Source organism: Rhinolophus sinicus, chromosome 15 (assembly GCF_057876585.1).
Source record: "Rhinolophus sinicus isolate RSI-liver-muscle chromosome 15, RSI-T2T, whole genome shotgun sequence".
In the NCBI taxonomy this organism is placed as follows: Eukaryota; Metazoa; Chordata; class Mammalia; order Chiroptera; family Rhinolophidae; genus Rhinolophus; species Rhinolophus sinicus.
In genome coordinates, this window is record NC_142515.1 from 11,327,476 (window position 1) to 11,449,371 (window position 121,896).

A 121,896-nucleotide genomic window follows, 5' to 3' on the forward strand; every position below is an offset into this window, starting at 1 on the left:
ACCATATGACCCAGAAATTGTACTCATAGGTATATATCCCAGGGAAATGAAAACATACGTCACACAAAAACTGTACACAAACGTTCACAGCAGCATTTCCAAAAGTGGGAAAACCCAAATGTCTAACAACTGCTAGAGGCATAAACAAATTGTGTATGCATAGAAAGGAATCTTATTTGGCCATAAAAAAGAATGAAATACTGATACATGCTATAACGTGGATGAGACTTGAAAGTATCATGTTAAGTGCAAGAAGCCAGTATCAACAACAAAAAATCACACATTATATGATTCCCTTTACTTGAAATATCTAGATTAAGCAAATACAGAGAGACAGAAAGTGATTAGTAGCTGCCTGGGGCTGGGTGGGAGAAAATGGGTATGGGGTATCTTTTTAGGGTATTGAAAAAGTTCTAAAATTAGATCGTGGTGATGGTGACACAATAATGACTGTATTAAAATCTAACCAACTGTACACTTTAAATGGGCGAATTTTATGTTATGTGAAAAACATCTCAATAAAGCTGTTTAAAATCTCCTTAATCATAAAGGTACTGATAAAACAAAGATACTATCCATGTCTATATAGCACTCCAACAGGTTTCCCCATCTTACTACAGTTGACTCTTCAACAATGAGCGAGAGGGTTGGGGTGCCAACCCTGCTATGCAGTCGAAAGTCCATGTATAACTTTTGACTCCCCAAAAACTTAACTACTAATAGCCAACTATTGACTGAAGTCTTACCAATAATACAGAGCTGATTAACACTTTTTAAATATGTTATATGTATCATATATTGTATTCTTACAATAAAGTAAGCTAGAAAAAAGAAAATGCTATTAAGAAAACCATAAGAGAAAATGCATTTACAGTACTATCTGTATTTATTGAAAGAAGAGCAGCATATGTAGTTCAAACCCATGTTATTTAAGGATCAACCATACTCAAAGCCCTGCTGGTACTGTTTCAACTGGTATTAGGTTGGCGCAAAAGTAATTTTGATTTAAAAGGTTAAAAATAATTGCAAAAACCGCAATTACTTTTGCACCAACCTAATAGTAACCTTGTAAAGTTCGTTGGTCTTTGGAAATAAGATGAAGCAACTCAAACGTTTTGTAATTAGAGGTAAGGGGTACTTCAAAGTTCAGGGGTCCGATTTTTACCCAATAGGAAAGGCGAGGTCCCTAAGTGTTGCTTTCCAACGTCTTATAAGCTAACACCTTCACACATGCTTATTAACTGTTTGCAGGGTGTTAATGAGATTTACCTGTCTCCTGGGGGGGAGGAGGGGGAAACTGAAGATTAAGCAGAAGAAAGATGTTCAGCCAGGGGTCCTACTGAATTTTTCTCATGTTGATCCTTCAGTTCCTCTGGCTGTGGGGTAGAAGGAGCAAAGAGCTGGTGTGTCATGGTGGTCAGCAGGTCAAACCCTGGACACAGAAGAACCTAGCTTGGCATACTGTCCCTGCCACTTAGCGGTATGACCTTGTGCAAGCTGCTTAGCCTCTGTCTGCCATGTCCTCTCCGTACCACGGGCATTCTTTACTTACCTCAGCTTTTATTTCAGGGCTTATCCTGTAGTAGGGGGGCCATTAACGGTACCTTCATTTTAAAAAGGCTTTTAGTAGGCACTTGTGAGCAATACATCTTGATGATGTTTTTCCTGACTTTAAAAAAATAGTGTCGGTGTTTTCCACAGATCAGTATCTTATACTTCTTTCATTAGTGCTGGTTTATTTGGATGTGTTTATGATGAAGCTACTTGTTAAAGTACTTCCCTGACACTCTATCAGTCAGGAAGTAAAGAATTAAAACATCTGCTTGTAAAGGGCTTTGTTACTTAATTGTGGCTCTACTGCTGTTTAGCAATAGCACGTAAGCATGCAGAGTGGGAACGAGTGTGCCTAGCTGAAGAACCCCTTCTTCTGAGGTGTGGTGGGCAATAAGGAACAATGAGGGCAAGAGGCACTGTGCGTGTCCTCAGCCCAAAATCGCCTTCCAGGGCCCCATTCATCCCAGGAATTCTTTGGGGTTAAGCAGAAGTCTTTGTTACATTGCAAATACCCCAAACGACACGTCAGTCAACCACCCAGGCAATTCTTTTCCATACTGTTCTTAGACCTGGGCAAGACAATGGAGGACTCTGCCCTAGAGGACTGACATTATCACACACACACACACACACACACACACACACACACACACGAACATGTGTATGTGTCTGCCAACGGGATCTGGCACTCAGCACTGGCACATCACTACCCCTAATCCTAAACATCCACTCTTGTGACCAACACTGCTCGGGCCCCAGAGAAAACTTCTCCACACTTTTTGCATTTTGTGCTCAACCCCATGGCGACTGAGTCTGAATGCCATGAAGGTCTGTGGGTTGTGATGCCAACATCAGGATCAACCCTGCTTCAGAGGGCAGAGAGGATTGAGGTGCTAGGAGCCTTTAGTAACAGAAAAGACAAATTAATTAACTTGTCAATTCCTTCCACTCAGACAACATGAAGTAAATAGATGTTTAGATAGTACAGTATCATTCCTTCTAATGCTGAGCATATTTTTTCCTTTTATTTGTCTTCCATTTGTAGTTCCTAAATAATGAATTAGCATAATCACAAAAGCAAAGTGAGTGGCTGAGAAACATACTAGTATAATATTAAACAATTCATATTTACCTGGTGGAGGAGATACCATGATCACGAAGGTGGTTTTCCAGGGCGAGGCTCACCCACTGCACTCTGGGTATGCTGACCCCTGTGATTTCCCAAAATGTGGGAAACTCAACTGCATAATTCATGGTAGTGGACTGCGTTCATGCTTTCCCCTAAAAAGACAAAAAAAATTCCTATTATTCTTAAATATATTTGTAAATTTAGGCATGCATGAGTGAAATGTGACACTCATTATTTATATTGGCAACTAAGTTAAGAGAATGAATGCTAGAATTGTGAATAGTTTTATTTTTGTAAAATTATTTATTAAGAGTTAATTCAATTTTTGAAATGTCAAATAAAAATGCAGCTTTAAACAACTTTATTTATAATTTTTATTCATTATTATATCTACTTTGCCTTTTAATGTTAAAATTTTTCATACTTTAAAAAATGAATCATTTTCTAAAATATTCGATTCTTATTTTTTACATTTATTTTCATTTACATTTTTGATGGAAATATATTCAAATTTGATACTCTTTGAATATAATTACATGTTAATTTTAATCCTTTAGATCCTTATTGCCAGTGGCATATAAATTATGTGTATATTTTTATTATAATTACATAACTAGTGGTATTTTTTTGGCATGAAAACAAAAAAATGAGTTGCATGTAATATATGATAATTCATAAAATATGCCTTTATTTGATCACTCATCCAAATATTTCTGGGCCATCAATAGCACATGCACAATAATGATTAAATTCAGTTGTATGATATTTTGCCAAACTTCAGTCACATAAAAACTATAGTTTTTCAATTTTAAAATAATTTTGCCGTTATAATAATAAAGCCATATTTGTCAATGTACAGAGAGAGGACAAATTCCATTTAACAGCTTGACTTATAATTTTTTAACATTTAGACCATTTGTACCCTAGCCTTGGCCCCACATATTGTCAGGGTGGGTCTGATTGCTTCAATTAGATAATCAGACTGTTCTTTTTCTAAAATTTAGCTATTAATATAGTTAACTTATTGACTAAGTAGGTCAGACTTTATATTAAGTAATTTCTACATATTATCTCATTAAATTCTCTCAATAACCCTGTGTCATGGGTAATTTGATTATCCTCACATTAGAGAAAAGAAACTGAGTCTTGGCAAGTGTAAGTGCCTTGCTCCAGGTCAGAACCATTAAGTCCTGGAGCTGGGATCTGACCCCAGGAGGCCTGAGTAAGTTTGGGGAAGGGCACTTTGGGAGCGCTGACCTTGATTGGCATCCAGTACAGAGAACTTGGACACGTGGAAGACAATGTGGGAGGGTCAGGACGCTGGGAGAAAGGGCTGCAAGAAAAACACCCCCACCCACTCCACAGGCAAGCCAAAGATTGGATGTCACCTTCAGGGAGCATCCCAAGCACCAAAAACTACCGAATGTCTGAATGGATACGGAGTGCCAGTGTCACTGAGTCTTCAGAGTACTGGTTTCAACGGGCAGACAAGAAAAACACCCGTTTATTTTTGTTGCCCTTGAACGCTCAGTTCTTTAATAGGCAAATTCAGACGATTGATTCCTTCTTTTCTTCTTTGCTCCCTCCATCTTTTCTTTCTCTCTCCTCCTCTCCCTCCCTCCCCTCTCCCCATCTCCTTTTCTTCTAGCAAATATGTATTGTGCTAGTACAATGCACTAAGCATTATGCTAGGTATTGAACAAAATAGACAGGGCTTTGTCCATATGGAAATGGCCATCTAGTGGGGAGACAGACAGCAAATCAACATGAAATACCGAAAACTACAACGACAATAAAAAAGCCATGGTGCACTAGGAAAGCATGTGCTAGAGGATTCTGGCCTGGTCTCAGGGCATCAGCGAAGACTTCCCCGAGGAAGCGACATCTGAGCAGTGATCTGGGGGGTAGTCGGGGTTAACCAAAGGTTCAGGAGAATATTCCAGGCTGAGAGCCCTGTGCGGGGCTGGAGCCTGTGAGCTGGAGCACGAAGATTCTGATTGGAGGCCAGTGAGACTGGATATATGTACAGAGGGCAAGGTTCCAGACCTTCCAGACTAGGAAGTGGGCCAATTATGGCCCATTGCCTATTTTCATAAATAAAGTTCTATTGGAGTGCAGCCGTACTCATTTGTTTACTTGTTGCCTATGGCTGCTTTCAGCTATAATGACAGAGTTGAGTAGTTGTGAGACCTTATGACCCACAAAGCCCAGAATATTTATTGTCGGCCCACTACAGAAAAAAAATTGCAGACCTCTGATCCAGACCATGGATCTTTGTAGGCCTGTTGAGGTTCGTGCCCTTTATCCTCACAGCCATAGGAAGCCATCAAAGTGTTTCCAGAAGGAAGAGGAGAGGGAATAATAGGATCTGACTTTCATGAGGAACATTCAGGAGCCAAATATATACTTATATTTTAGGATATCCCAGGCCAGGCCCTCCAAAGATCTCCTTGAGGGAACTGTGGCATTAATCTCTGCAGGAATGGGTTCTAAGTCCTTTCTTACCTGTAGGAGGGGGCCTCATCAGTTTCTTCCTACCTAAGCCCCTTGTATCAGCCAGACTCCTTTGGGAACAAGTGACAGAAACACAGCATAAGCCTTCTCTACAGCAGGAAGGGAATGGATTGGTTCACACAGCTGGGAAGAGCAGTGGGGAGGCTCAGAGAATGCCAGAAAGAGCACCAGAAAACAGAGCCTACAGCATTTGAACCAGGGACTCACATTTCGGCACCATCTCTCCATTCACTTCTCAACTTCGTTGGACTCTGCTTAGCTTCCTGTACAAACAAGCTGTCTCCACGGGCACATCCAAATGCACATTCTCCCAAGGTTAGCCATCCCAGCAGAAGGAGAGCGTCTACTTCCAAAAGACTGTATGTTCTTCTTGGGGTAGGATTCTGATGAGCCCTGCTTGAGTCCCACGTCTACCCTCTCTAGAACAATCATTGTTGAAAGGGAATGGCTACTATAAATTGGCCAGACATGAATTGTGTGCCTATTCTTGAGGTCAGGGGGGTGGGGCCTGGAAATGAGAACCCTGAGCGTACAACCTAGAAGAGGAAGTTCTCAAAGAAAGGAATGCTAGACAGACCAAAAAAGAAAAAGAAAAAAGAAAAAAAATCCAAACAACAGAATAGATCTGCTCTATCTACCGGGCTGGTACCCACAAGCTTTGTAGGAGAAGCCACCCCTGCTCTCACGACCAGATCTGACTGAGCCAGGGATCAGCCCCAGAACAGCCTGTAACACCTGTCAGCTGGACACAGGGACGCTGATCAGCTCCAAAGTGACTTGGCATAAATATCCAGCGGGAGTCCTCCACTGAGTGGCTGCAACCTTACAAATCAAACTTTCTCATTTGGAAATAGAAATGCCAGGTCAGCAAAAAGGGAGTGCTGTTTGCACTCAGATTGGTATCGCCAACAATACTTAGAAACGTGTCCAGGTTTCCATGTAGCTCACTTTACTTCTCAGGGTATAAATAGAAATCCACACAGTAAACCTCCTTGGCTAAAGGAAAGCCAGGCCTATCTTTTCTCCTAAGGAATTTGCTTTTTTTTTTTTTGATCCGTACAATCTGATGCTCTGTATATTTCTTCCCCTGTCCTTTAAAGAACTGTTTCTGTCACTGAATTTCACCCAGCAAGAAGGGAACTACTCTTTCAGCAAGAATACTATGGCCAACATAAAGGATCCCTCATTGGAAGGGAACTTAAACACTTCGCCAGGTGGCCAGGGAGATTTAATCTCAAGACTTTCTGGGGGAGGAAGCTGAAGTGAAAGCTAAGTAATATAGAAATAATAATCTACTGGTAGTTGGGCAAGAGTCCTGGCTTCAAGTCTTTGCTGGGAATCGCGGGCAAAGCACTTGTCCTTTCTTTGTTCTGGAAACTGAAGTTTCAAAATCATGCATTCATTCTACAAAGCTGTGTGGCTGGAGTAAGAGGGCAGTGTGGCTGCAGAGTGAGTGAGGTGGAAAGTGGCAGGTGAGGCCCTAGAGGTAACAGGAGCCAGGTCATTTGGCTTTTCCCTCCCTCGAGAGTGGAAATTGTATTCATTTCTTGTGGCTGATATAACAAATCACCACAAACTTAGTGGCTTAAAACAACACAGAAGGTCAAAAGCCCAACCTCCAGCAGATCTCATTGGACTGAAATCAAGGTGTTGACAAGGCTGCATTCCTTTCTGCAGGCTCTAGGGAGGAATCCATCTTTGCCTTCTCCAGCTTCTTGAGGCTGCCTGCGTTCTCTGCTCCTTGCCCCCTTCCATCTTCAAAGCCAGCAATTGTAGGTTGACTCTCACATCACATCATTTTGATCTTCCCTCCTGCCTCCCTCTTCTACTTTTAAGGACTAGTGATTACATTGGGCACAACTGGAAAATCCAACACAATGTCCCTATTTTACGGCCCGCTGATTAGCAACCTTAATTCCCTCTGCAACCTTAATTCCCCTTCGTCAAGTAATATACTCATGGGTTCTGGAGATTAGGGCATGGACGTCTTGGCGGGGGGGCGGGGGGGGGGGCGTATTAGTCTGCCCACCACAGGAATCACTGGTGTTTTTGAGCAGGTGAGTAACTTGTGCTTTAGCATGGTCACTTTGGCTTCTATGTTTGAAAAGACATCGAGGTGGCAGGGGCAGAAGTAGAAAGGCCAGTTAAGAGACAACTCCAATAATCCAGGCCCGAGGTGAGGCTTGGATAAGGATGGTGAATGGGGTAAGAAGTGGTTCAATTCCAAATGTATTTTGAAGGTAGAAGCAACAGGATTTGTTGACCATGCATGTGAGAAAGGAGGCTGAAGTGTAAGCAAAGCCCATTTCACAAAGGTCACAAGTTGCCACACTAATGACTTTGGATCAAATCCTAAAGGAACATTCCCCTAAAAGGAGAGGCTTTGGAGTTAGATGGAGCTTGTTCAAATCTCCGCTCCTCTACTTATTAAGTAGTGATCTTTGTAGGTTATTTATCTGCATTAAGTGTCTGTTTCCTCATCCATAAAATGGAGATGATACCACCTACCCCACAGGGCAATTGTCAGAATGCAAGCACTTCTGAAGTTTGGGTGCAGAGCTGGTGCCTTCCAAAGCTGCCTGCATGCTGAGACTATGCGGAAGCAGGAAATAAGAGCCTAACGGAGGAAAATGGCACAGACATGTAGAAAGATGCAGAGACAAGATACTGGGTAGGGGCGGGGCCAGAAGGAATGAGAGAGAGAGAAACAGCCCTCTCACTCCCAGGTTTCTGAGAGAGGTTTCAGCTGGTGAGCTGAACATCTTGCAGCTGAGTTCCTGCAGATTCCCCCCATCTTCTGCACATAAATCCAATTTCAGTTAAGTTAGCTTGAGGCAATTTGTAGTCCTTGCAATCAACTCTCCCTGCCCCTGAACCAGAAGGCTCAGTTCCTACAGCACACTGAGTACTAAATCTTAACATCAGTTAGGTAGGTATCTATCTGCTTCCACCTGGACCTGGCACCCCCAATTCATTCAGTTTCCCCAGAGTCTGGCACATGCTGGATGCTCAAAATAGTTGTGAAATTTGAATTCTGACAGTTCACAAAATGGTTTACTGTATCATTTTTAGGCAATCGCTCAAATCTTCTCTATGCTTTTTTCCATATTTTGCTATATTTGCATTATTGTATATTACTATATCATTTTTATCAAGGTGGTTTTCATGCTACTTCCAAACGCTCCACATCCACATGCTTGAGTTTTCTCATCCTATTTGGTAGTCGCGAGGAGGGACTCAGAGTTTAGCAGCAGAAGTGATCCATGCCTCTCTCTAGTTGGTGAGAACGCTTGTCTTAACATCTTCCTGTATTCAACAGCCTTTACCCTTGAAACGGATACTTCCCAGGAAGGCTGTTGGGACAGCTCAATTTCAATGATGTCATTTAACGCTCATTAAAAGGTCAGCAGGCAGGCTAAGTACCTTCTTCCTTCAAATACCCAGAATCATAGATTTTCAAGCTGGGGCCAAAGGTTCTCAGACTCTTGAGTTTCTATGAGCCAGCATTAATATTAAAGTAAAAACGTTACTGAATTTATATTCTTCCAGGGAACATTATTAAAAACAAGAAGCTTCTATTAATACAGTCTCACCTCCTGCAATGCACAGGACAAACCCAACAATGAGGAATTTTCCAGCTCCAAATGGCAATCGTGCAGAGGTTAAGAAACCCTGGGTTAGCTAGAAGACCTAGTGAGTGAAAGGCAAAATAGCAAAGCCCTCTGAGCTGGCAGACATAGAGTGGACGGGCCAGGTGGGCTGTGATGGGGTCAGCCAGCTCAGGGGCGGACCAGGCCTGGGCAGAGTGGAGGGGCAGGGCCCACACTCTTGACATTTTGATTTTTAAATGGGATGAGGCAGATAAAATGCTTAATACTGTGCCTAGCACAGTCAATTCTCTATAATTATCACTATTATTATTATAAATGTTCAATTCATGTTGCCATTTTCAACACAAGAGAAAAATATTTTTCTTTTATCTCCCCAAAAGGTGTGCTAAGCTCATTTGTAGATATGGAGTGCATCCCTCAGGAGACAAGTTTTGCTGGGGAATCAAATGACTCTATGTGGGGACAGAGCCCCAGAAAGCAGTTTCCAGGCTCTGGGCCTCACATAGAAAGGTGTTGGCTCAGGTAGTAAATGGCCATCAACTGTGATTGGATGGCTATCAGCTGTGGCTAGTTGGCCGTCAGCTGTAACCAGTGAGCCATTGGCCACTAATATAACTGCTGTGGCTACGCTAGCAAAAAAAAATGGGGGCTAGCAAGAAGATGGTGGTTGAGCCTGTAAGCGGAGCAACGAGGGTTGAGAATTGTGTGGCTTCTGTTTCTCCAACCCAGCCACCAGCGAGAATATAGCAGTATGACTCCCCTACCTATGGCTTCGTGGTGTTCCTTTTTGCCCTCATCATGTCCTGCGTTCTTATGTGGGGAGCGGGAGCAGAGACCCCGCAGGCCTCCCCGCACAGGACGCCTGGCACCCTGCACGACACTCTATAATGGGTTTCAAAAATTTGGGATTCCCAGAGGTAATCTAAGAAATAAGAAAGGTGTGGGAGAAGAGGGGAGAGAAGAGCCTGTGAAATGGAGTGTGAAACTGAGGACTCTTTCCCTTGAAGACCAGCAACTTTCCTTGTGGGTGATGTGGTGGTTGAAGGATCTTTTAAGATGCAGGATGGGTCAGTACACAGTTTGAGGATTTTGAATCTCAGTAATATGGGCAACTATTTTTTTGCTCCACCCCATCTCCAGCTTCTGTGACATTTTCTACAATGGTGCTTAAGGGCTATAAACAAGGCTTTTGGTGGAAATTGAGGAAGGGTCTACATTTCCCATCTGGGTTGAAACAGTGTAGCACTGAGGCAGCAGCCCAGAAGCAGAGGCCAGAGGTGAACACAAAGCAGAAGTTGTCTGGAGCTCCCAGAAATCCCAGCAGGGCCGTGGACTTCCTTCGGATGTGGAATGTGGAGTTTGAGTCTGACTCCTCAACAGGCACCTGCCTTACATTTTCCTAGGAAAGAAGCCACCTGGTCTTACACCTGGGCATGAGTAAGAGAGATGAGAGGGGCCTGGTTCCAAAGTTCTACACCTTCTTTACCTGGGTTGGAATGGGGCAGAACTCTGTTTTTGTCTGAGAATCACCCAGAGTCAAGACAAACAGTGGCTGGAAGATCTTCCAGGGCTAGAAGGGAGCTCTGCCCTGGCTCCCTGAAACCAGCACTGGATTTCACTTTTAGGTGTGGAATACCTGAACCCTTGCAGGACTAGAGGTAGAACTGTTGTGGTGTCCATGTGATTGGAGCCACATAAGCATTTATGATGTAACATCAAGGAGCCAGAGGGCATGAGGGATAACAATGTTGCTGGGCAACCTGGCTTCATTGACTCCATAGCTTGGTCAAAGTGCTACCCTGTGCAAAATTCCCCGAAGTCTTTCCTGAGCACCCCTCCCCACTCCCCCTTCCTGTGCATCAGGGAGCTGATAAGCCCCCTTCCAACCCTAGCAATCTTGGTGTCATGGTACAGAGAAGTAACCTAGGGCTTAGAGTTTAGTATTAGACAAACTAGGCTTCACTGTGACACCCCAGGCAACTTTGTTTGCCTCTGTGCGCCAGTGTTTGCATCTGTAAAATGGGTGGGGGCTAACAATAACCGCTTCCTAGATGGACTAAAGGTGGTAACACACTCGGGGGTTAACCCACTGCAAGAGCTTGACAGTGAGCCACTATTCATCTTCCAATTATCTGGCAAATTCATGTCACTCACCTTTCACTATCCCAGCTTTTTTACTTCCTCCCTTCTCATTTAAATCTCGAATATCCTCTCAGGTGCTAAATCTCACATCTTTTTTCTCTGTCCTTCCTTTCCAGGGCCCACCCTCCCCAGACGCTCTGGTCGGATTGATGGTCAGCGACGACGGTCTCTGAGGCAGTCAGTCCTCTTTTGTCCACGGCTTAGGAAGTCTCCCAACGGCCAGTTCACATCCTCTACGGCGCTGCCCTGCAGGGAAAGCCGCCGCCAGCCCATCTCTCAGGGACGCTAGTGTAAGAACTACACTGCCGCAGAGGTAACCGACAGGGACCGCGGCCAATGAAGGGGGATGGGCGCACTAGAAGATAACGGAATAACCAGGATCAAAAACGTGCCACGCCATCTCCGCCTGGCCTTCTTATCCTCCAACTGGTGGCTCCTGTTATCCTCTCCGATTTCGACAGCGGCTCCAGAAGTGACAGCCACGTGGATCGCAGGGGAATGGAATGTTGGCGTGGGGGGGGCGGGGCTGGAAGGAAGCCCGAGAAAGGAAGGACCCGCGTACGCGCGCCCGGGCGCCGGCTGCCAGGCGACGCCGCCGGGAGCGAGTACGCTCCTGACGTCACGCGCCGTTCGCCCAATGAGAGGAGGCCGCAGGAGCCGCCGTTCCGCCCCCTCCCACCCCCGCCACCACGGCAGCCGCCTCCCGGAGCGTCTGAGCCGCGCTGCTGCAGGCTCGGGCGTCGTACGGCGCCGGCGGAGCCCCCGGACCAGGCCCTGGGAACCGCTTGCCCCGACCCCACCGTCCGATGTCCTCAAGATGGAGTCAGCGGGGGCGGTGGCGTGAAGAAAGCGGCGCTGTGGGCGCGGGAGCAGCGGCGCGGGCGGCCCGGGTGGAGGCGGTGGCGGGATGGGGTTGCTGCTCATGATCCTGGCATCGGCCGTGCTGGGCTCCTTTCTCACGCTCCTCACCCAGTTCCTCCTGCTTTACCGCAAACAGCCCGAGCCGCCGGCGGACGAGGCCGCCCGCGCGGGCGACGGCTTCCGCTACATCAAGCCGGTGCCGGGCCTGACCCTGAGGGAGTACCTTTATGGCGGCGGCGGGGCTGAGGAGCACTCCGGCGGGCCCCCCGAGGGCGGCGCGACCCCGACCCCGGCCCCTGACACCCCCTACCCGCCGACGCGGGAGACCTGCTACTTCCTCAACGCCACCATCCTGTTCCTGTTCCGGGAGCTTCGGGACACCGCGCTGGCCCGCCGCTGGGTCACCAAGAAGATCAAGGTGGAGTTCGAGGAGCTGCTCCAGACCAAGACGGCCGGGCGCCTGCTAGAGGGGCTGAGCCTGCGGGACGTGTTCCTGGGCGAGGCCGTGCCCTTCATCAAGACCATCCGGCTCCTCCGGCCCGTGGTGCCCTCGGCCACCGGAGAGTCCGATGGCCCCGAGGGGGAGGCGCTGCCCGCCACCTCCCCCGAGGAGCTGGCCTTCGAGGCGGAGGTGGAGTACAACGGGGGCTTCCACTTGGCCATCGACGTGGACTTAGTCTTTGGCAAGTCCGCCTACCTGTTCGTCAAGCTGTCCCGAGTGGTGGGGAGGCTGCGCTTCGTCCTCACTCGCGTGCCCTTCACCCACTGGTTCTTCTCCTTCGTGGAGGACCCGCTGATCGACTTCGAGGTGCGGTCCCAGTTTGAAGGGCGGCCAATGCCCCAGCTCACGTCCATCATCGTCAACCAGCTCAAGAAAATCATCAAGCGCAAGCACACGCTCCCGAGTTACAAGATCAGGTGAGAGGCAGGCGGGGGGGAAGGTCTCCCACACGTGCGGGGGCCTGGCTGCTGGGATTCGGGGCGTGGGCGGGAGGCTGCTGCCTGGTGGAGCGGGAAGGGCAAAGGCTTCTGCGCAGCGCCTGCCTTTCCAGGGATCTTCACAACCCTGGACAGGGCCCTCGGTGAGGGCCAGTCGTGCACTGCTGCTTTGCTTTCAAAGGGCACTAAGATGAGCTAGAAACCTTTCTGCGTGCTCTTGGGCACACAGGGTGCTGTCAGCACCGGTAGGAGCAACATATTGAAAAGGGAAGGGAAGTCCGCCCTAATGCCCAGGAATCAGCTCTGGGGCTGTTGAGAAACTTCCTGTGTGTGGTTGCTGCATTGAGGGCACTTTGCAGCATCACCTTGGCCACATTGAGATACTGTTCTGGGACGCCAAGTACCGGCAGGAAGAACGTGCTGGTAGCCCAGAGCCGTTAGGTTTTGCAACTGCAGACCGCTTTTGCTGTGACAACTTTTCGGCAGAGGTAGCATCTATTGTAAAGGAATACTTTTCCATGGCAAATTGGAAACGAGTTGGGAGCTTATACATGCTATAGTACTCGGTACGTTTCATATTAATGTCATCTGCTCTTTGGGGAGAGGTTCTGTATGTAGCACAGACCCACACCCTGCCCTTCACGTCAACTCTCTGGCGGTAAGTTCCTCACACAGTACCTGAAATCACCCTGCAGATAACAATTTTAATGATAGGTAGTGATTTTAACTTTTTAAAGCCTTCCTGTATTTGGTGGCTTAATTTTATGTACTATTCTGTTTTGATTCACATACATTTTTGTTTGTTTGTTTGTTTGGTTTTGTCTTCATGTAGAAGAAGCAGAAGAGGAAAGTAAGTTTTGTAGAGCCAGACTTGGGTCTGGGAGGACTTGTTGGTGGAGTGAAAAGGGTCATACATAGGTATTTCTTCTAAAACAGATGGATTTTAAATTTCACCTTCTGTCTTCCTTTAATCTGTGTTCATTGAAATGTTTGACCCTCTTGGATTTTGTCCTTAATTATAAAGTTATGTCAATCTGGTATTTGCCTTACCGACTGCCCTTTAGTGCAGTTGCCTATTTCTAGATCACTAATTTTCTGTCATAGTCTCAAGCATCAGTGACCCAGATAATCCAGAAATATTTCATGTTTGGATTATTGAATTGTGTATGTGGCAGATTTACCTTACTAATTATATTTTGTTTAGGCTAGTATCCCAGAGTGACAGTCAAAACTCAGATGGCAGAGAAATTTATACTTTCATAGATTTGCAGAGGATAGTGAACTGATTGTTCTCTGTGTTTGATTTCCTGTTCTGTGAAGTAGAATTTAATTTATGAAACCTGCTCTTTAAGCTCTGAAATACCAGTGACTAAATTATAAATGAGTTCTAGTGTTTAAGCAGTGAGAGGTTTATAGCAGCATGTTGCTAAGGAAGTCAGAAGAAAAGCTGTTACGGATTTGGATATTCTATCACAATTTTGATTCTGATATTTTCTGGGTAACTTTAAGATAATAAAATTTGAGTTATTATTTGGGGGTTATTTGCAGAATAGTCAGTGGCAGTGAGGTTGCATATCATTTTGAGGTGGTTTTCATTTTTTAATGTAGACTTGGAATTCAGGTGAATCTGAAGGAAATTAGGGAGCCATTAATAGGTTGATAGCTTTGAAGGAAGTTTATCATCTGTATCATTGACTAGCATCACCATTTAAAATAACAGCAAAATTGCTTTCATATACTATGTCCAAAGGGATTTAAAAAAGAACATAGCATGTGTTTGGTTATGTATGATATTTCAACTTTTAAACCTTGAATGATTCCTCCAGAAATGGACACATTTATGCTCTTTGTATTAGAAGGCATTTCAACTGTCAGTCAGTAAATACTGCACAGAACCTATCACTCAATCTGCAGATGTTTATTATACTCATTGTACTTATTGTCCTAGGTGCTAGGGCTTCAATACTGAAGAGCCTCAACCCTTGTGGAGCTTAGAGTTTAGTGAGACTTGAGTTAGCTCTACTTAATAATAATTAAACTAGAATGTGATTGATGGGTTGAAGTGACTAAGAAGTTGATTTCAGTTTACTAAAAGAAAATAATAGAAGTGAGAGGATGGAAAAGACTGCTTTAGGAAGCTCTTCTACCGGAAGTATCTTAAACTACTGATATTGTGGAGCGGATTCAAGTTTCAGCTAAGAGCGTGACTTAAAACACATTTAAGATGTATTACAATTCTCATAATAAGAGTTAAATTAGCTAGTGTTTATCCTTTTTTATAGATGAGGAAATAGTGCTAAGAGTGGTTAAGTAGCTTCAAGTTACATAGCTGTCAAGTGGTGAAATCCAGCTCTGACAAAGTCAGGCTGCCTTTTTCTCAAATTGCCTTGTTCATAAGAGTTTCAATCTTTGGGTGCTACTCCACATTGCATTTCTTTTTCATCCGGCAAATTTTGTTTCCAAATAGAAGGTTTTGTTTATCCTTTTTAGCCATCTAATCTACTTAGTAGAGCTAAAGCAGTAAAGAAAATTGTATTGAGTCTTACGATCCTTTGGCACTCATATAATAGAAATATCTTGCCAATTAACATTGTCACTTTCCCTTGAATTTATTTTGCCATTTTTATGTTGCTAAAGTGAAGGTGACCCATAAAGGCCTGCTAGTTCCTCTTGTCTCATCTAGAGATGCGAAAGAGCTCAACTGGTTGCTTTCTAAGGACCCAGTGGATTGACACTTCATTTTACCCAACTAGCATAGTGTGTGAAACATTGTAATATTTTTTAAAATGAGTTTTAATATGTATACATTTTATACATCCTATAATTCTAATTTTACTAATATAATTCTAAATTCAACCACTCCATATCATTTTGATTTTTTTCTTAAAATATATACTTTAAAATAGTAAATTAAAGTAGTAGTAGTTAAAAAAAAATTAGTCTTCAAGAGAGAAAGATTACCACTAATGTTCTTGACTACGTGGAGAATCCATCTTCAATATGAAATCTGAGTATAATAGTCCTGGGGAGTTTGGGGACTGAGAGTTGAATATTTGAGATTCTTATTAAGGCTTCTGTTACTGAGTGTTGTTGCTGTGTAGCTAGCACTGGTAGCATACGACAAGGCCAAATTCAGTTTGCAAGCCCTGTGTTTTTTTGTTTGTTTTTCTTAATTGACAACTTACAAATGAGATTTTGGGATCCCTCCTCTAGGTGCTAAGCCACACACTTCACAGCTTGCCTGGAGCCATCTATAGTGCTCTGTTCTCCTGACGTCAAGGGTGGGGTTAGGGTAGCCAGGAAGATGAAGAAGGGTTAAAAACTGACAAACAGCATTAGAAGACTTGAATACATTAGCAAATATTCTATCCTTTTGATAATAGTCCTCACTCAGGCTCAGGTCTCAAGAGAGCTCTGAAAACTACATTAATTTGCTTTCCATTCATCTAACAAAAAGACTCACTCAGGCACCTCTTACACGCATAGTAACTACCGAACTGGCTACTGGAGAGTGGGTTTGAAAGGACAGAAAAGAACTCCAAGATGTTGTCCATGTCCTGGGGGTGGGGTGGGGGTTCTAATCCAGGACTTGCAGCCTTTCAAACCTCTCCTGCACCCATGTGACCTCCCAATGCAGCTTCTCTTCTGCCTATATTACTTTCCGCCTACAGGAAAAAAAGTTAAGGGATCATCTATAACCTATTTTCTCTCAATTTTAGAAATATGAATTTTAATCATTCATGTAAATCCCACACTATCTCTAAAATATATCCTAAGGATGTCCTTGAGTTCTCACAGTAAAATATTTATGTGCAAAGTACGTAGTTCCTCATCCAAATCCCCACTTCTTCCCTCTTGCAACTCCAGCCTACTGGAAAGACAGTAATTGAAATTACCTGCCTTGACTGACCCTGCCGGGGGGTTTCCACTGGTTTCCTTTTTCTATATAGCACTCAGTCTTGGGTGTGGGTTGCCAAGGTCTAGAATTTTAGGTCCCATATTTCAATTTGCCTTGCTTGTTTTGGTAAACTTAATTTTCCTAATAACTTCTTTTTATCCCCTTATTTGCTCCTGCATAAAATTGCCAGATAGGCCTGGGTCCCTTACCTACATGGACCCCCACAGTACAATCATCATTACTTATTTATTACAAGAGAAGCAAGACTGATATGCTACTCCATCTTTGATTACTTTCTGACTCTTGGATTCTAATAAACTCTTTGGGAAAAAAAAGAGATTTTGTATGATTTGGATTTCTGGCTTCTCTTAAGAAAAATTGGAAGATTTTGTATCACCAGGGCTGCATTCCTCATATAGCAATAGTAGGATGGAGAGATGGAGTCTAGTCTAGTAGCAGCTGCAGGAAGCTCTTATGTGTAGTTCACAGTTCTCACCTACTTGCTGCACTTAACTAATGGGACTTGCCTGGACTGTCTTCATGTGAGTTTGAGACCCTTACTAAATGGGGAGCGTTACTGTTGGCTCATCAGTGAAAACAGCATGAGCTAATAGCTAGATAGTAGAGGGTGATGATTTTCACCCCTCTTTAAAAATTATATGTTTGAAGGGACTTAAATTGAGTGATTTTATTTTATAAAAGGCATAATGTCGAATTTTAAAAAATCATTCTGCCAGAATTTTTTTTTTAAATCCCTTGAATCATTTTCCATTTCTCTACAGTATAGTGACATGAGTAGATAATGGCTGCTTTTCACTTCTCTGATCTACAAACAAGGAGCTGGGACATCTACTTACTGACGCTATTTGAATTTAATGAATAAGGAACAAATATTTGGGGAAAGTGTCACTTTTCAGGTTCATGAAATGTCTTCTGAATAGGACTGTTTTTGTCATAACTGTTTTTTTTAACTCCTGAGAAACTTTCTGATACATATTTGTGGAAATTTTCAAATATTGTTAGTGACTGGAGATCAAGGAGAACCCCTGTCCCCCTAAAGTCAAGGACAGGGCTACCTTTAGTTAGAGCTTTTTTCATCTTTATATTTTTCTGTTTTTTCTCTAAATATACCATTAATTTCAGAGAACCAAATTAGATTTGGTCTGGAAATCCTCATGTTCTGTAATGTGGTTTGCAATTGAGTTATTTCTTCCTTGGTCTTGTGAGAGGAGGAAGAAAAACATTTATTCTTATCACTTTTTTATTTTCCTAATTATTTGAGGTAAAGTTGTTTTGCGTAATCCATGTCTTAAAACTTTCAAAGTAAATTGGCTGGAAGCTGATAAAATTATTTGTAAAGTTAAGTGTAATGCACTGTCTTTATTCACTTTTTCATACTTTTTCCCCCCCTTTCTGCTTCCCCTGCCACTCCGGTTCAAGCCGGTGTTTCTCAGTCTAGTTGTGTAGGACACAGCTCCCTGGCCCATGCTGGTATTAGGAGCCTTGCGCTTCCCCCCGGCTCAGGCCAGGCCATCGGTCGCCAGTAGTCAGCCGCTCACAGTGGCTCTTACTGGCTGCTGGCTGCGCTCATGGCAGCCCACAGCAGCCCCTGGCAGCTCACGCCAACCTCTGGCTGCTCACGGCAGCCCAGTTCCAGAGAGAGCTGTTGTTCACAGTCTTAGCTGTAGAGGGTGCAGCTCACTGGCCCATGTGGGAATCGAACCATCGACCTCTGCATTAGGAGTATGGTGCTCCAACCACCTGAGCTACCGGGCCGGCCCCCATACTTTTATTTCTATGTATGGATAACTTTTAAAAGGTGTCTACTTAGGCTCAAATATACTTTAAAATAGCTACTACACTTTCTTAGTGATTGTAGGAATCATAGGTTTACTCACTAGTGTTAGGAAATATAACTAACCTTTGATACTTTGGGAAAGTAGATAGACACAAGGACGGTAGTGTATCGCTCTAGTTATTCTGCAGTAATGATATAATGTAGTAGCTAATTTTTCATCTGTTCTGCTTTTTCTTGTACTACTGGTGTGAGAAATCTCTATATAAATGGAATTGAAAGATTTAGAGATAAATAATTAAGTTGTTATTAAAAGCCATGTATTTTCAGTAACTACTTCCTGAAGACTACCAATACCTAGCATTGTGGTGGGTGGGTATGGTGATAGTGTTAAACTGGTTATAACAGTTAGTGCTCTCTAGCTGGTTAGTCTTTCTGGGGAAAACAATTAAAGCTCGTTATAATGGCATTTGGCTATATTTAAGACCTTTAGTTTTGTGAGAAACAGGAAGAGGAGAGGTCAGTGTCTCTGCTAAGACAAATGCCTGGTTACTGCATGTTGTATAACATTTTGTGACCTTAAGTTCTTTGGTACACCTAACTATACTCCAATTTAGTGCTAGTTTTACTTCATACAGGATGGGTTTTCTTAAAGCTGCTTTGAATTATTGTGATTTAGGCATTTAAAAATCTTTTGATGCAAAATGACGAATTGATAAATTAAATCTTTGCTGTAGAAGTTTAATTTATACATTGAAGGGAGAAGAGTAATTATGAGGAGATTGTTAGATTCTACTCAGTAACGTACAGGTCTGTTGGCTTTCCGGGAAAGCTTGTTCCTGGAAATAGCCAAAGCAGATCGTTATAAAGTCAGTTGTATCGGAGGAGCATGCCTGATCAAATACTTAATATTGATTTACAAATAGTACTAATGATCTGTCAGATGAGGTAGAGGCAGGATAATAAAGTCAGTTTGCTAACTATCTGCCAGGTACTGTGTGGCAATTCTGTACACTTGCCATCCTACTTAGTAGGTAAAACTACTGTGTGGGAGAGGTTGGTATCTCATTTTTATAGATATGGAAACTTGAGACTTAGGGATGTTAGTGACTTTCTCAAAGACTTTAAAAAAAAAAAAAAAAATGTCCTGGACTCCCAAAGCCCATGCTGTGCTATTTCTGCAGAGATAAACCAACTATTACTCTAAGCCAGGGGTTTGTGAGCAGCTGGTGTTAGGCCCAGGAGTTAAGAATTGCTTTTACATTTTTCAACTTTACATTTAAAGTTGTTCACAAAAGAATATGCAACATACCCACAGATGAACCTACAGATTCTAAAATATTTACTATCTGGCTCTTTATAAAAACGGTTTGCTAACCCCTGTTCTAAACTCTTACTTAAATAAAAAACCCTAAAAAACAAAAAACTATGCTCAAATGCCTACCAAAAAAGGAGCACATATGCATATATGTTGAAAGGTACTTTTAAACCTTTATTTGAGGGTCCTGTCTTTTTGGAAAGCTAGTAAAAACTGGATACTCTGCTGAAAAATGCATAAACAAATTTTTATTTAATTTCATGAAATTTATAGCCCCCTCAAGGTCTGTCTAGGGTCCTTAGACCTCTAGGTTGACTAGTAAACACAGGCAGAAGGATACAACTTTGTTGCCATAAATATTAATATAACCAAAACTAAATGCTAAAATAAACATTAAGCACTTCATAATTTTTCTGGCCTACTTAGAATGTATACAGGATATGTGTGGCTCAGGCATTTCTGTGAAGAAACCTCTCTGTGTCCACGAAAGTGCAACCTGTCTCCCCATTCCCTCCCACCACCCCCCCTTACTAAGATTCCCTATAACAGGCGGAGACATTTGGAATCAGTTGTTCAGTAAGAATATCTGACATTTCAAGTTAAAGTTTCTACTCCTGAATACCTTGTGTAGAAGTTAAATACTGACCCAATGTTTCTTCCCATCACATTCTCCCATTTTCTCAGAACAATGTCACCAAGAAACAAGTGGTATTAAATCCCTTTGTTCCTTCCGAGAGTCATAGGACCTAGCAGCACTTCGGGCCTGGCATCAGAGCACATCACACACTTCATTGGAAACTCATAAAGCAGCTACCTGGTCATTAGCAGAAGTTTTACAGAGTAGTTTCAAAATCCCTCTTGCCACATTGCTAAGACTGGCATAAAACTGCATACTTACTGTATTTGTACTAGGGAAGAATGAGGTCTAAATGTTAATTATTTACCTACAGATGAGTAGAAAGGCAGGTGCTAAGTAGAGACTGCCAGTACTAGGCAACGATTTCATTCTTTTGACTTGAGGCTATAGAGAAGTACTTAGGTTGTCTGTTGCATAGTAGACAGAGCTTTGGAGTAATGTGTCCCTGACTTCAGCACTACTCTGAGCGAGAGACCCTGGACAAAATTATGTTCCCTTAGGCTCAGTAGCTGTATCTGTAAAGTGGAAATGGGAATAATATCTAATTGGATGTAATGTCACATATATGATACCTTCTGAATAAATGTATCGTTTCCTTAATAACTAATTGATACACACATTTATTGGTTATCCTACGTTTGTCAGACACTTTGCTAAAGCTATTTCAGACATTTTACTAGATGTATGTCAGACATCTGCTAGGTGACATATTAAATATTTCTCCCCTTTCAAATGAGTGATAAGCTCATTGTAAAAATCCAGTTAGAAAATATGAAACATCAAATGGAAATCTCTTGTAATATCTTTAAAGAAACTTATTAAATTTGGAGACTATTCTTCCATATTTTTTTCTAAATGCATTCTAATTTATTAATGTATAAAAACAGGATCATAGTTGGTACCTTACTATTAATATCTTGCCTTTTTGTTTTTGCTTGCTTGCTGGCTATATCTTGGGTTTTCTAAATATACCTACTTCATTTATTTTAACAAATGATTTGAATTGCATTGATCAGCAGTACCATAAGTTAACCAATTCCTTGTTGATTTTTTTTCCAGTTTTTCATTAATATAAATAATTGTACCATACACATTTTTCTACCTACATCTTTGTGTAGATACTAGGTTTTTTCTTTTGAAATTTTTTAGTGTTTTTTTTTGTTTGTTTGTTTTGTTTTGGGGTTTTTTTGGCTAGGTTTTTGCAAATGTTCAAATAGTATTTGGGATCATAAAGAAATTAAAAATGTATTCGTCTCCCATTTAAATTTGTCCTCCTAGAAATGTCAAGTTAGAGGTGTGTACTTAACTCTGCTGAAACACACATATACAAGCCTCTTGTGTACTGAGGAGGTGCCTGCCTCTCCCTTCCCCTCTCCTCCTCCATTTCTCCTTAATAATAAAATGTGGGAGTGTAATATAAATGTGACCTTGCAGATTGGTTTGTAAGTGTGATATGGACATCCCTCAGGCAGTATGTCTGGGTTTAACTCATTCACTGCTTTACTGCACTCCTGGCCGTTCTCTGTAGCTCTGAAGTTGTCTTCTAGAACTCTTCCTCTCACTTGTTCCCTTCTGCCCTGCTGGCTGTTCTCACACTCCAAGGCATGCCCCCATCACAAGGCCTTTGCTAGTCTTCTTTAGGACTGTTTTTCCCACAGATAGCCAAGGATTTCACCCTGTCACTTTTCAGGTCCCTGCTTAAATATCACCTTTCAACTGTCCAATATAAAAAAACACACACATCAGTTCTTTAAATACCGGTATTTTTTCTGCACAGACTTTTTATTGATGCGTAATACATGTATATGCGTGTGCATGTGTGTTTGTGTGTATGTATACAGAAATTGCCCAAATGCTAAGTGTACGCTTGATACATTTTCACAGCGTGAACTCAGCCATGTAACAAATGCTGGGATTTTGAATTCAGTCTATCTGAAGAATACCTGTGTTCTTTGAATTTCTTAAACAAAATGTATGGAACATAAGCTTAATTTTTAATGACTAAAGGTTGCCATAAACGCAGGCTGATGATATTTAATCCAATTTTCATTGTAAAATCAGTATTGAAGGGGAGTGTTCCTACCCCTGCACACGCACGCAGGCACACACACACACACAGGCACACACGCAGGCGCGCACATGAGCGCACAATGCTGACTGAGATCTCTAGCAGTTCACAGCGCTGACATCACGGTCTGTGGGGCATCTTATGAACACCGTCTCTCCTCTCATGTCCACACACAAGCAAGAACAAAATACAAATGTGTTTGCAACCTTCTCTGACACCCCAGAAGCCTTGGTTTTCAATCCCACATTCTTAGGGAAGGTCAATATCCGTAAACTATAGATTATACTTCCCTTGAATTGATACAGAATAACAAGAAAACTTATTTTCACTGGTCTGGTGCATAATTACCAATGTCTATGAAATCAGCAGACTGCTCTAGAACATGTATTTCTTTCTTCTCTAATCAGCACACTGGGTATTTAAGCCCATGAATTCTTCATGTATTGTGGGGAGAATGGAGCCCATGATATGGTGGGTGGAGTGCTGAAATGTCTGCTTTGATTTGCATTACACTGGTGAAAAAGCTAGACGTTTCCTACTTCCCAGCATCATTGCTTCTTGACGGTATGTACTTAAAAACGCTGTGATTAGCACAGTAAAAATGTTTTAGTTGGATTTATTCTTTTGTATTAAGTACCTGTCATGTGTACTTGGTTTGTTGGTAAGTACATGCCATTCAAAAAGGTATTTGTGGCCTAAGTATGTTTACAGATGGTATTTCTCCCAGGATCAACACCATGTCCTACCTGTGTAATCTGCAATTATAAGTGACTACCATTTTTTTGCTGTAAAATCTTTGGTAATAAGGGGAAGATATAATTTCTGTTTAGTAGCTGACTACAAGAGTCTATATTTTGAAAAACGACTGTATTCTGTTCTTAGAAACAACTATTTCATGCAGATACAAGTATCTGGTAAACAGGGCACCTGGCGTCTGGTCCTGCTTGCACACAGGAGTCCCCCATGAATACTAGGTTATAGTCATTACTAAGGAAGACTGGCTGCTCGCTACCCTCCTCATTTGGTCAAGCAAGTAAATAATTCAAAGCCTTCAGTGCTGTGAAACTTGCTGTGGCTGAAGTAAGAGCCATTCATTCTATTCTAGGTAATTTCATTGTATGATAATTATTTTTATAATGCACTGAAAATATTATTTGTTCTCACCATTATTGAGTATAATGTTATTTTCTGTAAAATTTAGGACAGGTGATGTCTGGTCTATTTTATTAATATTTGGAAAGGTCATTAGTTCTCAGTATTTAACTTTAGATTTTAATCAGGACTAGAATTGTGAACTCTTGACATGGAAAAATTTTAAATATATTTGTAGCAAAATATGTGTCTTTTTTTTTTTTACTAATGCTGGAGTGGTGATAGATAGTACAGATTAAATTTATTTAGTTCAGATATTTTGAGATTAATGAAGTATAAGGAGAAAATTTGTGGCAGTTTTAGTCTAATTATGCCCACAAATACAATTTAAATTATAGGCCATTTTTAGTAAATTGCTTAAAATATTTGAATAAATTACTCAAAATATTTGAATTTTTTTAGTACTATAGAGTTAGAATTTGGACTCAGTTCCTCTGAGATTCATTTCAGCCAACAAGCATTTGTTAGATCAGACTCTGTGGTAATAATAGTTAGAGCCTTGGGGGTACTACTTTGTGCTCTTAAGATTTCTCTTGAAAATAGCTTAGCATCTTGCTCTGAAACGATAGCATTACATGATGAGAAATTTCTTTTTTATTTCTGGAATTACTATTGATTTGTTATTTAGTGTACTTTTGGACAAATTGTGCAACTTACTATTTTTGAGACTGAATGATATAAAACTCTAAAGTTGAAGTTCTTAGAGACGAGAATTATGTAAATGTAAGGTGGCATTATTATTCACTTCTATGTTATTTTTGTATGGGTCTAATACAGAGATTTTTCTCATGTGCAGGTACAAATCATCTTAATATTTTCACTTAGTAAGTTCTGGCTTTAGTTAGGTAATTATGAACTAAGAGAAGCAGTGATACACATAATATTAAAGTCATTTACATTTCAGAAGAAGCTTTGCTGCTTTTATTTGGCTGGAGAAAAAGGAGGAGAAAGCTGGACATTTAAAGTATTAACTTTCTTCTCATTTCTCTTGTTCAGATCTTTTGCTGTTCCTTCACAGCTGGAATGGAGCTTTTGTCTGTTTGATACATCTAACTGGCTTAAGAAGAACAGACCTCTGTATTATGTACTTTATTGTTTATGCCTTTACCATAGTAGGGAGGTAATGATTTTGTCTTAAGATGTTTTCTCTTCTCCCATCCACTAAACTTCCAGAAGAGATTCAATTGACCCCGTAACCATCTTTGTCCAGGGCTCTATGCACTGCAAAGAGAATTAGCGCCAAAAGGGAATAAATAAAACAGCCCTTCCTTCCAGAATTTTTTTTTTAATCTAGTAGTGAGAAACAGTATACTTAAAGATAATGGGTTACAACTTAGAATTTAAGAAGAATTGCCATAACTGAGAGTTGTGAAAAACCACTATCTACCTCGTGGTTTTCAAAGTGGTTTGGAGACCCTGTTGGCGCTCTGAGACCTGTACAGGGGGTGGAGTGGGAGGGGTGTCTACCGAGTCGAAACTTCTCATAATAATGCAGAAATGTTATTTGCCTTTCTCACTCTCAATCTCTCACAAGTGTCCAGTGGAGTTTTCCAGGAATTACATGATGTGTGATAATGACATTATCACACTGACGGCTAATGGGATGTGAGCTCGTGCATTCTTATGTGTCTAAGTTATTTTTAATTAATAATGTGGTAAATATCAATAGATATAACCCACATAAACAATGGCTTCTTGGAGTCCTTAATAATTTCTAAAAATGGATAGGGATCTTCTGAACAAAATATTTGAGAACTGCTGCTCTAACCTAGAGTTTTCTTATTTTTACCATGTGTAAAGGAAGTGCCCCTATTGCCTCACTTTCTGAATCAGCTTTAATAGATGTTAGATACAGACATGATTTTCAGTTGTAACACTTTGGTATTGTAAGGAGCACAGGGTTGAGTGGGTCTGTTGCAGTGTTGACTGTACCGTTTACTATGTGATCACGGAAAGCCACTTGGACTTCCTCATGCTTAGTTTCTTCAGATGTAAAATAAGACTTATAAGGCTACACACTGTTATGAATCATGACAATCAAGGATGTATATGAAAATATTTTGTAATTTACAGACATGCTAGAAACATAAAGGGGTAATTTTTATATTCTCTTACTTAAAGGTGTGTTTTGGGGAAGCTGGTTAAGAGTAATAGAAGGAGTTTGGATTTGAGGACAGTTCTCATGGTTCTGTCCACCCCCACCCTCACCCCCTTTTTTTTAAAGCTCTGTGAAAGCTGAGAATTTTAATTTAATTGATCATAGGCTATGGTAAGGGACCCTCATGTTACGGGTAGTGATAAACATAAAAAGACATGAGATTTCTCAGACATGGTCAAGAGAACTACTTTGGTTCCCTGAGCAATTCACCTCATTTGATACTTTATCTCCCGTGCACAGGATATCAGTTAAACATTGACTCACAGTTGAGTCACTAGTTATTGAGTTCTGTTACGAGGGACCTGCAGCCTCTATTATCACTCTTTTGTTTAGCATATATATAAAACCACTTCACAAAATTGTGAAGCATTATAGATACTGATTATTCTAGGAATTATTCTGCAGAATTAGGAATTTGGATAGAAGTGAACATTTCCTATTTAGGTAGAGGGTATATGGAAGCGTGGGTGGGATTTTTTTTGTAACAGTATTTGTAATCCTTGTTCTTACTAGTTTTATAACTATTCTGGAGTACTTTTTTCTCCTTAGGAGTACAGAAATTAAAATAATTTTCCCACATATGGACTTTGTCAGCATAATGCACACCAAGGAATTCCATAAATAGAACAATTCTCCATGGGTTTCCATAAGTTAATTTCTTAATATATTCAATTTAATATAAGCCTTGGTCGCAAAGCTTAATGACTCAGAGATAGAAAAGTGATACCTAGGGTAGGAAGGCATAACCGCTTATTGTTAATTTGTTTCCTTGCACTTGCAAATTGATATCCTCACAAGAACACAATTTTTAAAAAATCAACCGGTGACTGAAATCATGGCCATGTCTGAAGTCTGAGGAAGACAAACAGCTATGACCTTGAACATCATACGCGGTGTATGCTGAGTCCTGAAATGATTCCTTGTGGAGGGGAAGGCATTTGCTGTCTAACATGTCTCTAGGAGACCAACCTTAAAATAGATAAATAGAAAGTGAGATAGGAAATATTTCTAGAGTACTCACTGTGCCAAAGGCTTTTTGTGAACATTCTCATCTAATCCTTATGATAAACCTATAAGATAGGTGCTGATTGCTATCTTGCTTTTATAGATGAAGAAACTGAAACTCTCAAAGTTGAAATAGCTTGCCCCACGTCTCACAGCTCGTGTTAGCGCCAAAAATCAAAACCAAGTACTGACTCTAAAACTTGTGTGCCTAATGCTGTTTTCAGCTGCCTTGTCAGAAAGAAGCTGAGAAGTGAAGGATGCTCAATGCTTTTCATTATTTCATGTAATACTTATAACAGCACTGTGAGGTAGGTATAATTATCTTCCTTTTGCATATGAGGAAACTGAGGCTTAAGGTCAGTTTGCTCAACGTCATATTGCTGAGAAGTGGTAGAACTGGATTCCAAGCCCAGCTGTCTGGTTCCAGAGTCTGTTCTTAACCACTGTTCTGTACTGCCTCTCATGTATGTTTCTTTCCCACATTTAACTCACAATTTAGTTGGTGCGCGGTGGGGGGGGGAACATGTAAACAAGGCGATTAGTGGCATAATAAAAGTGTGTATAAAGTGCTTTTAGAACACAGAGGAGGAAGCAGTTAGCAGATGGTAGAGGAGCGGAGACAGGTTACACAGTTCCCCTCTGTGATTTGAAATAGAACTTGAATGGTGAAAAGGATAATATAACAATAATTTGTTATTGTTAACAAATTAACAATAAAGACCAGAGTCCTTTGCAGGCAGTCTCTCAGGAGAAATAATATGGCAGTACTAACATTAGTAAGCTTGGTGCATGAATTGTCTTTTTATGTAATACCAGTTGAGTTGTAAATTGAAAATTTGACATTTGGGTTCATGGTTTATCAACACGTATAGAAAATTAAGAGTGTTTTGAACCACTTGTACTTTGTTTTCTTTCTAGCTTATATCTAGTTTTGTATTAGTGTGCATACTGTACAGAATAATGTGCACCATAAAATTGTGGCTGAGGTTTTGTAATGATCTTTGAATACAGCAGGGGAACTCATTATTTAAAGGGATACTGAGATGCCTTTAAAGAACAATAAATGAAGAAACATTTTGAATATCATCACCCCTGATTTATCTAGTTTATATATTAGGATGGTGCAAAAGTAATTGTGGTTTTTGCAATTTTTAACCCTTTAAACAGTTACTTTTGCACCAACCTAATATTTGGTTTGGGAGAATTTGGAGCACAGTTATGTGAGAGAGCCAAGACTGTCAGACTAAAAGGTGAAAACCACATAGAACTCCCAGTTGCCTGTTTATAGCTGCTGGTTCTACTTTCTTCCTTAGGCAGGATGTAGTGTTGTTTGTATTCCTGAGTCTGAAATAAGACTGCAATCTCTGAGTGTCTAACTTTGGTCTCTCTATTCCCAAGTAAACATAGTTTGTTGTTGAAGAGATGACTTGACATTTGAGCTGACTATTAAAGGACAGTTCTGCTTTGGATACAGGGAGATGGAATGGAAGTCCAGTGTAGGAAGAAGTATTAGCAAAGGGACAGAATCAGGACATTGTGTGATGTCTTTGGAGATTCAGTGAGGAGGCCAGTTTGATCAAAGTTGAGCAGAGAGAAGGAAGAACCCCAGGATTTGTGTACCCATGACACGCCAGGGAACTCTACTAGGTGTTTCAGATCTGTGAACTCTAAATCTTTGGAATAGCCCTATGAGGTAGCTTTTTATTCAAGTATTGAGTTTACAAAATACTCTTTTTACTAAGAGGGAACATAATTTCAGAAATCACAACATTCTAATTAATCAGTGAAAACCTGAAGGAGGCCAATGGAAAACACAGAAGAACAGAAGAGACATTTTAGCAATCTGATGGAGGGCAATGGAGGTGGACCTGATTGGCTGTGAGAAGGGGAGGGTTAACAGGTAACTTCAGGTTTCCAAGTGCCTGTGAAATTGGTGGTGCCAATAAGAGAAAACAGGAGAGGAGGAAACAGTTTGAAGACAAGGTGTCTAATTTACTTTTCATATGTGGAACTTACAGAAAGCAGTGAGAGGAAATGATGTTGCTAAGGAATGCGTAGAAGAGAAAGGAAAACAGGAAGAGAGAACCCAGGTTGTTTTAGTGCACAGAACAAACCTCTTCTAATTCTTCACTGTGGAAAATTTCACATGCGCTCAGAAGTTAATAGTTCAGTGAATCCCCATTATCCGTAGCCAGATAATCACCTCTATCTCCCACACTCTGCTCCCCTAATTATTTTGAAACAAATCTCTAGGAGTTGGGACTATAATTAGTATAATTCTGAATTTTGTGTTCTTTTCACATCTTCCCTCCTTGACAAAGCCTCATCCAAGCTCTGCCTGAATATTTGTAGAGACAGATGCAATGCATTGAGGTAGCTGTGTCCTTTTTTTGACTAGCCCTCATTGTGAGAAAGTTTTCCCTTTCATTGAGCTGAAAACTAGCAGATTTATTACTCTGGCAAGGATACACAAGCGCATGCTGAAGTCAAGAGTAGATTTAGACCTCAGAATATTTTTATATTGGATTTGTAGTAAACCGTTTTTCTCTGAAGATCATAGGGGTTGCAAACAATTTTTCTGCTGCCATATGATGGAGTTGTCACCAGCTGGCTTCAGGGTGCTTTTGTAAGAGCAGTCTGGGAGAAACATAAAGCGCAAAAACATATTTTAGACGTTAAAAAAGATTCTGTCAGGAAAGCTTAGCTTCTCTTGTAGGTGTAACTTTTAATTACATATTTTTAAAATGTTACCAAAGTAATCTGCATTTTTAAATTAAGTGGTTTTTTTTTATTTTAAACTTTTACTAAAGTATAACTCACCACTTAAAAAGTGCACTAATCACAAAAATTCAGTTCAGTGAATTTGTACAAAGTGAACAGAACAGCACTCAGAACAAGCAATAGGGTGTTACCAGCAACCAGAAGTCCCTCGAATGCCACCCAATCACTAGTCACTGCTCTGCCTAAGAGTAACTACTGTCCTGACTTCTACCACCATTGCTTTCTGGGTTGTTGTGGGGGTTTGGCCTGTTTTTGAACTTCATATTAGTTGAGTCATACTATACGCACTCATTGGTTTTCTAGCTCCTTTGGCTTAATAGTATGTTTGTGAGATTAATCCATGTTATTATTGTGTATAGATGTAGTTTGTTCATTATGTTTGCTGTGGAGTAGTCCGCCGTGTGAGTGAATGTACCTCAGTTTATCCTTTCTATTGTTGATGGACAGTTGAATTTAGTGCTGTTATGAATATTCTTATACACATCTCTTGGTGAACATTTTGCACATTGCTACTAGATGTATCTAGGAGTGGGATTGTCGGGCCATTGGTTACCCATCTACTCAGTTTTAGTAGCTATTGACGTCCAGTTTCCAAGGAGTTGCAATAGTCACACTTGTAATAGTTTCACGTTTGTACTGTCTGTGCTGTCCTGTTCAATAGTGGATAGCCTGGCTTTTCATTGTAGTTGACGTATTATACATAACTTAAACATCAAATTTAAAAAATCAAATGTAACAGAAGGGCTTAAAATGAAAATCAGCAATTACTTGTAAACCCTCTACTTTCCTTCCCTAAGTCAGACTTTTCAGAAGCTAACAGTTGTAACTATTTCTGTTTTTAACAACTTTTAAGAGGCAGTGATCAGGAACACGGATTTCGGAGCCAGGCTGCCATTCTTATCTTGGCTCCCCAACATACTCACTGTGCAACCTTGAACTAGCTATGTGACCTCTCTGTGTCTCAGTTTCTTCATCTACAATATAGGTATTAATTATAGTACCCACCTCATAGAATTGTGAGAATTATGGCGTTACTACTCTGTTGCTAGACAATGTCATACAGCTGTTCTTGATGCAACAACTTTAGACGTTGTCTATTGATGGACTTCCTACTAAGACAGATAAGGATTTAGCTAAGGGTTTCCCTTTCTTACCTTCCCTCTGCCTTTTCCCATTCTAGCTGTATCACTCTTCAGTCATTGAACTGCATCCTTGTGTATAATTGGTAACAGTTCAATTCTTCTTGATTGGTGTGTGTGTTTACATAATTATGATATTTGGGTAATTTTCTTATTGCAGAGCTGCCCAATATGTAGATTTATGTTTCCTTCTCTAGATTTCAATTTCAAAATCTGTGTGCCATTCAAAGCAGTATGTTCCTAAAGTCAAGTTTGAATTTGTTTTTATTCTCTTACCTAATTGCCTTAACTAAATTTTCAAGGTTTAATTGGAAAATTAACCTCTTCTTCTCATTTCTTCTGCCTATCCTATTTATTCCCCTTATTTCCTGGAGCTCTCCTTCCTGGAATTTTCATCACCTGCCCCAAACTGGGCTTCTCTCTTGGTTTGTCACACACCTGTCATCTTGGTTTAGGAAATCATTGCTCTCTTGACTTGGACCCACTGTTTTCTGGATCACTTTCTTCTTTCTTGCGTTATGCCCTCATTTTGCTGGCATATATCTTGTAACTTTTTAATAACGAATGCAATCTCCAGCAGGCTCTTTCTCTCTGAATCTGTTTCCTTATCTGTTTGAAATGAGGAAATGATTTGCAACCATGCCTCACCATGTTACCATGAGGGTCGGCACAATAATACATGTGAAACCAGAGTGGTTTCCACGGAACAGTGCGTTCTGGCTTTTGGTCTTGTTCTGTAGGAACACTTCCCATCTGGTCCAGAAAGAGTTTCTCACCTGCCTCACCCACGTTACAGGGCCGCCTGGTGAGCTCTAGATTTTCTTTTTCTTTGTTCTGAGTGTCCCACCTTGTCATTTAGAGCATGCCAATAAACCAGGAGGTGTGGGCGCCCCAGAGAAGGCAGCACTTGCTGCCGGGTATGGGGAGTGTGGTAAGCGCGGGTTTGCTGGGCACATGCAGTCTTAGGGCTTTGCTACTGTTTTACACTGTGCTGTGTATTATTCAGAAATTTAAACTGTTTATTTTTCAGAATTTAGACTTTCCTTTCCTTTTGTCAGGTTTAAGCCGTTTTTTCCATTCCAAACCTTGCAAGGATTTGAAGAAGATGAAGACGAGCATATCCATATACAACAATGGGCGCTTATTGAAGGCCGGCTGAAAGTCACACTGCTGGAATGTAGCAGGTACGTTCTGCGTTTTGTCCTTATTACACGAGGGGAAAGAAAGTGCAGTGAAAATGTACTGAAGCAGTATTTGTGTTTTCCCCCTTTGTGTTCATTTACATTGTATTATCTGTAAGTTCTTTAACCATAAATTTCATAAAAGTAGTTCTTTTCGGATTGCAGAAATTATAAATGGTATTTTAGAAAGCATTCCAATGGAGGGTCATTTATTCATCTTTGATTCCCAGTTTTGGATGCATGATACTCTGTTGGCATATGTCTGACTTACTACCTATTGGAGAGCTGTTCATAGCGTAACCGTTTTGAGAATTGTTCGTGATAATTGGAAATACCCAGAAAGTTGCAAAACCAGACTTGGAAACCCCTGTGATTCTTAAAATGTTAGAGCTGGGAGGGAATCTCTGAAATAATCTTGCTCAGACTCCTTGTTTTACTTTACGAGCCCCATAGTATAGTCTAAGCTGTGTTCATATCTGTCTTGAGCTACGTAGTGCACTAGCCGCCTTACTTACGTCAACGTGAGAGCATTCGAACCTGTAGAGAATTTTTATAAGAGTTTATTTGAGCCAAACTAACAACATGCCGGAAAGCAAGATCTCAGATGCGCTGGAGAATGACAGTTTTGCAGTGTCTTTTTATACATTCAGAATTAAGGAGGGAAATGTAAGGAAGATACATGAAGGTGGGAGAAGACAAGGTGCAGGATAGTTGAGATCATGTGCTCCCTTGAGGGTGGTTACGCTTCCAAGAGATCTGAAAAAAGAGGATTCCTCTGGCATTTCAAAGGTGCGATACACAAGAACAGTGGACAAGGCTTGCTTAAGACAAAGATAAATCTTTTTATGGGCTACCCACCATGACCTGCCCAGTTAGGAATTTATGATCAGATCACCCTGTGAGGTGACTTTTGGTAAGATATTTTTCCTGAGCTCTTTTTTTGTCCACACTTACCTCCTAACACTGGTTAGGAATATAACAATCAGAATGAGCTTTTCTAAATGCAAATCTAATTGTCACTCTCTTTAATAGTCTTTAATGGTTTCTTCATTACTCGTGGAATATAGACCCAAATCATTGCCATTGCCTACCTGCCCGTTTTATCTCCTAGTGTCTTTCTCTGCCCAGCCCCTCAGGTCTTCCTAAGGGAAGGTGTTAGCAAAGCTCTTTCTCTGAATGACCCGATTATAAATATTTCAGGTTTTATGATTCACATGGCTTCTGTTGCAACTACTCAAATGTGCCATGTAGTGTGAAAGCAGTCATAGATAGGCAGGAGGTAAACAAATGGGTGTGGTGTGGCTGTGTGCCCGTAACTTTCTACACATGAATTTTGTAATTTTCGTGGGTCATGAAATATTCTTTTTTCCCCCAACCATTTAAAAATGTAAAAACCACTGATAGCCCACAAGCCCCACAAAAACGAGCAGGGGGCTGGAGTTGGCCTATGGACAACCATAGTTCATCATCCCCTGCTTTAGATAATTTGAAGTGCCGATCTCCTTGTGTGGGCCCCCCACTGTTTTTACAGGCTGAAGGTCCTACCCCATTTTCTGCTCCTTGAAACCAGCCTTTCTTGGTTCACCTCAAAATCTACCTCCTTAGTGTGTGTGCTGACCATTCCAAGTACAAGTATTCTGTCGTCCTTACACCGCATTTCTATTACACTTGTTTGTACCACTTATTTGGTACTTATCACGTCTATTTTTATTTCCAACTCAAAAACAAGTGCTGAAGTACAGAGGTTATATTTTTATACCTAATATATTTGTGCCCTTGCTAATAATTAGGTTAATTTTGAGTACATCATTGATATGCTAAATATTTTTTTAAGTCTTGGAATGACTAATTATTGTGCCCCATTATATCAGAAAGTCTGAAGAGGAATTCATTTCTCAAAGAAAGATAAAGTGTGCTGTAAATTTTGTAAAATGAACTTCAGTGTACAGTAAAATAACATATACAATAAAAACTTAGCTCTGTACAAGTCTGAATTTGAAGTAGCCAAGCTAATATGCCATGGACAGCATGAGCATTGAATATATAATTAGAATTTGGTTTTGTCATATTAACATTTAGAAGGATATTTTTCAAGTGGCCTGTGGCAAAGGAAATTTTGAACCCATGCTTTTTTTTTTTTCTTTCAGTGAATGGCGTGTAGATCCACAGGCCTCAGAATCATTCTATTGGATTACCTTTCCCAAAATAATCATAGCAACGTCTAGACATTTGAAGGACAGTTTTTTCACAAAATTTCTTGACTCTTCTGTTCTGAATTCCTAGCTAACTACTCATCCACCCATTCCCCCAACCTGCAAAGATAGCCTTGAAGGAGATTTAGTTATTTATTTATTTATTCATTCATTCATTCATCAGATTTACATGTTGTAAAGCTTTGAGGGTAATTTTGCCAAGGAGGAAAGAAATAGAAGTATTCATAGAAAACAAACTGTTTATTGAAAATATTGGAGTTCTTATACAACTGGAAGCTTTATGCTTCAGGAGCCAATACGAAGTGGAAGTAATACTGGTTTTTGAGTTAGAAAGTGCTGTCTTTACATCCTAGTTATATGTTCTTAGGCAAGTTGCACATCTGTAAAATGGGCAAGGGTGTCTGTCACCTTGTCGGTGATTGTGATCAGAGAAGGTACATAAACCACGGTGCCTCCCACGTGGTAAACCTTCAGTAGACATAGCTTCTGTTATTACACCTTAGTATAATCGTTATAGTGTTTAGCAAGAAGAAAAATCTTTAAACAAAACTTTTTTGCATGTTTGATCGTGACAACTGGAATTTGAATTTTCTTAAAAGGGTCTCATGCTGTAAAGGGAGGATCTTTTCTAATTATCTGAAATAGAGTTTTGAATTTCCCAATTAAAAGCTTGGGGGGTGGAAACAATTTTGTTTTAAAAATTGCTTCTAACACTTGGTGTCTGTCAAATTTTTTAAAAACACAGTCATTCTGAACAGTTGTGTTTTTTTGCGTTGGCTAAAGTTGATTTTGTAAATGACAGATGAACCCAAGTGCTGTGTTTGTAGTACTGCTATTAGAAGACTAAATAATTGCACATCAGTGTTAGTCGTATTGTTAAGATTATTATTTTTGATTCATCATTTATAGTCTGTCTTAAGGATTTGACGTATATCTTATAGTCTATCTTAAAGTGCATTTGAAGTATAGTCTATCTTAAAGGATTTTGCAAAGAAAACGTATGCCCGTGTGCAGTTAAATAGAATATGAATTAGATTAAAAACAACCATATAGAGAAGATATCAATTTTCTGGCAGCAGAGGGAGCTTAACGGATTACTTAGCTCTCAGTTTCTGATAAATTTCTGGCACCAAATCCTAGGAGAGATTTGTCACATCTTTATGTAAAAGACATTGAATGAAGTAATGGATGCATTTTCTTCTCTTTGGCTGCTTTTATCAACCAGTTGTGTTTTAAAAAACAAAATAAGATTATTGTCAGTGAAGGCAAAGCCTGTGAAGTTTTGCTGTGAGAGTTCTGTACTCTAAAGTGGTACATTTAGGGTACAGCCTGTCCTAATTATAGATAGAAGATTCTAATTAAGGTCAGTTCTTCACTTGAGTCAGTCACACTTATGAGTATACTGTTCTAAAGCCTGTGTTTTCTCAGCAGCTTTTAACATGTTGTTTTGTTTTACTGGGTTCCAAAAATACATTGTTTAAAATTTTATTTAATGTTAACACAAATACAGAAAAGAAAATCACAGCAGTTGACATTCTTCTACTCTATTCCCAAGAGTCCTACCTTATTCCCTAGTTATCTATTACCAGCACAGATTCATGGATTTTTATATTTTTCAGTATAACTCTTTGCTGTTCTTAATTATTTTGTGCCTCAGTTGTCCCTGATTTGGCCACTAGGAACCCCTTCAAACTGGCTCCGTATTCTTGTGACATGACCCCTGTCCCCCTTTTTCTGAGGTCTTCATTACTTTCTCGTTTAACAAGCTGTTTCAGGTTCATTTTTCATCTTCTCTGCCACACTTCTAGAATCAGCTATTTTGCCAAAAAGCAGGGTTCCTTTTAGTAGAGAATGATATTAGAAATCAAACCTGGGTGTTGGGTGTGTTCATTGCTACTTCATATATTACTTCATATATTCATAGCTAGGCCCTTTCAGTGGAAAGAGGTGCGAAATACCTATATGTATAGACATTTATACATATATGCATACACACACATGCACGCACACACACATATAATTTAGAAATCGTGTTCACCCAATACTTCCAATTCCAATTCGTCCTCATAGGGTTGTTTCTTGCCTTGGTTCTTTGCTCGTTCCCTTGAACCCTGGCTCCAATAATGTCAGCAGTTCTACTCATTCGCTCAGTCCTATAATACATCTCAGATAGTTTCAGAATTGCTTTGTCCATATAAATATAGAAAACATACTTACTAAAAGGATTCAGGATGTATTTGCAATTCTCCCCTACACTACCCAAGATGAGGGTGTATGGTCAAGTACTGCACAGTTACGTGCTACATAATGACGTTTCAGTCATCAACAGACCACATATATGACGATGGTCCCATAAGATTATAATGGAGCTCAATTTCCTATAAGAAATGGAAGGATATTTCCAATGGAAGGATGGTTCAGGAGGAAAATTTTTTCTCTCTCTCATGGGAGCAGTATCTGTGAGACTTGGCAATAGATTCCCTTGCGCTCAGAACACCCTAATTTTGGGTGCACAGATTCCATCTCAGTCAGTGAGCCACTGACCTATTTCACACAGAGGAGACTGTCCCCTCTGCACTACATGTTCAGAGGGCACTGCATCCCTCCCAGATCTAGCCTGATGGTCTTCAGAGGACATTGCTGTAAATTCTTTGTTGAAGACCCCAGATCCTATACAGGACACAGGTCCACCAGAACTGCAACCTTAGCAAGTTTCAGGTGCCACTGCCACTTCAGGAAAAGCTTTCCGTGATGGTGTAGAGCCAGCCTGTGCATGTGCCCTGGCAACGTGCTGTACAGGTTTGTAGCCTGGGAGCCCGAGGCTGTACCATACAGCCCTGGTGTGTGGTAGGCTCCACCATGTAGGTTTGTGTAAGTGCACTCAGTGATGGTCGCACAACGATGAAATTGCTTAACGATGCTTTTCTCAGAATATATCCCTGTTATTAAGTGATACATGACTGTATTCATAAATTAGACTAATTCCCCTTCAGTGTGACTATCTTATTCATTTGAAGTATAGTTGGGTTTATTTGTTTCAGTTCACTTTCAGTTTCAATGTACCCCAACCCCTACCTTTCCATCCATGATTCTTATTTATGTCTATATAGAGAGCATTAACATGCTTCCAAAAGCCACAACTGTACAAAAATATATATACACAGTTCTTATTCAGCATGGCACTGTGTTAACCCAAACCTTGCGCGTCAGAACTATGCAAAGTGGGGACACAATTCTGATACGCAGTTAACACGGAGTGAGAACTGTCATTTGGATCTTCTGTGTCTTGACTAATTTTTTGGTCTAGTTTTGTCAATTACTGGATGAAGTGTGGTGTTCACGTCTTCAGCCATGACTCTGAATTTATCTCTTTTTTGTAGTTTGGTTTTGTAGTTTGGTGCATATTTCTTCTTGATACATTGACCCTTTTATCATTATGAAGCAGACTTTTCAGAGATTCCAAATTTGGAATTCATCTGTCCTGGGTCTGTGTAGCTTGTCTTTTATTCTCCCACCTTCTCTTCCCTAAGGGTATTGTGTTAGAAAACAATATTGTTTCTTTTGTATTATAGTTGAATACCTTCATTGCTATTTCACATAGCAAAATGTAGCTGTTTTAATTCTTCTGATGTCTGAATTGTAAAAAGAATTTAAAATTAACTAGGAACCCAACTGACATAAAACCAGAGCAAAATGCCAAACTCCAAGATGTTTTAAACGTGATATTGGCATGCTATATACTTATATATAATATCTTCAACAGAAGTGAACTGAAATGAACTATGGTCAGAAAATAAGAATTCAAATGAGTATTTAAAATAGTCTGAATTTTTCCTCTCTTTGTGCCATTAAACCATAACTGTCAGTCAGTGCTTCTAATATATTTTATTTACAGGTAGGATTTATGATTTTGTCCAAAAGATAACTGCCTCTTTTTCTTTTTCTGTCAAAAATTTTTAAACTCATTCATCTCAATTTATGTAGTCCAGACTCTTCACTAGCTGTGTGATCTTGAGCAAATTACCCAATCTCTCTAGGTCACAATTTTCTAATCTGTAAATTAAGGTAAAAATATTGGTAGAATAATCTGTTAGAATAGTCGTGAAAATTGAGTGCGATAATACATGTAAAAGCTCTTAAAACTGTCCTGCAGGCAATGTTAGCTCCTACCACCACTGCTGCTATTTCTACCACCTCTGCTACCAGTTCTTCTGCCACTGGCACTATCAGTAGTGAAGGCATTTTGTCTAAGTACTATGGTAAACACAGAAAATTGTCCAGTCTAACACCTGCACTCTAGAAACGTAAAATGGAATTTAGGGCTAACACAAAACAAATACGTAAGTAAGCTGACCACATAGGCAGTCTGATTGGAATTGAGGCTTAAATAATAAGTACTATAGAAAGGTAGTGCAAGGAAAAACTATTTTGGAATTGAAGCTGCTGTGGAACACGTCATGGGTGAGAGGTGTACCTGTTTTGTTTATCCATTCATCAGTGGTTGGACATGCTCGTGTGGGTTGTTTCCACGTTTGGGCTGTTAGGAATAATGCTGCCGTGGACATTCACGTGAAATTTTGGTGTGAATGTATGCTCTCATTTCACTTTTTCCAAAGTGACTGCACCGTTTTACATTCCCTTCAGCAACGTATGAGGGTTGCAGTTTCTCCAGATCTTCGCCAATACTTGTTATTGTCTCTTTTTTTGTTGCTCATCTGGCGAATGTGAAATGCTATCTTACTGTGGTTTTGATTTGCTTCTCCCTGATGTCTAATGATGTTGCGCATATTTTCATGTGCTTATTGGCTATTTGCGTATCTTCTTTGGAGAACTGTCTATTCATATCTTTTGTCCGTTTTTTAAATTGGGTTATACTAGATAGACCCTTATGAGGTACATGATTTGCAAATATTTCCTTCCATTCTGAGGATTGTGACTTACATGGTGGTGTCCTTTGAAGCACAAAATTTTAGTTTCAGTGAAGTTCCATTTATCTATTTTTTCTTTTGGTACTGTGCTTTTGGTGTTTTACCTTAAACCATTGCCTAATGCAAAGTCGCAAAGATTTCCTTTTATATTTTCTACTCTTACATTTAGGTCTGTGACTCATTTTAATGAGTTAATTTTTGTTAAATTTTGCATTATTTTTTTAAAAAACATAAAAATGGTGATATGAACAATATAGAATAACTTATGATTTCAAGGGAGGATTCCAAGAATTGTGCTTTTTGATCCAGAATCCAAAGGATTAATTAATACCTGTTGGGACTGAGTGCCCTAGCAGATGCACAGCTTTCTCTGCATGGTAAAGGCCCTTAGGTAGTTTGCTTTTTGAACAGATGGTGGCAGCAAAGCTTTGATAAATGAAAATTCTTATTTTTCTAAACTTAGTATTTTATAATTGCGACTCTTCTTAATGTTTTTGGCAATAGGTTGATAAGCACTGTTTAAAAATAATTTTTAAGATTTAAAGTTAGGGATTTTTTTTTGCCATCACTTTATTGATGCTTTTCTGTTTATGAAAGTCAGTTTGTGAAGTATGGACATGATTTGCTTGCGTTCTCTAACTGTATGTGTTCATCCACTTTCTTTCGTTATCTCACTCCTATCCTATCGACATGATCTTCATGTAGAGGAAAAAGCATAAGTAATGATGTTGATTAATGCTCAAGTGATTCTCAAGCTTACTCCTAAAACATATTGGCAGACTTATGTTCTGATTTAGAAGGTAGATAATATAGAAGTTGGACATGTGGGTAACATTTTTTCCTCCAGTAATAAAAAGTGCTTTATAGATCATGTCAAGATTGGACCTGAGATTTCCTTTTTAGATCTGAATATTAAGCAGTAAAATTAAGTGACGCAACTATTCCTTGACAGCTGTTTTCAAGATAATAGAAACAAACATTTATTTAGCACTTACTTTTTGCTGCCTACTATGCTACATGCCTTGCATGCATTGTCTTCTTTCTTCTCACTACAGCTCTTAAGAGGTTAAGTACTATTTTTGCCCTGAATTTTTCACAGGAAGAGATGGGCTTAGAGAAATTAAACAATTTGCCTAAGGTCACATTAGTAGATGGAGAAGTGTGTGTATGTTGTGTGTGTTCATAAGCAACTGTTTTGGTCAATAATATTATACTATTTTGTATCTGTTTAACTTTTATAGAGGTGGTGTTATGCTATATGCATCATTCTACAATGTATTTTTTAAATTCTGATTTTAATGATTTGTAGCTATGTATAGATTATCTGGTCAATTTGTTTACCTCATGAATACATACTACTTTCTGTGTTTGTTTGATTTAGAGGCTTGTCCTGGAAATTCACCTAATTTTAGCTTTACTTCACTTTTCCACTAGAGGGTGTACCAAGTGTTTGATTTCATTATTTTTCTGTTAAGATTTTTATAGTAATGGAATAGTTTATTAGTTCTTGGTATAATGATCAGAAAGAAGAATTTTAATGCGTGTAACTGGTGTAATAGTCTCCTTTTTTTATTTTTATACTGCAGGTTACTCATTTTTGGATCCTATGACAGAGAAGCAAATGTTCATTGCACACTTGAGTTGAGCAGTAGTGTTTGGGAAGAAAAACAAAGGAGTTCCATTAAGACGGTAAAATTGGTTTGCATACTTTTACATCTGTATAAAATTTGTATTCTATAAGCATGCTTTTATTAATATTTCTATAATTCTTTTTGGTCATGTGCAAATAATTATTTGTCTTGTTACATCAGTAATGAAATGAATCACATAAAACTAGTATTCAGATTGCTTGCTTATGTAAGAAACCAAGTCAGACTTTAAAATTGTTTCACAGTTATGGAATTAGCAGGAAATTATAAACACCTCAGAAAGCATGTAAATTTAGAGCATTCATTTGTTCAGCAAGTATTTTATGAGTGCTTACTTTGTACTAGGAACTGTTACATGTTGGGGAAACAGTTCAAGAAAGAAAAGGCCCTGTGTTTGTGGTGCTGACATGGGGTAGAGGCTTGGTGTGAGGGTTAGAAGAGCGGGAAGGTGAACTACACTCTGTAAGTGGAGGTAGAACATAGCAGTCACGGAGGAAACCAAAGAAGTGAGCAACGTAATTCCTAGAGATTGACAAGGACTGTGAACAAGATACGGTTGTGACAAAGGAGTAATGAGTTACGACAAAAGAGACTCTATAGATAGGGAAAGCCTCTAAAGAGAAGACACCGGAGCAGGCTTGCGAGCCCCTGACTCTGGAGCAGGATGCCCGGTTAAATTGGAATTTCAGATAAACAGTAAATAATGTTTTGGTAGAAGCATATCCCCTATTTTTATTCGCTAAATCTGAAACCTCACGCTGGAGCGGACGCTTGAATCATGAGGAGGAACAAGCCGTATGGAGAGTTCAGGGGAGAGAGGGCCTGGAAGGCGTTTCGAGCAAGGGGGGCAGCAGATGTGTGCAGGAAGGCGTGGTAGAGGACCAGAAAGAAGGCTGGTGTAGCGAGAGTGTGACACGTGAGGTAGAGGCACCCTGGACCATGCAGGGCGTGGAGTTGGAATTTTACTGTTTGTGGGGGGGGAGTTTTAAGATGAGTGACGTGATCGATCTTCTGACTGTTTTATAAAAAGTGTTCTGCCTGTGTAGAGAAAGGATTGTAGGAGGGCGGGGGTAAACCTAAAGGGAGAGCAGTTAGGAGGCATTCAGGGGAGGTGTTGGTTACTTTTACTAGGTGGTAGCCTAGGAAATGGAAAGAAGAGAATGGATTTGGGATACACTTTTGGTGTGCGAAGGACTTAGAGTCCTAGTTCCTTTTTTGATGTCTCTCAAAAGAGACTGTCACCTAAACTGCAAGACTTGGAAAAAAGGTAAAGGCTTTTAAAACATTTTAAGTGCTATAATTAAAAATAAAGCAGTGCTTGACTATCAACATGTTTTAGTTGGGCTTGTTGGGTTCTGTGGGTTCTTAAATGAATAAAAATTGGCACTAGTTATTAATTTGTTTCCAAAGTTGAGTTGGTATTTTCTGAATATTCTGCATAGCAGTTTTAATAGCAATTGTGACATGTTTCTTGGCATGTGCATAAATCTAATAGTGTATTAAAGATTTAGAACATTTATCCAAATGTTGTCTACAGAATTTCTTTATTAAATAAGCCCATGAAGCTTCACATTGGAAATAGAATCCCAGAAGTTTATGTCTGAAATAGAAAAAAAAAAATCTATGCCTTAAAGCAGGGGTGTCCAAACTTTTTTCAACATTTTTTACCAAGGGCCATATGCTGTAAAATACACAAACAGTTGGGCCACTCACTCGAGGTGAAGTACGTATTGCCTCACCTGATTTATTTAAGTAAACTAAATATATTTTTTTAATTTGCTGCAGGCCAGTAAAAAATGGATTGCGGGGCTGCAGTTGGCCCGCAGGCCGCAGTTTGGACACCCCTGCCTTAAAGGAACCTACAGCCTTTTTTTCTTTTTTTAAAGAAAATTTGTTTCATTTACTAAGCATATATTGAAATATTATAGGTCTGGGAATAATAAAATTTCAAGGGTGCTTCTTGGAACCCCCAAACCTATTTTTTGTATGAATAAATTATAATTATACTCTTTAAAGGTATATTTAACAACTTAGGTATTTAGCTGTTTCTATCTCATTTAGCTCTTCATGGCAGTATAATCAATTCTATGATTATTATTAGTAGCCAATATTTAGGAAAACTATTTCTCTATTATGTCTTCATTATGCAGGTGAATAGGTACTTTTGAACTATACTTACCTAGCTGTTTTATAGTAGTAGTAATGTGCTTTTTGCTATTCTAGAATAGTCTATTCTTTGTAGCATTTTTTTAAATAGTCACATTTCTTTTGTTTGTTTTTATTTGTATTTGTATTTTTTTCTTTTTTCTCTCACAATTCTTAACTTTTTAAATAGGCCTGTAAGCATATTACCATATTCTTGAAGACCATGACTTTTAATGGCTATGTGGTATTTTCATAGATGTTCCTTTGACTATTAAATTGTTTTCAGTTTCTTTATGTAATAACTATTGTGAACATCCTTATATAAAAATAAGCAATATGAAATTCTTTTGGAATAGAGTTATTTTGATGGGGGTGGGGAAGGAGGCTGAGAAGTAAAGTGGAAAAGGAGGATGGGCTGACCCACAGAGTTTGAAGTTATGAAAGCAGTTGGGAGCTATTGAAGATTTTGAGCATGGGAATGACATGGTCAAAATAGTGGTTTTTAGGAAAGTCTCTCCCCTTTTTGGTGGTTGTTCATGCCTTAACCTTCTTTTAAGTTACATCTCATCCAATGTAGAGCAACTCCTCAGAGGACTAGAATAACCAGCTTCACAGATTGTTCTGAAATGCATAAATACATGAGAAAGCATTATTGGTTTCTCATGTATTTATGGGTATGAAATAGTCATAACTTGCCATTGCTGTTGGCATTTTCAGTTTCCTTTATTACATGAGATTAGACAGCTTTAATATTTTATAGCAAAGGTTAGTAAGACTTTAATCTTGAGTCATAATTTTAGATCTTAGCAGATGTCATAAGTAGTTTTGGAGAAATAATTCTAGGTTACTAATTACATCAGGTGTCGAAAATGTCAGCAGCAGTTAAGTGTCTTCAGGAATTAAATTACATATGTCTGAATTTAATAACTCTGGGATGGAAAATTAGAATGTTCTTCAAGAATACATAAAACATTGCCGAATAGAACTTGAAAATTTGGAATATATTGTAAATTTGGATAGGAAAGAAAAGTGCATCATTGGAAATAAATACGCTAAAGTATTTAATGAGTATAGAGGCTGTCTTTGTATAAATACAATCTTCAGGTTTAAATTCGGTTTTTAAATGTTGAAATTTATTCAGTTAGTCACTAATTTCAGTGAATGTGCAGAATGAAAGAAACTTAATTTCTTCCGTATTTTAAACGTGCCTTTGAGTTTTTACAGTATTATAATGTACCTTGTGCTGTTAATAGGGGAAGATCAATAACAGATGGAAAACTTTAGATTTGTAGTAATTGCACAAATGTTGAGGGTAGAGAGGGAACAGTTTTACAATTCTTGCAGAAGGTATTAGCGAAATCTAATGAATGTAGCTTAAGCCAAAAAGAGACTTGTTTGTCTTGTGTGAAAAGCCCTTGGTTAACATGGCAGTTCAACAGCCAAAGAGCCTGGCTTTTGTTGGCTTCTTCCATCATCCTTAGTGTGGGGTTTTGGTTGCAAGATGTCTAATGCACCCGTAAGTATCCACCTTTCAGGAAAAAGGATGAGGTCTAAAGTGTGCCAAAGGCACATGTCAGCCAGGTTTTATCCTTTTTAAATACTTTCCTGGAAGCTCCTGCCAGGGATTTCCACTTACATCTCACTGGCTAGAACTGAGACACATGAACTCCCCTAGCAGCAAGGAGGTATGGGGAATCATTTCAGTTTTTCAGCCTTTGTAGAAGTAGAAGGTGAGGGAAAAGCATTATAAATGCCTTTTAGGTGGCCAGTCCACAGTCTTGCCACAAGAAAAAAATTTAAATCTACCTGATGACTTTTTATTTTTAAGGAACTTTTCCTTAAATTGGGATATTAGGGAATAATTGACAAGGATAAGTTAACAAATAACCTGCATAAAGTCCGCTTTCTACCTTATTAGAAATCCAAAGTAAGTTTGGAGCAAAATCTGACACTCAGGTCAGTGCCCTGCTTGTTAGCTCACTTGCGAAATCAAAGAGCTCATAGGGTAAATGAGGTATTTTGTAATGGTAAAAATAATAAATAAGGAAAGATTTATCATGAAAATCAAATGAAATGTGACAGCTGAGGTACAAATAAATTAGATATTAGGCTTAAACAAAAATTACACGATCATCTTGCAAGAAATAACGAACTCAGTACTACGAATACATTCACCTGCACCAAAAGACAAGCCAGTTTATTTTCAGTCCACTGTAATCGGCAAGTTTGGTGATGATAATTTGCTTCCCTTTCACTAATGAACAGATTTAAGGAATTTTCAGATTTTACAAAAGTTTCCATGATATTTCCATAGGAAACATGATATTTCAGTAAGAAACTGTAAAAACAACTATATATCTCTAGAATTTATAGTGCTTATCAAATAACATTCATAAAATTAATCGGACGTGTTAAACATGTTAAAGCATACATAATCATTCTTGTGTGCATGGTAAATCAAACAGATCACATACATGTCACGTGAACACACACAGTTTTAAAGAGCGAGATCCTGCGTGTTACTCTTCCAGAATTGGAATTCCCTCACCGTTGACCACCCGCTTGCTTTACCCTTAGTTCCAGACATAAAATAGGTTATGAGTGAATGTTCTTTTCTCTCACCCTCTCTCTGTCCATTTCAGCTGTCCTGCCTGTGCTGTCCAGGCCATCTGTTTTACCATTTATCCACACTGTCACTCCATCCTTCAAATAGGTTGCTGTATTCTTTGGGCAACTGGAATGCTTGATCTATCTGGGGAGAGGAGAAGGCCCCATGAAAATAAGCTGTGGAACCTCTGAACCTGGGAGTCCGGGGTAGCGGCACGGGGGTGGGGCCAGTTGGCACTCGGCGGTTCTGTCTAGCTCTGTCCCTTATTCTCCATTCCAAGTAAAAGGATGAAAGGCGTTTTCATTTTTAAAACAAGCCTTTTAATATACACTTTCTGATGCTGAGCCCTACTCCCTCTCCTTCTAGCACTTGGACACTTGATAGCAATTGTCCTTCATAAGAGACCAAGTTTTTCCTTCTATAATTAAAGATAGAAGGTTTAAAATCTAAGTAACTATGAGGCCAGTACATTGGCATAAATAGGTCACTGTCAAAGAGAAAGGAAGAGTATGAATTTCTTCCTGTCTTGAAATGGAGAAGGAATTAAAGAGGAATATTTTGTGTCCCTTGAATTTACAGTCGATGGGCAGAAGAGAGATACTGGAACGTCAAGTGTTCAGTATAAACAGAAGCAGAAACACTTCATGTCTCGTGTAGCCCAATATGCAGGTGCCCAAGGGAACTGTGAGGAAATGCATTAGGAGATAATCATGATATTTCAGATCTGCCAAAAAATAAGAAGCAATAGACCCCTGAAGAGCATTCAGTTAACAATTGGGGAGAAGCCATAAATGATAATTTGGGACTCTTAATCAGAATGAGTATATTCCTTTCAGAGTATCACATGGTATCACTTGGCAACTGCTATAAGAAGGACTTCAGATAGGGTCAAGCCGTGCCCCAAATTATGAGGTCAGAGGACTTCTCCTAATTCTGCACTATATCTTTCTGTTTGATTTGAGTCACACTTATCTTTCTCTCCACTGCTGTTTCCCTATAAAAACTTAAGTTGTTTTTTTAGGCACACCCATTTTAACTGAAGAGACATTTGAGGAGATGATGCCTACTTTCTAAGAACTACTCTCAGTGTATGAAGAGAGACATGGGAACCAAATATGTAACACGTACTGCTTCAGAGTCAATGGAATTTTTTCCCGATGCACAAAGAGGTTCTATACTTCTTCCATCAAATCCCACTACCTCTCACAAAAACTGAACTGTGAATGGCATTCTAATCATTAGGAGATAGTTTGGGAATGATGAGTGTGGAAGCAGTTCAGAGTAGAGGCAAGGATGACTCTGAAAATGGGGAGCTGGGATTTGAATGGAAGGGCCTTCATAATAAGACCAGCCATGTTCAGTTGCCCGAGATTAAATCTGATGTGAGGCAATCTGCCTTAGAGAGCCTAGTGAGTCTCCCTTTATCCAGCGTAACGGGTAGGGCAACCAAATAGAGGAAAAATTAGTAGAGAACGGGTAATCATTTGGGGGAAAATAACAATATATAGGGAAATGATTCCTTTCTAATACGAAGATGCTAAACAAGCATATAGTAGAAGAAATGGAAACAGTAAATGCATTTTCAGTTTTCAGAAAGCTTTTGATGAAAATCCATACCAAATCATCTAATTGCTAGGATAACATTTTGTCACAGATAGATCTGTCTTAAGGATATGGGAAATAGGGTAAAGGTGACCAGGTGTGAGATCTTGAATGAGTCCACAACTTTGGTCAGTTTTCACAAATGATCTGCAAGAGCACTGTCCAATAGAAATAAAATATGCCACTTATAGCCACATTTCATTATAGCCCCGTTTTAGAAAGTAAAAGTAAACAGGTGAACTTAATTTTAGTAATGTTTCATTTGACCCATATACCCAAAACATTGTCATTTCAACATGTAATTAACATAAAAATTAAGGAGATATTTTTTTCTGTACAAAGTCTTTGAAATCGGGTGCATATTCTACACTCAACAGTACATCACAGTTCATCCTGGCCACATTTCAGGTGCTCAGTGGCCACGTGTCCTCGTGGCTGCTGTACTGGGCAGCACAGACCTAGGAGAAGGAACGTGCAGTGTAACACTGAGACTTGCATGTGGCACTAAACTTTTCTAGGGCATGCCAAGTTAAGAGGTACAAAATGAGAAAAGAGCTCTTAGGACAAGTGTGTAAGAAAGAATTCCAAGCTGTTCTTAGTTATATGAGATCTAGGATCCTTAAAGAAGTAAACAATACGTCGTTGTGCCTCCAAAACAAGAAATTCAACTTTTCATGAGAGTAGGTGTCACAAAATGAACATGCGTATTTAAAAACCATGAAATTCTTCCCACAGAATTATATGTGCATTTCTGTGATATAGGAAATTTATAACAGCTGGATCAGGTGGAGAGAAAGAACTAAAATTAACATGGAAGTGAGATAGCCATATAAAGATAAATGGATGGGAAAAAATTAGTGATCTTCAGCTGAAAAGACAAAGGTGGGTGAGTGATTAATGGAAGCCTATAAATACAAAAAATAAATAGGGTAATCAACAAATTTACTGAGCAAGGAACTAAGTGTATGGGGCTGTGAAGATAAATCTCACGTCCCTGATGGTAATCAGATGATAAATGCTGAAAGAAGGATACTTAGGAGGTCTTTGATAATACTGCATGCTACATACTTGCTGGTACACTTCACCGGGGCACAAATATGCTACATTTTTTTATCCTGTGTGTCTTGTACCTAGTAGAATTCCTAGCATGTTGCAGGTGTTCCTTGAATGCCCTAGGAGGGGGAGGAGAGGATAAGAGATTGTTTGGAAATACAAGTGTGAGCTTCCTTAAGTCTTTCAGCGGTTTTTACAGCTCCTAGAATAAGGACAGATTCCGGGATGTGACCCTGGAGCCTTCTCTGGCCTGGTCTCTCTTTCTCCAGGCTTACCTTCTCCCCTCGCATTCTGCTTTGGCTGTGCTGGCCGTCTCTCTGTCCTCATACTCGCCATACTCTGTGCGCTACACAACCTTTGTGTGTGTACACCCTTCCCCAGCACGTTTCTCCACGTGGATGCCTATACCTACCCCTAGTCCAGATCTCTGCCTGGGCCAGACCTCAGCTTGTTCGCCTCAGGTGTATTCCTGGGCCCTTCCCTAGCGCTGCGTCATTACAGGGCTGACCGATGCGGGTGGTATTTCCACGGCGTCAGTGTCAGGTGACTGGCAGCTGGGTTTGGCCAGTGTGAAGCTCTGGTGGGAAACACGTGGACTAGGGACGCCAGGTGTTCTTCCTCTTCTCCGCCTTGGGCAACGTGTGTGGCAGCCAGTATTTCTCTTCCTTGGCTCTGTGCTTCTCCAGGACAGGTCCACCATGCTTCCAGCTTCTGCCTCGTGCTCCAGCCCCTGGCCTCTAAATGCCATTTCCTCCCGTGTCCTTCCACCTAAGCTTGAAGTGACTTCTGAGTGTTGCTAATATCTGAGTTGCCTCACTATCCCCTGTTCGGCTTCAATTCTTCCATTGCTGAGTAGCCGTTTCCCTGTTTTCGGGTCCCTCAGTTTCAAATACTTAGCTGTTTTCTGTTTCCTTATCCGATCCTGACTGATTCACCAACGAATCATCATTCCTCTGGGAAACCTTCCCTAATGAGCAAGAACTCTTTGGGAATACTTGCCACAGTTGGGAATTCACATTTATAGTTGTATGAAAATTTGATCAGTGTTATTTCCACCAGTATCTTCTTGTATAGCATATACCATGATTGTTTTGGCTCCCAGCACTGGCATTTCGTGGGTATTCAATAAATTCTTACGGGGAGACTGAAGCTGGCTGTCTGGCCATGAGCCTCCATTTACCTTCAGCCCTTTTTCTTCCAGACTTTCAGGTTTCAGCATGACTCAGTCACATTTCTGTGGCTCTTCTCCCCTCAAGCTATCACTGATGTATGTCTTAACCAAATAAAAGTGTTTGGGTTCAGTCCACAGAATGAGATTTAGTGCTCAATATGCCTTCTGTAAAAAATGCGATTTTTAGAGTAAGGATTTCAGTTTACAAATATGGTACATACGGTACAGCATCATTAAAAAACCATCAAAACTTTTTACTCCGTGTGTAGTTCACTTCCTTCCCTTTTAGTTTTGGAGAGTTTTAGAAGTTTTGCTGAATAACATATATTCAAATCTAACCACACACTGTTGAATGTACACACAGAGTCTAAAAGAGCTCCCTAAGGAACTGATTTCAAGTAAGAGACAAATTTATAAATACATTAGGCGCGATAGTTCCGAGTTGGCATTTTGGCGTGTTTGTTTAAGACCACATGCCTTGCAGATAGCGTTTCGGTTCCTGTTGAACATTTGCCATTTACAGTCTTAATCTTACCAAAGGAAGAGAAAGATTAAAGCAAATAAAGCTTTTTTGAAAATGTCAGTTTTTATGAAAACTCTGGTTTAGTTCACTTTGATAATATTTGTGAATACGGTAGGGATTCAGTGAAATTTTAACCACATATAATGTTCTATAATTTGGCTTCTTAAGTAAACTAAATGCCTTTGAGCTTTAGTAGTAAATCCTATGCAGTATTTCCACTCATAAAGTTCATCTTGGTTAAAAATGAGGGATGCAGTTCTCTTGTCTCATTTTCTAAGTGTGTTTAATATGATTGTGAAATACTGTGAAAAGAGTAGGAAGTTAGGTTAAAATACAGAAGCATTAACTCTCCCAATCAAATCATGAACTAAAACATCAGTGAAAGTCACTGTATGAGAAAGAAAAGACAGTGTGTGAAGTGAAGGCAAGGTGAATGTGGTCCTGCAAGGAGGCTAGGCGGTGAGGAAATGCCACAAGCAGTACCGAGAGCATCAGTATTACGACCAGCATGTGAATGCCCTGCGAGAGTCTCAGGATAAAGTGCTGTGGGGTTCCTGGGAAGGGGAGGTAGCCTTCTTGCAGGCAAACCAGGGAGGAATATGGTAAGGAGCTAAGCCTCACAGTGTATGTAGGATTTTGAGATGGTAGGGAGAACATTTCAAGGTGGGGGGCATGGGCTAACCCAAATAAAGAGGGGGAGACTACTTGAGTATGTTTAGGGTACAGTGGATTGTGCAGGTTGGCTAAAGAAGATGGTAGTGAGGGAAGATTATGCAAAACCAGATTAAAACAGTGGGACCGTATTATAGAGTGCTTTAAATACCAGGTTAAGCAGGTTGGCCCTTCCTCTCCAGAACAGTAGGAGTTATGGAGGCTTTTAGAATAAAAGTGATCTCGTCAGAATCTTGCTTTAGACAGGCTTGGCTCTGAGTTTGAGTCTTAGCTAAGTCACTTGTTGGCAGCATGATCTTAAAGTCCCCAAACCCTCTCATCCACAAGCACAGTACTTTACTTTCTCTATAAAATAGGACCAATAATGCTTCACAGGGTTGTATGAGAAAAAAATGAGATTCTGTACATTGAAATGTCTTGCACAGTACCTGGCATATAGCAGGTAGTAAATAATATATTTACCAAATCTAGCAGCAGACGGGTCAAGTCAGGGATGATTTGATGCGGGAAAGACTTGAAATAGTACAGGTGAGGGGTAATGAAAGTCCACACCAAAAGGATGGCAACGAAAATAGAAAATAGCATCAATGTGGTTGGGTACAACTGGAAATTGGGGTGTTTTTGAAGAGTGAGAGAGGAAGCCAGAACGGCTGGAGCCAGGAGGAGGGAGAAGGAAGGTCTCATTCTAACGTGGGGTTTGAGGTACAGTGACTGTCACAGGTCAGTCCAGAGGTGGAATATTTTTCATGTGCTGCTGTGATCGACTGTTTTTTGTTTTTGTTTTTATATTTTTGGTGCTGTTACATAAAGTTTTAACATTTAGTAAGTTGAACATTATTTGGGGTATATGCTCTGTTTTTAGACCTCTTTTTTGAGATAGAATAAAGAGAAACAACGGTTTCACAACAGAGTAATAAGAATCTAAATATTCTTTTAAAAGAGCTTTTGAGAACAAGTTAAGGAAATACTGTTAATAAAACTTAAGCATTGTTTTTGGATTACATTTCTCTGGACCCTCCAGTTTTCTCTCATCCGAGGAAAACTGATTCAGTCTGTACTTTGTCATGAACTAAAACGTCCTATTCAAGGCGCAGTACACTGTCCCGTAGAAACCCACTTGGCCAAATAGCTCATCTTCTGAGTCATACGCTGAGAGGCAGGACGCAGAGCTAGGGAAGACACAGCTTAGGAGAGAGGCGTGAGCAGAGCTCTTGCAGTAAGTAGTTACACCTCCTGGGCCAGCCCAGTGGGAGTGAGGAGCGGTAACAAGATACACGCACTTCCTCTGTGCCAGTCATGAGTGTGAGACTTTCTATGCGTGAACCATTTAATTCTCCTAACAGCCCCACGAGAAGAGGCATACAACCCCCGTTATCATCTCCATCCTGCATGTGAGGAAATGGAGACATATTGGGAGAAAGGAACTTCCCAAATCACCAGCTAGCTGGGGGTAAAGACAGTCTGCAAACCTGGGCGGGCGGTATGGCTCCCGCTGGGGTTCTTAGTTACTGTATCATCTCTACCAGTGGTGGGTTCAAATAAGGGCTCTTCCACTCTAGTTCTATGCCTGTGAACAAGTTATTTCAGAATCTCCAAAACAGAGATAATAGTAATAGTATAAGGGTTCAGTGTCTGTAAAACACTTAGCACAGCATCTGGCACGTAGTAACTATAATAGTAACTATTACTGTTGAATGTGACCAAAATGCTATCTCTTTTGCTCCATGTTTTTAGTGCTATCTGATATTTTGTATATTCTTATAAATCCCCCGCCCCCACTCCCTTTTAGATCCCTCCTGTAACAAGGTGAGGAGGACAGGGGAATAGCTTCCTCAGTCATGGGACAGTGGTTTTTTTAAGACAGGAAGGCCAAATATTGACCTTTAAGAACATCAGCAAGTTTACTAAAGGCTTTTCTAAAAAGGATGAGGTCAACGAGCTACCGCCCGTCTCAACTGAGGACAAAGAATGAGCAAACATTGAAGTTTAGGGAGGTTTAAGATAAATTAAGAACGTCTTAGGAATAAAGAGTCTTAATGTCATAACATAGAAAAGAAGTCTAGATGTCTATAATTAATAACATAGTTTTCCAGTATTTAGGAAGGAGTAGTTAGTTCATGGTACTCAACTGAGATGTCCAGCGTTCATCTTTGCATTTTACTGTAAGTGTGAAGTTCTACTATTTACTAATTGAAGGTACTTTAAAATAAATAAGCTAAAGTAAAACTAGATTGACATTTTTGTTACCTTCCATCAGGGAAATGGAAAGGACAGCGATAACACTTAATTCATATGTCCTATTAGACCAGTCTCTTTCCGTAAGGTATTGAATATTTCTCCACACAAATATTGAATGTAAGTAGAGTTTAAAGTGGGTTCGGGGACAGCTGTGTTTCCCATTTGTAAGCGTGTTGATTTACATTGATATTGGATTGTACTGGACAAATAGGTGGTTGTATTTGAAAACTGTTTTATATAAACAGTGTGCTCTATACTGGAAGAGATAAGAAGGTTTTATCAATTATTGTAAATAAGACTACTTCCGGGTAATTCATTATATTTCTTGAAAGGTTATCAAGTGATTCTTAAGAGTATCGACAGATGGCTCGTTTTCTACATGACGTGTGAATTCTCTTTCGTAAATTTATCAACACTGATAATGTTTGAAGTCTAAGTAGGAAACATGGAGCGAGCACAAAGACGTAGATAACATGAAGCAGAGTTTGAATTTTTGTGATATTTCATTTGTGAAATTTGAGGAAACTTGCATATTTTGACAATATAATCAGCAATTTCTGTAGAAGTATATATGTTTAGAAATTGGTATGAACTATATATTTTTTGCCAAATTGAAAAACACATTCAGAAAGCTATAGATAAAATTGCAAAAGCCAGCCATACTCTCACTACTCAGAGAGACGACCATTAACTTTATAGAAGAACTTGATAAACACAAACATATACACACTATTCACAGGGTATGTTTATGTTTCTTTAAAGAATAAAATGACATCATGTGTCTAATAACCTGACTTTTTTCTTAATAATAAATATACTGAGGGCATATTTTTAACTCCATATACACGTGTCGCTGTTTTTATGTCGGCATGATATTCCTCTGTGTACCATAATTTAAACAATCACTGATGAGCATTTAGACATCTTGCAATTTTTTCGTGTTGTAAAGAAATCTATAATGTCAGTGTGTGTATTCATGCACACTTATTCTGAAAGTTATGGGCTGGCACACTTTTAATAGTAAATAGGTTTTGCGGACCAATCACTGTCACAATTTCTCAACTTCAGTGACAGTAGATCAACAAATGAGTGTGGCTGTTTTGCAGTAAAATTTCGTTAACACGTTGCGTACGGCGGGGTTTAAATCCCTCATGAAGATTCTCGTGATCCGTACGCAACGTGTTAAAAATAGTCCATAGGCTGTAGTTTGCTGACCCCTCATCTAAGTGATTCCTTGGTCAAAGATGCAAAAATAATCAATAGGTATTTTTAAATTGTATTCCAGCTAGATAGAGTCTGTAGATTATAGTATTGTATCAATGTTAATTTTCTGACTGGTAATTGTACTGTGGTTATATAAGCAAATGTCCTTGTTAGAAAATACACACTTAAATATTTAGGGTAAGGGGGCATCATGTCTGCAACTTATTTTCAAATGGTTCAGAAAAAATGCAGAGAGAGAAACAAATGTAGCAAAATATTGACAGTTGGGAAATCTGGATGCAGAATAAATGGAAATTCTTTGTCTTATTTTTGCAACTTTTCTGTAAGTTTGAAATTATTTCAGGATAAAAAGTTATAAAAAAGACAATCAGTCCCTAAGACTTTCACACTCCCTTAGTAAGATGTAAATCACCCTGCAGAAGAATATATGAAGTTGAGGGTCAATTTGGTGATTCAGAATGAGAATTGTTTCTATCTGACAAAGGAATTAAGAGCACGAGTTTTCCACTCTGTTGTTTCCATAACAACTTCAGACTTTGTGTACTTTTCAGAGCTCTTTATTTCACTGGAATGGTTGTATAAAATTTAAATTAGTTTCAAATCAAAATACTAGTGGAGACTTCAATCAGATTTAAAAAGGGAGAAAAAGAAGACACCTAAGTGTATTGCAAGGTAATCATTTGGATGTGATAACTTTCCTAGCATTCTTTGAACCTGGGCAAAGGATCATTTTTATTCTTTAGATCTCTTAGGTCAGCTGTGTTTGTAGGATGGACTTCACTTTTTCGGCTTATTTCTATATCTTTGTTGTCTCTCGGATGATGCAACCAAAGGACACAGCCCTAATTGACCATCCAGTTGCTTTAGCGACCAGGTTATCACATGGCCATGCTGGCATTCTGGTTTGAAGATTGAGGGGCCTCCTGTGTTCTCACCCCAGGAAGAAGTCTTCCTAACCCACCTGAGGAGAAATCATGGAAGTGCCTGGATTGTGCTAGACTTAGTCCATAGTTTGGTTTAATCTGACAACCCAGTGTGGTAGATATTAGTATCCCCTTTTTACAAATAAGACAGAGGCTATAAAACTAGTAAATGTTAGAGCCAGAATTCAAGCCCAACACTGAGTACAAGCCGTCCCAGACACTTCAGTGTTTCTCCAGAAAAGAATCTGCCCAGTGCTGGGGAGGGGCTGATCTCAGTGGTTTGTGGTTTTTATCCATTAAGAGGTGATTACTGAAATTTTAGGCATTCTGCTGACAAAATGTTTACATGTAAAATCCATGGGAAAGAGTTTAAGATTTATTCAACATGCCCCTTTAAGAACTTTTTTTTTAAGAAGTATAATTTTTGTCATCATTTGGGACGGTGGGCATGAAAATTTATTTCCGCAGTAGCACTTCTCTTTACCTGACATTGTTTTTCATTTATCTGGCTTACGAGTTGGGTTTAAGAACTGTTCTGATTTAAACCTTTATCAACTGGTTAAACTTTAATGACAGATCTTTGGAAAGTCCTGTGGGATTGATAGTAATTTTTATACCAAGAAATAAAAACAAGTCCTTCGCCATGTAGCTGTTTCGAGAGTTACACTTTCTGTGAAAAAGGCGGTATGATTGTGTGCATCCAAATTGTGAATCCTCTTTGCTGACAAGACAGTTTCAAAGAAGATAGCTAATAACATCGTACCACCTTTTTTTTCTGTTAGCATGACGGACCTGAATGGAAGATGACTGAGAATTTAGTTGAGTCCTTGGAAGCAACAACACATAGTTACCCGGTAGTTGAGAATGTCATGAACTATTTCAGTTTGCATCTTCTGTGCTGTTAAAACCGCCTGCGCTTGAAAGTATGGTACAGAATGACCCTTCAGAGACTCAGTATTGCCTTTTGTATGTGTTTCCTTTTTCATTGTAGAACCTAGAAATTGTTTTATTAACTTTTCAGAATTATAATTTATTGAAATGTGCTCTATAAGCAGAAATTGAGTAATAGTACTCTCATTCTCATTTAATTCGGAATTGAGCTAAATGTTACTTCACACTCGTGTGTTTGTATGTATGTGGGAGAGAGCGAGAGAGGAAGCGAGGGCGAGCAGCGGGGAGAATGAATACGAACAAGGACGTACCCTTCTCCTCGTCGGTGTTGAGCGTGGCACTAAGGGAGTTAGTGGGGTCATCAATGATGGTTGTGTTTTTAGGGGACATGGGTGGTAACATGAGAAATATGGCCCCAGATCTTCAACAGCCTTGTTGCTGCTTCTAACGGAGGTGGACAGTACGCTGTTGGTCCCTAGCCTGGCTGTAATTTGTGCCCTGTAACCATAAGCAGATTGATCCGACATTTGGAGTTCACTGAAATGACCAGAAAGTTATACCTCTGACACATTCCGTGCCAAGCATGTTGTACGTAGAAGTTCCCCTTGTAACAGCTCAATAACTTATTTAATATGAGAGTCGATCTAGTTTTAGAAACCTTAACCTCTCAATTGTAGTTCAGAGTTTGGGGATAAATCTTTAATGCTAGTCAGAATTGCCTGGGTCCCTGATATTTAGAATTTAATTGCCAAGTCCCATAGCAAGCCAAGTAAAAGTGATATGTACAATGGCCCATCAAAAACAATGATTTTTAGTCAGCTTCTGGAAATACTCGGCACGTAGAGTTTTGGTTACTTTGACCAAAGGAGCTGTATTATATTCTTAGGCACACAGCAACCAAACTTTTAGTCCACCCAAGTGGCTTTCTGACAGAAATGTTTGGATGTGCATTAATAGAATGGTTTTTGAAGACCATTTTTAAAATTTGAATAATCCCAGAATATCCGGGGTATTTGATTAGCATAAACAAATAGTTCTACTTTCAGGCATGTATTTTTGAAAACTTCAGTTTATAAACTAATTGCTTTTATGATCTATGTACTTGTTACAATTGTTTTTACAATCTCTAATTCTGCTCCCTGCATAGGACGTTTGCCTAGCCAGAGGGTCCTTCAGTAAGAATAGGGTGCTTTTCTGGGCTAATAAGAATAAGGAAGCCAGGGCAAACCGTAGGTGCTGGCCATTTTTAGCAAAGAGGGGAAAGCAGGCCAACTCCCTGTAACCTGTGAGCAAGTAAGTGAAGCGAGGGCACGGGCCTGGTACTGAAAAGACCCTGGAGGAGGCAGTGAGGCTAGAGGTGTTGACTTGACAGAAGCATGGAGTGTCCGACATAAACGGTGCCTGTAGAGGTTCTTCAGCCAGTCTACAAAAACCTGTGTTACAGCTGAAACAGTCATGTTTTCCATTTTTAAAAAATGGAGGCAACATAACCCCTGGAGTCAGTGCAGTAGTTAATGAATATTGCAGTGGGTAGAAAATGCCCTTCCAAAAAAATGGTTAATGACGGGGCTTGAACTTCAGGGTTCTCCTCTCCTGGAGTCAGATGCTGTTTGTCACTTAGCTGTCTCATGTCACCATGCTTCTCAAAAAAGAAAGCTCCTATGGAAGCTCTTCTGTTGTCACCCAGTCCTGGGCCACCTGAGAGAGCTGTGTTACGTGTAGGTTCTCCTCTGTTTAATCTTATTGTCCTGGGTCTTCGGTGCCTGGCTCCGGGCCCTGATCCACTGCCTAGGAAAGGGAAGGGAGGAAGGGAGGGAGAAAGGGGAACCAGGTTTCCGTCTGCCCAGCCAGGTGGGACAGAAGTAGTCCAGAGACCGTTCGCCTTGGATCCTGGCCCCGGGGCCGGACAGGCAGTGAGGCCGGGCTGAGCCTGCCAGGAACTTGGAGCTAACGCCGGCGCTGCCCCAGTCAGGCGTGGCTCTGGGCTGCTCACCACTTCGTGCATTACGTTTAGGCATTCAGAGCGTGGGCGTCATAGCTTATAGAACTCATACCCACTTGGGTCAATCTGAGCAAATAAATGTGGCCATGGGAGAAGTCTGTTTGCAGACTCCATGGGTTTGTGCTTTATGGACGTGGGTTTTAGGGTTAGAGTACTTGAGCTTTGGGATTATGAATAATGCAGAAGTGGCCTATGAAAGGAGCAGCACTCAGTGGTTTACAAGTATCTTTAGGAAAGTTTTTTGTATTATAAATGATATGTTTTACAGCAAACAATCAAACTTTGAAGCAATTTGAAACACATTTTTAAACATTTGACTTTTTAGGGGTTCCCCCCACCCCAAAGAAAAAAATGTTCCTCTTGAGCTAATATTCATGAAATTGTGATTTCTTTTTTTTTTTAAGGATTGGCGTGGATTAAATATTTGCATTCAAGTTTCCAGTCACATGATAGCATTAATTAGCACATTCAAATGCATCTTATACCAGCTACCATTTGTTAACGTTGACCATCTTGGGCATGAAATTGGTGGTGGAATTAATACTATGCTTCTTTCTTTTGAAAGCTCTTTTAAGTTTAATGAACCAGGATTCTCTCCCTGTTCGCATAGACTGAATTTGTCAAAGTGCTGCAATCCTGAACTTTCTTCAGCTCCCCAGATACATCATGCTAGCTCTCGTCTCCTTCCTTCAGACCAGCTGCTCTCTTGGTTTAGATGTGTTGCCTTCACTTCTTCACCTGGCCTGGCAAACTCCTACTCATCCTTCAAGTGTCAAATTTGTTTTTCAGGAATGTCTTCTCTGCTCCCTAAATGTTAGGTGACTCCTGTTAAATCACATAAGTATTGCTGTAATTATTTGTTCTCTCCTCCCTTTCTTGCTTACCTGAGCCCAAGGAAGCTCGTCTGTGATGCTCACAACTCTACCTCCCAGACCCAGTACTCAGTGCCTCCGCATTTCAATGTGTGAGTGAATCAGTTAGTGCATTTCTATACATGACTTTTCTTAGTAGCTTTGCTATCGGTTACGTTCAAGTATGTTTCTTAGCTCAACATTGATTTTTCTGAACATGTTACCACCGTTTTATTTTGGGGAGAGGAGTTACAGAATACACCGATGTGTCTGAAGGTCGTGGTCATCTTTTGTTACTGTAACATGAGAATTCTGGTAGAATAGGTATTGATTTACATTGTGAGCCAGGAAGACTGGGAATGGTTAACTGCATAAAAGCCTGCTCTTAAAAGTTCAGTTACTACACTGGCATCGAGTACATATGTGTACAGATTATTGTTATTTCTCCCTTCCCTGCCCCACTATTCAACCAAAAAACACTGGGAAATAGTTCTCATGATGTCTTTTTCAGGAACTTATTTAATGAAAGAGCACTCAGAAGTACACCTGGTTACAGTAATTTCAGGTCTTTTACTTAGTGATTCTTTAACTCTTTGTTGCATTTTTGTTTTTTTGCTCAATGTTCCAAGCTTGTGTGGGAGAGAACAGTTTGTAAAAGAGTTATATTGATGTTATTAAAATATATCCTCTTTTTGTCCATTGTATAAAATTATGTTCATGTTAGGAAGGGATCAAAAAATCAATACTCTGTTTTTCTCCCCGGTGAAAATAAGGCATCTCAGCTGGGTCCAAGAAGGCTAAAAGGGGTGTGAGAGCTCCTAAAGGCTGGCTTGGTGTTTTCACTAAATTGTTCTCCACAAGACAGATGCACATACAGCTAGGATTTTTTAACCTGTGTCTGACATTATTGGTGGAGTTGAGTGCAGGCTGTCTGCAATCTTGTATGTATTGACTCATGGTTCAGCTCTTATAATTGCTGTTTAGTTAGTATATGTCAGAAATTCTTGACAATTCATAAACTTTATTATGTCATACAAAAAAAATACTAGAAATAGTATTTCTACTCCAACAGAAAGCTATCTTGTGGTTTCAACAAAATTCAAGTCAGTTGACAGAAAATACATCCTACATTTAAAATACGTTTGTAGCTTTCTAGTTTAATAAATACAGACTTTGAGTTTAATGAGATACTATGTGACAGGTCTCTAACACCATGCCTGCTAAGAAGCTAGAACCTGATTGAAACAGTTACCCACTGAAACTAGCTTAAGCAAAAAAAGGGGTAGGGTACCATGGTGTTTCAAGGACCCCACGGGCAGGTGTCAGAGCCACTGGTTGTGGTTGTGTGGATTAGACTCTGCATAGCTATTAGGAGGAGTGCAGCCCGGCCTTAGAAACACACTGGAACCAGACACAAAACCACTGTCAGGCCTCTGTCTTTCCTCTCTGCTCCTGGCTGTTCATACACTTTCTTCTTCCCTCTGCAGACTGGCTGTCTCCACATCCCAGCCTGTAAGGAGATACACAGATGCCTACAGCTACATTTATCTTTATTCCATTCAGGGATCTTTGAATCCGAATGTCCACCGTGTAGGAGGGAACTCTGATTGGTCCAGCCAGAGTCAGGTGTATGCCCCTGGAACATGTAATGAGGCAGCGCAGTGGAATCATGCTATCTAAGCAAGGCTGTTCCTACTATAACCATACCAAGGATTAGAGGGCTGCAGGCATCGGCCCAGAGGGGGGGAGAACGTGGCAAACGTTGGTGTGCTTCTGCATATACAGTAAGGGTTTAGGATTACCAATTTCATTTCTTTTATAAAATACCAGTCATGTCACAAAGTACAGGCTTAAGAAACACATTTATAGCAAACAGATATTAATAGATGTTTGCAAACTCTATGTACTTTTATTGCAAGATAACATATTGTAGGACTTTTTCTCTATTAGATAACCAGAATATTGTACGATTGTGATACACTCTATGAAATACTGCTGCCTTCCCCTCATAAAATGTGTTTTGTCATAATCAGGGTAGGAATTTTCTCTTTCGTTAAATCTCAGCTGATAACATCATGATGGTCTGAATTGTTTGATGTGCCCTGAACTCTTGTCTCCATCTCTTTGTTCTAACAATGTTACCATGGCCTAGAACGATAGCCTCTGCTACTCCTTCGCACACCCACACTCCAACTCCAAGATTGTTTGTTCACATTCTTTTCATGCTTTAAGATGTAACCTAAATTTTATCCCCTTGCAGGAAGCCTTCCCCAGACCCCTCACTCAGAGGCTGTCTTCACCCCCCACCCCCGAAGTCCCATCACATTGTATCCATTCGTGTCTTGTCGCACATCATGCTTCAGCCTTAGAATAGAGTTTAATGCTCCCTAAAACTGCTAACTCACATTCAGAAACTGGCCACAATGCTTCCAACCCTCCGATGAAGGTGGGGTCCTTGTGGTCTGAGCAGTCTCAGGACCGTGGAATGTATATGGCTTGTAGCCACAGGCTTAGACTTGAAGGATTTGGACTAAAACTTGCAGGCAAATTCCATGGATGTAACCGGATGACTGTTTCAAAGGGGAGGAGAGGTGTTGTGACCCCATTTGTTACCTCCCCTGCAGCAGAAAACTTGATTCCTCACTTGGGACACTGAGGGACCAAGTTTTCCTTATTCTCTAAAAGAAATGTAGAAAGCAAACTGGCCATCTACAAAGATTTTGAGTAAAAAGTTCTATAGATGTTAACTTTTCCTTACTCGTAGCTCATCTCTTGAAATAGGGGAGGTTTTATTATGCTTTTATTTGTCCCTAAGAAATATAATTTTTCTCTCCCTGCGATTCATTTTTTTTTTGGCCCTCTTTCGTTTGATTTGATGTCTTTGGTCTGCTACGTAGAGGAAACTTTCTAAAAGCTGTTCATTTTTTGGCCCTTTATCATTTGATTTGATGTCTGTAGTCTGCTGCATAGAGGAAACTTTCTAAAAGGACGAAAACTTACAATTGTGTGCAAAAGTAGATATTTACCACCATCAGTATAATTTCTACTTTTTGGAAGTTAAGACTCATACTTCTAGTGGGTTTGAACTGGCTGTTGTCTTACTAAATGTTGACATTAGTCACCATCTTTATCTTTTCTAATATGGTGGGTTTTTAATCATAAAATTATTTTAGCTTCTCAGTCTGGATCCTATAAATCAATATTTGAATTATACAAGATAGTTTATTATTCTATTGTCCTGAATTGATGTTTGTTTCATAACGTTTGCCTATTTCTTTAACTGTAGATTGAGTTCATTCACAGTAGACTGGTTTTCCTTTTGCATCCCCGTTTTTAAGTAATAGCACTGTGTCTTACTGAAACAATACTAAATACTGAACCTTTTCATAGCTCCACGTCTGAGATAGATAGCTCATTTTACCAATGACGTTCAGAGAAGTAATTTGCCTAAAGTCATAGGCAAGGATTATTGTAGAAACCATGATACTTCACCTGTAAATACTTCAGTATGAACCTCCTAAAAATAGGACTTTTACATAACCATTATCACACATAGAAAATTAATATTTCCCTAATTTCACCTAATTTTCAGTCTGTATTAAAATGCTCCCAATGTCCCATAAATATTTTTTTGTAGCTTTTTTCCCCCTAAAGTAGGATCTCATCTAGATTCATGCATTACACTGGGTTGACTGTCTTTTTTTTTTTTTTTAATCTAAAACTGTCCCTCTACCTTTCTGAGGGATTATAAATGGGCGAGCTTTCTAATCTGATCATTCCTTCTACATTTATTAACTAGCTTCATTTTGGAAGGAGTAGGAGTGGGGAGTTAAAGAAAAACTTCCTTTCAACTAAGTGCTAAATAATTTAATATGTAAACTAATGGCTAGATGGATTTAAGAGTTAATCACAGAAGCAGTACTTACATAAATCCTGCATCTAAAGTGAAAGCTACGTTGTTGAAAGAAAATAAAACCTCCAAGAAAAACAAAAGGCTGTACAAGACAGAAAAGGTAATGATGCCCAGCTTTGCAATAAATGATATTTATGTAATAATATTGTAAACACTGCTCATTTTTAGCCTTTAGATTCAATCATCAACCTTGACAGCTTAATTATAGTTAGAACATGACTATAATAGTTACCAACTTTGATGGGAGAGTTCAGAAGGTGGAAGGTGTAAAGAGGAAAGGGAAGGGAAGGACAGAAGTGCTAATATCAAGGATTGTCTGGTTTAGGAAATGAGAAATAAGGAGGTAAGGGTATTAGTAATAATTAAAGTTATAAAGAGGTTATGTAGAGGAACTAAAAGTAGTGATGTAACTACTGTAATTTGGGGGAAGGAGAATGGGCTAATATCCTTGTCTGTTACAGTAGGAAGTCAACAGATTGCCTAAAATTTGATATATTAAGAAATGATGCATGAGCTAGAGAAAAAAATAGGTAATCCCTACAACAATTGAAACCAGAAGCAGAGTTTAAAGGTGGTTGCTGTGGATGGGAGTGTGTGGCTTGGGGAGACGGAAGACTTGCCCTTCTAAGTGCTTTTGTGTATTTTGTTTTTTAACTACATGCAAGTATTTGATAAAACTTTAAAGGCTTATCTTTGTTCTTTTAAAAAAGTAAATAAAATAAAAACTTGGGTTTACATTTTCAAGTGAGGTTTTTTTTCTTGTCTTTCAAACACCCTGTTCTACATACTTCTTATAATTATGTCTGGTTTCATCCTGTATTTACAGTCTAGTAATGCCAGTTATCTGTAGTGTAGAGACAATATGCATTTGCTTGACATAAGTTAAATGGGAAAACTGTCTAATTGTTGCTCTCCTTCCTGATTGACATAAGGACCATCTAAATTCATCCCAAGCTGTTTTATTAAATTAAGTCTATTGGAAAACTAAGGGCTATCTGAATGAATTAACAGTGATCTGTATATTTAAGTGTCTTAAGACAAAAATGGCACAATTGGGGGTTTTTGCTTTATTTAAGGTATAATTTAAATGCAGTAAATTCACTAAGTGTACAGTTGGGGAATTTTGATAATTGTGTAGTCACATAAACTTCACTCCCATCAAGATACAGAATATTTCCATCACCTTGAAAACTTCACTTTTGCTACTTGCCCTCAATTTCCAGCCCTCGACCCCCCATTGATGGCAAGTACTGATCTTTCTGTCACTATGATTTTTGCCTTTGCTAGAATTTCATACAAATTGAATCATACAGCATGTATATAGTCTTTTGTATGTGACTTTCACTCAGCATGTATGTCCTTGAGATTTATCTGTCGTGTGTATTGGTGTTTTATTTTTGTTGCTGAGTAGTATTCCATTGTGTGAATATACAACAGTTTGTCGGTTTACCAGTTGACCAATTCTTGATTGACCAATTCATTTATGATGATGTTTTGTGAATATTTGCATATAAGTCTTTGCGTGAACATGTTTTCATTTCTCTTTGCTAAAATACCTAAAAATGGGATTATCAGGTGATATGGTAAATGTATGTTTAACTTAATAAGAAATTGTCAGATTTTTCCAATGTAGTTGTACCGTTTTATATTCTCATCAGTAACGTATAAGTTTCAGTTGCTTCACATCGTCATCATGATACTTGATAGCATCAGTCTTTAATTTTAGCCATTTCTAGCTCTTACGTACTGTCCAGTACAATGTATCTCATTGTAGTTTTAATGTGTTTCCTAATGCGAATTAAACATCTTTTAATGTGCTTATAGGCCATTTGTATATATATCTTCTTTTGTGAGCTGTCTGTTCAGATAGTTTGCACATTTTCTTGTTACTGTTGTTTAGTTGTATGAGTTATTTATATATTCATGGCTACAAGCCCTTTTTCAGATAAATGTTTTGCAGATATTTTCTCCTAGTCTGTGGCTTGTCTTTTCATTTTCTTAACTGTGTCTTTCGAAGGGCAAAAGTTTTTAATTTTATTATTTTATATTTTTTTCTTATATAGATTGTACTGTTTGTGTCCTGTTTTAAAAAATCTTTGCCTAATCCAGTAAGAGTTTCTCCTGCATTTTATTCTATCCGTTTAGTAGTTTTGGCCCTTAACTTTTTAGGCCCATTTTCCTGTTCAAGTAAATCTTCATATAGTGTTTTGTTGTAAGAAAAGCAAGGGGAATTATATGACTGGTGGGCAGAAAATAAACTGAATCACACAAAAACCTATACTAGCCTCAGTTCCCATCTTGACTCTATCCCCCCCAGCCTCCATTCCACTTTGAGAACAGAGTAAATTACAAAAAACGCATTCCAAGTGTTAGTTTTAAAATGTACAGTGCTCAGACTCATACAATTTAGTTTTTTATCCATGCGCTACCGTTAGCTTTCTGATTTTAGAAAAATTTGCATTTAAAATTTTAGCTTTGGCACTCTGTTTAGTAATTTTATAATTTAGTATAATTTTAGTAAATTCATAATTTATAATTTTAGTATATTTATGTTTGTGGAATTGAGAGATTGTGTTCTTAAGTATCTTTGTAAACATTATAAGGTGATTATTTACTGTATCATAAAGCAACTTTACAAAATTTATTAATACCCATATTAAAGAACAACTTCCGATAAGGGCATTTTTTACTCGCCAGGAGAACTAAATTTCTACCTTTAAGTGGGATTTACATGTTAAAACAATATAGATAATGGTATATTTGGATATTAGCAAGCTATTTGGCAAAGTTCCTCATAAGATATTTTGAACCTAACTGAGAAACGTGGGCTGAATAATAAAATTCGACTGATTTGTAATTTAGCTCAATAAACACAGATTGAATTCTTGTCATCTAGAGGGACGTGGCGTTCTATCATGTTTCTTAAATCAGTGATTCGAATGCAGACAGATAGCATGTGTTCTTTTTTTTAAATCACAGATGATACGAATCTGGAATACATACTCCTGATAAATTGGATGACATTCGTTTAGAAAACAGAATGATTTTGATGAGTTAAAACAGGATAGCTCATTAACAAGATAACTCTTAATAAAATATAAACTCTTTTCCTCCCTTCCCCCCAAAAAGAAAATTTAACAGACCATAAAAAACAGAGGTTCCAAAGTACATCTAATGACATAAATTATTCCCATTATATTTCCAAAAAGCAAGATTCAGAATTATATTCATAATGGAATCTCAATTTTGTGTTAACATATAAATAAATAAATAAATATATATATATTTATTTATTTATTTATATATATTAGAAAGTACAAAATACTGACAGTGTAGTTGTAGATGGTATAATTAGGAGTTTGCATTTTGCCTTTCTGTTTATTTCCAAATTTTCCACAGTGTTTGTATATGTATTTAATAAGACACAACACACTGAAGATAAGAAAGTGTTTAAATTTTTTGATGGCCCAAATGTGCAATCAGGACATGTCAATTTATATTGTCACAAACGTTTCCTCCCTCCTTTGTCTGTAATAATAGTCAACACCGTACAAAAGCCAGCATCAACGGTAGTGTTCTCACTGAGCGTCAAGGTTTTCTCACTCCAATACTGTGAACCCGCTGAATCTGTTTTCCCTCTTTTCCCTTTATCAAAGGTTGAATTAATAAAGGGAAATTTACAAAGTGTCGGGCTTACACTTCGTCTCGTCCAGTCAGCTGATGGTTATGCTGGTCACGTCATCATTGAGACCGTGGCCCCCAACTCACCTGCTGCACTTGCGGATCTTCAGCGGGGAGACCGACTGATTGCGATTGGAGGTAATTATGCTAATATGTTAATTATGCTAATGTGGTAATATACGTTACATTTATAGTAGATGTGGGAGTTTTCCTCTCTTCTTTATTTTTATAAGCACATGTTACTTTTACAATGGAAATAAATAACTTTATTATAAATAAAAATCTGAAGGAAGCCTTAAAAATTAATTTAAAATACATATGCCATTTTAGTCCAAATGTGTAAATCTTTGAAAATTTTAGACCACTTTTCTATAAGCTGTCTGATTTTCCCTTTCTTCCACCTTCTGATCCTCTGTTTTTTATTGAATGTGAAAAAAGGGAAAGTCAGCAGTTGTTTTTCTGTATGCTCACCATCATTTCCACTCTGTGCCTAAAATTGATAGTATTAACACACCTACTCCCATCACTTAGGACAAGATACTGTGTTTCCTCAAAAAACAGACCTAGCCGGACCTTCAGCTCTAATGCGTCTTTTGGAACAAAAGTTAATTTAAGACCCGGTATTATATTATATTATATTACGTTACGTTACGTTACGTTACGCTACGCTACTCTACGCTACAGTACACTACCCGGTCTAATTTTACTTATGATGTTCATTATAAGACCCGATCTTATAGTAAAATAAGACCGGGTCTTATATTAATTTTTGCTCCAAAAGATGCATTAGAGCTGATGGTCCGGCCAGGTCTTGTTTTTGGGAAAACATGGTAACAAATAGGAGAGAGACTAATATTCCTTATCCAAAAGGGCACATCTGAACTGCCCTGTGGTCCCATATTGGTGGCCCCATATTGGCCTTAATTGGCCAGCCATTTGTTAATATGCTGTCATTCAGAATGCAGCCCCAGTCACTATTGCTGGCAGAAAAATATGTCACCTGTGTCTCTTCCCATCAATTGACTGATAACAAAAACTCTGTTGATAGGCAGATTATTTGCTTGGATGTTTATGAATAAGCAGTAGGACTCACTGTGCGAAAAAGTCCAAACCTTTTCAGACCTTGGTAGTACCTGTCCCACCCATTCTAGACTTAAGGGATTTCTTGAATACATGCTTGGTCATAGTTGAGCTTTTAAAGGCAAAGTGGTATATTCTGTCACAGCTAAGACAATAACAAGATAAACCAGCTCCTAAATCAAGAAGCAGTTATCCTTGGTTACACGTCAAAGAAACTCTGCGTTGGTTTCAAATCCATCATGACAATAAAATGAAAATTATGTAGTTCACACCCAGAAGTCCCTCTGATCATGTCTTAAATAGCACTTCTCAAACTTTATTGTGTATTCCAATCACCCGACATGGTGTTAAAATGTGAGTTCTGATTCAGTAGGCCTGGCGTGAGGCCCAATAGTCTGTTTCCACCAGGCTCCCAGATGGTGCTCTGGTCCATAGACACTTAAGATAGCAAAGCCATAAGCTAAACCTCATCTGCTACATACTTGTTTACTATAAACATAACAATGACTCTCCCTCAGCTAAAAACCACAATTCAGCATAAATTTTTTATATCCACACATACCCTTTTTTACCTACATGATAAAGTTAATTTTTTTTCTTTTTTATGTCCTTTTTTTAAAAGGGTTTTGTTTTTAATTACACAAGAAGTAAATATCTGTTATCAGAATAAGTACATCCAAACAATATAAATGTATGCAGAGTGAAAAAGCAAAAGTCATCCCTTCATTTCTAACATTTGTAAAAAAATAATATTTATTGATATAAGGGGCAGGTGTGATACACATTCTTTTTCTGTAGCTGTAATTTGTTTGTATGGATATTCAATTCTTTAAATATTTAGTCATGGGATTGGTATATTTAGAAATAAGATTGACAAAATGTTTGTTATATTTGAAACTCGATGATGTTCATTTTGCCATTTCCTCAACTTTTGCAAATATTTTAAATATTCCAAAAGAAAAGGAATCCCACTTTGGTCGATGTGTCCCAAGAGGCACAGTGGCCATCTCCCCAAAGCTCCTGGTGGTTGGGGAAGGATGCGATGAGGGCAAGTGTCGTGCTGAGTCACAAAGAACGGGTTTAGACTGAGTTGCAGTTTTTGCCTACTACAGGTCATTAGGTGGACTTCTTTATTATTTACGCATGTGTGAAACTATAATTTTGCTAGAACATAATGTGGTTAGAGGGAAGCAGTATAAATTAAGGCTGGGTGAATGGTTTAGAGCCATATTAGAAAGCGCTGGATTTCTGTGTGATAAGTATATTGGCTAAAGGTTTTTGAGCTGAAGCTTTAGGAAAATTGGGGAGCAGTATGTTCGGTGATTACAATAGGGAAGGAGTGATGAGGGATCACAGTGAAGAGCTGAAGCCCATGATCAGAAGGATGGGAACAGGAGATGACAGTGGACTGGAACCTCGACAGAACTGACAGCTGACTGGGTCTCGGAGTCGGCTATCTCAGGGTTTCAATCAGGTTAACTGGGAGGGTGGCAAGCTGACTGACATCGTAGTGAGGACAGGAGAATGAGAGGGTCAGAGGGGTCTTAACTACACGGAAATACCCAGGTGGCGATGCCCAGGAGGAGTTGGGGATGTAGGACAGAGGGGACACCAAAGGAAAAGTTGATAGTTGAAACTACTGAAATGGATGAAATCCAGGGGAGCAAAAAGGCAGAGAAAACGAACGACAGAAAACCATGGGAACGTTTGCATACAAGGGGCAGGTAGAGGTGGAGAAAAAGAAAGTGGAGGAGATGATCAGAACCAAATTAGTAGTGTCATGAAAACCAAGGAAAAGGAATGTTTTAAAGCAGAAGGAGGAAGTAAATACAAATAAGAGTAAGGATAAATGACAGAGCAAAGTACTGAAGGAGATAGGGAGAGGGGCGAGCCAAGTATACAAGCAAGGGGATACTTCCTCCTCTGAGATAGGTTAATACCAAAAGTGATTGGCAGGGAGAAAAGGTGGCTTCTTATAGATCTTTTCAGTAAATAAGTTGATGCTATCTACGACTAGAAAAGCATGGGAAGGGTGGGCTTCAGGGGAATAGGAAAGGTTTGAAGCTGGTGTTTCAGAGACTTAGTTTAGAGACCAATCAAAAGAAGGCTAACGCAGCCCTGAGTGCCTTGCTGAAGATGACGAGCATGACTTGTACTGGGTCAGGAGTTAAGCTCAGGAGAAGGGAGACGGAGGGGCTAGCCAAGCTGGGGATCAGAAAGACAGGTAGACAGAAGAGGAAAGGGTTAGGGCAGAAGACCTGAAAATCTTGGTGTAGATATCACTGAAATCTTGACACTGATGTCAGGGAGAAAAGCAAATGGTATCAGGAAACCGGCTGGATCATGAGAGCCAAGAAGGAATGATTAGATACGGACATTTCCTCAAAACAGATTCAGTTAGCAGACAGGATTGTAAGAGGTAGAAAATAGGAGACTGTGATCAGAGATTAATTTCCAAGTGAGAGATTTTTGCTGTGGACAGTTCCAAGTGATGAGCCAGGTCTAAAGCCTGGTCTTACCTGGGCAGCCGAAGTGGGAGAGGATACAGGTTGAAGAACTCTGAAGTCGGGTTATTAGATGGGGCTGATGTTACTTTGATTTATTTAGGATGGCCCTAAGACCTTAGGAAAGCAAAGACCCCCTTCTCACTTTTCCCTTAAGTCCTACAGAAAGGGATAGCTTGGGTAAGTACTGTTTTGGAGAGAGTTCGGAGAGGGCAGGAAACAATTAGAGCCTCTAAATGGTACACCTAGAAGGTCTGTAGAAGAATGTACCAGAAGCTACTAGCTTTGATTTCCTCAGGGAAGGGACAATATGGCTAGGAGATGGAGGTGGAAGGGAGATATTTTCAGTGTACATCTTTCTGTACCTTTCGAATTTTGAACTATGTTAATGTAGTGCCTATCAGAAAATATAAAATGAAAGCTTAAGATATTGTCAATATAGATGCAGATAGTAACTAACTTGTTTAACTTTAAAGCAACTTATACCTTCCTTGTTCTGTCTGGCCCAGAAAAGGATTAGTTTGATAGCTACAGCTAATAAAAAGAAGTTTCTTTCAAGCGTCAGTCTCTTGACTTGAATCACTGACCACAGAGCTTGCAATCCCTGGAATATTTTGGGATTTCCTTCAGTAGAATCAGTTTCCCATCATTCTAAGTTGTTTTAACCATTAATCCTCCTCAATAGGTCTCACTCTGCTCACTAAACTGAGAAATAATGTCATTTAAACCTAGAAAGGAACGGGAAGCCATTAGGAGTTAGCAGCATGGTCCGCATCTAAGAATTTTCATGTCACATTTGGTTTAAAAGGTAAACATTTCCAGGACACCACATTCCAGGTTTGAAAATCAGTACACAGATGTATCCAAAAGCCAATAATATATTTTGGAGATTTCCCTATTACATTTTCATGCGTTAAATTATCATTTATTAATGGCAATTATAGTTAGCAATTGAGGTAATTTTTATTGCAGTAATTCATGTTTTCCCTTTTAAAAATCTTAAATCAGGTGTGAAAATCACATCTACGCTGCAGGTGTTGAAGCTGATCAAGCAGGCTGGCGACCGCGTCCTGGTGTATTACGAAAGGCCGGTCGGCCAGGGTAACCAGGGTGCAGTGCTGCAGGATAACCTGGGGCAGCTGGAGGAACACTTCCTGTCGGGCTCCTGCCAACCAAGTTATGAGGAGGAAACAGCTAGCTTGGCAGCAGATGCCGAGAACAGAGACCTGGATTCGGAGTTTGAAGACCTGGCCAGCGATGTCCGAGCACAGCCTGAGTGCCGAGACGAGGCGCAGTCAGCCAGTCACAGTCCCAAGCGCACCCCACAGTCCCAAGCGCTTTCTGGGAGGCCCCTTGGAACGGTATCACCAGTTTTAAACCGGAAACTCGTTGCAGGAAGTCACCCACCACCCCCAAAACTTCCATCCAAAGAAGGAACTAAACCCTTAGCCCAAAAGCCTGAGATAACAGACCCAGCACAAGTGTCAAAACCCACCCAAGGACCCACTTTCAAACCACCTGTGCCACCACGACCGCAAGTGAAAGTTCCTTTGCCTTCTGCTGACGCCCCAAATCAGGCAGAACCAGATGTTCTTGTTGAAAAGCCAGAAAAGGTGCTGCCTGCTCCCCCTGCAGATAAACCTGCTGAAAAGCAGGCGAAAAGTGTGGATCACGTAGAAGATGTAGCCGCCTCTAAGCAGCTTTTAGCAAAGCAAGAGGTGGCGAAAGACTTGACTTCCGAAAGTTCCTGCCCCTCTAAGGACAGTTCGGATGACCCTCAGACATGGGAATCGTCGGAAATCCTGTACCGTAATAAGCTTGGAAAATGGACAAGAACCCGAGCGACCTGTTTCTTTGACATAGAAGCCTGCCACAGATACTTAAACATTGCATTGTGGTGCAGGGATCCTTTCAAGTTAGGGGGGCTCATCTGTTTGGGGCATGTGAGCTTAAAACTCGAAGAGGTGGCTTTAGGATGCCTGGCTACATCAAACATGGAGTACCTCTCCAAGTTCAGGCTGGAAGCCCCGACACCTAAAGCCATGGTCACGAGAACCGCACTGCGCAACCTGAGTATGCAAAAGGGGTTCAATGACAAATTCTGCTTTGGGGACATTACTATTCACTTCAAATATTTGAAAGAAGGAGAATCGGACCACCATGTAGTTCCTAACTTGGAGAAAGAAAAAGAACTTCATTTGGTTGAGGAGGTTTCTGCCTTAGCGAAAGAAGAGCACTGCGTTGGACAGATGGGTTTGACCGAAAATAAACACAGTTTCCAGGATACTCAGTTCCAGAACCCAACTTGGTGTGATTACTGCAAGAAAAAAGTCTGGACTAAGGCCGCCTCCCAGTGTATGTTCTGTGCTTATGTTTGCCATAAAAAATGTCAGGAAAAGTGTCTAGCCGAGACTCCTCTTTGTGGAGCAACTGAGAGGCGGATGGACCGGACCCTGAAAAACCTCAGGCTGGAAGGCCAAGACACCCTTTTAGGCCTGCCTCCTCGTGCTGATGTGGAAGCTAGCAAGTCCGTGAATAAAACAACAGGCTTGACACGACATATTATCAATACTAGCTCTCGTTTGTTAAATTTGCGTCAAGTCTCTAAAACTCGTCTTTCTGAACCAGGAACTGATCTAGTAGAACCCTCGCCAAAACACACACCCAACACGTCAGACAACGAAGGCAGTGACACCGAGGTCTGTGGTCCAAACAGCCCTTCGAAACGGGGAAACAACGCAGGAATAAAGCTAGTGAGAAAGGAGGGTGGTCTGGATGACAGCGTCTTCATTGCAGTTAAAGAAATTGGTCGTGACCTGTACAGGGGTTTGCCCACGGAGGAAAGGATCCAGAAACTAGAGTTCATGCTGGATAAACTACAGAATGAAATTGATCAGGAGTTGGAACATAACAATACCCTTGTTAGAGAAGAAAAAGAGACAACTGATACAAGGAAAAAATCACTCCTTTCTGCAGCTTTGGCTAAATCAGGTGAAAGACTACAAGCTCTAACACTTCTTATGATCCACTACAGAGCAGGCATTGAAGACATGGAATCTTTAGAAAGTCTGTCTTTAGACCAGCACTCCAAAAAAATAAGCAAGTACACAGATGATACAGAAGAAGACCTTGATAATGAAATAACACAACTGATAGATTCTCAGCCATTCAGCAGCATATCAGATGATTTATTTGGCCCATCTGAGTCTGTGTAACAGTCTATTTAAACTTTCAAGTGTTGGGGAAAAGCTGCACCTAAAGTACCACAGATACAACCACGTTTAAACCCTCTTATAACGCACGTTGGCCTGCTTCTCCACAGTTATTGGCTTGTGTAAGAGCAAGAATGAAAAGGTGGTTTTCCAGAAAAACATGACCAGCTCACTAAATTGGTTCAGATTGCATTTATAGCTATGCTTTTTGGGTTTATACTGGGAATTTATTTTTACTAATTTATTTTTAATGTTTTCTAATTACGGAATTATGTAAGCTAACTTTTCATGTTTATGTATGTGATGTCTTGTGCTGTTTTCCTTCCTCTGAGTTTTTGAATTAGTGTGTTCAACAGGATATTCTCCAGATTCTTGTAATATTTTTGTTTTTATCACGGTTATAACAAATTTGCTGCATGCCTGAATTGAATTGACAGCAGCAATCACTGAGGGAACAGGTTTTGAATCTTACTTTGAGTTATGAAGTTTGTCGTCTCTATTTACTTGAGATTTTTATGATTTGGGGATTCTCGGGGGTGCTTTTTTGTTTTGTTTTTGCCAAATGTAACATGACAGCAGATACTACGGCTTTAGTCAGTTATGCTGATTTAGTAAAAAAAAATAATTTTATATATATTGCTTGCTTTCTAAGCTTCTGTGAATTTTTTTTTCTAAAGTTTTTATGCAGTTGAAGTATAGGGAGAATATAGTGATTAATCTGAAGAGCTTGCATTGAAAAACAAAATGTAGTAAGGAATAAATATAGAATGCAGTTGGTAAAGAATTTTGTACAGAGGATAATGAGATTACTAAAAAACAGAAACCAGTAGGTGTATAATCTTTCAAAATGTTGCTTTCCTTTCAAATGGAAATTCTAAACATTTATGATTATTTTTCAGCTGCAGTTTTCCCATAGGAAATAAAGCGTGTACACGGATATTTAAAGTTTCAGAGGACTGTGCTTAAAATGACTGTGTTGATAAGTGGTTTTGGCTGTTTTGTTTTAGAAACATTTTCATGCAGGAGAATGTTAGGAAGAAGAGGAATCATGCAAAATAGATGAATCGCTTTGTCTGACATCCTACAGGCTTAAAGGAATGGTGATGCTTCTGTAGTTCAGACTATCTTAATTCATTAAAAACAAAAGAAAATCAAATAGTAAAAGTAGACAGTATAGATACATAGGAATTGGGACCAGTTCTCTGAAAATGAAGATCTACTTTGATACTTGGCCCGTCACGTGGACCCCAGTAACGTGTGACTGAGGGACACTGTGTGAGCTTGACCTCTGTTGGTGTACCGTAAAAGTTTTGGCCTTTCGTATGCCTATAAAAGAGATATGTATATGCTTTTCCCTTTTGTAGGTAACCACTATAATTGATGTACAGTGAAACTGACATGAATTTAAAACTAGATGGGACAGCTTGTGTGGCTGGTAGGAAAAGACAGTGTAACAGTAAGGGTCTGGGCCCACGTCTGTAGCCCTGGATGCCATGCAAGAGTCTCAAGTTCAAGCTCTTCCATTGGCCATGAATGAACTGGATAACCATAGGCCAGCCACAAAAGGGCTCCGTGCCACCGTCTCCCCAGCTCTAAAGTAGGAATAAACAAGATTTACTCTAACTGCCTCACAGGATTGTTGTGAGGGAAACAATAGCATAACCGCAAAAGTTCTCTGAACAGTAAAAAGCCATTCAAATAAAAGGTATGACTTACATGGGTGATAACATTTTCGAGTGTAGAAAAGTTATTCCACTTTTAAAATCAATAGCTAATTTTCATTTCTACTATTTTATTAAGTGAAATATTAGGAAACTGAATACTTTCTTGGCCAAGTTTACAACAAAAATATATCTGGGTATGCCCCCTTTTTCGTTTATTTAAGCATGCTTGCATTTTAAGAGAATACTGCTGTAGAAATCTCTATACACAAAATTCTCTGAAAGCTAAAATGTTCTGTAACGTATGCTTGAAACAATCTGCCCAATGTAATAACCAACTTTCATCTTATTATAAAAAGGAACTTACCATTGATAACCTGGAAGGTGGAGTGTCTAAGTGGCTGGTGGTTACGGACCACAGCACGGGAGTGTTAGTGACATCCAGGCATGCAGCTGAAACATGCTTTGGAAAGAGCTGTAGAAATAATGCAAAACTTTGGTTTCATAAAAATCTACTCATGTTTTAAAAGTATTTAACTCTGTAGAACCACAGTTACGGGAAGCTCAGTAATGCTGCTAATTATATTTGTAAAATGTACCTTTAATGTAGTGCAATATTTTTATATATATTGGGAGAAGCAGTAGAGGCATTGCAGTTGTACTTTAGTGCAGTGGGGGAAACAGTCCAAATAGCCTAGGGGGGGATAGTAAGGTCTAAGGCTTCAATGAAAACAGTTGTATTATATTACATTCCTGATGTAATCTTGCTGCCATGCTCTGTTATCAATAGCTAAAAAAGAATAAATAAAAACTACCACAGAAAACAAGAATATCTTCATTTGATAACATCCGAAAAAGGTGATTGCTGCATATCTATGGGATTATTGCCTCGTATAATTGGCCATGCAGTTAAAGTCCATTTTTGCTAAACAAATTGCTATTTTGAAAATTTCCTAAAAGCGTTCAATTTTGATTTTACTGTTGTTTAAGCTTTGAAATGCCAGATCTATGGATTTGCTGCTGCTATTACTAAACAGACTATTTAAAGTGTATTTTTACATTGGTTGGTATTTAATGGTTGGGTTAGACAGTCAAGCTGAGCAACATTTTAGCACTGTTTTTGGAATCAGAATTAATATGCTACATTTTTTAATGTCAAGCCTTATACTCAATATCAGGACTAGTTGAATACTGTGTGGCCATTTGTGATTTTGAAAAAAGAAAACACAAGCTAAAAATGTGAGGGTACTACTATCAAGTTCTAAATTTAAGTATATCTGAATTTTTTAAAGGCAATTTGAAAATATTTGGCTCTTACTAATATTAAGATAAAATCTTAAGACCCGTAAAAGTAAATAAATTCATGTTAATGTAAAAATGTATTGTCTTTATTTCTGAATTGAGATAATAGTTTTCTTTTTAAAAAGGAGGAGGAGAGGTTCCCCTAATCTTTTTTAAGCCCTGGATCCCCTTTAAGATCTGATTAAAAACCGGACTCTCCTCCTTACAAGGTGCACACATGCACACTGTAAGTTTTATGAACTTCCAGGGGCGCACTGTGTCAAATGGCTGCATAGTTATTTTCATCAGATCTATTTATTCACAGCAATCAGGAAAAATAATACGACTTTAGAGATGCAAGAATAACTTACTGAGTGTTCCCAAATTGATGACATAGTTACATAGTTCAATGTAAAACACTTTTCAAAGCCAAAATGTATGGTTTTAACTAACCTGGAGTGGATTTTACCTGATGCCTGCAAGCAGAGAAGAATAGTTTTTAATTAAATATCCACAATCAAAACAATACCTTCTTATGTATTTGATTCCAACGATAATGTCTAGTTCATAAAGGAATACAAACAGGCAGAGTAATGTTCAGAAGATTTATTAAGTAAACTAGCTAAAACGATTTACACAGATCCACTTAGCAGTCAAAAGGAGGAAGTGAGTAGTCATTGCTACCTCATTAAGGTTTCTGTATCTGTATGCCAGGTATAAACATCAAAACCACCTCTGCTCAAAAGAGAAATGTTCAGAGAGAGAGATATATTCTTTGTTCTGACATACATTAAAAATAATAGCTCTCTTCAGTCTTGCTAACCCCAGAATAGTTAGTCATATAGAAGACCTTACAATTTTTTTTTCCGTTCAGATACAACTGATATCTTTTGCTCCCAAAGCAGTCTGAAACACTCAACATATCTTTTATTTTCTCTAGGAATCAGTAGCAGGCATGCCTCTTTGCCTGTCATTCTTGACGGAAGCCTTCAAGGCAAAAATAAAATGGGGATAAATTGTGTGGTATTGGGGCAGGAAGAACCACAGACGCTCTAAGAGAGTAGATTTGTAGCACATTCTTTTCTAAGCCCTCCCGTGTGGACCAGCTGCCTTCCAGCCCTAGCAAAGCGCCTCCAGGGCCCTCTTCCACGGTAGCAGCAGACTTGGGTAAGTTGCCGAATGCAAATACGTGAGTAGGAAACTTGTTCCAACACTCACTTGACAACCAGACTTCAAGTCATTCAGAGCCCCACAGAAAGGCTTCATAAAGCAAATGGAAATGAAGTATTAGCTAACTTTCCTAGAGAATTTAAATAAATGGTTGAAGAATCCTCATTCTAAAGTTCTTTGCTTTTTTGAAATTTGCTTTTTTGTTGTCCAAGTTAACAGAAACACAATTTTAGCTTAAAGAACTGACATTAGGTCGTTTTTTTTTGTGTACAATTACAGAACTACAGAATTAACAAGTATTATTTAAGACATTTCTGGCTATCTTTACACTTCAATCGTATCTCACACAAAACCTGATGTAAACTGACAGTGTTCACTAATGCACTATTTGCTGCTGTTACATTGAAAAGGCACATCAACGTCATGCTTAGAAAAACTATTACACAGCACAAAATGATACAATGAAACACATTTTTAGATGTTTGGGTTTTTCTGCCTGTGAAAGGGGGCGTGTCCTGACTACCTTATTATTTTAACCTGTTTTCCTAACATGATTCAAGGCAATTTCATTCTTCATCTTCATTTAAAATTTATTTTCACATTGATGTGAACAACTTTCAGAAGTCTAGAAAATAATAGTTTCAGACAACTCAAAATCCCTAGAAAACACGTGGATGACCTCCAAACAGGTCAAAGATATTATAGTCTGATTTTTTTTCATGTTATCGCAGTTATTAGCCTTCTAAATTCTAAAACTTGAATTAGATTTTGATACATCCTACCATACTTAAACAGCCTTGATAGTTTAAGGTACATCTACCCTCAATTTTCTTTCATCCAGTAAGACAAGTATACATCTTAAAGGGAAAATTTCTACTTGTTCATAACTATACACCTGGGTGTTATTCTTGGCTTTCAGAACATATTACTATTTTCCCCTTATTGGCTTTAATGTTTGCTGCCAACCACATGACATGTAAATAATTTACAACCATCTGTTTCCAGATAGGTGATTACATACAGATAATGAATGCCAGCTAAGAGTTCTGGATGAATCCAAAAGGGAACTGACCCAAGTTCTTGTCCTCTGCATTTGAGATAGCTAGCTTTTAACTCAAATATACTGATAATAATTACAAGCTGAATAACTCAACACTCAGTGTCACGACATAACACATGCTGTCTTATTTGATTCTGTTTTTCAGACTTCCTTCTAGTTAACGTATTGTTGGAAGTGTCTCAGAGATAATGTGTGCTTTAGTTAACACTCATTACCAATATTCAGAAAAAATATAAGATTTTTTTTGCCCAAGTGTTCGTGAATGTAAGTTAAAAAATTATTTGATTTGGATTCAAATATTTATAGATTTACACTATATCTGTTTCGTCAAAATATATTGTATATTTAATAAAATCAAATACATAAAATAAAGTTTTCAACACTTTATACAAACCCCTAGAAAAGCTGCTTTTTCTTTATAAGGCTGTTGGCAATCTATCATTAACCATGGAAAAGAAATAATAACCTTTGGTTGTTTTACTCTTTCATCAGGGATGAACGGGATGACTAAGACAGTTCTGGATGAGTCATTTCACTGGAAACACCTTTATACAATTAAATGCTTGGATGACTTTTGAGGGTCTCAGTCACTTTCAGATTCTTCATCACCTAGTGGATATGACTGGACATTATTCTGAGTGTACATTTTTGTTTTAATAGGGCAGTTGTGATCCATGAGAATAGCCTAAAAAAGAGCAAAGTACAGATATATTACCTTCCTGTTTCATAAAGATAAGATGGTTTTAACCTACTGTTTTTAAGGATTACTAGTTGGAAAGCTATGTGTATAGTACTGCCCACTATTCACCAGTCATATGGTGCAATTGCCAGGTGCCTGGCCCAGAAAACCTGGAGTTCTACGTTCAGCGAAAATTTCAGGCAGTAGAACATGGCAGAAGCAGTCTGCACAGTATTTTCATTACACATGGCCAGGGGCCATAAGCTGATTCCGGGGAGCCCGTAAGCTATGAAGAAAGGGGCATACGGGTTAGGTTTACGAAGAGCTATACTTAGAATCTTGGAGTTGAGGAGAGTGGTTGTTGGAGGTCACCCAATCCAACTTCCCTGTGGCGCCATCTTAGTAAGGACGTGCTCTCCTTCATGAGGCGAGCTCTCATGTTCGAGATGTACCTGAGGCTGGACTAGAACCTTTCTCCATTGTTTCCGTTTGTGGGTCCGGTTCTGACTCCAGCCACTTTACAAACTGCCCTTCCAATATTTTGAGGCCATTGCCATAACCCCGTAAATTTCTCTGAACTCACATCACAGGGCCCTTCATAAATGGCCCTTCCAGAGCATCTTTCCCCAATTCCCGGCATCCCTCCTCTTACTCAAACATACGATTTAAAAAATAAAACAGTATATTCCTCTGGTGGACATGCACGTTTTGTGCACTCCCATAGTGTTACTGAAAATTAAACAACAGTCAGTGCATCAGCCTTGAGTCCTGACTCTTCCTGTAAGTGTGCACACCAAGCACGAAGCCAGATGGCAGCTGATGTCGCTCATGCTAAGCATTTCGTGCGATACCTCAACAGTCACTGTATGGAGTCAGCTGATAACCCTCCGTGTAGGCACAGAGGTTGAAGAACTTGCCCAGGGGCTGTGCGGCTAGAATAGGGCACAGGTGAGGCCAGGCGGCCGGCCGGCAGTCAGCTCTGGGCAGCACCCCATGGCACAGTCTGCCAAGGACGACATGGGACACCGGGTACAACTAAAAGGAATTCTCTCATCAGGTGATGTCTTCTGGAGTTTTCTGACACATGAACTATTCCCCCAGTACCTGTTTGTGCAACCTGAAAATCTAAATGGAAACATTTATGTGGGTTAAAATTGAACTTGCCCTGGCCTAATGCAGCCTCTCCGGGTGTTTGCTGGCTACTCCTCCCAGTTCTTACCCCACCGATTTGATAAGCTGCGAGGACTTCACTCCGTGTTTAACCTACTTACCATTTCCCAAGAAATTCTGTCATGATCTGCCTGTGTGACGCATTAAGATACGGACTCCTTGGCCCTGTCAGTCAGGCTGTCAGCTGCAAATCTAACTCCTTTTTTTATTAGGCTTCTTTCCCAGTGAATTGATACATATATTGAAAAAACAGCTCAATTTCTAAAAATAAGTAATTGATGCAACAGACATTGTATACAAGGACCACTGTCCCCGTGTGGATGTGTCCTTGGTACACAAAAGGCTTCACCCCCAAAGAGCTCAGGGTCTCATCTCCCTAGATTAATGATCCTCAAAGAAATGTGCCCAAGAATCACTTGAGGGAGAGCAGGTTAAAGATAAAATTCCAGATCCCTACCCTCACACGAGAGGGGTGGTCAACATGCTGCGAGAAATGCTGCCCTAGTTATGGCAGTATCTGGGACTATAGCAGAGTCACGGCTGACTGACGTCAGCTTAGTGGGCACCTACTAGGAACGTGTGTCAGTGCGCCTGAGGTCCCATGCCAGCGACTTGGTCACCTCCCTGCATGAGGAATGACAGGCCCCACGGGGCTCACTGTGGTTAAGTGCTCAGGGGAAGCTGTCCGGAAGAGATGGGGTTCAAGTTGAACCTTGACTGATGGAAAGGATTTGCACGGTGAGGGAATGGGTACAGCATGGATTATTTACCAAACGGGACATTAAGTAAAACAGGAACACTAAATAAACCACCTGTCACTACAGAGATCTTATGAGGAGGAACAGAGGGACATTAACTGGAAAACCTGATAGGGGCCGGACTACAGGGCCTTGGCTGTCAGGCCTGGGGCCGTGACCCTCGGCCCACAGGCAGCGAAGTGGCCTTGGAAAGGATGGCCGTCAGCCTCCCTTACTCCTAAGTGCCTTCACTCTCAGTTCATCTACCATGAGACCTGACTGCACACATACACGGACTTCTTAAGGACCCCCAGGACCTGGCACTGGGCATACAAAACTGCACTACAACGGAAGAAGTTCAGTCAGGCCGATCATTTGACATCATACAGATTGAAATGGTCAGAATGTATCAATTCAGCCAAACTACACTTGTTACACAGCCTGTTTCAGGTAAAGAAGTCTTCCTTGAAATGTCTCTGGCTGTTACAGTCTAGCTTACTGGCTTCTGAACCTGTTTTGAAAGATGTATTGTGCAACAGTTTTACTTTTTAAGATAGTTATACGTGATTAAATAAACCAGATGGCATGTAATATTCCAAAAGTGCCATGAAAAGAGGGGCCTGGACACGGTCAAGGGGGTAAGTCAAGTGCGTGAGGGGCACCCCAGAGCGGCTGTGAGCAGCCTGGTCGTTTCAGCCAGCACTCTGTGCACTGCCGTGGGGAGAAAGATGTATCTGACTCTCACCTGAAGAGAAAATGAAATGGAGGAGTTTGTTGGGATTCAGAGACAAGCCCAGTTACGGAGAGTTGAACCCCAGTCCCTGCCAAATGCCTGCTTTCCTATCAGTCAGGATCTGCAGAGTGGTAAAAACTTGTTCAACCAAACGCAGTGTAAAAGTAACACAAATACGAAGCTGGGATAGTGAAACGGGAAAAGCATTAAGTGTAAGAGTTCCTCAAGACTTGGAAAAATACCCGGCCTGCATCCTGGAAAAGTTTTACCTACCAAATCTAAAAAAAATAAAAATAGTGATGGTTTTGCAGCCACCATGGAAGTGCCCTGCTAAAGGACACCTTTCTTAGCTAGGTTATAATATGCAGTCTCAGCTTCTGGCCACCCCATCCTTGCCTGGAGGAAACGGAGCTGGAAGGCCCGTCACAGAGCTCGGAGCCACCCAAGATAACCAAGCTGCAGTCCTCAAACCACTTACTCTCCTGTCTGGGCAACAATTAGAAACTTCGAGGGTAAGAGGTAAGAAATATGCCCTATCTTTAAAAATAATTCTTCACCCTGAAAAGAAAATCCATAGCAGAACACAGCTATCCTCAACTGGGTGTTCTGAGCACCCCAAGCCGCATGTTAATTCTCTTACAACTGGAGCACAGTTTTCCTCAAATGACAGTGTTGCTATTTCTTATACTTGCTGAGACACTTGAGTAACACTTAAGGGTTTTTTTCTCCACTTGTACTGATAATTCAACACTAATTATAAAAAATAAATAAACCATAAATCCAGTAAACCAAATGCAAGAAAATTCCAAGAGCTCACAATCTAGTTTATGACTTGGGATCGGTGAAAATAGCAATAGACTTTTCAATATAGTTTAAGTGCACACACCACATGATCTGGATGCCACCTAATGACAGAATTATTTGCTCAGGTCTGTCTGCCTTATTCCAGCTCTCACATCCCCTTGCATTTGATAACCCTGGTCCCAAACGCTGACACTCGTCTGTATTGGATTTCCTCAAATGGGCCGTAATCAATTCTCTCCCCTCCATGGCACACCAGTGTCTTGCCCTCAATCCCCCTTATCATTAGGTGCTATCGGCTGCCATCAGTTTCTTCCTGCTCTGCTTGCACAATGGGTAGGCTGCAGCTATTGGCCACCACCCTCAAATGTCGCCTGCAACGGCGGGCGGCGGGCATCAGTCACGAGCAGTGAGATGGCATGTTTTCTCCAGTTTTTAATGATTTATCTTGCTCGGCACGTATAAAGGATTCTGACATTTTACAGTGAAAGTGGCTTTCTGGAAGCCTGTAATTATTGTTGCTTTGCCTTTCAGGATTGTCTCTTCCACTTCTTTCAGCATTTTTCTTTTTAGATGAACCAAAACTTGGTTTAAAGGTAGAAAGAGAAGCAGTACTGAGGCCAGTCTCCCAGCCTCTGCCGTCACTTTGCGGATCACAGAACAGCAGCTAGCTGGGCAGCGAACCCCTCACCCCACCCCCGCCTGTCCTCTGATCTCACTCATTTCCTCCAATAACTCAGATAAGTAATCGTGCTGCTGCGGACAAACGGATAACACAACAGCCACTAACGTCTGCTGCCATGGCGAGGGAAACCCATTCAGTTGGTCTGGGAACTGACTCGCAAAAGCAGAAGGAAGCTTTCACCTCACAGAGGGAAGAAAGGGAGGGTTCTGGGGGACTGCTAGGCTGACAGAGAAAGTCAGAGTTAGAGTTAAGTAAGAGCAAGGAAGAAGAGTGTGACACATTTACTGAGCATTTACTGTGTGCCAGACATGGGCTAAGCACTCTGTTGGGGTTCATTCATGTAATCCCCACAACAACCCTATGAGGTAGCTGCTATCATTTCCCCATGGGTCAGTCCTGCTCCAGAGCCCGTGCTAGCCTTTTGCTGTCTCCGCAGAGTCTTAGTCTCCTGGGTGACAGAAGCATTTGTAAGTGATTAGCCTTAATCACATTGATACGATCGCAACAGAATGACAGTTTTCAGTTGTTGCACTGAGACTTTTCTGCCCCTGATTTGGGCAAGGCTCTGCTGGGGTCAAAGATGGAAAGGAAACTTAAACAACCAGGCTGGAAAACAGATAAGTCCCTTAAGAGATGTACAATAAAGTGTTACAGATGTTCAGAGCTGGAGAAGCACCTAAGCAAGAGGCAGGAAGAAAGGGGTGGCTGCTATCAGAATATTTCCACAGCACCTTCCACGCCTCTTCTTTGAGTCAAGTGGGTCATGAGTAATTCAAAATCATCTAGTTAAATCCTATATAACAAAGGGCACAGTGCAGGATATATTTTTAAATATACTGAATGAATTAATGAATGCAACAAATGCCCCTCAAATTAAAGGCTGCGTATAACCTAAGTTTAGGGTCTGTTCTGTCTTTAAATCCACTATTTGGGGGAAATCATAAAAGGGCAGTTCAAGAAATGCGAAAGCATTAAGACCAATTTCAGTTTAACCATCAGAAAGAACTGCTGTGCTCCCAGGAAAATACCACAAGTGAACCTCATATCCATTCATAAACCAAAAATGCCATCTCCTATCGCCTTGTTTCTCTCATTCTTTCGTAATTGAAGACACTCTTCTTTTAGTTGGACGAGTACCTATCACCATTTGAAGTTTACAAAATCAGCGACACCACCATCACCACCACCAGGTATGAACACTTATCAGAAAGGTTAAAGTGACTGATGCATTTCAAAATTCAAATTCAGAATTGATAGGCTTGAACTTGTTCAGAAGAGGAACCCTGTATCTTGTCTGTAGCTATGACTTTGGTAATGAAATTATGAATTTCAAGGTTAAACGTGCTCACGTGTGCCCAAAGGTACATATATGGTATTTTTTCATAAGGGTCTGTAACCTACACTGAAACCACCTCCAGAACCTTCCACAGTAAGGACTGGGACACTATTACTGAAAGCTGTGGGTTTAGGAGAAAAGCAAACAGCACCAAAAATGGCTAATCTTAGGAGTAAGCATAGGAGGCACAAAAAATTATGTTCAAGAATATCAAGAACCATAGAAAAACACATTGAACTATCCCATGTTTCTATCTGGTTGACAAAAGAGCTTACTGGCTGCTAATCTATGTCCAGAAACAATTTCATTCTTCAAATTTATAAACATAATCTTGATACAGTAAAAGAAACTGCTGCCCTGTGGGGCATAAACTGAAAAGGAACTCTTACCACTTATGTTTGGCGAGTTCTACCCAAAAGGAGTAGAAATGTATTTTAGAACGAAGTCATAAAGAAACTATCCAGTAGACCACGCTAAAGGATCAAGAAACACTTCCATGCATCTTCAAATTTTCTTACCATTTTTTCTTCCTTGGCAGGTGGACTTCGAAGGAAAAAGCAGAGAGGAGCAAAAAGAATATCAATTATTCCAATAATTGTCATGAGCCACGGAAATCCAATTGCCTTTGCGATAGCCCCACCAGCGGAAGGACCTTGCAGGAAACAGAGAATTAGATCAAGTTCTCTGTAAAAATGTCTTGCACACAGAACGGTGCAAAGGTTTAAATCATTTTCAGTAGGCATTATCTATTGTGCCCTGAAATCAAAGGTGGTTTGGAAAAGCCAGGGACCTTACCTATAGCATATCCCATACAAAATGCCACGTCTGCGATGGCGTACACACTCCCATAGACGGACACGTGCCGCAGGTCGACAAGGTAGCCCATGACGGGCATCATTGATGAATCCACCATGCCTGTGGACAGTCAGGGAACACACACAGACTATAGAACACTGACGGAAACCAAAAAGAGGCTGCATGGCAGGAGCATGTCCTAACCTCACAGCCCTGGTGCCCTTTCATCTTCACCACCTGCAATTCTTGAGGCCAACCCTCTCCAGCACGCCGTTCGCTCAGGACCGACGAAAGGTAGCTGAGGCTGGGACCGGAGCCCAGGCCACCATCGGCCTCTTCTCTGCCTTGCCTCACTTTGGCCACTGGTGGAGGGCAGCCACTCACCTGCATTCTTTAGATCCAGCCGGTTATTGGCTTCATGGCCCCCTCGCCTGTTTCCTGTTGGTGCGTTCCTGACTCACTCTTTTTGGGGCATTCGCCCCTTGCCTTCATGTGGGCACACCCACATGCCTCACCCAGTCTCCTATGCACCCTGGGCTTCCCACTAGTAGGGAGGATCAGAAAGAACCAGAACATGAAGGAGACTGACGGACCATCTGGCCCTACTCAGGAACCCGAAATCGAAAGGGGTTTGCTCATTGTGGGGAAAAGCAAAACAAAACAAAACCCTACCACCCCCAGGACCAATATTAGAATCTCTGGTCTCTTGGCTAGTTGGGGACAGGAAGCGTAAAGAAAGAACACATGTTGCGAGTTCTGGGTTCAGATCCCCGGCTGGGTGAGCACGGTCATGCCTTATCTCTCTAACGCTGGTTTCCTGTCTGTCCAACAGGGATGGTGGTGACCAGCTACAATGAGAGCATCTGTGAGCACTCAAATGGTCATTCCCTCACATCTACCAGCACCAGGGGCAGGAGGAAGAGGGACATTTCTTTCATTCTACTAGTATTTGTTGATCACCTAATATGACACAGGGTGAAACACAATGAACACAGGAGTTGGACATTAAGCAAAGAGTTGAAAAATGAATTACAATTGTGATTGATGCTACGAAGGTACGGTGAGAGGTCATGTGTACACACCAGGGGAACGTACCCTGGTCCCAGGGGTCAGCAAAGGCCCTTCCTTCCTCCCTTCTTCCCTCCCTCCCTCCCTCCCTCCCTTCTTTTTTTCCTTCTTATTGAACCATGCAAAGATTAAATTCCTGCCTTTACCCTTGGATAGACTCAGCATTTACTTTTATCATGATCCATCTGTATGTTATACATGAAAAACAAACGTATACTATTTATCCAAAATATTAACAAGACTTTTCCTAACATATTTGCAATAGGTCCTTACATTACAAAGACATGTTCCTTTGCCCGTGAAAATTCCTGCAGCACAGGTGGTCACCAAGACCTCAGCCCACCTTCTCTGTACCAAACTTTCTTATAGAAAATACACGTGAAGCCTTTGTCCTCCAGCCTCATCTGAGAAGGTCTGTTCACAGATCTGAGCTCAAACAAAGTGCTCTGAGGGAGGGATTCTCTTGTTTGCCCAAGCACAGCAATGGGGTACCAGCTTGCTTCTGTAAATATCAGGCTTTTAAAAATACTGGTTTTCAGGAAACAAATGACTAGTACACGGAAGCAGGTATTTTTCTGTGGACGATCTACTGGATAGAGCTTGGCTGCCCACAGCCTCCTCTCCAGCTTCTAGAAATTTTAGGTTGAGTAACTACGGTCTTCCCAAGTCACAGGAATTCTCTCTCAGCAGTGGGGAAAACAAAGTTTTAAATTTAGGCACAAGGCTCCTATGACTTACCAATTGCAAAACCAACTCCGAAGTTGGGAGCTATGAGTCCATAAATGTTTTTTGCAAAAGGAATCTGTAAAAGGAAATAAACATTATACTATAATAACATGATATCCAACTCTAAATCATCTTGGGAAGTCTTAAAAATAGGTTTTCTCCAACCGGGTGTGCATGTTCCCTTCTGAAGGAAACAGGAGGAAGGAAGATGGGGTTTGGGGAGGACTGGACCCACGAAATCTTTAAAAGTTGAAGCTGAAATGGATTTTGGGACCCCCACGAAAACCTGGTCAACTGCCAGATGTGAAAAATCAGCCTAGTGCACACTCCATTTCTGAAAGGACCCAAGGGCCTTGTTTGGAGTAAATATTGGCCATTGGAAGAAGATGTTCTATTCTAGAAAATGATCTTGCTATTGTTTCAGGTAGTCACCCTAAAGTGTTGAAGACATTATAATGTTTCAGATGACAAGAGGGGGAGTAAAGAGTGAAATATAAACTATGTAATAAACATTCTAAATAACTTCCAACTGACATAAGACGAAAATCTGAGAAGATTTCCCTTGGAGAGTCTTGTCCATAATTTTTACGATGATAAAAAATTAGAGGACACTGGAAGATATAATAGAATTCAGTATCAACAAACTTCAAACTGCTATAAAATATTTCTTGGTGATTCTTGCCCAAAGCAAAAGTTTCATTTGCAGACTGTCTCTACTTGTTAAATGCCGTCTTTTACTCACACATAAAATGCTGATTCCAACAATTATCATTCCTAGAAGAGCACAGAGCCACCTATCAAAAAACAAAAAAGCACCATCGATGAATGACTGTTCCTTTTTCTTCCCCAGTCCAAATTTTCAATGGAAATCAAAACCATTACTTGTAATGGCTAAGGGAGAAACACAGAGACTTTTTTTAAAGAATGGCATTATTATAACACACTGAGTGTTGTTTTCATTTCCTCTTACCTCCCCATTTTGTGTGCGAGGATCCCAAAAATATTGGTTCCAATGAGATAAGAGATACTGGCTGGCAAGAAAGCAATGCCTGTAAATTTATGAAATGGACACCGTATCAGCACTCTTATCAGTCAAATGTTAGAGAAACTAATAATTGTAGACACCACAATGGTGATTAGAGTAGATGAAATGAAGCCCTGTGGCCTGCACCCAAGCAGCTAATATCCGGCACCTGCCGGATCCAGACTGGACCCCACATGGCTTATCCGTCCGCACAAAGCTGGGGAGACACTCCAGAAATGAAATTCATTTCTCTATCAGCTGTTTCATCTCTGCCTGGCGGTGAGCTTTACACGCTGACCAACACCGGCAGCTCCGGCCTGCTGGAGCAGGGCACCTGCCCTCCCACACGTCCGTGAGTGGGGGTGGCATCGGCGCCTGGCCTCTCCCCTTGGTTATAGTTGTACGACAGAAGTAAGACAACAGACATGGACTAAATTAAGGAACATTAAGATAAGGACAAAGCAAACAGTTAAAATCATCCCAAGCCCCATCACTCAGATGACCACCCAAGTTACCCTCCGTTGTAAGTTTATAGGTACAGCAATAAATGGGTGTGTACAGGATTTTGTTTTTCCTTAAAAATGGGATTATATCTGCTGTTTACATCCTGCTTTAGCCAATTAGCTTTACTGACATCTTTCCATGTCAAAAAAATAAATGCCTCCGTAATCATTTTCTGTGGCCAAGTCGTAACGCAACTAAAATGTTCCTCTCCAGGGTTTAATGCTCTCCCAGGAGAGGGAACATGCAAGCCCGGGTCTCTCGGTGGTGGCAGTGGTTGCCCTTAACTGTACCCTCTGCTGTGGACAAAAGACCTCCTCAAGTCAGACCAGGCGTGGATGCCGGGGATTCGTCCCCAGCAGCTCTCTCTGGTCCCCATCCATTATTAGGACAATAGGACAATCTCTTTCCAAAAGATGGCTTTTCAAACTCGTAGTGTTCAAAACGCTAGTGTTTTTTTCTTGAATTCAGAAATACATATTTGATTCTAGTCTTGCCCACACATGGTGAAAGTTGCTTTGTTAACCACATGACTGGATATCAGACACGCATGGGAGATACTGGATGGTCAGCAGGTGTCCCCAGCACTCAAAATGCACAGGTCCCAGGGACTCTTGTCCAGGCAGCTCACCAGCGCACTCACAGACACGGACGCGTGTCATCTTGCATCTTCCAGGATACAGTAGCCTCTCACTGCGCCTCTGGAAGCTAATGCAAGCCATCAAACCTCCAGGAAGGTGGAGCCTTCCAGCACAGTGATTGGTTCTCGGAGCATCCAGCAGGAGCAATCAGGTGTCACCTCGTGAGATTGTTCCCCTTTGACTTCAAATCTAATTGACGGTCTTTCTCCAGAAATGGTCGGGGAAGCATCAGGGCAGACTGGCTTCCCTTTTCACAATGGACTAGAAAGAGCTCGCACAAGATGCTGGACGGGAAGAGGCTGAGCTGCCAGGGCCATGGGGGCGGGGCTGTGTCCCCTCTAGGCACTGGGTCCTCCCTCAGGGGAATGGTCCTCACAAAGTGTCACCCAGGGTGCCCTTCTCACTGAGGCTCAGAGGGGACTGGGAGGCTTTGTCAGAGGTAGAGAGACCATGTGAGGGAAGGTGTTTCTTCTCACACTGGAAAAGACACTGCAAACAGGGACAGAAAAGGGGTTCTCTTGAAGAAACTAAGTACATCTTTTTCTGAGGCAGGGGAGGGATGGTCTCCCTGTTGGAAAAGTGAACATCTGGCTTGTGTGATAAGCCCCACCAGAGGCTCTCCTGGAGAAACCCAGGTGGCCTGTGGCCTGCCATCTGGTTGAGGTGGCCCCGGGCCTCTCACTTACTTCACAAAATTTATAAAGGAAGCCTCAGGCTGTGTCTGGGGAGGAAGAGGACAAAGCAGCTTAAGTGCCCTGCCAGGACACATTGGATTAGCGTAATAAGTCAGTTAAGTGAAACCTTCAGAAATGTCACCAAAGCATCTCAGCCCCAGAGTGCTGCAAAGCCAAGCAGGAGAACCACTCCCAGCCCCAGGCCGGCAAATACAGGGCATCTCCTGAAAACACCCGGAGGCCCACACCACCACAGGGACGAGAGAGAAAGAAAGTCTGGGAAAACAGCTTTCACATCACTAGCAACGAGACGTAAAGAGTGTCTCCTCACTTTTGGCAAAAGCTCTATTTGCTAATTCAGGGTAAGAAAAGGTCCATCCACCCGCCAAGTGGTGCCCTCTCCTTAGGAGCTTTGAGAGTCTGTGTTTCCTCTGTTGCCTTCACTGGCAGGAAGTTCAGAGCTAAATTTTCTAAGAACCAGCCTTAATTTAGCTCCAAGAATTTTTCCTCCTCCACTGAATGATTCCTGTCATTTGGGGCTTGTGTTTGCTTCTGTTTTGTGACATAATTGGCGCCACCTAAAATTCACCCTTTTAACGTGTACATACAGTTCAGTGGTTTTCAGTGTATTCACCGGGTTGTGCAACCATCACCACTACTTAATTCCAAAATACTTTCATCGCCCCAAAAAGAAACCTCACACCCATTAGCAGTTCCTCCCCATTCGCCATCCACTCCCCCCCAACACACACATACACCATTCCAGCCATTGGGAGCGTTTTAATGAAGGATTATTTCATGAAAGAACCCCAGAAATTCAATGTACAACCCCAGAGGACTGGTGCCCAGGCCAGCCAACGGCAGCGAGGCAGGAAGGACAGGAAGGACAGAGACAAACGTGAACCAGGAGCCAGCAGCATCCGGCAAGACACCCCCACAAAAGGGCCAAATGCCTGAGCGAATATTAAGGTCCCCGGAGGAAGGTTGGGGGCACTAAAAAAAGTATTGACTGAATTCAGAACTAAGACTCTCCATCTGAAGATATCAGTAAGTCGAAAGAACTACGAAACAATAAACAAATCTCTAGGAAAGATCACTGATAAATTCTTAAAGAAAAGAGTGCGTGTGCAGAGACGAGACTTCCAGACAGTAAACAATATTCTAAAGCTACAGAAAGTGATTGACACAGGAATACAAGCCGATAAATGGACTCGAAGAGACAATCAGGAGGAGACCCAAGAACACGCAGTCATTTCGAGCACGACAGAGGTGGGAGAAATCAGACGGAGTATTAGCAGTACTGGTCCTGGGACAACTGACTGGACATCGGGCAAACAGCCACACCAGAGCCCCATCACACACCTTATAATTAAAATTAATCCATGTAAATCCAAGATTTAAAAAACACGTCGTAAATTTATTAGAGGAAAGCCTGGATGAAAAAACAACTGTGGCGTGGGAACAAGAACGGCCCTTCTGCGCTTCACTTGAAATGACAATGACATAAACAGGAAGACTGCTAAATCTCACTAGTGGTTTTTTAAATGTTCTGAGTGGCAAAAAAAAACCACACAAAACACCTATAAAGTCAAAAGACATACAACAAAGCAAGGTCAACAGGAGTGAAACATCTGATAAAGGATTAATATCTTAATATACAAAGAACACCTAAAAGCAATAAAAAAAAAAAAGAAAAAAGGACAAACAGCTCCATAGGAAAGAAATGGGCGAAGTATATTAAGAAGAAATTCACAGCAAAGAGATACGGCTAATAAACATGAAAAGATGTTCAATTTCACTCATAAAGAACTTGTAAAAATAAATCAACACACTAAATCACACACTCCATTGGGAAAGATGGCTCATGCCTACGTTGGCACAATGCTACCAAATACCAAAATGCCCATTTAACTTTTAGGCATTTTCCCTACAGATATACTTCCAAACATGAACAGGAATACATGTAAAGGCTATTTCACTGCAGTATGGTTTCTAAGGACAAAAGCTGGAACTCACCCAAATGTCCAACAATAGGGACTGGTTGAAAATTTGGTATAATCTTAAAATAGAACATATGTTATCATTGAAATGAACGCTGGGCTTCCAGTTAAACAGGGCACATTAAGTCTACAGGTTTTTCTCCATTCCCACTCCAAATTCCATTCAAATGTTATTCAAGGAATGAAAGAAAACTATAGACACCACTCTCTATGCCCAAGGACAGACAAAATGAGACGAGAAAAAGCAGTAAGAGGGAGGGGCTAGCAGCGGTAGTGCAGTGACGGACACTGGAACCTTCCACCTGCACACAGAACAGCCAACAAAACGCAAGACCTTTTGTGCTCTGAACACAGAAAGTTCAGGGACTAAAGGCTCCAGGTCCTGTGTACAGCTGAAGGCTGAGGCTGTCAACAGGAAAGCAGGTAGAAAGACCCTTTTAAGAGCAGTTGCCCCTGTGCCCCAGCCCTCAATTGCTCCCCCAGGCAGGAGACAGTTCCTTTAGAAAAACTGAACTGAAAAGGCTCAGGGCCCCTAGGCAGCACGGAGACCAGGGAGAATACAAGAGGCTGAAATGGGAAGTGAACGGAAGTCATCCTACTAACTGGTAAGAGAATGTTATTTCAACCCCCACGCCCCAGCCACACACACACACACACACACACACACACACACACACTCACACACACACACACACACACAAAACCACTCAGAGGAAATATAAAAGGGCTCTTCAAATGTAAGATATGTTGACACCAATTATAAAAATTTAACAGTGTAGAAAATGAAGAAAACAACGGAAATAAGAAAAGGCAAGATACGAAATTAAAAGGATAAAAGGTATTTACTATAACTAGTCCAGTTCAGAGACATGGGGACATGCTGAACGCATTTTTCCTTCCTTTTTTCTGCCCGGGTCTGATGCCTCTAATAAATTCCGCATTCATCAAGGATGATACAGAAACTGGAGCTGACACCGACCGCAAGGCTCACTACTGCCCTAAGCATCGACCCCATTAAGTGTCAAACAGAAACAATCACTTTATCATCCTGGTACCTGCAGCTCGGCTGGGCTACAATGATGAGACCCGCCCTAGGGACAAAAGTTCTAGAATCAGAAGAGCCCACGCCAGTCCTTACCCAGCTGCCATTTGCGGGAACACATGGTCTCCATCATCCAGATGGGCAGGGCCGGCTCCAGCATGGCAATCCCCATGTTTGCAAAGCAGATGGACCCTTTAAGGGAGCAAGAGGGTTAGTGTGCTTCTACTGGGGGTCTCGAGTGTCGACACCCTACTGTTTCCAAATACAGGAAAACCCTACATGCCCAGAGCCAAAGCAATCCGTTTGGAAACCCAAAACTTCTCCTGCTTTTATAAGGAAAACATAAGGAACGGATCAAGGAGATAGTGAGGAGCGTTGGTTGGTTGGCTGGTTGAGTTATTATCATCATCATCGTTATTTTAAACAACTAGAATCCCAGAGTCATGAAGTTTGGAACTGGAGGGAGCCTTAGCGATCATTTGGTTTACCCTTCCTGATTTATGAACGAAGAAAGGGAGTTCCAATTTATTAATGAAGTAACTTGCTTGAGGCCACCCAGCAGCAGCACAGGCCACGTCCGGACCACACACAGACTGGAACAACCAGAGGCTCTGGCATCTAAGTTTTACTGCGCAATGAACACACATGTTTCTATCGATGCCCCCATTGCATTCAGTACAGATGTGCTGTGGCGGGATTTTTATTTATTTATTTAAATCGGCTATGCATATAGGGTATCTCTGCAAATATCCATTATCGCTCTGTTAACCAGAACCCTTTGTAAATGTAGAATAATCTGGAAAAAGAGACACAAAACTGTTCCCATCCTTCTGGCAGCTTTCCTGCGCTGTGCCCTGTGGAAGCTCTAATTTGCTAAAATTTCGATTCAGAGAACATTGTGCAATCATGATTAAGGTGTTCACATATTGAAGAAAGATCTTTTAATTCTCGGTGACATTTAAAGGCAGCACACAGAAATGATGCCAAAATGACTGGACTCTCCTCGCTCACCTATTCTGTGTCTTCTTAGATTCTGTATTTGTCTGTTTCACAGATATTAATTATGGGGCCAAACTACCAGCATTATCTGCATCTCCCCTGCAACCCAGAGCCCACAGTGTGAACCCCTCCTTAGCTAGCTCTGACACACCAAACCAATATTCCCCTGCCCTAAATCCACTCAGGGCAAGTACAGGCAACCAGGACAGCCCCGCGGCCCCCAAGGCTGCTGGGATTATTTAAACTAGCCAATACTAAGATGTTTAACCTGCCCTGCCTTGCATTTCCCATGGAAACTCCAGTAAGGGCTCTGGCCTAGGCCTCCGCCCTGCCCCTTTCTGCCGCCTGACCAAACCCAGGGCTTCCCCACATGGCCCTGACTGACACGGAGTGCCCCCCTTGACTTGGGAAACGTAAGTAATGAAATCTTCTTTCAATGGTATTGACCTCTCCATGTCATCACGGAGTCACCGCCATAAATTAAAATCCTACTGGAACAAATGAGACACGACCTGGCCCCCAATTTCCCACTGAGGGCTGCCTGGGCCTGCTGATAGCCTGACATTCAGCGCTGGGTGGATCGCGATCTCCCTCCATCAGTTGGGGCGAGACAGTGAGGGTCAAAGAAAGGTAGAGGCAGGAGGGGCCCCGGCTGCACAGCCTATGCCTATATCTGCCCCAACATGCGGGGAGTCCCACCTCTGGGCCCCCATCTCTCACCACACATCTCCTCACCCCCACCTGGAACGGCCAGAGCTCCAGGGGCATCTGGGCTCTGGAATGCTCCCTGCATCTCGCCAGGGGCACAGGGAGGTTCCCCTGCGTGAAGAGGTCCCACACCAGGATTACAACCCTGTGGCCGGCAGGCATGACAGACAGGGCCCAGACCAGGGTTACATAGGTGCCACCCTGACCAAACCCAGCAGCAGAAAACTTAAACAAAACCAGCCTGGGATTTTGCAAAAAGCTGAATTTGAATGCCCTCAGGAAGAGCATGTGCCCAGTTCACGCAGCTCCCCCAGCTCCCCTAGTGTTTATGACCCCTGCTTAGGCAAACCTAACCCTACTTGGAGAGAACCCTGGCTGGGTCTGATGCCACACCTCCGGGTGGCCTCCCCTGGCCTGACCCTGATGGTCTCTGTGGGTCACAGTATCCAGGCCCAGGCAGCCTTAAGTTGGTCCTTCATTAGGCAGCCCCAGGCCTGTGCCACGGGCATGGTCTTGGGGGGACATTCCCTTGGATGAATGCAGCCATTATCACAGCCACCAAAAAACCCGGGGCTTCCTTTGGACCCATCCAGGCCACGAATCCAAAGGCATGACCTTCTTTAGCCCACGGGTGTTTTCCAGCCTGGCCTCTGCTACCGCAGAGGAAGGCCTCTCTGGAGGAAGGCAGAGCCCTCTCGGCCCTGCAGGCTCTGCTGTCCATGTCTATTTATACATGCCAAGGTGAATCAGACCCTCACCTGAGATGCCTGCAGTGAGACCACGACTCCTCTGGAAGTTCAAGGCCAAACAGTGATGGCCTTTGACACAAACACAGGAGGCAAGCTTGGCCCAAAGCAAACCTCTGTGGCAGGCATCTCTGTGACCCACACATCTTTGCCCCGAATGAAAAACAACACAGAACTTGACTGAGTGTCAGAAATTAAGGGCGGGAGAAAACCATTTTTTGTGACGTAAAACCTCTTTGTGCCTTTTATGCTTTTCTACAACCCAATGTTTCCAGCAGCAAAAGGGATACTCGTCCTCGCCACCCACCATGCACCCCTGGGCTGAGAAGAACCAGGAGGACCGGGGGGAGCCCCACCTGCAGCAATGAGGATGTAGGGGTCCTTCAGCAGGGTGGTTAGCGGCGTCCCTTTCTGGCTCTGTCGAGAGAAAACGGGTTAGAAGAGTTGACATGGCCACTGCAGCGCCTTCCTCTCCCTGCTGCTTACCTCTGGCTGCACCCGGGACGGCTGGAGCACAAGGAGCTGAATAGCTATGAGAGAAAAACAAAAGGCATGGCCCCGAGCACCTGCCACCACAGATGCCAAGGTCACGGCCAAGATACCCACGTGGACTCACCTCCATCCAAGAGCACCAGGGCGGCCAGTACCAGGAATGGAGCCGTCTTCCCCACAAACTCGTAGAACACACTCCCAAAGGGGGGACCCACTGCAAGGAAGAGAAGGAGGGTCATGCCAGGCCCTGGGACCAATGGCCCCCACCCCACTAGGCCCATCCCCTTGTTTCTTGCGTGTCTCTCTCTGCTTTGTTGTAAAAACTACTTGAGGTGGCCACCCTACGGTCTGTTTGGCAGTGTTAGGTTGCCCCAGCAGCTTCCTCCAAGCAGTTTTACATCCGACACATGGGCAGGAGACTCTAAGGGTCACCCCAAAGTAAAGATCTGAGAGAAACAAGATCCAGGCCGCAGAACTGCCCCACTGAAGGAGCACAGGAAAAACGTGTCAGTGAGGACTTCACCCCTTAGAAAACCAGCTCACTCAGGGACTGCAGGCTCCCAAAGGAAAGCCAGGAATGGAACAGAAAAGGGACAGACTCGGATCGCTTCCTGTGCTGGGAGGTCAGCCAGACAGGTGCGAAGGCAGACTCAGAAGGTGGGAAGGTCCTCTCTGATGTGTTAGAGGAAGGATCTTGGCAGGCCTTTGTTTTACATCTGGGCCCGAGAGGCCTGGAGTTGGTTTGCCTGAGGTCCCCCATCGAGTTAGCGGGTAGAGGCAGGGAAAACCCAGGTTCTCCCAGGTCAGGGAGGTCCCACCATTTTTCAAAGGCTCCATGAAAGTAGGGAATAAAAAAGGGGACAGCTGGGGAGTCTGTCCGCACGAATGTGGACTCAGAGAAGACTGTCACTGTCCAATGCCAGACAGGCTCCCAGTTCTCCTTGGTGGACTTTACCCACCTAAGACCCCCATGGCCAGGCCTCCCAGGGCAATCCCCAGGGCGTTGCCTCTCTCTTCATCATCTGTGTACACACTGGCAAGCATGCCCATCCCTAAACAGGAAAAGAAATGGTCAACAGCCAAGCTCTGGGAGCACCGAAAGAATAATCCGTGACTTGCCTTCCCTCCCCAGCCTGGAATCTTCCCTAACCCGTCAGATTAACAAAAATAGAAGACCAAACAAAATCCAACCAGGAAGGAGACAAGTACCTTCTCCGAGAACCCACCGCCACCACCACCACCAATACTTTGATTCCCTAAATTATCCAGCTAATTATGTGAGGGGCCTGCCAGCAGGGGCAATTTCCACACCTACCAGCTACAGAGGAGCAGGAAGACCCGATGCCCTGCAGCGACCTGGCGATCAGCAGGAAGGCATAACTGCTGGAAAAGGCGAACACTGCCGAGAGAACGGGCCAGGCCCACACATCAGTGTGGGCAGCTGACGCTGGTACCAAACCACCTCAAACAGCGGTATTTCTGCAGCCCTCCCTTAACCTGATGGTATATTTCCATATTAACCACACTGTGCTTCTGTCCCCATGAAGAACCCTAGTGACTCCTTTCTGCCGTTTTTTGCCACTGCCCCACCCCTACGCACCCAGTGTGTTCTCAATTCCAGGTTCATGGCCATCAGAGCCCACCCCATGACCCACACTCAAAAGGCAAACGTCAGGTACTTACTAATCGTTGAGATAAACATGATGCAGAATCCCGCAAACATTGGAATTGGATAGCCGATTCTGCAAAACAAAACCACGAGGAAAATCTGGTGACTGCTTTGTATTTTTTTAAGGTTTTATATTGAGTCTCTCCTGCTTACCCTTTGGGATCAGGCAGATAAGTGTCTGGTCAACTGTGTTAAAAATTCATATAGTCGGTTCTTCCTACGTGACCTTTTTGTGTTTGACGGTCTTCGACTGTGAATATATTTATGGATTGCCTCTGTGAACAGAAATTTCTCTGGGAGAAATGTTAAAACAATATTGGCAAGTAACCCAGAACACACCCAAAATATATGGCCCCTGTTTCTGTCATTTTATGGTTATTTCTTTAATTACAGTCTTTGCTAAAGCTTTGCCAAAGGGACAATTGCAATCAAATGATTCTAGTAAAAGGTCACCAAATGATTTGCCTGGCAGCAGAGACAATTGCACTAAATCTAAGAGGCATTAAGAAGCAATAATGTTTTCAAATCTGTCTTCATGTTGACCCCAATGGGCCAGCCTAGAAAGACAGGCCTTGATTTCTGTGCAAAAATTCAATATCCTAATTGCTCTGGAAGACCACTGTCCGTACAGGGCTCTGCGACCAGGGGACAAGGATGGTGGGAAGACCTTGGCCTTTCTGTATCTCACCCCTGGCTGGACACCCAGCACTGCCACTTAACCCAAGCAAGTCTCCCCACTGCCCCTCAGAGAGCCCACCGCTGCCTCTCCCAGAAGTGGGGTGAGTATAAACGAGAGGTGGATGTCACCCTGCTACCAGGGCACCTGGAACATAGCAGGTACTTCAGAAATGTCGTATCCTCCCTCATTCCCTTCCTTCTTTCCTCTGTTTCTGCCGATTAAGCAGCCCACTTGGTGCCTGCCATATAGATGGGCTCCCTGTCGTGAAAGGGGGACCAACAGTGGCTGAGCCATCGCTCTCTGGGAGGTTTGTGTCAACCCTGCCCAGCCCTGAGCATCTCTAGGCCTCATCTCCTTCTAGCCCTAGATTCTCTGGATCCTGGAGAGGAACCAAAATGAGGACCAAAAAGTCCTGAATCCCAGTCACTCAGCCTGAAAAGGCTCTTCTATTCCAGGCTTGAATAAAAAATCATAACAATACCTACCTTCATTTAATGGTTACACTCAATTTTCTAAGCACTTACACCCATCAGCTCAATAATTTGATAAAGGCAGACGAGCACCTCCCCATTTCACAGATGAGGAAACTGAGGCATGAAAAAGTGCCTTGTCAAACATCCTACAGCTAATTTCACTAAGAGCCATTCCATCCAGTCCAGGACTTTTCCTTGCAAACTCTACCACCTCCCCAGGTAGCCAAAAGGCACGTGTGGCTTTAAATACAACCTTTCAACAGTTCTCCTGGTCATACTTTTTTTTTTTTTTTTTACTGCTTCATGTGCATCTGGAAGCCAAATAACATCTCAAAATCATGACAGACTCCCCGGTAGTCCCCCTCCCACACACCCACGCAGATGCCCCTACTGTGACCTGAGATGAGCTTGTAATTCACAAAGCAGGGGTCAGGGCCAACCAGGTGAGGCAGGAGAGATACCAGGGCTCTGACCTGTCATTCAGGCAGCCATCATATGGCAGCTTCTCTTGTGTCAACTAGCCCGGAGCCGATTGCTCCGTACTCTTTATTCATGCAGGCAAAATAAACTCATTTACAAAGCCAGGTCCTACATGGCACTGTTGGATACTAAATAAGAAAACTTCTAGAGGCTCAGAGAGTCCAACGCACAGACAGTTTTGTGGGTTTTTTTTTTCTGAACAACAATTGCACATCTAGGGGAATAACAGACATATGACAATACTTGTAACTACCCTGGAATAAACTCACACTCTTCACCCCTTCCAAAAAACAACTCAGAAAACCATACATGTATCAAAGCTGTTGGAATACCAGTGACCCTTATGGCCAGTCTGCAGCCTGGCCACTGGACCAGGTCACCTGGCAGGACACAGCTGGGATGGGCTCCTTCTTACCCGGAGGCCCCAGCATTCCTCAAGACCATCAACTGGGAGCCAGCGGGCAGTGTCACCTGCCATCCTCTGTGATTCTTGTGGCCATTCTGTGAGGTAGCTGGCTCCATTCCCATGTTCAGACAGCCATATTAATGCTGAGGGAAAGTAAGTCACATGCCCCAAATTCAGGGCAACAAGCATGTCCCCAGCGTCTCAGGTGTGCTAGGTGCTTCCAGCGTACACTTTGGTGGGATGCCGGTCGCAGGAATACAGGTTCACACGGGGCGAATGGAAGGTCCCCAGTTTCATTTAAAACCAGGTGGCTCTGTACCCACAGGACTCGGTACTGACAGAGGATTCTTTATACCAAGCCCAGGTGCTGGGGTTTCTTTAAAAACACCACAGCTACTGTTTTTTAAAATTCCTTTGGGATTTTAATAAAGCACATATGGGACAACCGAATGGCAAATTTGGAAGGATGCTCAAACGCCGGCCAGTGCACACCCTCATCTTAGCTGAGAAAGCGCGGTTCAGAGACGGAGGCTCACCCAGTCGCAGAGCAAGCCAATCGCCCCGATACCCCTGGGCTCACGCCGCTTCCTTCTCATTACCGGACACACGTGCCCTACACTTTCAACCCTGCCCGAGCCGCTGACAGGCCTGCCCCGTGGAAAGTGCTGGCAGCACCTTTCCCCAGAGCTCGGCCCAAATGCAAAGGCAACAGCTCCTGGATCTCCACACTCAACCTCTGCTGGCCCCCTGAGCACACACCACAGAAGGAGGGTCATCCAAGGCCCCAGGGCTGCTCACTGAGAGATGGGCAGATCTCCAGGGCCCTTTCTCCTTCCCTTCCATGTCTCCTCAATGGACAGAACCTCAACGGCCATTAGTCATAAATGTCTCAGTCGGCCTCTCATCTCAATTCAATGCCATCTCAATTAAAGTATTGCTAAGTAGAGCTAGGCCTGATGCGGCAAACCTTTAACCAAATATCCCTTTATCATCCCCTGCTGAGTCATCCCAGCCCACAGTCATCTTTCACAGAGCATCAGGGAGCAGTTAATCCAATTGGAATAACACTAAAGCCATATACTGACTCCCTACAAAAAAAGTGCAAAGTAGTGAAAGTTACGGTCATCATATATACACCTACAGATCAGTGGAGAAACCCCGTATGTACCTAACTCATCATTGATAATACTTTTTCGCTAATGCTACTAACTGTTTATCTTTGCTATGAAGAATATGCACGCTCCATTGTGAGGCTTGCTAAGACCTCGGTTCCCTCTGCTGGGATAAGTGACAAAAGCAAAGACACAGAGGGGAATATGAACTGTCACCAGAAGAGACAAGAGGTGACATCTTTTTCAATGATCCCTTTTCAATTATTCCAACACACTCCTAAAAAGTGGTACAGTAAGCAAACCTGTCCATTGGAATGGTATTTTAAATTTGTAGGGTATACTGGGACGTTTATTGTCAATAAAACCAGGTTTAGCTCATGAAGCTGTCTTTTTCAGCTACTAGATGTGTGCACGGAGTTACGTGAGTCATGGATTTCTTACTCTCCTCTGGGTGCTTCCCATTCCACAGCTCAAGCGGGGGCTTTGCTCCCAAGAGAAATGCCCAATTCCACTGCCAATTTCTTCTGATTTCAGAAACGAAGGCTCCGTCACACCATCCCAACAACATCTAAGACGGGGCTCCCTTTCCCAAACAGCTGGTTTCCCTGTCCACAGGGAAGCTGAAAAGGTCACTGCTTATTCCTACAAAGCCCACTTCAGACCAGCTGGCTGAAGTCAGAGGAAAAACAAATAACCACAGTAGATTTCGTAGAGATTTCATGCCGTGTGGTTTCCTCTTTGTCGTTCGGATGTTAGCTACGATTTGTGAGAAAAAATAACTGGCTTTCAAATATACTAGGTAACTATGGAAATAAATGAAGGCACTGTCGCTAGCTTGATAAAATGCAGACCCCTGAGACAATGACAAGCTAAGGAGGAAGGCCAGGAAGCTGCTCCAGCACCCAGAGTTAACCCTTTCCCTCGCCACCCAGTTCATCTGGATTATCATTTGGTTTTAAAGATGCAACGACATACGCTTTATGCTAAGCAAGTGAAGAACTACAATACCACACCTTAACCCGACTTGTGGACAGAGACATCTAAAAGTGTCTTCACACTGTGTACCTGCCTGGAACATTCCTTTCATGTGTGTGCATGTCTAAAATTCATTTCGCTGAGCCAAATGGTAACAGGTGTTGCTAGTATAATTCCTTCTACACCCTCTTACCCACAATGCAATCAAGAAATGAACAGTTAAACTGGAATTATAAAATAAGTCACATGAGCCTCAAAGACAGAAACCAAGTTAACCAAGGCACCCACACATATTGGAAAGTGGGTTAGTGGATATGTGATCACTACACTTGCCAAAATCAAAGGTCCTTTGCTCCCTACCTGGTCATATATATTTCAGTAAAAATATAGTACCAGAAGGGTAAGTGAAAGAGAAATTACTTGCATCCTTTTAGTGGCCAACTGAACACTTACATGCTTCCCAAGAACTGTAATTTTTTTACTGTCAGGGTTTGGCATGCGATCTTCTCAAATATTTAAAACAACAGACAGGGAGCCTGCCTCCTGTATCACCCACCCACAAAAGCTACTCACACGGCAGCATCATGACCATGAATGAATCTAGGGGTCCAGTTTGTACTATGGGAGATCGGGTTGTAACACGCGTGACACGGGGTGTCTCATTTCAGAGTGGGTCCCGCTTACATCAAGAGGCTTTGGAAAGGAGTGGCTCTAAGTAGCTTGTCTTTGGGGATGCAGGAAGCCTTCCTTTCCCCCCTGTCAGAAGCGCTGCAGAGATACTGGGAAGCTGGACCAGCTCACATCAGGGGCTGGAAACAGATATTTTTTAAGGGCCAAGGAGTTGAGGGAAGGTCCATGTCCAAAAAAAAGGGGGAAGGGTGGGGCTGATTTTTTTCTAAACTCCCTGCCCATTGATTAAAAATAGCAATCGACAACTCACTGTCTGGGCCTTTACTAGTTCCGCCTGGTACAACCAGAGAGAGCCCTAGTAGATGCAAGAAAGACAGATTTTGACCTGCAGTATTGATTTTTAAAAGCCAAACATACAAACTGTATATACAACAATAAGCAGGCAGAAAGAACGGTCAGGGAGGAAGACACCAGGACAGAGTCCTACCACTGCCGTGGGCAAATATTGTCTCCCCCTGAAGGTAAACTCTTTTTGCCTATAAAATCCTAAGACTGGCCCAAAGGCCGTTGCTAAATAAAATCTCTCCCATCTCTGATGCTCCGTGCTTTTAACTACTCTTTAATCAGAAACATATTAACCAGCTGTAAAATGCTGTTGTAAACACAGTTGTTTACAACACTGACAAAGTGAATCACACATCTTGTTGGTAATTGAGGATGTGATTGACACAAATTACATCAAAGGCTATTTGCAATGGCTTACAAGGGCAGACACTGTAAAGGAAACTGTAATGTATTTATCACTTCCCTGAGCGGTGCCATGGAGTGTCCAGAAATTCTGCAAGTCCCCAGGTTCATGTCTACCAGGCTTGGAAAATACCAGAAAAATTACACATCATGACTATTTTGCGAGAGACAACAGAGTTCACTCAATTGTTCTGCTTATATCAATATTAAAATTTGTTTGCATTTCCACATTACAAAGCAGTGCTAAAAGATGATGATTTGGAAATTTGCTCGGTAGCTGGGGGAACCAGTTAGAGTTTAACATTTTTCTCTAGATAAGTTCACCATCAGAATAGACTAAATTTCACAGGTCACAAAATTAGGTTTCTCTTGGAGGACAGTTTTTTTTTTTTCAAAGCCCCAGACAGGAGCCTTGGGTGCCTGCAATGTCAGAAAGCATTAGGAGTATTTTACAGGGGAAAGGTCTCACTCGTAGTAAGCACGCGTCTTTCAAGAGGAATAAACAGAGCATTAAAAACAAGAATGGATTTTTAAAGAGCTTTTCATTTTCCATTTGTCTTTGGAAGATTGGAATACGCACAGCACTTCAGCTGAGTCTCTAAGTATTACACTCTACAGCTAGTAACATGACAAGGCGTTATTATAATCACGTCCTCAATTTTCCCACATAGCAGTTGAGCCGTTTTCTGCAATTATACCAGACGCATTTTAAGAAGTACTTTTTGTCTTGAAAAAAGTAATAAAAGCACCCTGCAACTACTGAGGACTGTTTGGTTTTCCTCCTCAAGAACAGAGCCCCTGAATGTCACCTCACAAACGGTACATCTTGGGGGCTCACAGTGAGGCATCGCTGGGTTAATTTGCTTAGCATATTTTAGGTGGCAGTTTCATAACATTGCTCTACACAGAGTGGACGGTTGGACGTGGATTAGGGTATTTCAAATGGACGCAGTGGCACTACTCAGTCCAGAAAACCAAATGACAAAAGTTTCAATGTACTTCCGCCCGGCTCACCATTGACACATTACTAGCAACCTCCGTGTGTCCCAGGGCAGTTCATGCTGTGGAAAGGCAGATCTGCGTACCCTCTGAGCCCCTGCCATCACCCCATTCCCCAGGGCTAGCCTCCCTCTTAGAAGGGCCCCAGGCTGGGTTTAATGCTGCTGTTGCCACCCTGAAATGCTTAATATTTGAATAAAGGGCGCTGCTGGTCCTGCCCTCACTTCCTTAGGCCAAATAGCCTCCCAACAAAACCCCACTCCTTTCTCAGCCTAGCATGTGGGGTCTTTTATAGACTAGCCCATCCACACCCCCGGCCCTACCCTCCTTCATTCACCCCACCCCTCTCCTGTGTTTGCTTTTCCACCTCTAGTCTCTGTGTTCAGGTTTCTAGGTCTGCTTCTCAGGTAGGTCTCTGGGCACTCCTCTCTGCCGTTTTTTGCATTTCTGCCTTTGGGGCTACACTGTTTATAAGGCAGCCCACCGCCATCACTCACATTGTACCTGTTCCCCCTCCTTGCAGGTAACATCCCCTCCCCTTACTGCAAGGCCCATCTTATGCTTTGAGCCCCCATGTACCAGGCAGAGCTGCACTCCCTCAGCTGTAGAAAGACAAATAGTTGCTAGAAGGCAGCAACAATGGAACAATTATTCAAAATAATGTGGGCCCAAAAATATCCAGCACATCCAGGTTAACATGAAGCTAATTTGGACATTATTTGGGGGCATTAGTCAGAATCAAAGTTCTCCCACTCAGGGAGGACCTCTTTATTCTGTTTTAATAGTGTCTTACTTTTTAAGCAGCAGAGGTAGCAATGAAAAGGTGGAACAGATGGGAAATCGTGATTAACTATGGACAGAAACACAAGGGGAAGGGATCGGATATTTCCACAGCTCACCCCCCGCTGGTTCCCGGATTCCGATGAATGAATGAGAAACCGAATGAGGGGGGAAATGAGTTTGGAATAACATAAAATTCTCTGGACAAAATAATATAGCCTACCTGTTGGTCAACAATCCTATGAAGGGGTTGGTGAGGAGCTGGACGGTGGCTTTGGAGGCAAACAACAGGCCAACCTGCACGTTTTCATTCAGGAGGTCTCTGTCTTCACTGGGACAGTTGGGAGTGACACTGGACGTGTTCGTCACCATATGCTGTGTGGTGGCCTTCGGCAGCAGCCCCCCGTGAAGGTCTCTGGTGTCATTCCCGGTGACCATGGTGGAGTTATCATAGTAGGAGAAGATGCTCTGGAAGCTGCCTGAGGTGGACACTGTGAGCGCTGGCTTGGCAGTCGGGATTTCTGTGGCATTTTTCTCATGCTCAATGCTGTACAAGTAACTTGGGATAATGGGGACTGGGGCCAAGAGCAGAACAGGAAAGTGGTGATTGCACAGAAACCCTCCCTGGGACAAATGCCAAATGAGACACAGAGAGAGGTGGCATGTCTACCTCAGGAATGGGACCCCCGCACCAACACTGGAACAATTTCACATTATTTAGCTCCCTAGAGAGAACAAAGCCGCAGGCCAGGAGGCTGAGAGAGTCTGTCTGCTCTCAGGGCCAGTTAATGCACAGAGCTGACTAGCCCCAGAGAATCCTGTCCTTTGGGGGGTCTCTCATGACAGGGTTCCTTCACAGGACTATTTTTAGGAAAGCGAAAAGTGGTCTGAAGTGAAGTCAGGGCCGTCTTAGGGTCAACCAGGGTTTCTTAGAAAGAGGCTCAAAAGACCTTTAAATGAATGAGTCAAGAAAATAGAAACCTGAAAAGAAAATACAAACCTAAAGTTCATTATGTGTCTTAGAAAAAATAAATAAACCTGCAGGAAATAATAATCTGGAAATTCTGCAACAGGCCCACTTCATCTATTTCTTGAGTGGGAATCTGCAATTCTTTATGCTGCCTGAAGATACAAAAATGTCTGAGACTTTCATAAAGGAAAAGAAAACCTGTTTGACGTGACAGAAGCTTTGGGCATATGTGTAACAATAGAGCATTCAATACAAATGAGAAGTGAGGGCCCTGTTACTGAACTCAGATGAGCCTAAACTCTGATAATCCTCGAGGTGAAAACCGGACTATCTGATGCTCTGAAAACTGTCTCCAGAGAACCTACAAATGGAGATGGGAAATAACCAACACTTAAGAGTCCAAATAAAAAAATTTCTTCTGTATTCTTTAAAAATTTGGATATTTTTAAGGGAAATTATGCCAAATACTTTGCTGTTAATGGGACTAATTAAGAGACCTGTGTTTCAAGTATTTAGCTTTTCAAATATCCTTTATAGGAAAAAGGCTAAGACCAACACTGTTCAAACTGCTCTTGAAATGGTCCTGAAATGTTTCCATCTCGAGTTATTCACTGATACAATATATTGAAATGTCACTTCCTTTTTTGGAGGGAGGGATGTTAACTTGTTTCTTTAGATGTTACATCAAATTATTAACCCTCCTTTTTAGGTAGCCTAATTATTATAACATTACTTTGAATTCTGGGAATTGCTAGTCCTGACTAGAAATCTTTTTCATTGCGGTGAAAGTGGGGGGTGGGGGAGAGCAGGACATTATCAGGAGGAAACACAAGTTCTGGGTTTTATCGGATGTCATATTTTTGACCTGACCACCAGGAAAACGAAGCCACAAACGCGGCTCCTACCAGCCCAGACGCGGCGCGGCAGTCTTAGGGGGGATGTATTTTTGCAAAGCGCGTTCTCCAACTTCCCCAGGCCGCGCAGAGCTCCAGGACCGCGTTCGCGTACGTGGGGCGCCCAGGGAAGCGGTGCCCCGAGGAGAGACAGTCTTTACGTACCCACGACGGTGAGCAGCATGTTGTCCAGCAGCAGCGCAAGGAACACGATGAACAGGATTAGTTTCCGGGAGTGACGGCTCTCCAGCAGCCAGCGGAACGGCGGCAACTCGCGCAGGGCCATGGCTTGGGGCTCCGCTGCGGGCGCGGCGGGAGGTGAGGGGCCGTCGCGGATCCGGGGCTCCCCCACCCCCAATGCTCAGACTTCCCGGGCCGCAGAGGAGGCGGTGTGGGAGGGTCCCCAGCGTCCCACCTTCGTCTCACCTGCAGCGAGCGCGTTCTCACCCGCACCTGTACTCATCAATAACGCCCGCGAGCGCCGTCGCGGCCCACACCTGGGGCTCGTGGGGCGCTGTCGCGCTCTCGGCTGCCCCCAAAGGTCCCGCTTCTACCACTGCGCTCTCAGAAAAGCGCCGCGGGACCCCGCGCACTTTGCGTCCTGCGCCCCGGCTCTCCCGCCGCCCCGAACCCCGCGCGCGGCGCTCTGGGGGCTTCCCCTGCCCTGGGTCCGGCCCGCTCTTCCCCGCCCTCCCCCTCGTCCCGGCGGTGCTCTGCCCCAGCGCCGAGCTCTGCGGGCAGCCAGCGGGATCGGCGTTACCTCGGGGTGGAGGCGGCTGCCTGTCCTGGCCGCTGTGGGCTCCGTCCGTCCAGGCGGCTCAGCGTCGCAACCTCCGCCCAGCAACCTGCCGCCGCCGCCGCCGCGGCTCGGTTTAGTGGGTCCGGCTCTGACGTCACGGCCGGCGCGGAGCGAGGGCGGGGGGCGGGAGGGACCGCTGCCTCGCCTCCGCCTCCGCCCAGACCCGCGCTGCCCTTTCCGGCTCTGTGCCCCCACCCCGAGTTTTCCCGGTCCTGAGCCGCCCGGAGCACCAGACCCTCGTCTGCCCCTGTACGTGGCCGAGTGCTCCGAGAACCTGGGCCCGGGTGGAGCGGCTGGGGCGCAGAGGGAAGAAATCAGGAGCCCCGGGGAGAGGGGTCAAGGGTCCCTGCGTGAAGGCTCCGGAGCCGAGGTGAGGATCCGGGATTAGAGCTTGCATCTGGCCCCAAGAAGGTTCTAGAGCTGCTCTTTGATCCTCACGGTCCCTGAAATTGGCCTTGACGGCATGAAGGCTACTGGGTAACTGCCAGGAAAGGGGTCATAGGCTGTTGGGAGCCAGGGGCAGGTGATCCTTCCTGGGGAAGCCACTCGGCACCCCACCACCCGTCCCTTTTCCCATTCCTGGAGCCTGAGGCAGGTGCCACTGGCAGTGTTTGAGCCTCAGGTTCTTGGGTACCCTTGAGCTAGTGATGTGGAAACATAGGGAAAAGGGGACTGGATGATTGGATAAAGAAGATGTGGCGCGTATATGTACCATGGAGTACTGCTCAGCTACAAAATAAGGTGAAATACTGCCCTCTGCGACGTGGATGGGTCTTGAGAGTATCATGAAGGTGAAATCAGTCAGATGGAAAAGGACAAGAACCCTATGATTTCACTCATATGCGGGCTATAAAACAGACTGCAGTCAGAGAAGAAACACACACTCATAGATACAGACCAGAGAATAGTGTTTACCAGAGGGGAAGGGGTGGGAGGAGAAGAAGGAGGGCAAAGGGGGTCAAACATGTGGTGAGGGAAGGAGACGAGACTTTGGGTGGTGAGCACATAATGGAAAATGTAGATGATGTGTTATAAAGCTGTACACCTGAAACTTATATAATGTTATTAACCAATGTTATCCCAATAAATTTAATTTGAAAAAGGAAAAAGGGGCAAGAGCGAAAGAGAGAAAGATGGCTGACAGGCCGAGAGTGCCTGTTTGGGACTGAGCTGGAGCTGTAATCTGCACTACAAACAGGTAAGTGTCCACCTTTGACTTCCAAGTCCCTCCATTTTATAAACAGGAGAGAAACAGACAGACTCCCCCTGACATAGCTGGAGCTCTGGAGGCCCGTGTAGGAGGGACAGGAGCTATTTTCTTGGAAAGCCACTTAAAATAAACGTTATCCTACTGCTGTCTCTTAGCAGTGGAGTTTAGCCTTGTTTTATTACTGTTGGCTTCTTGTCAGCTGCAGACTGCCTAGTGTGTGCCTCTCCCACGCTCTTCCACCTCCTGACTTCCTTCCAGTGCCCCTCCCCCCACCATGCTTCCCATTGCTGCCCTGAAGTGTGAGAAACATGGTTGGATAAGTAAGTAGGTCAGTAACATGGGGACTCCGGGATGTCCCAGGATGTATGTAACGTAAATATTAAGTAGGGAGGAAAGAAGAAAAACCACTTAGAAGAGAGTGGATGGTGGGAGCTGTTTAAGGGGGCTGTGAAGGGCATCACGTTTATGGAGTGCCCCAAAGTGCCTGGAGTTTCAGAACCCAAACACACAGGCCCTTCCCCACATTTCCTGGTGCAGAGAGGCATCATGGTTAAGGGCTCTGGTCAGGATGCCTGGGTCCCAGTCTGCTACTTCCTTGATCAGTGACCTTGAGCAGGTTATGTATCCTCTCCATGACTTAGTTTCCCCATCTCTGAAATGGGTCTAATAATTGGATCTATTGCAGAGTTGTTTTAAGAATTAAGTGGGAATGCACAGGCATCCCTTAGAGAGAGCTCAATGTCTGCCATTCATTCATCCAACAAATATTTGTTGTGTGCTTACTGGGTGCCAGGCACTACGGTTGATTCTAGGGAGACAGCCATGGCCCAAACAGACAAAATTCCTGTCATTGAGGTGCTTACACATTCTGATAGCGACCCCATAATGGTGAACACAAAAGCCACACTATCTCCAGCGCAGCCAGCAGGAGGGAGGTGGTGCCAGAGAAAATGCCAATTCCTGTGCTCCCTCCTCCTGAATTCTGTCACGACCCCGTGAGCACCATGGTCTACAAGAGCGTCTTTAAACATCTCCTAAAAGAATTTTTTAAGAATATGTATGCCTCACACATTTTTAAGTTGACATCTAAAATGGTTTTTTAAATCATACATTTAAATAGTTTGGGGTATATTGTATATATCGACCTTTATATATAAAACCATTATAACTGTCTTTTAAAAGTACCCGATAGAATAGCAATATGATAAAAATGCAAAACCATTATATTGTACTTAAAAATGTGAACAAGTTTCCCTTTAACAGTCAAAAAAATTAGTTTCCTTTATGCCTTCAAAGTATATTTGAATTCCACTTCCAATAGAACTTTATCCAACTGTAATGTTTTCATCATTTAATTCTTTATTCATCACCATGTCTTTTGTATGAACTTCAACAAATATATCAATATGCATCAGCTTTTAAAATTTTTCTCATGGTCGTAAGGCTCTAAGTTTTAAAATTCCCTTTATGATTGTGTTTATGTTGTGATAACAATTATTAGTAGTATATAAATGATAAAGGCATCATATATATAATATGAATTTTGATAATTGTTAAATACAAAAGATAGTTAAATAATTATCTAATACAAAAAGAAAAGTTGAATTAGAAGTATATTAGTTAATGAGAGGGAGGGGGGAGAGGATTTTTAGAGCCTTGATAAAAGAGACACCAATATTGTCTGTGGATGCTTTTATGCCTCAGGACAATGTAACACGATAAGATGGTAAAAGCCAGGTCGGGTGAGAGGTGAACCTTTCCTTTGTTCCGGTGGGAGACAGGAGATTGTTGAAAGTGGAGGTAATAAAGGAGCATCCTCATATCTGTACGTAGGTCCATCCCAGCCAGACCCATTTAAAAGAGAGGACATATGGAAGTTGAGAGTCCCCAGTGGGAAGTCTTCATATATACCCAGTGGGTTCCAGGCTGAATCGCCAGTCTGGGGCTCTGCTGGTCTGAGTCTTTGGGACTCCACAGTTTCCTCTTAACCCACTCAACCCCTCCTTCCTACTCCAGCCACACGGGTTCTTCTCAATGTTTCTCTGCGTCTGGGTCTTTGCACATTCTATTCCCTCTGCCTGGGAAGTTCTTCCTCTTTTCCTCCTAGGTGTCTCCTTCTCATTCTTCATTACTAGCATTAATGTCACTTCTTGGGGAAAAGCATCTTTTCATGGACCCCCCCTCCCAGTATCAGACAGGCCCTTCTCTTACAAGTCCTCATGGAACCACTACTTCCTCCAGAACATGTCTGTCCATGAGAAACATAGTCCCTACTCAGTGTGAGCAGTTAGCTCTGTCTCCCAAGGTATCAGGACTGGAGACACTCTTTTCACTCATCACTGAGATTCCAGAACACAGTCAGTTTTCATTAAACACCTGCAAAGAGGACGTGCACAGGGCAGGTAGGGGTTCCTTCTGAGGCAGAGCTGTGGGAACCAGAGAGAAAAGCACCTTTGCTCAAACAGGAAAGTTAGGTTCCTGTCTCTCTCTCTCTCTCTCTCTCTCTCTCTCTCTCTCTCTCTCTCTCTCTCTCCCCCCCCCCCACTGGAAGCCCCCCTCCCAGAAAAGGCTTTGAGAAAGCAACCTAGTAAACACATTAATTTGTTCTCGCCTGGAACTCAGACTGCTGAGCTCAGCCATCCTGCCCTCTGCCCCTACCTGCTCCTGCCCTTTTCAAACACAAGGTACTGGGAAGGTACAAAAGTACCACCAATGTTGACTTTTTTCACTAAATTTCAATATTTAGGAATGATAAGGCAAGGAGATGCCCGGAACATAGCAGTTATTTGAAATAGACATTATTTGAGATAAACTAACATGAATTTAAGCTATAGATACGCAGCATTGTGGCTAGGTCACTTTTACAAGGTATGTAACTTTGGGCATGTTACTAAACTTTTATATGCCTTGATTTCTCATCTGTCACTCAAGCATGGCAGGAGGTCCCCTCACAGTGTTTTTTAATGGGGATTGAGGTGGGGTGATCCTTGCAGAATGCCTGGCACATAGCAGATGCTCATATTCATTTAGTGTCCCCTAGCTTTGGGACAGTGAAAGGGCTGAGTACATGGAAGGTGTAGGTGATCCATGGGGAAAATCCTCGGGTGCTCTGCCCACCAGAGAACTTGGAAATAAGGAAAATAAATGTGTCTTGTCCTCTGGGCATTAAGCTGTGACATGCAAATGATGGGTCAGAGCAGAAATGAACAAAAATAAAGGCATCTTGAAGAGACAGTGGTTCCTAGGCTAGCAAAACCAGATATACTAGTTAATACATGGGTAAAGGAAGGAAGGTGGATGCCCAGTGGAGAGCTGGGCACAGGGTGCAGTTTGTAGAAGGGGAAGCCCAGATGTCTACCAAGCTTATGAAGAGAGACTCGCTAGCAATCAGAGAAGGCAATTGAAATGACTGGTGAGATACAGCACTACATTACGGCAACATTAGGCAGTTGGGTAAATGCCATTTGTTGGTGAAGATGTGAGGCGATGGAGACCCTTTCCTTGGGGGTGGCGTGGGGGCTGTGCAGCCTTTCTGGAGCGCAATCAGGAGTGCTCAGTGGAATTATGTCAGCCCGCACCCTCTGATCCAGCAGTCTCTCCCCTGTCTCTGTCTCAGGGAAACCCCTGCTCGGGTCCTAAGGGGCCGAGGCTAAGGATACTCACTACGGTGTTGCCTGCATCACAGGGGAGTTACAGGCAACCTCAGTGTCCATCACTAGGGAATAAATAAGTGAAATGTGGAGGAGCACCTCGTAGCCGTTAGAAGGACACACTGGGTTACCCACACGTCTGTGCGTAGATTTGACGAAGTCTTGAGTTGGAAAGGCGAGAGGAGAGTCAGGTCTGCTGAAGGATTCCACGATTCCACGTCGATTCATTAGAAGCTCACAGAGCTCCATTCTTATTCAAGTGTATCTATTCACACAACTGAGTGGATGCCTTTTGGGGGATGGGACCCAGGAAAGGGGTTGTGGGACAAGGCCAGAAAGTGAAAATAAACCAAGAAACAGGCCTTGCCAGGACCATCGACCATAATATGCTCAGAATCAAGGCAGAAGATCAGTTCAGCCCTCCTTACACAAGGCTCCCCCACCGCCCCAAGCAAAGGCTTCCAGGACAGAATTGGTCCTGAGCACAGAGGCCTCACGTGGCCTGCATCTCCCAGGGGCTGGCAGGCTGTGCTCCGTCTAAGTCAGAATGAAGGAAATGAGAGCAGATGGAAACCCAGAATCTCAGAAAAGAATGAGGAGCATCAGAAAAGGTAAATATCTAGCTCAATGCAAAAACTCAGGGCTTGCTTTATCTTATATTGTTGTTATTTGGCTTTCCCCCTTATTTTCTTTATAAAGCTTTCACCATTTAAAAGTATAGTCTTGAGGCACTTGTGACACGTGTAGATGTATTATTATACTTATAACAACGTTATATGTGAAGCGGCAGATTTCTATGTTCTATGTGAAGTGGTATAGTTTTAACTATGAATGGACTGTAAAAAGTTAAGGATGTATATTATAATCTCTCGGTCAACAACTGTGAAAATAACACAAGGAAAAATAGCTAAACAGCTAACAGGAAAATCAGAATTAAATGGAATTCTGTAAAATATTCAATTTTAAAAAGCAGGAAAGGAGGAACAGATCAGCAAAAAATAAAAAAAAAATCAGAGGAATCAAGTAGGAAACAAAAAATAAAATGATAGATGAAATACATTAAGCATAATGGGCACTACAATTCAAAGAGATTGTCAGGATAAATTTTACTAAATAGTCTGAACTCTATGCTGTCTGAATAAGAGACATTCTCAATGTAAGGACACAAGTAGGTTGAAAGGAAATGGATGGAAAAAATATACATGCAGACTGTAAATATAAGAAGGTGGACACGACTATATTAATAACAGATAAAATAGATTTCAAAACAAAGTTCCGAGCGATCAATTCAATAGGAAGACATAATAATCATAATGTATATGCACCCAATAGTAAAATTTCAAATATATGAAACAGAACCAGAAAGAATTAAAGGTATAAAAAGACAATTTCACAATCCAAATTGGGGAATTTAACACCTCTTTCTCAACAACTGGCAAAACACCTCGACAAAAAATCAGCAGACATAAAAGATCAAAACAATACCGTCCACCATGCTGGACTCATTAATATTGATTTACCCTGAAAAAGAACAGACTTCACATTATTTTCAAGGACTCATGGAAAGTCTCAGCCAGGATCTGTCTCATTCAGTTAGAGGGTTTTGTTTTCCTTGAAGCCAGCCATATCAGTTTAACATATATAGTATATAAATAGTGAACTACAATTAGAAAAAAGATGCATTTCATTTTCATTCTTTTCTTTGTTCTCCTGCGTACTGTAAAAGAACATTTTCTGTACAAGATGGAACCAAATCTACTGTACTGGTTTTCAGAGGGACTGTCAAAGCAAATGTCAGTTTCCTGGAAGGATGCCTTGCTGGCTGCCAATGAAATTAAGTCATAGATGCTCTAACTTAATAATTCAATCACTGAATTAACTGGCTTCATGCAGCATTATCTGTAAAATGCAGGTCTCCAGGTTTGGCCACTTTAATAGAATCACTAACCTGTCTGAGGACATTTGCTGTAATTGAAGGCTGCAGAGGAGCCAGCCAGCTGTGAAGAGCAGTGTTTCATTAGCTTTATGCCTTGATTCTCCACTCTCACCTGGACCATTGCAATTGTCCCCAGTGGCTACTCCGATGACCACTCAGGCCCCCACAGTCCACCTTCCTCACCAGCTGGAGAGAGCCAAAACATACCAGTGTGCTCATTCCACTCCCCGGTCTAAATCCCTTCAATGCGCTTGCACTGGGATAATGGCAAATGTCTTTAAAGTGGCCCAGTGGGACATGCCTGGTCCAGCCTCAACCACTGTCTCCGTCATCATTCGCCTCATCGCCTTTGAGTCTGATTTAAAGCTGATTCCCTTATAATTATCGGGGCTCGCACGTGGCTTTAGACCCTCTGTGTATCCCGTGGGTCTCAGCAGTGCCGTTGGGGGAGGACCATGCAGCCTCCACACCTCTTACACCACTCAGCCACTGCCTTCCCCCTCCAGCCACACTGGGTTCCTTTCAGCACGGGTTCTCTGCCTCAGGTCCTTTGCACTCTCTGTTCCTTCTGCCAAGGAAGCTCTTCCTCTCCCTCTGTGTGTGATTATCTCATTCTCATTCTGAGCCCCCCATCTGTTCATACACCCTGAGGGTAACCCACTGAAGGGCCTTAGCTCAGACCATTCCTGCTCAACAACTGATCCAAAAACCTAAACAAAAAAGCCTAGAATGTCCTTCCCTCTTCCCCCCTTCATCTAGTTAGGCCCCCCTTAGCCTTCAGGTCTCAGGTCAAGTAAATGAATGGAAAAGTATTTCTTCTCAAGGAAGAAATGCTTTGGAAAGTAAATGGATGGAAAGGAAGCCTTCCCTGACCCCTATACATATGTCCCTAAACCTTTCTTTCCTGGCGCTTCCCAGTATAATCACAATTTTACTAATGGGACTGTGATTGATGTCTGACTCCTGAATCCCTCCCACCCAAAATCTGAGGCCAGGGGAGGACCTCTGGTGTCTCCCTCACCACATCCTCCCCATCCTCCCCAGCCTGAGGCTGCCCGGCACAAAGTAAGTGTTCAATAAATGCTGTGGTTGACTCAATCCCTGATCAGTTAAGCAGTGACTGTCATCTGAGGGTAACCCCCTGAACTGGCTTCAGCCCCACCAGGCTGTCTCCTCCTGGGTCCAGTGGTGTGCTATGCCCAGTCCAGCCTCCGTGCCTTTGCAGAAGTGACTTCCTCCACCTGCAGTGTCCACCCTCTTTCTCCTACCTATCCAAGCCCCCACCTCCTCCCACCTGGTTTGGCTTGAAAAACCTTCTTCCCACCATCCCACTGACTCACCAAAAACCCCACTCGATTTATAATGCCTTAAGGGATTGCCGTCTCCACTTGTTAAAGCCCCAAATAATGGAATCACCCATGGCCCCTCCCTCACAGCAGTTACCCACAGCCATTTCCTACCCCATGCCCAATCTCTTTGCCTTCCTGACACCAAGTCTTTACTTAGCAGATCCATCCACCCAGAATGTGCTTCCTGGCCTTGGGCAGGAGAGCCCAGCCTGAAGCAAAATGCCTGGATGTCATCACATTCACATCATCAAAGCTGAAGGCCCAGGCACAGCACAGAATTGGCTCCTCTTCCCTCTTCATCCACTGCCCCCAAGTCCACTCACCCCCTCCTGCTCCACCGGTCTCCTAACCCGCTTCCCTGGCTCCAGGTGCTGCCTCCAATCCATCAGTGGCTCAGTGGGTCTCCACGAACCAGTGCTTTCAGGGAGCCCCTCCCCAGCTTAAGACCTGAGGTGGCTCCCAATGCTACTGTCCGAACCCTTCTGCCTGGCTTTTAGGGTCACCACACTCCACCCCACCTCAGCCCCCCAGCTCCCATCCCTGCTCTAATCAGATGGCCCCCTTAAGGCCCCAGAAACAGACATTATTCATATTTTCCTCATCCCCCCAACTTTCCAAATCCTATTCCTAGCTCCAGAGCCCAACTCAACTCTTTCCACACAGACGTCAAGCCTGGGACGACCATGGCAACCCTTCTGGGTTTCTACCTTCAAGAACGCAGAAGGCCCCGAGAACCTGCTCCCCACCAAAGCCTTTGCCAGCTGGCACTGTTCCCCACTAGGTACATCTGGACTCATTCTTTTTTTTTTTTCCCAGCTGGACCGTCAACTCCTTGATGGCAAAGGAAGTGATTTCTTCCTCCCCTGTCTCCCCAAGAGCATCCTGCACAATTCTCTCACCGGACTAGCCTCAGATGCACGGTGAGGATCCTGGGCCCACAGCCAATTCTGCCCCAGCCACAGAGCCGCAGTTTCCTCATCTGTACAGACAGTGGGTGGGCCGGGTGGGCTGCGCTGTCCAATCCAGCAGCCAGTGGCCACATGTGGCCACGCAGAGCTTAAAAAGCAAGTAGGCCGAATTGAGGTGCGCTATATGTACGAAATGCACACTGAATTTTGAAGGCTTAGCACAAAACAAAGGAAAAACATTTCATTAATTTCACATTGTTTGCATGCTGAAATGATAATATTTTAGATACATTGGGCTACATAAACTATGTTATTACAACTAATCATGCCCATTACTTTTTACTTTTCTAAAAATACGGCTGCTAGAAAGTTTAAAATTACCTATGTGGGCCGCACTTCTGGCTCACATTACATTTCTGGGATATTCCAGCACTGGGATAAAACATCAAGGCTGGAAGGGGCCTTGGAGGTAGGTTATTTAATGGCTGCCTTTTCCACAGGAGAAAGCAGACCCAGAGAGGGACAGAGCCTTGCCTGAGGTCACACAGGCAGGGCAACGAGGACTGGAACTCTGCTTCCTGGGCTTTCATGGCTCAGCGTCAGCTGATGTTCCACACTGGGGTGCCCACAGCTGACCCTCCAGCAGCAGAGAGCTCTGGGAGGGACCAGCAACTCGAGAGGCAGCTCTGTGGAGGCTCCCGCAGCCCCTGCTCAGAGCTGCCTTCGCCCACTTGCTATGCCAACTGCACACCCAGACATCCGCAGGGTAGGAGATTTTAGTGGGTGATCAATAGTCCAATACGGCAGGCTGCAAAGACCCAAACCTAATTATTCTGTTCAGAAACGTGTCTGTAACTAAAAGGCATCTGAGAAATCACTGTCACCATCCCTGATGGGGGAAAAACCTAGTCATTATGTCCAATTGGGTTTATATCGACTGTTGTCTTGTAGAAGGTGTTGTGTCCCTGCAAAACCAGCATGTGGGTGCCACAGGGACACACACACACACCCACACACGTGCACACACAGGAGAGCTTCCCCTTTCCTAGGAGCCTTTTGGGAATGTTTTGGTCCACCCTTTTTCGCACAGGTGGCCTGAGCTGCAGTCACCAGGGTGACTTTCCAGGTCTTGTTTTTGAAGTTCCAGATTTTGAAACCCTAATTCCTCTGAGGAGAGCAGAGAACTAATCCCTTTCAAATGGCAGCAAGAGAAACTAAATGTCTTCTGCAGCCCCAGGCATTCGTCAAAGCCCCCCCGACATGAGAGAAAATGCTTAAGGATGAGAAAGCTTTTGAAAATTATCATGGGTAAGACATTTGTATGTCAAGTCACTTGTGTGGCTTCAGAATGGTGGTAGGAAAAATCTGGAAATCTCTTGAATGTCTGCACATTGGGACCTGTAAAAGTAAGTGGTGGTCACCCTGACAGTGAAATCCCGAGTGACCATATAAGAAAATGAGGTAGTGTCAGGTGTACCATTGAAAAATATCCAAGATGTATTATTATGCAATGAAACCTAAGCACACAGGACAGCACATCTGTTATGATCCAATTTAAGAAAAGAAATTTATTAAAAAGTCAATACATACACGTGCAAGTGCAAAATGCAGGCAGATCGGTTCTGGGTGGGTGTTGGTGGGGAGAGGGGAGTGTAGGAGGATGAGGATTTTTACTTTCCACTTGTAATTTTATGCCCTTCCCTATTTTTTGTAGTGTTTTTACCACAAACTTCTATCGCTTCTCATATTTTAATTGAAGTATATATCTTACATACAGAAGAGGGCACAAAACATATGTTTGCAGTGTATAGGATAATTGTTCAGTGAGCCCCAAAATGTGACCCTCACCCTGGTCAGGATATAAAACCCAACTGGAAGCCCCAGAACCCCTGAGTGCCTCTCCTCGGTCACAATCACCTCTCTGCCCCTCAAAGTGACCACTCTCCTGACTCATTTGATTCTCTTCTCCTTGCTCCTCTTTATAACTTTTACCACCTAGGGTGTTTCCCTAAAAATATAATTGTCTATTGTTTTATCTTTTTATAAGTGGAATCATTCTGTAGGCATCGTTTCTCTACCTGGTTGCTTTTGTACAATGTCACTGGTGAGATTCGTCCATATTATGTATAACTGTAGTGTGTTCATGTTCGCTGCTGTATCGTATTCCACTGTGTGGCCATATCACAATTTCTCTGTTCATTCTGTGGATAGAGATGGGGGCTTCCCCCATTTGGGGCTATTATTAGCAATGCTGCTCCCCCACCACCCAAAGACTTGAACCCAAGTCAGGTGAATCCTTGCCCTTCCCCAGCAGGCTACGCTGCCTCTCCCCGGCTGCCTCGGGGCCTGACGCCGTGAGTTTAGCAGCGCTCTGCCCAGTTGTCTATCGCTGTGAACCCCAAGAGGACAAGACCAGGTTTCAGTACATGTTGTGACCTCCCCACACTGAGCTTAGTACCAGGCTTTGTACATTGAGCTGTGCACAATGATTGCCCAATGGGTTTAATTTTGGCAATGATGTGTTTTGGTGGCAAACCATCCCAATAATTTTTTAAAATTTTCATTGTGCTTTTGCCTTACTACAAAAGTAACATACGTTGATTGCAAAAGTTTCCCTTTCGGTGGTTCAAGGGAGTCCAGTGTGTGACTGCACAGGCACTGACCTACTTGCTCTCAGCTGAGGGACATTTGCACTGTTGGGCCATAATAAATAATGCCACAGTGCACAATCCCTGTGACCGCACCTTTCCATACCTGTGTAACTGTCACCTTCAGGAAAACCCCTAGTTGTGGCATAGTTGGATCAAAGAGCAGGAAATTTCCCACTGTGGGCAAGACCCATTTCAGAAACCCGTTGCCATCCCCCCCTTCCCATGAGTGCTTTCTGCAGAGCACACAGTGGGAACAGTTCTTGCTTCTGGGACATCTGTTTGGGCTGCGGCAGCCAGATGAGAATGTGAAGTGTGTGCAAAATGTGTGCTGACTGTCAACCTGGCTTCAGATCTCGACACGGCCCATTCCCTCCTCCGCTCTGCACAGCTCACATCTCCTCAGAGGATGGGGGAGGGGCGTGGTGGCAGCCCTGGAATGCTGCTGATGTTGAACTCCACACATCCCCAGCAGGAAGGGATCACCCAAAGCTGTCAAAGCCAAGAAGCCGCTGACCCTACATGTCCATCCTCCTGTCTCAACTGCAGGCCCACTGTGCGCCTGGGACCATGCAGAGCAAAGTGGGAGACGTGGCCTCAGTGACCTGGGAGCCTCTGATCTCTGGATGGAGCCCGTGAGGATGAGGCAAGAGAGCAAATTTCAGTAGCTCCACTGGGTGGCACGACATCATAAGTTCAGGGTATTTTGATAGACGCTGTTCTGCAACCCAGAATCTCTCCTTGCTCTTTGCATCAATTTGGGCTTCAGGGAGAAAGGTACTGTGCATACTAAAGAAATAAATACGAGAAGACTCAGCCTAGGGCGGAAAATACCGGCTTGAACCTTGAGTGGGCCCAGGCTGCATGACGGCCCTAAATAAGATTGTCTGGATTTGCCGTGTTAATAAAGCTTTCCTGCGGCTCTTCAATACAAGAGACAGTCAATAAAACTCCCTCCTAGTCCCTCACTTACTCCCGTCTCCCTGCCCAGACAGTGTAAATGGCTTTGGGAAAAGACTGGAGTCGCCTCTGTAATCAGCCCTAAGATGTCTCTCAGTCACCTATTGAGAAGGAAGAGGGGAGGAAGCTGCCGAGGGAGGAAAGGAAGGTGACGAGGGCAGCTCTGCACTGTGCACCAGGCTCTCCTGCATTTCAGGAGAAAACCTAGGAAACGCACAGAGTGAGGCGCAGGGCCCAGGGAACAATAGGGCCCCGGCACCTCATCTAATAACATTTTTCAACAATCATCACACTCTGAGGCCACGTAGTCCAGCTGGGCTGAGAGCACAGACCCCAGGTCATCACAGGGTGCTGTGTGGAGGCCAGAATGGGGCGTGGGCGCGCAGAGGGCACCGGGTGAAGGCAGCAGGCCCGGGCTAAGCTCTGCGAGGAAGGGGTGAGGGTGGGGCTGTGAGGCCCAGGCAGATCTGGAGTCTGAGAAGGGCAGATGTCGTAGAAGTGACGCCCTGGGTCTAATGGTTGAGAAACGTAGGATTTTCTCTCTTTCCAACATCAGACAAGCGAAGTTTCTTACTTTATTTAAAATGAAGGCAGGATGTCGGCCATCCAGGCAGGTGTACATCTTAATGCAAGTTGCCTTCTTCTGTGTATCAGTCTCCATGCAGCCAAAGAGCCCAGAGAATGTGCCGTCTCCTTAGCTGTCACCATCACAGAACATTCTCCATCTGGAAAGAGCCTTAGGGAATCCTTGGCCTAGTGGTTTTCATTCCCAACGTATCCTCTTTTTCTTGTTTTTTTTTAAAGTTGTGGACTTCTTTCTTTAAACAAAATGTTACAGGGGAGCAGATTATAAAAAACAAAGCAAAGGAAAGTTACTCAGGCCAAAACGGGGTAAGTGAATCTTTCCCTGGGTTTCAGAAAGCACCATATGACAACCTCTGGGTTACTTCAGCCCAATTGTTGTACACTGGGGAAACTGAGGCATGGAGTGGTAGTCCTGATAAGAAGTTCTGGGAGAGTCTTGTATGACACCGAATCCCCTGGGTCCTGGCACTTAGTAGGTGCTCAGTAAATATTTGTTGGATAGTGACATACAGGCAATGCTGACCACCTTTGCACCTTCATTTCTTTTTCTTCACATGTGATTGCTTTTGGAAGAGACTAAAGGGGGGCTTGAAGCTCAGAGAGGCCTCTTAATTGCCTATGGTTTAAATTTATAGCACTTGAAAGGGTTTTATTCTCTGATCTAAATGGCAAGAACAAAAGCAGAACAGTAAAGGGTTGAGGAGGATGAAAAGAAGCCATGATTTGCATCTGAGATGGAGGTGCCCTTTGTTATCCCACATCCAAGTCAACTTCAAAGTTCTCTGCTGAACAGATGCATGTTGGTCACCATGGCAACAGCTGAGCTGCCCAGGCCTTCTGACCCTGGAGAGCCCACTGCCAGCCATGGCTTCTGCCTGGCTTCCAGAGAGCTAAATGGGGAGACAGACAACACAGGGGCCATGGTTGGTGGGAAGTCTGAAGATACGCTTAGTAGGGCTCCGCCAGCTGTCTTACTGGTTCTCTGTTTGGGGGGCAGGGGTCTGGATCACCAACCCTATTGGATATACATTTGCCCAGAGAACCCACGTGACACCTACCATGTGCCTGTACATCAGAAGTCCTCTCCTTAAGGGCTATACCTCTAGTGCCTGGCATACAGTGCTCATTGAACAAAGGCTTGTGAATGAGCAAAGGAATGAATAAGTAACCAAAGTCACCTGGGAGCTTCTAAGGTATACACATGCCAGGCCCCATCTGAAACCGGCTGCATTAGAATCTCTAGGAGGTACACTCAAGACTGCACACGTGACTCTCAGATTGGAGTGGGAGACAGAAGAAAGCTGAGTCAAGGCCGCCTCCTAGGCATCTGGCTTGAGCAACCGG

At 42.1% G+C, this 121,896-nt stretch overlaps 2 protein-coding genes, 1 long non-coding RNA gene and 1 other non-coding gene across 4 annotated transcripts; 3 read left to right on the top strand and 1 right to left on the bottom strand.

Annotated features, from left to right (window-relative positions):
* The first annotated feature begins 2,678 nt into the window (after positions 1-2,678).
* Positions 2,679-2,835, top strand: LOC141572997 (U1 spliceosomal RNA). The gene has a single exon (XR_012498584.2). It is a non-coding gene; the product is annotated as a U1 spliceosomal RNA (small nuclear RNA).
* An 8,501-nt stretch (positions 2,836-11,336) lies between these two features.
* PDZD8 (PDZ domain containing 8) lies at positions 11,337-75,450 on the top strand. Its single transcript, XM_019725252.3, has 5 exons — positions 11,337-12,729; positions 31,760-31,885; positions 40,610-40,712; positions 66,145-66,307; positions 70,762-75,450. Exons 1-5 carry the CDS (start codon positions 11,858-11,860, stop codon positions 72,966-72,968), a joined length of 3,471 nt encoding a protein of 1,156 aa, XP_019580811.1. The 5' UTR covers positions 11,337-11,857; the 3' UTR covers positions 72,969-75,450.
* Positions 75,451-78,657: 3,207 nt separating this feature from the next.
* On the bottom strand, positions 78,658-106,801 carry SLC18A2 (solute carrier family 18 member A2). The gene is made up of 15 exons (XM_019725253.3): positions 106,673-106,801; positions 104,868-105,219; positions 97,378-97,436; positions 97,010-97,093; positions 96,654-96,746; positions 95,819-95,908; positions 95,689-95,732; positions 95,559-95,619; positions 92,846-92,941; positions 87,838-87,916; positions 87,610-87,661; positions 86,880-86,943; positions 85,074-85,193; positions 84,797-84,930; positions 78,658-78,822 (listed from the first exon to the last, which is right to left on the bottom strand). The coding sequence occupies exons 1-15, from the start codon at positions 106,791-106,793 to the stop codon at positions 78,721-78,723; spliced, it is 1,551 nt and encodes a 516-aa protein (XP_019580812.2). The 5' UTR covers positions 106,794-106,801; the 3' UTR covers positions 78,658-78,720.
* On the top strand, positions 106,694-116,396 carry LOC141572889 (uncharacterized). The gene is made up of 3 exons (XR_012498394.2): positions 106,694-106,825; positions 108,410-108,504; positions 116,268-116,396. It is a non-coding gene; the product is annotated as an uncharacterized LOC141572889 (long non-coding RNA).
* The last annotated feature ends 5,500 nt before the right edge of the window (positions 116,397-121,896 follow it).

Excerpts from the sequence above, each read along its gene's own strand:
- PDZD8 (XM_019725252.3), top strand. The coding sequence starts at position 11,858 with ATGGGGTTGCTGCTCATGATCCTGGCATCGGCCGTGCTGGGCTCCTTT. Across the intron at positions 40,713-66,144 it reads AAAGGAGTTCCATTAAGACG|GTTGAATTAATAAAGGGAAA; the intron begins GTAAAATTGGTT and ends CCTTTATCAAAG. Across the intron at positions 66,308-70,761 it reads CCGACTGATTGCGATTGGAG|GTGTGAAAATCACATCTACG; the intron begins GTAATTATGCTA and ends ATCTTAAATCAG.
- SLC18A2 (XM_019725253.3), bottom strand. The coding sequence starts at position 106,793 with ATGGCCCTGCGCGAGTTGCCGCCGTTCCGCTGGCTGCTGGAGAGCCGT. Across the intron at positions 95,909-96,653 it reads CCTGGCCATGGGGGTCTTAG|TGGGTCCCCCCTTTGGGAGT; the intron begins GTGGGTAAAGTC and ends TCTTCCTTGCAG. Across the intron at positions 87,662-87,837 it reads CTCGCACACAAAATGGGGAG|GTGGCTCTGTGCTCTTCTAG; the intron begins GTAAGAGGAAAT and ends GTTTTTTGATAG.